At 41.9% G+C, this 144,179-nt stretch overlaps 4 protein-coding genes across 7 annotated transcripts in view; 2 read left to right on the top strand and 2 right to left on the bottom strand.

The window, feature by feature from the left end:
• rgs3a (regulator of G protein signaling 3a) overlaps nt 1-58,404 on the bottom strand; it is a 120,945-nt gene extending 62,541 nt beyond the window's left edge. The window contains exons 1-14 of one of the 3 annotated variants that reach the window (XM_084572361.1): nt 58,058-58,404; nt 57,877-57,968; nt 57,246-57,314; nt 52,653-52,713; nt 49,619-49,709; nt 35,730-35,797; nt 25,661-25,742; nt 24,904-25,009; nt 23,677-24,109; nt 21,775-21,814; nt 20,189-20,562; nt 18,536-18,613; nt 15,058-15,169; nt 10,024-10,067 (exon numbers count right to left, since the gene is read on the bottom strand). In XM_084572361.1, the coding sequence (XP_084428487.1) occupies nt 10,024-10,067; nt 15,058-15,169; nt 18,536-18,613; nt 20,189-20,562; nt 21,775-21,814; nt 23,677-24,109; nt 24,904-25,009; nt 25,661-25,742; nt 35,730-35,797; nt 49,619-49,709; nt 52,653-52,713; nt 57,246-57,314; nt 57,877-57,968; nt 58,058-58,099 (1,692 nt within the window). In that variant the 5' untranslated portion in view covers nt 58,100-58,404. Of the gene's footprint in view, nt 1-10,023; nt 10,068-15,057; nt 15,170-18,535; nt 18,614-18,763; nt 18,990-20,188; nt 20,563-21,774; nt 21,815-23,676; nt 24,110-24,903; nt 25,010-25,660; nt 25,743-28,368; nt 28,953-35,729; nt 35,798-49,618; nt 49,710-52,652; nt 52,714-57,245; nt 57,315-57,876; nt 57,969-58,057 lie in introns of those variants that run through there. The other 2 variants (XM_084572362.1, XM_084572359.1) reach the window with 2 other exon arrangements.
• An 18,781-nt stretch (nt 58,405-77,185) lies between these two features.
• cplane1 (ciliogenesis and planar polarity effector 1) lies at nt 77,186-94,677 on the top strand. The gene is made up of 48 exons (XM_084572436.1): nt 77,186-77,409; nt 77,498-77,633; nt 77,734-77,853; nt 78,092-78,324; nt 78,442-78,545; nt 78,631-78,787; nt 78,907-79,010; nt 79,204-79,386; nt 79,625-79,874; nt 79,958-80,158; nt 80,294-81,081; nt 81,229-81,419; nt 81,512-81,592; nt 81,683-81,838; nt 82,729-82,893; nt 82,974-83,205; nt 83,324-83,460; nt 83,545-83,762; nt 83,848-84,012; nt 84,170-84,317; nt 84,405-84,514; nt 84,602-84,751; nt 84,851-84,962; nt 85,087-85,402; nt 85,492-86,577; nt 86,724-86,875; nt 86,958-87,031; nt 87,121-87,185; nt 87,292-87,553; nt 87,633-88,007; nt 88,096-88,731; nt 88,808-89,016; nt 89,083-89,161; nt 89,254-89,323; nt 89,482-89,622; nt 89,712-89,780; nt 89,892-89,941; nt 90,218-90,440; nt 90,557-90,883; nt 91,215-91,397; nt 91,572-91,614; nt 91,741-91,872; nt 91,956-92,136; nt 92,222-92,277; nt 92,358-92,516; nt 93,260-93,402; nt 93,501-93,772; nt 93,897-94,677. The coding sequence occupies exons 1-48, from the start codon at nt 77,329-77,331 to the stop codon at nt 94,050-94,052; spliced, it is 9,681 nt and encodes a 3,226-aa protein (XP_084428562.1). The 5' UTR covers nt 77,186-77,328; the 3' UTR covers nt 94,053-94,677.
• Nucleotides 94,678-94,791: 114 nt separating this feature from the next.
• On the top strand, nt 94,792-133,306 carry wdr70 (WD repeat domain 70). Of its 2 annotated transcripts, none has more exons than XM_084572197.1 (18): nt 94,792-94,855; nt 96,425-96,478; nt 96,598-96,681; nt 96,756-96,843; nt 96,955-97,168; nt 97,815-97,874; nt 98,268-98,401; nt 99,537-99,690; nt 103,327-103,403; nt 110,291-110,465; nt 118,949-119,048; nt 119,500-119,584; nt 119,673-119,811; nt 126,672-126,772; nt 127,174-127,253; nt 129,466-129,582; nt 131,525-131,687; nt 132,635-133,306. In XM_084572197.1, the coding sequence occupies exons 1-18, from the start codon at nt 94,831-94,833 to the stop codon at nt 132,720-132,722; spliced, it is 1,938 nt and encodes a 645-aa protein (XP_084428323.1). In that variant the 5' UTR covers nt 94,792-94,830; the 3' UTR covers nt 132,723-133,306. The 2 variants fall into 2 exon arrangements, with proteins under 2 accessions (XP_084428323.1, XP_084428322.1); XM_084572196.1 differs by having other exon boundaries at nt 94,822-94,855; nt 96,958-97,168.
• A 4,770-nt stretch (nt 133,307-138,076) lies between these two features.
• gdnfa (glial cell derived neurotrophic factor a) lies at nt 138,077-142,990 on the bottom strand. Its single transcript, XM_084571907.1, has 3 exons — nt 142,737-142,990; nt 141,643-141,873; nt 138,077-138,942 (listed from the first exon to the last, which is right to left on the bottom strand). Exons 2-3 carry the CDS (start codon nt 141,845-141,847, stop codon nt 138,380-138,382), a joined length of 768 nt encoding a protein of 255 aa, XP_084428033.1. The 5' UTR covers nt 141,848-141,873; nt 142,737-142,990; the 3' UTR covers nt 138,077-138,379.
• Nucleotides 142,991-144,179: the final 1,189 nt, after the last annotated feature.

Here is a 144,179-nt window from a genome sequence, read left to right as displayed (position 1 = left end):
AGAAAACTGCTGACAGCTGGTCAGAGATCATATGTTTTGGGCAGGGATCATCTGGAGCCAGCTGGAACGTCCTATAACGTTTCTACTGAAAGCTAGCGTTCAGGATTCAAGATTTAAGTGGCACTTTCTGCGTTTCTTTCAGAGTTACCAAAATAACACCAGCAGCAACATCTGGATTGAAAATTCACTGGAGTCTCCCTGCCTCTGTGGAAGCAGGTCTTTCGGGATGTTCAAGCTACGGTCATCTTGCCTCTTGGCGTCAATCTGCATCCAGACAGTGGCCCGGGCTGCAGCTGCAGAAACAACGAGCCACTCTTTTCCAATACAAATTGTAATTTGTCAGTATCAGCAGCAGAGTCAGGTCACAAATGAAACCCTTATTAATGGAATAATAGAGTGACTATTCATCATATTCATGAAATCATTACCCAAATAACCATATTAGCTAAAATAGTAAATGGTTCCCTTACTTTAGGTCCAACATTAGTTCACCCCTGTTTATAAATCCACCCCTTCAAGAGATAAACATAAGAACTAATGAAAGAAAATTCAATGAATGGCCACTGGCCTGCCATGGAGCGGCTAAAAATACAAGCAGCATTTCCCCTTAATCAGATTGATTAAAGTGCTCCCTGGTTGAAGCCCTCCCCCTGAGCCATCTGGCAGGCGAGTTTTCAGTGTGTCACTGGACTGCTGTCAACACAGCTCACCTAAACCGCCTCAGCACAGGTTTGCATGGTTTCACTGACATCTAAAACCGTGTATTTTCCAACACTGCGTGGTGGCAATGGTCCATTTATAACGATCTGCTCTCAAGGCTTAAAGACAGGCCAATTTTGGGAAGTTTGCAAGTTTGTTGTCTTGCTCCCAGTTAAAAAATAAAAAATATATCACTTTCATGTGAGAATACAGAGCTACAGCCAGCAGGGACTGAACTGTCGCCCCTTGCTTCCAGTCTGTCTTTATGCTAACCTAAGCTAACCAGCTGTAGGCTGCTTGCTTTAACATAGGATATAGCATGAATATTTTGACCACATTCAAACGGATATGACTCAAGATACGTGTAAACACTTTGAAGTTGTTCATAGTTCCTGTAACTGCTGGAGAAAGTACTTCCTAGTACTGTGCGGGAACTGCATGGAATGAAAGCAGGTGTGGCTAATTTTTAAAAGTAAATAGCGAGAAAGAAGAAAGAGGAATGGTTTCTCGCGTGAATATCACAGAAAGTCGGTGAAATCAAATGAGTACAAAAAAAGACAATGGAAATCTCAATCAGGCAATACAAATGCCACCAATTGCACCTACTATTACAGGATAGTGATAATGATAGCAAGCATACTGTAGAGTATGTTCTGTCTGGGTAAAATTATTAATCTCTAAAATAGCTTTTATTGACACTTGGGGAAAAAAAACGCAGCAGCAGGAATCATGAAATATGTGATGTTACGTGCCTGTTATAGTATCATATCCAGCTGTGGTCCTCAGAGATCAAGGTTTTATTTTCTTTTTCCAGAGTGAGTCCCAATACACCATCACAAGCAGCACCAAGCAGCGTCATACCTTATTAGTCACAGCTCACACACTGCTGCTGAACGCGGCATCATGACTCACTCTGTCACAATTGAGTTAGTTACAGCTAAAACTACCAGCACGTCACTGTCCTAATACCTCACAGTCCTACTTAATAAAGCACAGGCGAGGGGCGAGGGTAGGCAACACTTCTATGTCTAAAACCTTTGGTCGAGACCTTCCTCTTCTCTACCATTTCTCAACAAAGCGCTATAAGGTTTCACTCCTAAGCCACTGAGGCTTTGTAACTGTAGCATTTAATGGGTTTACGGCTGCCAAATAAGTGACAAGTTAGAGATAATGTTGCTTAAGCAGCTGGCTGACTTTTAGTGCAGAATATTTTCACTAATGCCTCTGGAGGAGGAAGCAGCTTTCAGTGTCTTTTCCTATTTTCTGCAAAATGTCCACACTGCTTTCTCCTACAGTCGTTCTGAATCGCCCCCCTCGCCTTAGAGCCCACATTTGTCCTAGTTGAAATATGTGAACAGCAACTTGGATTGGAACAAAACTTCTGACAGAAGTACATTGTTCTCAGAGGGTGAATCCTAGCGACTCTGGTGATCCTGTTACTTTGCAACTAGTGCCAACATGAAGGTCAAATTTGTGAGATATCTCGATTGGTTGGACTGCTATTAAATTTGGTACGGACATTCATGACCATTCCTATAACTTCGGTGATCATCTGACTTTTTATCTGACAACACCGTCGAGCCAACTTTGTAATTTGTCCAATAATACTTTGTAGTCTCTCAATGAATTGATGAAGCAATCAGTTTACAGTGTATATGAAATGAAAGCAAGTAGAATAAGATCATGCGTTTTTATCAGTCCGTCTGTAAATTACCGTAATGACAGCAATATTGTATTTGGCAACAATTAGCAGCAGCCTGTGCAGTTCAGATATAGGAATACTAAACACAAAGCTGTTGAGATGTGGCGTTCTATGGACAAATGTATGTAAGATTAAATAAAGTGTCAGCTAATTTAACTGTACTAGCTAGCTCTTATAAAGTTAAGCTAGTTCACGTTACGTCTGCAGTTGTTTCCTCCAGGTTTTGACAAACTCTCTTAACAAATTTTTTTTCAATCTCTACGGCCTAAAACACCAAGCGCACAAATACTGGATTTTAAACAACACAAACAGCTTCGCATGCTACGTGAGTCCCGTAAGTTGTCTGTGCCGCGTTCTCAGAGCAAGTGAGTGTGTGTGGTGGGGAGTGTGGGGGGAGGGGCGTTGGGAACGGATGGAGGGAAAGATCTTTCAGAAGCAAAAGGAAAAACTCAACGCAAGAACAAAACAGTCCGAGACGTTCAATTCGTTATGAGACCATGGTGGAGTAAATTAAACACTGGTGGGCCGCCATAGTATTAACATTGTATGGGAAACACTGGTATAGTCCTCTCGTCTGTTTGTGCTAATTTGAGATTTCTTCACTTAGCCAATAATTTAGTACTGTCTAATTAACAGATAAACATGGTGAACATGGTAAACTTTGCTAAACATCAGCAGGTTAGTAGCTTCATTGTTAGCATGTTAGCATTAAGCTCAAAGCACTGCAACGCCTAAATATAGTATTACAAAGCGTTTGCTACACAATCTTGGTTGTGTTCACTATCATTGCACATTTCTATTATTTACTAGTATTAAATAGTAGTTAGTTATAGTTAACAGCAATATTCATTTGTGAATTTGTGAATTTTGAGTCTATAAAGTCAAATTGCATATTCCACATCAGACTTTGTTTATCTACACCTAAGATGGACACTATCTCAGCACATGTGCAATACTGTGCAATCTAATACAAACTCTGTTAAAAATTTGGTTCAGATCAAGTCGGAGTTCTTGTACCTCCAGTCTCTGTAATGCTCCAAGGTAAAGTCAATGACAGGTCATACGGGACATGTTCTGACTTCTTTTGGTAATTGCCTGTGTTCTCACCATTAATGGAATTAACTAACAGTCAACAAAATGCACGCACAAACAAATACATGTTTTATTCCACATGAAAATTTAAGCATTGAGCGCTATTTCCTCTCAGTGGCTTTCCCACACTCTTTCATCTATTTCTAGTTTGTTTGTCTGGTTTTCAGCTCAGAGCTCTTCCGCGGGTTGCCTAGACAAAGCTGCCATGAATAGAGCATGTAAACTGGGGTTCTTGGCCCCAGGCCCTTCCTATAGCCACCAGGGAAGATGATAAGCACATGATAGGGCCTGCAGGACATTTTCTGAAGTCAAGTAGTGTTTCCGAAAGGTTTTTGCCTTTTTGCTTTTTTTAGCGCTACATATTTCTGTCGTGATCATTACCCGGTCAGTGAGTTCACAGATAATTTTGTTTCTTTTGCCTTTTTCACATGACTGTATCCGTTGTGCTTTTATTGCATAAGCATGAATTCATCAAATGCACTTTGATAAGATTAGTATTGAGGTCAATGAACATAGATTTTCTTTTACATTTAAATAAAATGTTGACCTTTACATTTAATGGGAATGCATTTGGTAGTGGTGGTGAAAACCATTTACTGTTAAATACTGTTGTGCATACATAGCCCTGACAATGAAATCTAAATGACCAATTTGGAAATCCCTTCTGCACTCTTTCCCATAACATTCAATGAATAATTCAGATGTCGATTATCATTTGCCCTGCGTCTGATGGAATACAGCGATAAACCACTGTTTAGTGCAGCTCAGGAGAACACTTTGTCCTTGTCATAGATCTCAATGCAATCATATGAGTTTGATGGAGGTCTTCAAGTGATTATATTTAGAAGTATAGCCACAGAGTCTTGCCAATCTAATCTGCGCCAGCATATTAAAAGCAAGGCATACTTTAAGTTGTGGCTCAGCTTGAGGGAAGAGGGTACATCTCAGTTGAATTAGACCCTTGAGAGACAGGTTCTGCCCTGGCTCTGTTATGGATAGCTACCATAAAGTAAGTATTTTGCTGACAAGAGCCCCTGGGTGAGTATCATTCACAGCCTGCCTTCAGACTGCAGCCTGTATGTCATGCAGTCAATGATGCACCTGAAAGCAAAGAGAAATTTAAATGCATATTGAGACGGCATATAAAAATTGAGAACTCCGATGAGAAGTATTTTCAAGCCCTCGGCAACGCATCAATAGTGAGGCTTCACTTGAAGTAATCAAAACAAAATTGCACGGTTATTTACCGTGTCTGAAAACGTCACATGAACGTCACACCGCACATAACGAACCGAGAGCACTCTGACCTTTTATTGTAAAGATGTCTTGCAAAACTACTATTTGTATGCACAACTCTAATCCGTGATAACTGGATGACACAGCTCCCTCGCTGCTGCACAGCCTACATGCAAACCATCACACTGTGGCTTCACCTAGTTTGGCAGAGCATCTGCTTATCTCTTCTCAATTATCTCTACGCTGCCAGACGAGTGTACAAAAAATACTTAAAAAAAAAAACATATGAAATACAATTTGCATGCATATTTCAAGACTGAAATCTTTAGTGGAATCGCTGATCGAGTACACGTCTGATATGTAATATAAACGTGCGCAGATTATGCTAAGATGAGGGAAGTAGTTTCAGTTATTGTTATGGCTTTGGTAAGTGGAGATTCTTCATGATTTTAGCGTCATTAGTGAGGACTGCATCGCGCCAATTGGATAGTAATGGCAGATTTCTGGGAAATAGAGGTAAATGAGCTACCGTACACTTAATGGAATTCCCAGTTTTCACTTGTGTAAACCTCACATGCATTAGCACCCATTACTAGAACTAAATTTTGATGGCGCGTTGTGGTACAATGTAAAACCACACAGTATAACATATCACACGATGTAAATATAAGAAAAAATTATGCAACACAAAGGGCCTGGTTGTGCAGTGGCACAAACAGGCCAATATTAAACCTCTAAATGTATTAAGTCGGACAAACCACAAGCAAAATTCCATGCACAAACTCACTTAAGACTGTAAAAAGTTGCATTTAGATGAAAAATCTTTTTCAAACAATTTGTTTTCTTAGGTAAGAAATGCCAGTTTGCCTTCTACCTCTATCTCTTCTATCTCCAACTGTTTTTAAACGTACTCTGAGACTTACATCTCCATTGTCAGATAGCAGGTGCTGCTGAAGAGAGCTCGACTCCCTGACCAACCTCCTCTTAGGCCCGACTCGGTCAGCCAGGTTGCCCATGCTCGCTCTGCGGGGACCCCGATGGACTCCACTGGTCAATAAACTAATCCACGTTCTCTCCTGTCTCGATATGTGTTTTCATTCACCTACACGACGCTTTCTTGCCTCCTCTCTTCCTGCGTCACTGACACACTTACACACACAACCGCAACCCCCCCCCACCCGCCATCACCACCACCACTGCCGCCGCCACGCACTTTTCTTTCACATTCAAATCTGGGTTAGATCTGTCCCGTTTAGAGCAAGTGCTAAAATAGGATGACCTCCAGCGATGGAGGAGAAGGGCAGGAGTGGAAAAAATGTAGAGAGCGGACTCTGACAGTGTCAGGCATAGAGAGCTGAAGACGGAAAGTGTATTAACTTTAATAGGTTCAGGAGAAAATTTTCTTACTGAAGCAGAATGGATTTTACCTCTGTGTAAACTGATTTCAAGGCATTTTAAATGAAAACTAAACACACCAGGTGCAAGATGAACTCCTCTATACATGCAATGCATGTCTGCTGTATATTGATGAGCTCTATCGGTGAGGTGTGTTGCACGATCAGCGAGTCACTTGGGGTTTCCGTCCGGATTTGAGTATACGCTAATGTAGCTAATGTACATAAAATGCATTTTGTGGGGATGAGTGTGGTTGTTTTTTTGTTTTTTTTTGTGTACATAGCGGCAAGTGAAGCAGTGCAAATACAGCATTTTATTTACTTTTAAGACTGAAATGTTTGATGAAAGGACAGGGAGGAAATGGTGGAGATCAGACATCTTGCGCAAATACGGGCACGCACAATAAAAGCAATCTAACCAAAGATATATTGGCACAGAGTCAGTTGGAATAAGCGCGTCTTAAAATATAAATTAAGAAAGAGAAAGACACATTGCTCCTCAACACACTGGTTCATTCAGCTTTTATTATGCGTGTTTATAGCTGTTGGTTCTAGTTGTGACAAGACCAGGGACAGTGTATCTATTAACAGAAAGGAGGCTAGATGTCCTGCAGGCAAACGCAATGTTTAACTAAAACATGCGCCGAGCGGCGAGGAGGCTTCCTCCTTCTAGTGCGTGCGCATATATGACCTTTGCACAAACAGGCCAGAAAGAGCAATTCAATTAGAGACGATCACGTTACACACATCCCATCCTTTGAGGCAACACAAGCAAACACGCGTAAACACAACAGCAGCAGCAGCAGCAGCCACAAGGGTCGCTTAAACATTTTTCCGTCTTCTTAGACCCTTTCCCAGCCTACGCTCGACTCTCATCCCTCCCTTCATCCACCTCACATGTCACACCACTACACACACAGCAGTGCACAAAGGGTTATTAGATTACATTAGATTAGATCAGATTAGATTAATGAGCACTACAGTAGTTTGAGGATACAATGCTTCTATCGATTATTTGATCATTTATTAGCCAATATAGTATAAAACAAAGCAGATTATTATAAGAGATAATATCATAATTCTTGGAGTATCTCCCTCGCCGAGATTCTAGCTGTGCCCGCGAGAAATAAGTAAGAGTTCCAGCAAGAGCGAACTGTGTGCCGTGTTTCACTGTGGCTACAGCCTGCTCCCTGAGGTATGAAATGAACTGCCGACAGGTGCATCAACTATAACAGACGGCTATAGATTTTGCGCATGTGTGTGGGCGCGCGCCCGTGTGCGATTGTGCTGGGGCATCTGACAAGACGGTCGGGAGGAAAAGGTCTGAAGCGGTGACGGAGAGGAAGCTGAGTCGAGTCTGGAAACAAGTGCACAAGTGAATCTCTGCTGTGTCTCTGTCTTCTTTTCCGACACCTGTCACATACGATGCACTAGTTCGGTATTTTGGGAGGGCTGTCGCGAGGTTGTCTCCGCCGAGCATGTTGCAGGAGAATCAAGGCGTCTTCAAACTTGTGTCCCACTGCTGTGATTGTGATCTGTTACTTGCTCATATGTGGAGTTTTTATAACAGGTTTAAAGGAGAAAAAGGCTCGCTGAGACAACTGAGAAACAATTATACTAATATACAAACAATTCACTATGAAACTGTGTATTAAAATGTGATAATAAAAGCTGCACAGTCGAAGAGCTGACACAACCACTCTTGCAGGCGCTTTTTTAATCCAAAACCTGCCTTTAAGTTACTCATAACTCTCTCTCCTCCTCTCCCATGCTGTCTTACGTAAGAGTTTCTATTTATACGTGATGTCTAATTGGATGGAGTGAATAATATTGGAGTCGTTTCCCCTCTTCTTTTCTAGCCCGTGGAATAGATATCAGGCCCCTCTCATTCTGTCTGGGACTTCAGAAAATAATAAAAAAAAAAAAAGCAGGCCCTTTAAAAGATTCATAAGCTGCTAATGAGGTTACGCAGCACATTTCAAAGGATAGTGTGAAAATATGTGCGCGTGTGAAAGCGTGCGTCTGCGGCGGAAGGGGCCGGGGTTTGTGTATTTGCTCGGTGAAGAGATTAACCATATGAGCAGACATCCGCAGACGAAACTAATTGCAGACGAGCCGCGGTGGCTGGAGGGATTTTAAAAGAGGAAAATATAGTTTATTTGTCTCTTCGGCTTTTACATCATCTCTGAGACCTTCGACCTTCAGTCAAGTGTGTTTTGTGAGCTCCGACAAAGTGACTTAGAAAGTTTAATTTTTGCTCTAATGAGGTTTCAGCATGCTGAGTTAGAAATGGGTCTGGTTTTAAGTGGATGCGGGCATATGAATATTTTAAAACTTTCAGTTTTAAAAAGATATTTTTTTGCAGATTGTTTTAAACTTTTCCTTCTTTAACTTGTATTTAATGATCCAGCTGGTTTTGAGTTTCACTTTGGATCTAGTCTCAGATATTTTCCAATCAGTCTCTTGTAATTTTCCCTTCTAGGTGGAAGGCTTCTCATTTTTAACAAACAGATTCAGACAAAAATGAAAAATAAGGTGTCAAGAGAGCATGCTGGATTGATTTTTTCAATGACATTTGATTGCTCTGGTTTTCTCGTCTCATTTTGAGGTTGTGGCTACAATTAGCGCACATGAAACCATCTATACTAAAATGTTTCTGCCCCCTTTAACAACTAAATACAGATCTCAGCTGAATCTTAGTTACATGCAGATGTTAACAGTTAAACCTGATTAGATTTAGTAAGTAATTCAAAAGGATTCATATAAATTTTTAAGTGACAAAATGCTCTCAAGTCCTAAACGCTTTGCCATGGTGCCATCCAGCTACACATCCTGACTAGTACAAGAGCATTAATCTGCATGGCTAATACTTCAAAGTGCAAAAGTTAGCAACATGAGCGTGTGACAGAAATGACAGATGCACATTAGTCAGCTGGTTGTGACTGCGGTAACCTCTCCAGACGTGAAACACAGGGAAAAAGCATATGTTTTCAACATATTTGCACACTATGTTGAACTTGTGAGGTTACGATACAAACAACAACATGAGATCCGGGAATGGAGAAGCTGTGAAATGGTCGACAAAAGGAATTAAAAGGATGATGAAAGCTGCAGTTTCATTTCCGTCCTGTGCACCTTTACAAATGAAATCCAATTGCAGTGGAAAGGGACAGGCAGCTTGAAGAAGAGGGAGAGTGACTCACAAGGCAACACCTGCAAACACCCTCTTTAACTATGACAGACAAAAGCCCCCCAAAAAATAAATAAAAAAAACTGACACACACAGGCTCCAACAACTATGAGACCCTATCAGAGTGTCAGATCACGTCCCGCTAGTTTCTGGCCGCTTCTGAGCAGCTTGCCGTCATGCTTTCTGTCGACTCCGTCCTGCTCTGCATGACTGATTTGAAATTTTCTATCTGAAAGCGATATTCAACACTGTAATCACAACTGGGAGGATAGATAGCAACGTAGAATCACGCTTTTATTTTGAAACTAATTATGTAGAGCAGCACTAAAGTAAGAAATGAGCTGTCCTAAAAAATGTGTAAGGCACATGACGCCGTAATATTAACCTAAACCCATGTAAGTAGCTATAAAGTGTGCATTTCAGCATTTTCCAGACGTGGAGAAACATAAAAAAAAATGCCTTTGTTACACGTGAGACAGAGTCGGGTCAGAGATGGACTCACATCTGAGAAAGACACACTCAGAAAAGACATTTTCATTAGGGCTTTCTGCTAATCACAGTGTCTTCTCTGTAATGTGATTTCCACCAGAGTCAATTGCCCCTCCGGCTCGCAGACAAAATAGGCTGCACGCATTAGAAACCTCCTCTACCCTCCTCTCTCTCTCTCTCTCTCTCTAACACACACACACAAGCGCAACCCTTTTTCTTACCTCCGTCATATGAATAAGGTAGAATCTCAGCTCTTCAGCATAATCTGGAATACAAAAGACAGGAAGGAGGTTAATGTGCAGTCTCTCCGCGTGTCATCTTCCCCCAGCAAATCTTTCCCCTCCCTTATTTCTCGTGCACAAAGCAGCGCTGTTGCTTTCAGATTATGATTTTGCCGAAATACTTTTATTGACGGAAAGCTTTTACTGTGGGTCAGCCTCATAGACATCCTCCCATAATTCAGTGAAGAAGCGCTCTGTGAGACAGGCCTGTGGGTCTGGAGTCGAGATAAATGGTTTTAATCGAGTGAGCACACACACACTCAGACCTGGACCCACATATTCTATACGCTGTGGTGATGTTTACTACTGTATGTACACATGTAGACCGACTTTCTGACCATGAATCGGAATCATGATCAGATCTATGTATGTCCTGTGTACGTTAACTCTTGGATTTGAAGGTGAATTAAAGCACACAAAAATACAGTTATAAGTCTTCAGAATTTGTCTATGAAATAAAACATTAGTGACTTGTTTCAAAGGAGGGATTTCCACATCTATACACCGATCAGGCATAACGTTATGACCACCTTCCTAATACGGCGTAGGTCCCTGCCTCCAAAACAGTTGTGACTCATCAGAAAATGGACATGGGCCTTCTGAGGGTGTCCTGTGGTGTCTGGCAACAGAATGTTGTCAGTGGGGGCCTTTGGGTCTCATGGGTTGAGGGGAGGGGCCTCTGTGGATCTGGCTTGGTCCAGTGCATCCCACAGATACTTGTTCAGTTTGAATTTGGAGGCCAGGTCAACACCTTGTGCTGTTTTTTCAACCGTTTTTGTGCATCCTGCTTGGGACGGCTGCTGCCATCAAGGTGTGTCATTGCTATGGGGTGGGGGTGCCTGGTCTGGTCTAGGTTGGTGGTACATGTCTAAGTAACAGCCACACTAATGCCAGGTTCAGAAGTTTCCCAGCAGAACATTGTATTGTCACAAGATGGTCAATGTTGTTTACTTCTCCTGTCAGTGGTTTTAATGTTGTGGCTGTTTGAATTATGTGCATTACTTGTACATTGTCTGTATATTGTCACCACCAGCGACCACAGCAAATGTTCCTTAATGTGTTAACACACTTCAACGTCAATTCTATTGTGTCAGACCACTTTCTAGAACTGTAACCGACAACGTGCCATTCACAGCCACATCACAGGATGACTGTCCAGCTGTGTGGAGGTGACAAAGAGCTCTCTTTTTTCATTTGTTAGTGAGCATGGTTACACTCACATTTAAACAATACGGTATTTCCAAATTCTTCACAATTATCAGTTTGAGTTTAGCAGTTCAGAAGAAAATTGAATCCAGCCTCATCAGACTGGACCCCGAATATTGAGATTAGGCAGTAGGCTCCTACTGCAACTTACTTCATTTCATAAATGTCTCCAGAAGGTGTATGAAGCAATGCACAGAGGAGATAGCAACTGCCTGTAGTGTAGGTAGGAACGGCAGAGGAAATGTGAAGTGTTTCCTTTTAACCGACAGCAGAGGTCACTGTTGGATATCTTTCTGTCATTACAGCACGGTACTGTAAAAGAGGCTTGCCGCACTCAGCTGAAAGTCCAGTAAACAATGTATTTTATGATGTTTTTAGTTTAAATTAAAGAATTTCACTAATTATTTTCCATAGGTCAAGAGTTTCTATTCCCCCTTCAAAAATTAAAAAGAGATGCTGATAATTTGTTCATTTATAAAATACATTGAAATAAAAAATAAAAAAATAACTTTTTCTCTTGTTAATTGAGTCTTTTCTGCTGGAGTTGTCAAGAGGTTTTCACTTTGTATACTGACATGATTCATTAAACACATCTGTTTAGCGTAATGTTTGAATATGCAGGTGGCGGTTTCAGTTTTGTGCACGTTTTATACCACCCTCATTGTTTCCCACGCTCTTCAGCCTAGTATTGGGGTAACAGGAACACAGGAAAGCCTCTTTATTGAACTTGCACTGTGTCACTACATGCACACACACACACACACACACACGTCAAACACGCCCTCGCTGAAACAAACACAATCCCCCGGCGCCTCTTTCCTGAGTGACGCTGCCGAAGTGAAATAACAATGACAGGCAGCGGGGTGGAGATGTGTGTCTGTGTGTGTCCTCTCGCGAAAGACACGCAAACCCTGCTGAAACTCCGCCTTGCTGATCGCTGATTGTTTGGGCGCAGGACGGAGGTCAGAAGTGGCTGTGAGGAGACAGTGCATCCGCGTGCTATATTATTATAGAGATCATTAGATGTTTTTCTTAGGGGCACTTGTGGATTCTCGTGGTAAAGCTGATATTGATAAAAGCCTGTTAAGTATTTCTTCCGTTTCTGTTGATCTTAATAAATTTTAATGAGCAAAGCTGGTCCTATAGTGTGACTCAGCTGTTACGATTAGGTGAATTAATATTCAGATTTATATGCAGTCTTATTTATAGATCTGCAAGCAGCTGCTCTGTTTCAGAAGTCACTGTTTAACCTGACCTCTAATAACTATTTCCATGAACATTCAAAAAAAATCGGAGATTTGTGGGCTACATGCATCCAGATTCTCGAAACCCTCGAAAAATTTTAAAAATAAGTTTCAACAAAACCACAAACCAGACAGCACAGCATTTACCTCTTTTATATTACATGCATGTAATGCATTAATGAGCTTTTTCCAAAACATATTTTCAATGCACCTAATTTATTTACCTTACAGATGGTACTAGTTTAGCATGAGCCAATCCATTAAAGTTTTATTTTATTTTATTTTTTTTCTTCTTCTTTTTCTGTGTCTTACTTTCTTTTTTTCTAAGTGTGGGTGGGAATGGATAAAGTTCACATATGGTTTAGCTCAGTCATAGAAGCCGGTCTGGCTTAACACTGTAAGACAAGCCTTTTATTACTTACATTACATTACACTAGTGTATGTGAATGAAAAATTTAATAAAAAGATTTATTTAAATTTGTGGATATATCTTCGATCGATCCTCATTCACAGATTTTTCATCCAAGAATAAAATAAGACTGCCAAAACTATACTGTTTTTTTCTATTTTTACTTTGACATATTTCAGATTCAACATTATTTGTTTACATCGTGCATTGTCTTGTTCAGAATCAAACGTTACCAGTCTATCAGCCAATCTGCGCCGAAACTGAAGCTGACGTCAAATAGTATTTGTGAGCGCCCTAGCTTTCAAATTTTCAGGAAGCGAAATACGTACAGTATGTGCTGTGCATATATCTAATATATCTAATGTTAGCAAAAGAAAATCTAATTTAGAGTGTTTACCATGTGCACAACTTCATAAAAGGTAAGTTTCGGTACGGGCTGAATTCAAGAGTGGTTTCCAGTTTGCTGAGGTTTTCATGAATGGCAGACGTGGGTGGGAAGTTGTATGTAGTGTCATTTAATAGTATAGTATTGTAATTTTGAAATGCCTTAAGAAAATAAAGAAACAATGTCATCCTCTCCTCATGCCTTTTCATGTCTTATCATTGCGCCCAGGTCCTAGCTTGCTATATGTTAGCATCTGTGGCTTCGCGCTTGGTAACCATGAGCTCACGAGTTCCATTTAAAGGCATCAATAACGCATACCAAGAAGACAGGAAGTGTAAACCATGAGAATAGCTAATCTTGAGTTGTGCATCTTTGCGTTCAAAGCATAGTTGCCTATATTAGGCATGACTTCATGACCACAGATGGGAGATGTAAATGACATTGACCATCTTGTGACAATACAATGTTCTACTTTTGGACCTGGTATTGGTACGGATGTTACATAGACATGAAGCACCCACCAAGACCAGACCAGACACCCCCACCCCACAGCAATGACACTCCTTGATGGCAGCAGCCACACCCGGCAGGACGCAGTGTGACACGGGTATACACACAAAAGCGGTTTAGGAACAACTCAAAAAAACATAAAATTCAATAGATCCCAAACTGATCAAGTATCTGTGGGATGATCCACAGAGGCCCCTCCCCTCAACCCATAGGACCCAAAGGCCCCCACTAACAACACTGTGTTGCCAGACACCACAGGACACCCTCAGAAGGCCCATTCTCTGATGAGTCACAACTGTTTTGGAGGCACAAGCCAGACCTACACCTTATTAGGAAGGTGGTCATAATGTTATGTCTGATCCGTGCATCTACTTAAAGAAAGACTAAAGGAAATGTGTATATTTACAGATTTAGAAATGTTTTTTCACTAGCCATGTGAGGCTACACTGAAACCTGTAGGAGGCTTCCTCCACACAAGTTCAGCCAACAACTTAAAACCAAAACTATTCCTCCACCCTACACTAAAGCTATCACTCTGGGACAGAACAGACAATATCCTCTCAACTCTTTCTAATTCCTGATCTCCGGCTGAATCAGTTACATAATCTGGACCCAGCGCTTACTCCTGTGTCACCAGCCAATCACATTCATATACATATAGTCCAGCCCTGAATATTGCCCAACTGTTCTGATGCAGTCAGCTTGAAAACATGACATGTCAGTTTTCAGATTTATGAGAGCGAGCGTCATCGTGCTACGCTGGCTCCGTCCCAGTCGTGCCTCCAGATACTTCCCTCCGTCTCTGCCCACCACTCTAAACACAGATATTTACAGTGAGCCCTATTTATTTGATTTTGCCTGGGCTCTGCGCGGCCCTGACGACCAAACTATTCTCTCCGTGCTGCCAGAGGAGATGGCTGTTTACACCAAGGTGAAATAAAAAGACAAAGAAACAGGAAATCGGAAAGTCTTTCCCTAAATATCCTTTGGTTAAGCTGTACTGAGAATATCGCTGCCATCATAGTGCTTTATATTTCGAGCAGTTTGTGTGTGTTCCATTTCCTTTTCTTATTCTTGACTTTAAAAGGTCAAATGTGGTTTTACTTGGAAAGATAAGTTTGTTTCAAAGATGTTTTTTTGACTTTATCTTGATCTAGATGATTAAGACCACCAGAAGGTTTCGTGTTATGGCTCCTTTAAGCGAGCTAAGGCTTACATACCATCCTGAAGCCGCAGCTGCCGGAGGTACAGGGGACTCTGAAGGACATTACACCTGCCTGGCTCATTTTCTCTCGTCACCAGCATCAGGTCGTTGTAGACAAACACAGTAACCTGAAAGAGACGGAGGGAGAAGAAGATTCAAGACGGAGGAACAGGATGTTTAAAGGAAGACAACGAAGGGCAGAAGGTGGTGAGCCGAAAGAAGAGACGAATATGGAGGTGTCTGCCATGGTCTCATTGTGGTTTTTACATCTTACAAGTACATCTCTAACCCTGTGAAATTCTCATGCGCTAATACTTAACGGGTCTCGCGTGCAGGTCCCCTTCTCGAGACCTAGCATGAGAAATGCTGTTCGCACATATATTTTTATGGCATTACAACAGCATCGCACATTGTGTTTTATAGCCTGTTAAATATAACTTTGTACTTTAAAGTGTGTTAACTCATTCATAAACTTTCATCCAAAATAGTGCACGCAGTACATTTGTTGACCTTGTTGCCAAGAAGTTCAAAGTATGCATTCTGGCTTAAAATACAACTCTGATAAGTCTGGTTCCACTGTACATTTTATTCAAACTGATATCACTGAATCTTCCAATGTCCACGTCAGAGTGAAAGGAATATTATGTATGATTCGATAGCCTAAAAGCTATAAACTCACACACTTCAGACAGCTAGTTTGACTCTTGAGTTGTGCAACACGCTATGACAAGTCCATGACTGGCTCTGTGCCTCTGCAGTGGTGAGGTGCGAAAAGTCATGCCAGCTAACTGTCAAAATGAACAGGAACAAATGGACGGAAAAGACGTAGAGAAATGAGAAGAAGAACAAAAAAAAAAAAAAAGCGGGTCTAAATGCAAGCATAGCGGGCCCTGCTTTCACACAATAAAATTCATGCACATGTTTCAAAACAATGCTTTTGCTATGGCGGCTTCCTTTGAAAGGTGAGATAGCACGGAGGGTATTTCAGATGTAGCCAACATGTGGTTAGAGTGTGTGTGTGTGCGTGTGTGTGTGTGTCTTTGAGCATGCATGCGTATGGGTTTGAGGGGGTGGAAGATAATCTAAGTGAGAGTAGAGGACAAAGCATGCAAGAGGCAAGCAACAAACCATTTTCACACAGACAAATATGCAGACTTATGACACACACAATGCAATACATACATATGTAACAAACGGACACAGAAACAAACAAAAAGACAGTGTTCTGAGGGATGTGTAGACCATTTTTCAGACATCAAGGTCAGGCGAGCACACCTTAGTCGTGGAGCCCTTGTCTGCTTTTGATATGAATATAATTACTGTAATGCATTCTGTATCTAATACCCTGCACGTGTTGTCCTCTGCTGCAGCAAAAACCAAGATAACACTAGCTTTCTCTGACCGAGTTACTTAAAAAAAGAGTTCCCTTCACACAACTAAAATAAAATAAAGGAAATAGACTTTACTCTAAGCATAGAAGCTAAATAAAATAAACAGGTACTATGCACATAAAGGTAGAGTGTAGTCAGAATATACTTCAGGGTGCAATTAGTTGTGCAATACTGTTAGTGGCAGGACATTGTGCAAATGTTGTTTACAAACGTGCTAAAAAGATATGTGCAAAAGCCACCGGTATGTGCAAAATTGTCAAAGTTGCAGTCGATCAGTGGTTCAGCAACTTGAGGGCCTGTGAGATGCTATAGTGGTAACTATACTGCTTAATTCTTATTAATTTTCACGGCGGTATTATTGTAACCTAACAAATGCAGTGATTCATATGATATAGACTGCTTAAAGCTGTTTTGTATAAAATATTGGTATCATTTAATGCACTAAACGTTTTTGTCAAGATTTCACTCTGCACTGTGTCCAATGCTCTGCTTTCTATTTGCATTCAGGCACAGCAATAAAAGTGTCTCTGTGAACCGCTTTTTGTCTTTGGCGCCCGGAGAGAGTTCCACACTCCGGCGAGTTGAGAGTAAAAGCTGGAATAACACGCGGAGAGATCGTTAAAAACAGCCCGTACAAAGTGGCACAGTGGAGAGAAACTCCCTCCTGACACACGCTGGCTGCTAAATATTTGTTTTATGTCTGACCCAAGAGAATAGATAGTCCAGAATTACACTTCCAGGCCGGGAGTCGCTACTCCACACTGCACTGCGTAGCGAAGATCATCTAACAAGGCATTTTAAAGATCTGCGTCTGATAAAAACTTGTGCCCTTCTGTCGTTCCACGTTTTATGCGATGTACAGCCAGGCTTACACGTTTCTGCGTTGTTCTGTATGAATTCATAGGAAGTAGCACTAGAGTTTCTGCATTTTCAAAATGTGAAAACCAAAAAGGGACCAAAAAAGCGATGGTTTTTAACATGTTGCTGAAGATGCAACCCGTTTTTCTCACAATCGTCTTCAAACGTTATTTAATCATAATTTTAGACATGTTATTCATTTTCACTGCTAAGTACTGTATTTGTTTTTCGTGTCTGACCCTAGAGAAGAGACAGTCCAGAGTTACACTTCCAGGCCAGGAGCTGCTGCACTTCGCTGCACTGCGTAGCCAAGATTATTTAACAAGGCATTTTAAAGATCTGTGTCTGTGAAAAACAAGCGCTCTTCTCTCTTGCCATGTTTGGTCTAGTCCAAACGGATTATGTTAAACATGGTCCATGCTTGCCACATTTAACAGGGTAAAGCAAATATAATAAGATCAATGTGGCTAACGAGAGAAGCTAACAGTAGCTACTCTTTTATATACAGTATATCACAATACATAGCCAGATTCAGCTGTGCTATACAGTCCTCAATAGTTTCTTTGAAGTAGTTCCTTCTTTTACTGACTGTTTCTGACACTGTCAATATTAAAGCACTTGTTAGAGACTTTATAAGAGCCAACATAATTTTTCTTTTTACAGTGAGCTAAGACGTTGTGAAAGGATCATTAATATATCAGAGGAGCTACAGTTTCTTTTGATACATGAAACAGAATTTCTTTGTCAGTCAGATCCTTGGCACTTTCCTCCCTCGTCTATTATTCATATTCCTTGACTTGCGTGGACCTGATAGTTCAGAGAAGTTACAAATTCATGAGAGTTGTTCAGACACCTCCTGCCCTCACAGGATGCTGCTTTGTGCTTATTCTTTCTTTTTATAAAAGGCACACTCTGACTTCAAGACGTGCATCGGGGCAGTGGAACGTCACTTCCTGTTTGGCCAAGTAAACAAACCACATAAACAGTTGTGACAAGCCAAAAAGGAGGGGGAGGAGGGGAGGAGGCGAGAGAGCCTCAATCGTATTGTATCCGACAAATTAGAAGGAATTAACAAGATTTAGCCTTGCATCTTCTAAAAAACACATTTGCAGCTTTTAATTTTCATATTAGATCAATGTGACATCCAACATAACATACTGTACACACAGGCAATCATTAATACATCTAGAATGGATGGAGGTAGACATTTGCACATGATATAATTACTGCACAGATGCCACTCACCTTGAGAGAGTGGTGCTTGCTCTCGTGTAGTATCATCTCCTCGGATATGATGAGCGTTCGGCTGCACAGGTCAAGAGGCTAACGAGGAAAGAAACGAGAGCAAACACACATTATGTCACAGCAGTGAAGCTAATTTGTTTCTAACCGACACGATCACCACAAAGACATATTCCTCAATTGTTAAGAGTTTTTCAAGATAAAATCCAAAAAAAACATTAGTCGCAGTACCGAATCCATATTGGCTCCCAAATCCAATCGATCAGCTTAAAGCGTGAATAGTGCTACTTTTTTTGCTGTGGGAAACACAACTGATATTGAGTGTGTTCAGAAAGAAAGTGAGCATGTGTGGTCGAGCATGACGAGACACTGACACTTAAAATGAACCAGCGCGGCAACGTGGGAGGAGGGGACTTCCTCTCCAGTCTGGGGTGTGACAAAGGGTCGATTCAGTTTCTGTATACGTGTAGCATTTGCATACTATGCGATGTACAGTCAGGGCTACACGTTTCTGTGTCATTCTATATAAGTTCGTAGGAAGTAGCACTAGAGTTTCAGCATTTCCAAAGTGTGGAAATCGAAAAGGGACCAAGACAGCGATGTTTTTTTTCACATGTTGCCGAAGATGCAAGCCACTTTTTTCCATCTCAACGTCGTCTTTAAAGGTTATTTAATCATTATTTAAGCATGTTATTCATTTTTACTGTACTGTGCGTGTGCATATGCAGAAGTGAGGATTTATTTGGCAATCACAAATGACTTAACATGACTTGCGTGACTCTGAAGCTTTCTGCCCTTTCAGGAGAACATGATTACTCTTTCTGATAATCATTCCAGGCAAAAACTACAGTGATAATTCACTTTTTTTCAAAAGCTTTTGGAGATGCAGGCTGATCATGTCCAGCAGAGCTAAAATGAACCTTTCAGTTTGATTTATACAGCTGATTTACTTGTTCTTTATCTAAAAGATAAGGTTAGGAAATACCCATGCTGGTTGGTTAGATCGTAAGACTCTCTTCACAGACACTGAAGTGCTACAGCATAAATATATATAAAAATCCAAAATAAACTATCTGCCTGTTTTAAATGTGTTGCATGTGGAAAAACTCAGGTTTCTAAATGCAAAACTCAAATGTCAACTTACTTTGTGCCACATATGTAGAGGAAAAGCATCATATGACCACATAACCACTACACATTCAGAATTCAAGACCACATGGGGGTTTTTGTGTGCCATGAAATACATCCTGTCTGTATTTTTATTTCATACAGATAAGGAAAAATAGGCGGTAAAATGGGTCGAAAATTTGGTCAGTGGGTGAGTAGCCTGTGCCGAACACGGGACATGATATGTATAAAGAGGATATATAAGGAGTCGGGGGTCTGGGTTGACCAGGGGTGGTGTGGTGCCATTAAGCGGATACAGAAGATGAATGAATGTTTTTTTTCCCTCACTAGCAAGTCCCCGCTTTCTTCGTTTTCTGCAGTTTGCTCGACCACCGCTGCTCTTGCTTACTGAGCCAGAGAGGAGGGTCCAGATTTTGAAGGTTTGTTCAGAAACAGACGCTGTCAAATGCAACCCACTAGGCCATTCACGTGCGACATCTTACAATGAAACCACGCGTCCGCACTCACAGCACATACACACCGGCTTACCTGAACAAATATGGGGAAGATAAGAATCTTGGGTGCCACTTTGACGTATCCATAATTGGCGTGTGGCGTGTGTGAGCGGACGATCGTGCAGTTCTGGTAGTTGGCAAAATTGGCGTTCTGCTGCTGGTAGTTGGCCAGGCCAGGATTGGTGGAGGTAGACGACCCCTTTGATACCTTGGAGTTGTTCGACCGACGGAGGAAGCCGGTACGGCTGGAGAAACCACCGCCGCCGCCACCACCTCCTCCACCTCCTCCACCTCCTCCACCAACACCACTCATGCCTCCAGAAAAAGCACCCCCACCTCCACCTCCACCTCCACTACCACCACTGTTCTGGGGCTGTGGAACAGAAGTCTGTTTGTATAATCTGGCAGCTGTGAAATAAAGAAATCGAGGGTGTAAAGATACAGATTGAGTGTAATTTCTGGAGCTGTTTAGCATGTCGAGTAAATCTAGATAAACAGATCTGTGTGCTAATTAGGGATGCACCGAAATGAAAATTCTTGGCCGAAACCGAAAACCGAAAATGGAGAGCCGAGAGCCAATGGCACGCGATCTGCCCGCACTGTCTACGTGATCTACCGGTCATCGTGATCAATGTATTGGGCACTCCTTTTGCCTTGGCACGATCACTGGGAAACTTCCTTGCTTGGATGTTTGGAGTTCAGGTGATATATTAAATGCAAATCACTATCAGTGGGTATAATATTCCATCCATCCATCCATCCATCCATCTTCTATACCCGTTTAGTCCTGTTAAGGGTCACGGGGGTCTGCTGGAGCCTATCCCAGCTGTTATCGGGCGAGAGGCAGGGGTACACCCTGGACAGGTCGCCAGTCCATCGCAGGGCCAACACAGAGACAGACAACCCTTCACACTCACATGCACACCTACGGCCAATTTAGAATCACCAATTAACCTAACCAGCATGTCTTTGGCTGGTGGGAGGAAGCCGGAGTACCCGGAGAGAACCCACGCAGACACAGGGAGAACATGCAAACTCCACACAGAAAGGCCAGCCGGCCCATGGATTCGAACCGGTGACCTTCTTGCTGTGAGGCATCAGTGCTAACCACCTCGCCACTGTGCCGCCCTGGGTATAATATTTTATATACTGAAATACGTCCACACGGCAGACATGCCCGTGCTGGCTGCGGTTTTTGCTTGTGTCATCACAACATCCTGTTTTGGCCGTGTTGTTTCGGTGATAAAAGTCTTTCGCCCGTAAACCGAAAATGCACTTTTTCGGCCGAAAATTTTCAGTGGCCGAATATTCGGTGCATCCCTAGTGCTAAATATGCTTAGATTAGCATAACAGGGGAGCTAACAGCCAAAGATTGCAATGAATAAAAAATGTAATTATCTGTTGAAGACTAAAACATTCAAAGTATTCTTCATCCACTGCCGAAGTCTTAAATGAATTCAATCCTGCTCATTAATTTAACACTTGGAAAATGTGAAGTGAAAAGGAAATTAGGCGTGCCACGTCCAAAATAATAAATACCTAAAGTCAGCTCAAACAAAAAAAAGAAAAGCCTTTCGGGCTAAAACAAATACGAGTATAATAACATTGCACACGTCTTACCTAAAGTCCCCTGGTTGTCTTGGTAAACAGGCCTCAAGATCTGAAAGCAGAATAATAGGAAATGTTGAAATATTAATATTGAGCAAGCTTGTTTCATCAAAATAAAAACTACATCTATAATGAATGACCTTATTTGTTTTTGCAATTCTGATATGAACCAATATAATGTATGATATTCAACTGGAATTATATGTGTGTCCTAGTCTCATCATTTCTCTGTATCTATGCCATGTGTTTTTTTTGTCTTTTATTGACAGAGCTGGACATCTGGGTTTTCTTGCAAGACCTTCACTTTCCAGGACTCATCCAAGCCCATTTGAATTAGTCAATGATGCTTTTACTTGTCAAAGCATATTACGATCTACCGATCTACTGAGGGAGTAAAGATGTGAATCTGACACCACATTGATCTATCTCACAATGTTCAGATTAATACAGCAGGCTGATGTGGTTTTGTTGAGTCCCAAAAATTGTGGGGGAAAAAAAACCACATCATTAGCATATATTATGCCAGTTTATCAGGATAAATATTTCCCGTAGTGCAGTCTTTCAAAGCCCTTTGTGAACTAAGGTATTGTGTCTATGTGGGATGCCACCAGCATGACCCATTTCCACAGGGCTTTTTCAGTATATTTAGCCGAGAATGGCCGTAACAAAATCTCACCAAATCCCTGCCTTCTCTTTTGTCTGAGACAGACGTTGCTGCTATTTGAACGGGAAGGTTGGTTTACTAAGCTGGCTCTTTTTTCCAGAAGCCATCCATTCTTTCTTTTAATATTCTATCCGTCTTTACTCTGAAATAACCCCTGTTCTTTCATCTAAATTCAATCTGATCTTATGTTTCACCTCTTTTGCCAAGCACCGACACGTCCCCCTTTACTGAAACTAACCCTGAAAAGCACACAGATGAACGTGGGCTCTGCATGAGGAGCAGGAAGGCACACACACACAGTTTGAAGTCACAAACAGACTTAGAAGCCATGACACACAGAGAAAAAAAAAGAAGTTAAATTAAGTATCAGCTGTGACTTCAAACGGTTTTAGTTAGCTAGAGCTATTGAGCAGGTATCAACTATATCGAGATTGCAATCAGTAAAAGAGAGAGTGCACGCTGCTTGAACCCTGCTGTTACCCTGAGGTGGCTAATCAGGTTAGTATTGTGGTGTTATAGGAGTGTTAGCTGAGGAATTCAGATCAGTCTTTTTGATTGAATGACTTTGCTTTATTTTGTTTTTATGATGAACGCGTTAACCTCATATACAAGATCTCTGAATAAAAAAAGAACAAGCTGTATAAAATGCCATATACATGTTGCGCTGCGCATGTACATGCATGTTATACAGAAACTGCATATTATGCCATGGACCAGTCTTGTAATATGTGAAGCGGACTTCTTTCTTTTTACTTAAAGTGGCAGAACCATTACTTTTTAAAGTACTGACGTGTAATTTCATGGCACACAGATAATATATCTATAGGATATCTGTAAAATAAATGAAGTCAAGTACATTATTTTCCTATCATGAACTGTGTTTTGTTGGTATAATGAAATGAAATGCAACAAATATTGCCAAAGCATCAGATAGTACAGGCATATAATGTATTTGCGGCAATATTTTCATATGTTATTTGTCTCCTTTAGCTCTTCGGTCTCCATATCTACATGATTGTGAACTATATGCACAGTATGCAGTGTGATGAAAACATGTCCTAAGGTACAAATCATCAAGACAGCAGTGACCCAAATGGGTCAGACATACTGTACATACAGTCCATCTATCTATCAGCACCGGGGATGTAGGGTAAGGAGACATATCTAGGATGAGCCAACATATGACCGTGGTGAAGATGAGGAGGACGGAGAAGATGATGAAGATGCAGCCCACCACCAGTTTGCGGTACCTGGCTTCCAGGGTTGATTGGCGCCAGGATGATATAGTTGTCCCCATTCGACGCCTTCACCCTAGTTCCTTTCATCGTGGCTGTGTGAGGGTGGTGGAGGAGTCGCGGTTTCCCGTCCAACTCCTCGGCTGACCCTCCCTGAGCCCCCCACGCCAGGGTCCCCATGCCTAAAGCGCTGCTATTGCCAGCTTCAGAGCCGTTGACCAGGAGCCTGCGGGCGGCAGTGGCACGGTGGTGGGCTGGGAGAGGCGGCACGGCTGGGGGCGTTTTACTCGTGCCAACGTCGGGTGCCCGCCGGCGGGTCGGTGGTGAGGGTGCATCATAGTTTGACGTGGAGGGCTTGTAGGAGGGCCGGTGGATGAGGCCCTCAAAACTGGGCTTGGCTGAGGGGCCAGTACGCCACACCACGACTGTGATTTCATTGGCGCTGTTTCTAAAACAAGACAGTGAAAAGATGATTAACACAGTCGGTTTAATTTCTATGTACACCATCATTTATGAAGTTATATAACCTCTCTAACATCTAACCTCTCCTCACCCATTTGGCTCAGTTCTCAAACCCCTCCACCCCAACCCTCTCTGTTCTCTCTTCTCCTTTACAATCTCAATGCAAGAACCGGGAGGGCACGGAGCCGAAGCTTCTGGAGATACGGCCCCACCCTGAATCTCTCCATCCGGACATTAGAGGACCACTATCGGTCTCTTTATCCTCCTTCATCCCATCCCCTCGACCCCTTCATCCCATCCCCTCGACCCCTTCATCCCACCCCCTCGACCCCGTCATCCCATCCCCTCTAACCCTTCATCCCACCCCCTCGACCCCTTCATCCCATCCCCTCGACCCCTTTATCCCATCCCCTACCTTTCCCTCCCCTTAATCTGGTCAAAATAAACTCCTTTGTATATAATGAAAATGAATTGCTTCATAAAAGTGCAGTTTTACTCTCAAAGCAGATATAAAACAACACAATGTGAAAACTGGGTATCAAAACCCTTTTTGACTGATGATAATCTGATCAGAGACATCAACTAACATCTTGTCACAAAACTATTCCCATCTCTTTTCACTGTAAACTGAATTTGTACGTCCTTCTGACTATATATAACAGTGTCTCAGAGTAATCTTACTAATCATTAAGGCCTGAGTCGTGAACATGCCTGTGAAAGCATTTCTCCATCAAAATGGTGTGAATGGGCCCTAATCATCTAGCGTGCTGGAATCATTACCTTATAGCATGTGCTAAGTCCACACATTTCCACTGCTCCACAGGCTGACCATTTAGCTGCAGGAGAGTGTCCAGCTGCTGCAGACCAGCCAGATCTGCTGGACCCCCTGGCAGAGTGAAGAGACAGAAAGATTTAGCATCATATTTCAAGCAGCAAGCATGCTATTCAGGGTTATAGCTCTTTTATGTAATTAGTCTTTAGCATTGGAGGTGCAGAATGATAAATTACTGCACAGAAGAAACAATCAAAACAGATCAAACAGATGCTTTGTTGTCCTCTCCATTCTTATTAGCAAGAGATTTATCATAACAACTCGGATGACACCAGCCAACACAGGAGCTTGACAGAAAAAATTTCCCGGCTAACTGAGGCACTCAAAACTCAGGGGTGACCTAATATCCGAGTGGTCAGGGTGCACAACATGTGGGCCAAAATGCCATAGCCGGACCTTTGCAGCATGTAAGGCCCCTGCTCCAATTCCCCACATTTCCTGTTTATCTCCTGTTCAGTAAAGCCAAAATGAGATGCCAAACTTAGCTCAAACAAAGGCATCCATTATCGTAGCAACGTTAAAGTCATTAAAAACACATTAAAATATCAATTAATTGTTATACTGTTTTCACTCTGTATACAATAGCTGTTTTAAATTAGACTATTCCATCACAAATAAGAAATGTAGATCTAAAGACAGAGATCGTGCAAAACATTTTGAAACAATAACCCCTGCTACAGACTGACATGAACATGCAAAACTTGCCTGGATCAACAGCCTGCACTCTCACAGGGGAATCCGAGCAGATGGTGAATCCATATCCATCCTTTCCTCGAAGGATAGTCACCTGCAAACACACACACACACATTCATTTTGTGATATGGAGATAGGAACTCACTCTCCGTCTCTCTCTCTCACCCCCACCCAACTACCCAAGGAACCAAAAGTAGCGCGCTGGCAAAATAATCAACTTCCTTCCTATAAGAAGATTAAGTGGATTTGTATTCTTCTTCTACTTCCTATTAAAAGTGTCTTGACAGCAATTTCCTGGTCAACCCAATTAGCTGAGTGGGTGGGAAAAACAACTCCAGAGATAAAAAGGAAAGACATTCTTCCTCCAGTAGTTGGGTAATGATATACAAAAAACTGCCTTTAAAATCATATATATATATATATATATATATATATACTCAGAAAGTGTACAGTTGTCATGCCCCTGTTACTAAATACTGTTACTAGCTGTATGTGTGTGTATTTGTGTTCAACGATGAGTGAATTTTGATCCGTTATTACAAAACGCAACATAAAGGCATATTTTTTTTATTATCTGCTCAACTTTATCGTGCCCACACAGGGACAGTGCTGACGGCCCTTTCCCATTGTCTCTGTTTCTCTTGCGTCGTCAAACATTCAGTACCTGCTCCCGAAAGTTTGTGCCAAAGTCAACAAAGTCCCATCCAAAACATCTCACTTTCCATCTCATCTGCTGACAACCGGGGGCCCAAAGCACACAGACATCCCTGCTTTCCCTCTGTCTCGCTTTTTTATTTCTTCAGCGGAGCACAAAAACTACACGTATGTCCGGCCAAGCTACAAAGCCTGCCCTTGAGTGCGAACCGGCAACATGGAGGAATACGGTGATTATTCAGGAGCCCCGAAGCTCGCCGTGACCCTAAAATGTCGGGTAGAATTGCCCGTTTCTCATAGTCCACTGATTTTAATGCGGCCTGTGTCACACTGTTAAAGGCAACAGTTCTTCTTCCATATTTCTCGGACCTTCAGGCTCTTGAACTTGTCTCTATTTCTGTCTACGTACCAACTCAGCCTGCAACAGAAATAATTTAACAGAGAAAGACAGCTGACTTTTTGACCTGCAAAAAAAATAATTCTCCTACATTTTTTTACGCACCGATGGTTGTGTCTAAAACTTGTTCTTTTAGTTGTTGTTTTCATAATACTTGGTGACAATGTCCATAGGAAATCCAATACACAGTGTAATTATAACTATAATGTAGTATGTCAGGGCAACCTTTATGAAAAGGTTTCTTACTGTGGCTAAAAGGAAGAATATTAAAAGCGATACAGAAAGCGAGAGAGGCGAATAGATGATGAACAGGGATAAAACACATAAAATACGGATTGAATAGTGGTAAACGAGGGCAGTGGGAACGAGCAGATGACAAGGACAAATAGAGGAACAGATGGCATGAAACAAATCATTTCACTGGAATTAAGAAAGGCAAACAAGAAACGGTCATAAAACATTCTGAAATTCTAGCCTAAATCACAGAAAAGCAATGACGAATGAAAATGGACAGCAGTGAGGCAGAGCTGGGTGCCTCATTTATCGGTCTGTGCCTTTTTATCCAAACGCTTTTTCAGACGTCGTGTCCTTTTTGAGGGAATTCTCTGAGCCGCCTGATTTGGACTGAGTCATCCCCAAAAACCCAGAGCCTTAACGGCACTAATTCAATTTGCAAGCGCAATTGTGGAGTCCAGGCCCTTGGACTACCTCTGGTCTGCATGGGAAAAGCAGCTCACTGGCCCCTTCCAAAATTATTCATTACTAGGGATTATTTTCAAATGGAAACAAAAAAGAAGAGACCGGCCTGGGTGTAATCCAACAGATCAGGATGGTAGTTCTTTAAGTAATTGCTTGCCAAGGCATCAGTCATAAGATGCATTACTGGAACAAATTAAGATAAATGAATCTGAGGTTCCAAAAGGTTGCCAGCGTGTATTAAACATTTAAATTGTGTGAGGAGAGTCATAGTGATGGATTAATAATTCAAATCGTACAAAGATCTGAAACGACTGAAGGATAGGATTTTAAACTTTCTTGTCACGAATTTAAAAAGGAAGAAAGAATGGGCGGACTTGTCTACTGTCTAACAGTGCAGGAGAGCTAACACTAACTGTTTACAGGTGCACACAGACGAAATAAAATCTACCAACCGTACAACCGATATGTGATTTGACGGTGTTATCTAGGTCAGTATGTCCAGAGACTCGGACCGCGCAAACACATCTGACTAAGATGCTGTGCTGTATTCTTGTCGTGTAAGCTTAGTGTTATATTCCCAAGGTGTAATTGTAGTAGTCATCTTAAGTCTCATGCTGTCAATGAAATTATAATCTGAGCGCATGTGATTTCTTCTGATTAAATCTGGAATTCAAATGTGCATCCATCCATCCTTCTTTTCTCTATGTGAAGGATAAATAATGTAAAGGACAGAGAGCAGGAAACACACATCTCTAATGTGTTTTGTGATCACTCAGAGGCAGTTATTCCTTTCCAGGTGTGTCGGACATGCAGCTGAAACTGCGTTTTCAGAATCCAGTAGTGTGTAAACACACATAACACAGCTTAATTTCTTTATATACTATATGTACGATGGAAATTATGGAACTTATTTTATCTTTTGCAAATAAATTAAGATCAAGAGACCCCTCTCCTGTCCCACAGACACACCTGAGGCAGCCTACATCCGATGCAGAGGTGGCACAGCCCGTGGATCGTGTGCATCACTCCACCGCCACCACCACCTCCTCCTCCTCTTCCTCCTCCCTCCCCTGTGTTCAAGTCCGCAGACAACACACACACGCTACGACGCTGGGTTTCCACCTGGCCTGCTCCTCGACAGCCCGAGTATCGCCACAGCTTCCTCTGCGCGGCTGAGTGCGTTCTCCTGGGGCTGTGCTCCGGCGGCTGGGTGGACTTCAGAGTGTTGTGGATCATTTCCACAGTGACAGCTGCCCAGAGATTGGCTGAGACGGCTTTGGTCTTGCAGGTGCTAGTCCAGCTGAGGTGGCTCCGGGTTATAATATTGTTTCTCGCCTTGCAGGAAAACAAAAGGCAATCTGTCGAGTTTAACACAAAAGGGTCCGTGGAGATTTGTTTTCAGTCAAACCGCTCTTCTCTTTGCATCAGCTTTCTCCCAAATGAGTCTCGATTCAATTCTCTTCTCCTTCCTCGAAAAATTCACACTTCCACTGACATCCAGTTGCACTTTTTCCATTCAAGGTCTGTTTGTGATGACTCCAGTCATCAATGTTTTTAGTCTGTACCTTTCATTTCAATCACAGCCTCAGCTTCACAAGTCCCTTTCCATGCCTTGAAACTTCAGTTAAATCTCCTCGTCTTCTGTCTCTTATCTTCTCTCTCCCCCCTTCTTGCATTTGCTCCGTCCCGTCACCGACGTCCAGCTCCTTGCTCTGTGGCCTGAACAGCAGAAGTTGCAGTAGTGCCTGAGATCAGCTGTGTGAGTGTGTGGCGGCGTCATGTAGGCGAGACTGGCGCTGGGGCCTGCTCAGGCCACACTGTAGCTCCTGGCAGGGGCGCTCATGGGAACTCTTCAACAGCAGAAGAATGGGAGGAAGTGCCTCCCTCCGCCACCACCCCCCTTCACACGAATACACACACATGCGCATGCACACATGCACTTACGCATACCTCGCCACCCTACAGCCAGGACAGCTTTGTGTGTCTGCCCCCGATAAGGCCAGTTTGCTTCCTGAGTCCACACTATGAGGTTGCTGGAGGTGCTATAGTCTTTTGCAAATATACTCTGCAGTGACTAATGTAGGTGGCCCAAGTGCGACATGTACGAATAAGCGTGTGAAAGGCAGGACTTTTAATCGGAGTTGTGGGGAGGGTAGACTTAGACCCCAGACCACATGTATACAGCAAACGGAAATGTTTCTGATTGCTTATGGCTTTTAGATCTAACAAATTTTAATGACCTCCCAGAGAAAAGACAGAGGTATTGAATGGTGACTCACACACATCCCTCAAACTTTATACCTCATCAGACGCTTAACAAACGCTCCCATACTACGCAATCTCCGTCCAGACATTATGCTTGTTTGTTATGTTTCCAACTTCCATATTTCCTCTGCTTTTCCTCTCAGCTGCTCCCACTCACCTCTAACCACACAGTACGGAAATTCGCAGGTCTGCGAACGCCGAACAATCTGCACTCCTCTTACAGTTATCCAAACATTACTCTTGCTGTTTTTGTTTTCAATATCAGTATGCCTGGGAAAGCGGCGGTAATCGGCAAAATAATAACAACAAACACGTCGGCACTGGGGCAGGAAAAAGCCCGTTGAATTAAAACAGTGGCCAGTCTGACCCCTAGCAGCCCCATTAATTCCCAGCTTGCTTCTTTTTCTTTTAATCATTCGGATGTCTGGCTCATGGAATGAAACATGGACAGAGAAGCGACAGAGAAAGAGCGAGGTGACGGAGGAGCAAGGCTGCACTAGCCTCGGCGGTGTTAATAAAGTGGCAGAAAAGGCCGTTGTCTCGAGATCCCTTCATTCCGGTAGTAATGGCAGCTTTTCCCTGTTTGCCTTTTCAAAAGGGCGAGGGTTACCCGTCAAGCACACAAAAACACTTTCTCTCTCATTCACGCTGAGCTGTTCACCTCTAAATAGGCAGAAGGACAGATTAGAGGGAGAGAAGAAAAGGAGAGAAGAAAGCATGTCTTAGGGAGTGGAGTGAAAGAAGAGTTTGAAAAGCTTGTCTAGGAGCCAGACGAGGCCAATCTGGTTTTTAGTAGTGTGGGATCTCTCTCTCTCCCTTTCTGACCTGAATAAACAGCTATCAAAGGAGGAGGTGTCTTCCAAGCCACTGAACACACAGGATGGGTCTAAGGGCCAAGTTCAGGGTCACAGCTCGAGCTGCACTTAAAATTCAAAACAGCGGAAGATCATTATGCAGGTTCATAACTGCACGACTCTTTGGAGGTGACACCGTGCAAGTAATGAGAGAGTTCAGATGACAACAAAAGTACTGGATCAGAGTCAAACCTGTGCAGAGCAGACCCACTGAGCTTGGAAAGGTTGAAAAGTTAGTTCAGCGGATATTAAATAGATCAATCAAAGCAAAGTAAAGGGCAATACGAAGTGGCCGGGCAACAAGTTGAACTAATCTCAACTTTGAAGCAACGCAGTTGAGTCGACAACCAATGGGAGCATCTGATACGGTTGACTTGACAGTAAACAAAAAGCTCCCCAAATGTTTACCGCAGGAAAACACAGTACACAACTTTGGTTCCTACAAACCAAACGTTTACCACGGGGAAACCCAGTCCACAAGTTTGGTTCCGTCAATCAAATACTGATAGCAGGCTTGGAGCATTGGGTGAGACCAGACGGAACAGCAGCGGTGAACGTTTTTTACTTTTCAAACAGAGAACTGTGACGGCAAGAAGAGCTAGCTACAACCGTCTGCTCCAAAGTGATGGGCTATGAACAAATCACTTTATATATTTATAACAAAGATAAAAACAGTAGATCGATGGCACATATACATTTTTAGAAACTATAGTTTTGATGGTGCTACATAAGAAATTATGGTTTTCAGTCTAAACCATAGTGGTGCACCAACTGACTGCACAACTTTGTACTTCACTAAGCCTTTCATTCTCCTATGCACACACAAACAACAGCCTCCTCATTAAGAGCAACATAGGGGTCAGGGTCTGGTTTAAGAATGTGAAATGTGGTCAGTAGGTGGCAGGGCCCTCCTACACTTATGTTGTCTTGGATGCATGGTAAACTAAGTGCTCATACATCTGCATCTTGAAGAGAGGAGAAGAGGGTTAGCAGCAGCCACAACACACAATACTCGCAAAGGGATACGTCCTGGCAATAAAACTACCCATTCTTCATTTATTCTGAGACGCCAGCCAGAAAATCTAACCTCTCTGGCCTCTTTTTAGCTCACCTCACCCTTCCTTCCCATCTTTCCCATCAGACAGCAGTGTCAGACGCATTTACACAGAGACTTCTCAAGAGCTAACAATAGATGACAAGCACAGTAATGCAGAGGGACACATGGTCCGGGGCGCAACTATTGTTAATATTCATGAACTCTCCGCTCCCTGCGAGTGACATGAGCAGACAGAGTTTTTGTTTTGTCGTCCTTCGCCTGTAAACATAATTGGTAAATGGGGAGATGAAGTCTCGTTATGTCGCACGTCAAGTCCAATCTCTGGTTTGGGTGATCATTGTTATGAAGTGAGAAAACTGTCTTTTGCTTCCACTCACACGTCGGAGACACTCAAATGTTTTATGACTTGCTTCCTTGCCAGTGTTTGTTCTTCATTCAGTATAATTCGACAGGTAAATTCAACACACCGATCTAAAGCTTCTCATCGCAAGCTTAAAAAGCTGCATGAGCGATTTTGGATAAATTAAAAAGAGGTGCAGATGCAGATTACAGAGACTTGGGAAAAAACAAAATGACAGCAATTAATTGGCGCAGATTTTTTAAAGCACAGCTTGTCTCCCGAACATGTAGTAATTAACTAAACACGTAAGAACAATAAGTTAGGTAAAAGATAGAGGGAAGTTGTAGAAGTGTAGTCAGTGGATAGGAAAAATAGCCTTGAAATAGCCTTGTGGTTTTCTGAGGGACATTCCTTGGTGAATATCGAGTATTATCTTCACCAACATCTCAAGTGTCCCAAGCCTTTAATGAGCCCTGTGGAAATCTTTGAAATTATTCATGTGCGAGGCCATCCTCAAGCCCTGAAAAATGTTCGGTAAAGAGTGGGCAGCTAATGATACCACAGAGTGCTTTGTCTGGTAGGGGTGATGGCCATGGGGTGACAGAGAGAGAAAGGAGAGTGAAAAGAGAGGAGGAGAAGGAGGTGGAGGAGATTACAACAGCGAGGGAGGAAAAACGCAGCGGTCTGGAAGGGAGCGAGGACGAGGCAACAGAAAGCGGGTACAGAAAAAGAGGAGAAAGTCTAAAAGGTTTTCCATTCTCCCCTAATTTAGCCTGTGAATGTACTTTCAGCCCCCCCCCCCCCTTTAACTCTCCCCTGAGACTGTCCCACACAAACCGCACAATCATATGTTACTCTGATTCACCCGGAGATAAAGAGGAAGAGGGAGAACAAGAACGAGAGGGGAGGGACGGGGGTTGGGAAGGAGAGAGGAAAGGGCCATTCACAAATACGGATGTAAAAGTTTTTCACATGATTACTGCCCTCCTCAGTGACTTTCATGACTCTACGGCTACCTACTCTCTGGATGTAGCATCATTATTCTGCACTGTAACCGAACGTAATGACTGTTACAGTTCTGAAGAAATGTCACTAAGGCACAAGGTCGACTACAGAAGGAGCACTTTGTGAGAAAAGTCATCCCTATCTTAAGTTTCAGTGTGTACCTGTGTTATGTATAGAAAGAGGAAGAGCATGTGAAAGGTAAAGTGAGCTCCTCTAATCTAAGTCTCAGTGAGGCTTAATGCACAAACTCCACATGACCACTGCTTTCCATAGAGTTGACATCCTGGACCTCTTTCAAAGCAAAACGGATACGTTTTAGTGTCGTACCGATCTGCTGAATAGCTCTAACAGCCAGCCACTCCAGGAGTTCAAGGAATAACGATCGTTGTTTTTTTTTTTTTTTTTTTTTAAGTACACGACAATCCATGCCCAACCGCATCCTGTTCAAAGACGGTTTGCATTAAAACTAACCAATAATGTAAGAGCAGTTTAAACTTAACTTTAAAATAAAACTACCATAAGTGTAATGGTGAATTTAGATTTGATTTCCCAGCTCCTAATAATACAATGCTGATAAAACCACCAATACCACCATCATATATCATATATTAACATCTCATATGACTAAACCATAGCCTGCAAGTCAGTTGGCATTAATATAGAGGTCGGGGTGGATGGATGGGTCAGTAAAACCATGATAATATATCTTCCCTCAACCTGACCAAGTTGTCTTTTTGCGTGTAAAACCTAACCAAACATTTATTAATATCTCGGGGCAGACTGGATCCTTTCTCTTACAGCTTGTTGCCATTTGTAGTTGAAGCCTTAAGACGTGTAGCCATGCATGGTTGTGGTTTACACTATTTCTGTGCTCCGAGTCTGTCGGTAGGTTTTATTGACCTACTGAAGTGCTGCTTCCTGACAATATGCTGCAGTTTATAGCTGGATTGAAAGCTTTACAATACCCCTCTTTTCATGTCTTATTTTTTCACTTTCATGTAACCACGCTCCGTACAACACACCAACTCCATCTACAATAACTACTTGCATCACGGTATGCATCAAAGAAATGACCGTGTAGGGAAGATATTATATGACTTCTGTGCCACCTGACTCTTCGTCAACCATTTTCAATAAAGGCAGGCTAAATAAAGTCGCAGTCACACCTGCATCTTAACTTGCAGAAGATGTTGACATCATGTGTTAACAGGAGCCAGATTCAATTTTCCATGAATATCTCTCTGGAAGGCCGCCACCTCAGGACCCAGTAAGATTAGCAAGCCAGGGAGGAATAAATCTTTCCCCACAACTCTCGTGTAAACAAAAGACGCAGCGTTCATAGCCAATAAGGAAATCCTATCTCGAGCGTGACACTGGAGAAAGGGTCAAAAGTTTCAGAGAATAAAGATGGGAGGCTCTCCTCAGTAATTTACAACTATTTATTTTCAAGTCAATATGATATAACACTGGTTTCAGAACCAGTGTTTCGGACCACTGTGCATTTAATAAGATTAATATTTTAAGTCTTTAAAGGTTCTTTGGGTCAGCATAAGTAATCAAAATAAATTTCAGTTTTAATCTAGTGGCGAAAGCCCAACTGTCACAATGGAGATTTTAGCATGATAAATATGATGTGCACCTCTTTAATCCAGTGGAAACAGGCCAAACTGTTCTGTTAATATTTATTTATGTATTATTATTTTCTTGTAATCATTCATTTTAAATCCAACACACAAAACTTCCCAATGGAACAGGTTAAAGGTCACAAACCTCTATAATATTAAACCTTCCCAGTGAAGTTCAACAGCTTGTGCACAAAGCTGCTGGTATATAAGATCCACATGCAGAGCACAAGGCCAAAACAGAGTAAACAGTGAGCAGTCCAAACAAAAAGAAAAGAGGAAGTCCTCGCTGTCCATAATGACTCCCAAATTGTCCAGTAAACCACTGAGGTCAACATGTAAATACGTTTCTATTAAAGTTGCTGTCATTATTGCTACTGCTTCCATCTGGCAAAAACAGATTTAAGTCTTTCCTATTTTTTTGTCGTAAAAGAGGTAAAAGTATCATCATTCACGCTCGCGTGTCTCTGTAAACAATTTTAGTTTTAAGAGATTTCGAGCTTGAAATATTGTGAGAAAATGTGACGGATGAGAGAGGAGGACACGGGAAGGATTTGTGATCTCCATGCACAGATAAGGAAAAACTGACTTCACAGTGACTGCACAATTTTCTTTTCCCATTCTCTCATGTCAAACCCTCATTCTGCTTCACATGTGACTCACATGCAAGTGAGCCTTTTGACAAACGCCGTCTTTCAAGACATGACATCTTGCCCCATTCACTGCACGAAGCTCAGACGCATGATTCAATTAGTTGCTATGGTTGCTGGGAATGTGTAACGCGGAATCCATGCAGTAAATATTTTTACTGAAGGCATCTTTATGCATGATGAGTTTGTTGGACATGGTGCAATGTCACGGGTCAACTACTTTGTATATAAAGTAATAGGCCTATCCATTCATTGTGCACGCACATGCTAACGCCGTAAACATAAAACTACCAGCAGTCAAAGAAACATAGTAACACACCTGTATGGAGAAATGTTCACCACAAAACATGCAATGATAAGAATGGCATTATTATACATGTTAATACACGTCCACACACTCCATTAAACTTCCAAAATATGTCTGTTGCTCAAGCCCGCATGCACTCACACACAGAGCAGAAAATGTCAAAGATGTAAGCATGTTTAAGCATTTCATACACAAACACAAAGAGTAAAAAAAGGTTTTATGACACTTACTGTTAAGCATTGCATATTCTCAGGGCGATTGGTCTCGGGGGCAGCACCATGGTTTGACAGCACAGCCTCTGAAATGTAGACAAAGGAATCACGGGCTGAGACAGTGCCTTTGGAGCACATTTCTCCCTGTGCCAAAGCAAAACAGGCTTCTGGATGCACAAAAATAAAGTCCTCAAATTGTTCCGAGAGTCCATAAAAGTGACTCAGAGAGATAACAACGAGCAATTATGGCAACAGTTGTCTGGAGCGGCCTTTGCTGGGCTGAGATTCAAACTTCGGAGCGCACATAAAAGGCAAAAAAAAAAAAAAAAAAAACAACAGGCCAGCCGCGTCAAGGAAAATCCCGTAAGATGCAAGGATCCGACAAAGTGCCCAAGAGAGGAATGGAAGTGAGAACAAGTGAGAGGGAGGGAAGAAGGGAGGGAAGGAGGGAGGGAGGGAGGGAGGGGTGAAGAAGAGAAAAGGAACTCCTCTCTCACTCTATTATCCGTCCGTCACAGGGCTCCTGGGAAGTTGCTATGGTTACAGGGACTCACGCCTCAGTGTCCTTTTAACTATCGCTCATAAAGGCAGCATTCAGCTTTGGGCCACAATGCAGATCTGCCTCTCTCTCGCTTTCTCTTTCCGTCTCTTTCTTTCTGCATTTCCTTCTGTTTGCATCTGTGCACATCTCTCACTTAATGCGAACACCTTTCCTTCTCGGCTAGTCCCTCCCCTCACTGTCGCTCCGACATCACACGGAGCGGACGGTTCGTCACCCTCCAACCATGACCACAGTGCCACTGTTTGATGTGTCCACCCCTCCCCTTATTTCTCTCTTTTCCGTCACACCCATACCTCCATCACCATAGCATGGTTTCATAGTACATCAGACTGTGAAATTAAATAAATTCAGACTGTGCAAGTCCAGTCCAAACAGCTCGGAAAGAGAGTAAATCAATAAGTAGCGTTCTTGAGAAATCACCTAATTATAAACACACACACACACACACACAAACACACATACCGTGAAATGTCTATTTAACTCGTTTAACTCTGCATTAGTGACTTGCAGTATATAATTTAAATGTTTTTGCAGAATTACTGTCTGGAACGCAAGCTGCAAATGATTTTATTGGATTTGGTTGGACTACACAAGATCAGGCAGTGTAATTGTAAGGAAATGGTACAACCAGGAAAATAAACTACACACAGTCATGTTGCAAAAGCCAAAAAGATGACACGAGTTTGAGACCAAGTAATAAATATTCTAGCGACTAAAGTAATCACGACTTAAGTGGAAACAGAGGAAGAACAAAACGGTCCAAAGGAGAAAAACTTTTTTCGGACCTCAGGCCAACTTCGGTTACTTTTAACCACAATCAAAATTAACCAAGTGATTAGTACTGACAATAAAGGTGCCATAACTGTATATCATACAAGCCTTTCAGAAACCTCCCCAAGTAATGTCAGTCACCCTTAACCTCAGCTGCTACAAATCTGTTTTTTGTCTGAAGGGTACTTGTTGATTTGTAGTTATGGATCCTAGTGAGTGCTGCAGAGTTTAAGAGGCCAGCCAAGAGCTAACCTTAACCCTTAAGAGGTGTACGCACAAGAAAACACAAGCAGTGATGGCACGAGAAGAGGCCATGAAGTTTAAATGAAGTTCAGCGGATTGGGGATGCAAAGTGGGTGAGTGTCTGACACGACTGATGGGCATATGAAGCAAACACAAGGCTTCCCAAATGTTAATCGCAAGGAAACATTGTCGACGAGTTTGGTTTAGCTGTACCTCAATTATTTCAACCAATAAACCCAAATCATTTTAAAGATTACTCGCAACTCCAAAAATGCAATGGTGACAAGATTTAAGATTTAAAATTTCTGGTTCAAAAACACCTCTTGTCTATAATAAATCCTTGTGCATTCTATGCTATTGACTGATAATCCAACAAATACAATGAGAATGCAATTATGGTTTAAAACACAAGTCTAATGCTTCAGTAGACTCTACTAAAAGTTTCTACTTCATACTTTATAAGGTTATATAATCACCCATCATTAGCTTCTCGTTATGTCAGACAACCACTAGACCCTCACGCCAGATTTAGAGAGAATCTGTCGACGTTCGACAGATGAAAGAGAAAACCTAACCTCAATCATTGCAAAAATCCCAGCAAAAACAAACACAAAATTCCACAGAGAGGAAGCGAACTCAAAAGATGCAAAGCAGTCTGCTCACTGTAGGACAGCCCACATGCAGAAAAGAAAATTAAGCAGCTCTCGACATTCTGGACACAGTTTGGACACTTTCCTGTGAAACCCTATAGTTTAGCTAAAGAAGTTGTAGTTGCCATAGAAACAAAGAGGGGGTTTGAAAAAAAAAAAGAGAGAGAGAATCTGTCACATGTGAATCTGAAACCTCCAGGGGTCCAGTAAAAGGAAAGGGCTAACCTGGTTGGCGTCAAGCCCAGAAGAGGAGCCTTTTGTCTGGGTAATACATAAGTAGCACAGGGCATATGAGGGAAGAGATACAGAGCAACGTGAAACATCCAGCATGACTGACATCGAAAAAGGACGAATGAAAGACAAACAATAGCAGCTGGAAAAAGCGGACAGTGGGAAAAGTATACACTGTCCAAATTTAAGGAAAAAAGTAGGAGAGGGGAGTAGAAAAACATTTAAGAAAGGCAGCAAATGAAGCTGTGAAAAAGGCAAGAGTAAAGAAAAGAATTCAAAAGGTGCTGGAAGTCTATTGCTGTTGAGTCAGCCACTCTCAGATCCGTCAGAACACAAAAAGCCCTTGACTTTGCTCAAGTCCCTCATTGCACCACTCATTCACTTGACAGCCGGGCCCTCTTTTCACCTGCTGTCACCCACAAACAAATAAACACTTGATGTAGAGAGTGGAAAAGCCAAGTAGGGAGGAGACAACCTCCAGTTCACTCTGTGGGTATGTTGAAGATCCTCTAAAGTATCAAGAAATGACTGTTTAAACAGCAGATATTACTATAGTCTATGAAGACATTAAATGATGAAGAACAGAAAGGAGGGAGGCAATTCGCTATGCTTCATAGCATTGCTCATGTTGACAACCAATAAACATGTTTGAATCTGATATGCCTGATACCAGTGCTTTGAGACCCACAGTATCTGTCAGTAATAAAATGTGGTGGGTATTTACCAGCTGTGCATGAATAGAGCACTATTTTGTTTATTTTATATTTTTTTGCCATGATCTTTTGAATTTCAAAAGCCTAATATGACAGAATACAAACTGCAGTCTCCCACTGAAAGCCTCAACACAAAAACCACAAATCTTCATCCTTAATTTGAGCTGTTAATATTAGTACTTAGCAATAAATAAGATTTAAAATATAGAACCTTGTCAAATCTCACTGCAGGGGAGCTTGTGTGCTCGTGGTAACAGAACATGACTCAGGACCGTAGAGTCACTGGTTTGAATCCCCTTATATCCAAGGTAGTGGTGCCTTGGTAGGCATCTAACCACCCTAGATGTGCCTGCTACTCTTTGTATGCACAAATAAATGGGTAAAATGCAAACATGAATTAAGGTCATTTGGTTTAATGAAAATTTAAAACTCTGCAAATGTTGTATTTTCAATTTCATTGTTAATCCGATCAGGCATAACATTATGACCACCTTCCTAATATTGTGTAGGTCTCCCTTGTGCCTCCAAAACAGTTGTAACTCATCAGAGATTGGACATGGGCCTTCTGAGGGTCTCCTGTGGTGTCTGGTAACAGGATCTTGTTAGGGGGGGGGGGGGGGGCTTTGGGTCCTATGGGTTGAGCGGAGGGGCCTTTGTGGATCATCCCACAGATACTTGACCAGTCTGGGATCTAGTGAACTTGGAGGCCAGGTCAACATCTTGTGCTGTTCTTCAGGTTTTTTTTTGGATTGTTCCAAGACGGTTTTTCGTGTGTGTTCCTGTGTCAGGCTGCATCCTGCTGGGGATGGCTGCTGCCATCAAGGAGTGTCATTGCTATGGGGTGGGGGTGTCTGGTCTGGTCTAGGTGGGTGCTACATGTCTAAGTAACATTTAGACGTACTTTTCCTATCACTGGTTTTAATGTTGTGGCTGAAAGTTCAAGTTTATTTTGTTATTTAAACTAAAAAAAAAAGAAATATGTAACGTGACAATATACAGCCTGATAATTTGTTACACTGGACCATCAGTTGTGCTTTTGTTAAGAAAACAGCAGGCATGAACCATCTGTCTACCAGTGTCTATAAAGGGCTTAATACAACAATGCTTGTGAGGCTTTAGAATGTAGCAGGCTGTAGCTAGCGAATTAGTTAGCCTGTTGGTAGATAATTGGAAGATTTGAACATAAAAGGCACTCTTGAAAATCTTCTGTCAAATCCACATTTTTGCAAAATGTGGATTTACAAATGAATTAAAATGACATTTTAAATGTGTTGACAACACTCGTTCTACTGTTGTTGTGACACACGCACACAAACACAGTTTAGTTTAGAAAGGATTGTTGCCAATGGCTGGGAAGAGGGTTCGATTTATTGAACTAGACTGGAATGTTGGAAGGCTCAGTGAAGCAGAAGACTTTATTCTGCACGTCAATTTCTACACACAGACATAAACAAACAGAAGAGTTGATACGGAGATCAGATGGTAAAAGAGCCGCACATACAAACCACCAGCAGCCTTTATAAACACAAGCAGCGTGACTGACGTTTGGTTTGGGATGGCCTCTAGTAAAAAGGGCTGCTGGACTTTTTGGGAGTGACAATTCAATCACTTTCAGAAAATGTAGTCTGTGCTAAACAGCTGTAGAGTTTTGTTCTATGTTCGTGGATACTTGCATGAGTGATATTATAATACGTTCAGCTAAGTATTTAGGTATATATATTGCACATTTTTATTTGTCGTACGTTTGCGGTGAAGACTGCACATTTGGGCGTAAACTATCTTTATTTCTTTCCTTCCAAAGTGTGTCTTCATCTTGCATTGATGAGTGTTTACAGCTTGAGTGTTTTTGGTAAATAAATGAATGACTCACCACTAGAGTGAATGCAGCGTCGTGTCAGAGGTTTTTTTGTTGGTCAATGGACAAATTGATCATTAAGAAGAGAAAGGGATTTGAAGCGGGTGCTGCAGCAAATATTGAGTCCATCTCAGTTCTTTCGTGTTTTCTCTTCAATCAGTAACAGTTTGTTGTAGTTTGTGTCCTAACTACAGTATTATGCGGACAGTTAAAAATGTCTGCTATAACAGTGTTGCATATCTCCATAGCTATTTGCACACATCTGCTAGACATTTGTGTAAAATTCCGTTATAGTTAGCGTATGAATTATAGCCGTTGTGTTTGCTGACATCACTGTGAATCTTGACTTTTGACCACAAATTCTAAACAATGCATGCTCGAGTCTAAGGGAAAGCTTGTGCCAAATTTCAAGAAGTTCAGTTCTGGCATTCCCGATTTATTGCGTTCAGATGGATGGGGCTGATGGGAGGTCGCAGTGAATTTGACCTTTGACCTGCAACTACCGAACAAAATCTACTCTGATCTTCCTTCAAGTGAACATTTGCGCCAAATTATATGAAATTCTCTAGAGGTGTTCCAGAGAAATCGCATTCACAATTTGAATTATGGCCAAAATCCTGTTTTGCGAGGTCACAGTGTGTTTGACCTTTAACCTTTGACCATCAAAATGTAATCAGTTTGTCCTGAAGTCAAAGTGAACATTGGTGCCGAGTTTGAAGAGATATCCTCGAGGCTTTCACAAGAATGATAACCTGAATACGAAGTATTTATCTGCATGGCTGTCACCGAGTCAAAGGTCTTCAGGCTCGGCCAAACAGTCACCAGTTGCAATAAAACTTCACCCGTCATCAATGAGCCATTATTAAAGTCCTGTCAACTATATATTTTCATTTGCCAATTTGCCACATACTGAAGAAGTGGGTCAACTGAGAAACTCTTGATTGTCTTTTAAATGTGGACAGTCTCTCTTTGCTATCATTACACCGACAGACAGCAGAATGGCGTGTCTGCAAGTGATTTCATGTAACAACTAACAGATTTATCTTTTGATTTGTTTTTAGAATAATCTCTACAGTCAGCGGATGAGAGCTGCTGCATTGTCTTTGTAACTACGCTGGGTTTGTACATTCTTACATGTACTGTTTACTCTTAGAAATATCTACAGTACATTCCTCTGTTTTAGAGAAACTGATTACAACCATTCGAAGAGGATACAGCTTCAGATATCAAACTTTGGTTTGCAGGAGATTAAAAATAACAGGAACACTTACAATCTATGCTATCCAAAACACCACCACCACCATCACAAACTATTGTAAATCCAGTGCGCCCTGATACAGTCTCGACAAATTCGCTTCAATTTGGTGGAGCTAATTGTATAGTTACTTTATACGGTATATTGTATGGTACTTATTATTATTTTATTTTGCCATCCTTTTTAAATTATGCAAACGACAGCACAAAAATAGGACATACATGCATATTTAATACAAAACATCAATGTAAATGCATGCACAGGTAACGTCAAACAGTTTAATCCTTGAGGGGAATGAATTTAGGGTTATGCTTGAGTTATTCGCACACTACCTTCCAAAAGTTGAAGATATTTCAAACACAACACATAAGTACCATTAAACTTTAAAACCGAAAATATGAGAAATGTTTGTATCCTGCCTGACCTCAGCGATCGCTCAGTAGCTCACTCATTTATTACATGATGCCTCATGCAATGAGACAATGTGATGACTTTTGGACATTGTGGTTAACCAGAGAATCGTGACTGACATATTTAATTTCCTGTTTCAGTTCTGGTCAAGGGAGAAACGCCAGAAAGGATTATGTCAGCTGTCTGTTGATTGGAAGTGTTGCATGATTGACCGTGATTAGATAAAAAAAAAAAAGGATTTGAGGAGAATAGGCATAGAAATGTTCAGAGATTGGGATGAAATTTCATTTCCAGCCTGAATAGCACCTTCAGGTTCTTCATCAAGTTCATCATTAACTTCAACTATCACCAGTACGTCAAATTCAGCAGAAACACTTGTAATGCTTTTTACTACAAGAACAAACTAGTATAAGAGCATCAATATTTCTAACAACAGCGAGATGGCCATTTAAACTAACAACTCTGACAGGGATGTGAAAAACTTTGAATCGCCACTGTGAAGGTTTTATTACTTCTTTCCAAAATTAGTATGCCCAAAACGCCATCTGTTTTAAAAAGGGATTAGTCACCAACAACATGCATTATTAATGCTTTCTTAATGCAATTTATGAATTATAAATACGAAATATATTTTGTGAATACTGATAGCGTAACTACAGAAAAAAATACCCTCCGAGTACAGAATATTTGTACTACTCAGCCGACACATTGATGTTCTTGGTGTGAGAATAATGTGTCAACCACACAGAAAAGACAGTACAGACTGTAATACATAATGAAAATATCTGCAGAGTCTGCAGCGGCTAGATCTGAATATGGCTGTTATCCACACTTGCCCACTTAGTTCCGCCTACCTTATGCAGACTCAACATGTCTGCCAATCAGTGAATGAATTCTAGTTAACTTTGGGTCCGTGTCAGCTTAAGCCGATTCAGTTCATTGCCTCTGACCCTAACAAATGGAAGTGTCCGCCCACTTAAGATTAAAGGCCGTGCTCTTTGGTGGTTTGCAGTCTGCAAGAGATTCATGGCTGTGATTCATCTAAATGCCCAACACACCCAGGGTCAGGCTGTGTCTGGTTAACGTCTGTCTGACCCTCTTATCAGCTTTGTTGACCTGTTAGGTGAGATGTCGTAGATGTGAGACATGATGCTTTTATCGGTGGGCACACTGAATTATCGTAGTAAGAAAAGCACAGTTATTACTAATAACATGAACAATGTCTCAGTTCTATTCAAAGCCCAGAAAGGCCAGAGTTCTATTTGAATACATGTTCATGTGTTCATGTGGCATGAAGCATTCCTTACATATCCAGTGTCAGTTGTGCATCTCATGACAAATTAACACAGGAATGTTAGGGGTAGTACAAGGATGTGAATGGCAGAAAGTTTTGAACATGACCTAGTACACAAGGCCTTAATTACTCTCTGTTGTTGCTGCACAATGACAAATATGCCTGTCAAAATTGCTAGCGGGAGATCATTATTGCTTTAGCCTATCTTGAAACTAGGAAAAACAGTTTCCACATACACAATGGTCTCTCCTGCGAGACCAATGCATCCACACAGCATAAAATTATGGAAAAAGAAAGAGATTTTGTGTACCAGCCATAAGACACTTGAGCTGCCTGAGCAAGTCTGTCAATCACTCGTCCACTGAGACCAATTTTCCACAAAATAATACGTTAAGTGAACAATGGGATTCTCCAGTAACTAGTGAGGTACATAGGCAAGTAAGTGAACAACGTGGCTGTTGTCTACGCAAGCATGTGGTTATGAAGCAAGTATTTTTCCAGCCTGAGCCATGCCAGAGTAACAATAAAGCATTCTCAATTCCATAACCTTGAAAATGAAGCGGCTAAATTTCAATTCCTTTATACCAATATAAAGCAAATGTCTTCCTTGAACAATGCCCACTCTTTCTGGTTGGTGATCACGGAAATATCAGTAAGCAGACATTTAATTAACCAGGAATGAATGAGTCAATTAGTTAAAAAAAGAACAGTATACAAGTTACCATAGATTGTTAAAGGGGCGTACACAGGAAGAGACTAACAGGGATGTGGTAAGAGAGACCATGGAGTGTTAATGCGAGTTAATGTGAGTTGTATCAACGATAGACGAAAGAACATTGACGACACAAAGTGGGCGGTAACTAAGTTGAACTCCCGACTGAGTGACAATCAATGGGAGTAACTCATATGGTTGATTTACATTTGACGCAAACTGAGCGCTCCCCAAATATTTACCACAACTTTAGCCAAATCAACCATGCTGATAGTGGGCTTGGAGAATCAGGAAAACCCACTATCTTCATTTCAAATAGAAAGCGGTGACAGCAAGAAGAGCTAGCTTTGTCCATAAACTAGAAATATTTTAATATTCTGCTTATTTCCCTAAAAAACATTTGGGGTGGAAAATATACAATAGGGTTACTTGGGAACCACAAGAGACTAACCGATATGAAGCAACAAGCTAGCTGACACCCAACACTTGGCGCTACGAGACAGACGAGACAGGCTACCTATCTAAGCTAGCTTCAACTTTTGCTCAATGTTCCTGTGATTTGGTAACCACATGTGTTTGTTTCACCAATTAAAGTTTCAACGGATGATGTCACCAACAACATCCAAAAGTGCTTGAACAGTGCTTCAACAGCGAATCAGGGACAATGTAACTATGGTCGATGTGTAAGGGCTTCACAGCTTAAATTGAAATGCAACCATAGCTTTCATGTATCATAACTATCTCTACAAATCCTCTATTATATTGTACATATTATATAATAGTTGTCACACTGGCAGAATACGTAACACAGAAGCAGAGAGAGTGTAACCTTCTGGGTCAAATGCTTCACTTCAGATCAAGTGGATGTAAGCCTAGAGTCAATGTTGCCCTTCAGAGCGTGGCTATGTCAAACATACAGATACCACCGAGCACATTGTCCCACGCGATCACATACCCGCACACACGCCAACTCACAGCCAGTGGTAGCCAGAACAAATTTACAATGTTAAAACACTTTCCCCTCCCCCACGTCCAACCACTCCAATATACAGTGAGTTAATCACATAGTGTACGTTTTAATCTGCTGATTTAAAGGCACAGATCGCCATCTGGAAAAGCTTGGCGGTGTTTACGCGTGTTTGTGCGGCCTGTCAGGGTCCCCATTCGTCCATTATTGAAAAGTGAAACAAATGTGTGCATGATGCTGATGACACACTTTTTAAGCGCAAACCCAGTGGGTGTTCTGCTGTTTTAGCCTTCACGCATCCACCGACCACCTGACCCACATCGTAAGCATGTTGGAGGGAATTCATTAGCAATGGTTAAAAACACACACACGTACATGTCACCGTGGGTCAGTTGTCTCTGCCGACCCGCCAAGCCAAAAAGAAGCAGAGCCAAAGTGGCTCAAACACTCGTCTGTCTTCCACATCAGTAATAACTGCACCCAAATTGGAAATGTTATTCATTTATGATAAGACTAAGATTTATTCTGCTGCTTTAAGCATCCATTTTTATTCTGCACACCTACAAAATAGAGTCTGAATACACTCCAAATTAAATCAAATATAAAGACCATTTGAGGAGCTGTAGCCTAAAAGAAGTTCTTACTGCTGCTTCATAAAATGCCTCCTGAAAGTCAACACTAATTGCCCCATTACGCCTTATCTCATACATTTTTGTTTAGCTGCCATTCATGCGCAGCCTTTCCATTTCAGCCTCTCAACCCATGTTAAGCAAAGTTAAGATGGCAGCCTTTTTATTGTAGTCCTACGGTGTAATTAGCTGTCAACGCTCAGCGGATAGGTTTTGTTGTGGAAGCAGAAAGCCTGAACCATTCAAGAGGAAATTCTGTCTAAGCCACAATGGTGCAAGCAAGTGAAGAAAGCACGGATTATGACAAACTGATATTCAGGGAATTAACGTCTTTACCGTAGACGTATTTTACAATGCGTATTCTGTATTATTTCAGTAAAAATATATATTTTCTTTTAGAAGCATCAGTCATTGCTGTATATCAAAGATCAAGCTTTGGTTATTTTTCTTTTTGCTGGCCAAATTAGATTTCTGCACATATTTTATGTCCCAAAGCCAACAATGTTTTTTTTTTTCACATTAGGTCAGACTGATGCTACATCATGTTAAGATGGACTGCCAGCTTGAGAGTCCAACATAATTCTGCCCATGGGGATTTGGCCCAGCACTGGTGAGACTCTGAAATGGCACAGGTTTCTGAGTGAGGGATTAGTCAGACACGCTGATCCAAACAGCGCACCTCTGGTGAGATTCTGTGCACATTAACACGGATTAACTGGCGGACCAGCAAATTACTTGTGTCAACATGATGTTTGCTAATAATGTTAGACATTCTTATGGCATTATGACGGCATAGCTGTTAACATGCATTGTCTTTGAGATGGAAAACAGCTGAACAGATATTTTTGTTCCCAGCTTCTGGTCAGATAAGTTCTTTAAACATTTGTGACTTCAGCGCGGTTTGCCAAAATCACCTAAAAAGGAAATTCTGTATTACAGTGCAAATATACAAGTAGTACGTGATCTCTGTTCAGTAAATTTTCCCAGCAAGCTGGTAATGGGTACTTTTGCTGTGTGATACTGCAATGCTTTGTTGGAAAGTGGAAAGTGCATTTATACTTGTGTTTTGTCTTTCATTTTAAAGTTTAAAAAGGAATTCACATTTCTTTTTAGATAATAGCTACCTAATCTGGAACAAAACCTTATTGGGTGAATATAACTTAGGACAAAATACATTTTTACATAACCAGTATCTACAACATGTTTCGTGTCTCCTACTGTAGTGGCAGATCAATGCATGCAAACTGACCCTCTATGCACCGAGGCACAAAATTATTGCCTATAGCAAGACAGCCAACTATTATTCATACTGGGCAGCACCTCCTAATTTGACCTTAACAAACTACAGTTTGTAGTACACCAGTTCAGTAAAGGGTGTTATATCTAAAAGGCTGGTACTAGTTTCAAAGTAGTTTTTACTTTTAAAGAGTGCTGCTACAGCGTGACACGACAGTTTGAGAGCAAATACGATGACATGCAGCAAAATGTTAAATTGGCCTTGAATCCAAAGCATCACAAGAACACAGCGAGCCTGCCAAACTCCCAGTATGCCCCTACTCAGTCCTGTTATTTCGGCTAATGAAACACAGCACTGCATATATTGCAAATCCTTGTCTTCTATGGGCTAGCAGTTAGTGTTTCTTGCATTATGCCACGGAGCCAGATAACAGTAAAGATGGGAAGAGGAAATAATAGAGATGCCAGCGTTAATAAGAAACAGTGATATCTGAGAAAACACGGAGGCAAACGAGTAAAAACACGGATGAAGCATGAAATGAAAATGACAGAGAAATGGCTCAAGGATATTCAGAAACACATGAATAATCAGTGTGAATGACACGAAATGTAAATGGACAGAGACGGGAGGGAGCGAGAGAAAGAGAGAGCGAGAGTATGGATGGGTGCACATTGGTTGATATTGTAATGAATGAGGTTTGGTCATCTCCCATGTCAGAGCATGACATGCTGCAGCAGTGCCTCCATGGCCTACATTCTGCCAGCTGGCAACGCACAAGTGCATGCTCGAATACGCGCCCTCCATTCACTTACATATACACAAACACACACACACACACATACAGATCAGATGAGACAGTAGTGGGGCAGTATTGCCACTGGGAAACATTCTACTTTTATTACAACAACAAAGCGTGCAGTTTCTGCTTTTTTGCCATGACATCTTCTTAAATTAATGATCTCAAAACTTTTTAGGGGATAGCTGCATTAGTTTAGTTAAAATACATTAAAACCTATCGACAAATAATAATAATTAAAAAACAAAAACAGCTGAGGGAACTAGTTGATATCTCTGAGTAGGAGGATCGCCTCATGCAAGCTTTGTAATGGTTTCCTGCTGGCTGAGTCCTGTCCAATGTGATACCTCTGTCCCAGTTCCATCCAGAGAAGCATAAAACTAATTTTAAAGTTGCATGAGGCAGATTAGCCTAGTTCAGCCAAGCACTGTAAATTGGGATGCGTTAGCGAACGTCTTAACATATCACCGTCATTCTCATAACCCAGAATGGAACTTTGTGAATAAGCAAAGGGAAGTCGCCGAGGAGAGGGATGGAGTTGTGGGAAGTGGAAAAAAAATAAAAGGAGTGTGTGGGAGTTTGTATGTGGTTTGTTCATCTGCTTGCTCTATATGCGTAAAAAAGTATATGGGCATGCTGATATTAGATACGTAATAACCAAACTGAATGTTAATCTCCTTATTCGGTCTCCTATGGAAAGCAATCGAGACCAATTTCTAAGAGAATTAAATGAGAATTGAGAGATTAACAGCGCACGCACAGGACAACAAAGACAGATTAAAAGTAACATCAGCAACAACAAAAACAGAAAAGAGGAATATTGGGACAGGGGCGGACAGAGAAAAGTGACCAAGTAAAGACAAAGAGAGACAAATAAGAAGTCCGACAATATATAGCATCATGGAAACAAACCACATTGGTTGCAAATTTGCAGCTTTGTCATGCAAAAACTGCAAAACTTCCCTTAACATACGCATGTGCAGTGAGTACAAGTATGATGAACACAAACACAGTACTCACCTAGTCTAGGCTGCCCTTACGGCTGGCACAGAGGCGCATAACTCCAACACACACACCACCTCCACCAACTACGAGTGAGTGCAAACATGAGTAAGAAGAGAAGGAGCACTCAAAGGTGGTGAGGAGAAGAAAACATAGATTCCCAAACAAACGTGTCTGTGTGGGGAAGGGGGAGTGTGAGTGTGTGTGTGAGTTGGATGTGTGTGTGTGTGTCTGTGTGTAAGGGGGGAGATCCACTCCAGTAGCGAATGGTTTGGGAAAGCTCTCTCGCTCTCTCTCTCTCTCTCTCCGTGGCAACTGTGACGCGTCACTGTTTCGTCCGGACCCCTCCCTCCCTCTCGTTCTCTCTGCCTTTCCCTCATTCGCTTTCCCAATCTGTCTCTCTCTCTCCTTTTTTAATCCCTCGCTTCCCCAGTCGCCCCGCCTCCCTATCTGAAGACTGATAAAGATTTAGAGCCAGAAGTCTAGCGCACAAAACATTTCAAAAATACTGTGTGTTTGTTGCCACTTTTATTCACATTAGTGTTAATGTTCTAACTTGATGAATAATTGATAACTCACCAGTGCTGTGGTAGTTGTGTTGCGTGGGCACTTTAAGATGCCTCTTTCTCCCCTGTTCTTCCCCAAGTAGGTAGTACCATCCTTGCACCTCCTAGACAAACCATACAAACAGTCACAAACAGCATTCATGTTTAGTGCATGAATGACGACTTTAAGCTCGAGGATTCGACCTAATGAGAACTAAATTTAAAATGAATCATCTTATGTGAGAGCGCAAACCTGTGGTGCATACAGAAATACACAACACACAACGGCAAGTATGCACAAACACACACACACAGGCTCAATTCGGTTTCTCCTTAAGGGCTGCAAACAGTGAACGAACACATACACTCACCGCTCACAACGCTTTAGCTTATTCCAGCAGCTGATGCACCTACTTCTGCACTTCTGCCATGCGAACCAGATGGTGCGTGTGTGCGCGCACATGCGACCTGTATTTGCAACTGCTGCACATGTGTTAAATAAAACCACGATGCAGGCTGTGGAGGAGGAAGGTCTGATTTGTAATCCTAATCATGTGGATGTATTCCTCCAAAGAAGGGCCGAACAACACTGCTGTTGCCTGACATCATTTCACTGTGTCACACATGTATGCGCGGCCAGCCCACTCTTTTGTGCTAAATAATGTGACGGTATGGACAGTGACAATAATCTCCCGTTTTAAAAGCATCTTATCTGAGTGGACAGATTTCTGCAGGCTGTGGGACAAGGGGGGAGGACGGGCAGGGAACTTGTATAGAGGAAAGGGGGAGGGGAGGGCATATGTCCTGAAAGTCGGGGAGGGATATAAGCCATCGTTCAATATCACCCTCCACATGTGACAAAAAGGGGAAAGAGTATGGCAAAGAGAGCTGTTAGTCAGGAGGGAGACACATGAGAGAGATGAAAAGAGAGAAAGCAGGGAATGAAGGAGAAGTAATATAAAAAAAAAAAGCACAATATGGCAAAGGGTGCAAACAAATGACAATATGTGACAGGCAAGTAAAGAAGGTTAACAAAAATAACAGCCAACCCTCCTGCTTCTGGTATAAAACAAGAGCACAGGGAAGGGTGGGCCTGTAGGAGGGGATGAATGAAAAATAACAACAGAAGAGAATAACGGATGTGTCGGGGAGGATGAAGAGACATAACACCCTATGACTCAAAGCTAAATCTCTCTCATTAGCATATTAAGCCAATTAAATATTCATCGGGATAAATGTTAGAGGAAGGAAGCCGTAAGCCTGGGTAAAACGTATTTTCTTGCCCTTGTTGGCTTTCACTCACTGAGGTTAATTGAAACTACAGAAAAGGCGTGAGCTTTTGAAGGAGAACGATAAGATTTGTAAATCTGCAGCAAGCTTGAGTTCAGTTTAGTTTTATGTAGAATAACTCAGCTTGTTTTATTCAGTGCCATCTTAGAGACAAAACCAGGCAGCAACCTCTGTTTGGATAGCTATAGCCTACGTGACACTGTCGCTGCAGTTCCTCAAATGGCCACTTGAGGCTTGCTCCCTCCCTGCAACAATAAACTGTATACGGGCTTAGTTATTATATAAGCACTAAAAGATATACAGTGAAAGACCCTGATACAAACAACCATGACATTGTCTCACACTGCCCGTGTCTGAACTTCACTTAAACACATCGCAAAAACTACAGCTAAACACGTACGTTCTGCGCCTGTGTTTGAGGCAATAACCCTCCATACTAGCCAAGGGAAGAGAAACCAGGAGATGGCTGTTGGCCAAAAGTCCACTTGATGTCTCATGCCTCTAAAAGTTTGAGTCAGAGAGTCCAAATTAAAAGTACATGCCTTGTAACACAAACGGCAGAAGGTTTTTACCTCTAATGTCTTGTCTCTGGTTATTACATGCAAAAGGTTCCTTTATTCAGCAGCGATGAACCACAGAATGTCACATTATATCTTGAAGCACAATGTCACCATCCAGACCAGTTCTTTAAAACAGCATTTACAGTGTACTCCACCATCCTTAAAAGCACATACAAGGACCACTGAATGACGCTAAACACGTATTACTGCTTTAAATACACAAAAGTAAACACTAAAACACAGATTTCCTTTTTAAATGTGAATATGTATCATGCTTTGATAAGAAAATGGGTCTATCTACAAACACAGACGACAAAAGGATAAGTTCGAGCTGAATAATTAAACGGTGAAAGAAAAGCAGTTATGAGGGAAGTCTAGTACTACTCCTAACTGTTCCACTGAACTTTCACCTTTTGCGATGCAGATGTGTGGATGAAGTGGCGCCACACGTGTGTGTTGTGAGTTTTCCTTTCCATTATAACTGGCAAGTGTATGAAAGTAGTGCATAAAATTGAAATACTGGAGTGCAAGAATGTTTACAATAAGTTTACTTTCAGTGCGTTTCTAGCCGCTGCTGCGCCTAAATGTCGAGCCCAGCAGGGCCGCTGGAGCAGCTGTAGGGTTTAAGTATCTGTGAGAGCGCCGTCTTTAAGCTAGCACTGCCAAGCAGAGAGGCCAGAGAGAACGGTTTAGTAATGTTATGTGCGATGAGAACAGGATGTGCTGTGTTTTTGACAGCTCAAACACAGGCTGACACAAAGAATCCACTTTGTGCTTTGTCTTGCAACAGAAAAGAACTTATTGTCATTGCAGCACCAATGGTATCAAAGGTATCCCAAGACACACTGTTCATACTTTGATTCGTGCATTCACTTGCACGTATTTACAGCAACAACATAGTGGTTTACTGTAAGCAGTGAAAACGTATTCCGGCATTATTCTGTGAGACACAAATAAGAAATGTGTGTCTTTGACCCATAACATTTTAATAGGGAGAGTGACTCAAACTCTCTTTCACTCCAGTGTCTGCAAGCAGCACTGCTGTGACACTGGTAACCCCAAAGTGTTTCCTCTCAACGATTGAGGTCACTGGAATTCATTCACACTGAATTAAACTCTTGGATTCACGGTCTATTAGACAGCCACACACACTAGACGAAAGTTGAAAAGGACACTGTTTACACAATGTCTTTATACCTACAATCTCTTTAAACCTACCTTGTCTGGATCCATAAGAGAGTGCACACCAAAGCTCATGCAACCAAGCAGCACACTCGTCCTGTTGATACACAGACACAGAGAGAATAAATGAGTAGAATAAAATCGATCAATACCCCAGAGTAAAACCGATGTCTCGTTTCACTGAGGTCAGACACCTGAAATGTGTTTTTTCATCCGCCAGTGGTATTAAATAAAACAGATCTAACGACAAATCCGAGCGAATCAATATGACATTTTATGGTGTTCTTCATCTTGGTGTCAGATTTTGTCAAGCATAATCTTGTCCCACATACACACTCATTTATAATGAAACAGAAAGCGTAAGGTTGATTTATTGGGTGAAATTAGCGATGTGGGACGCATAATAAACCGCGATGAGGACACATCAAAACAAACAATAATAAATAGTGCAAAGATGTAAAAATGAGACTCTCGGGAAATATTAATAGCAAACTGGCATTGGAGAAATGTGTTATCACTTAATAACGGCAGTCTGCGCACAGTGGCGGTGGAGGCAGTGGGGTTGGGGGATGTTTAATTATGCATACATGAGAAAAATAGTTCTCGGCAGCCTCGCAGCTGGACAGGAGTAATGCAGCTGCTGATGCTGTATTCGTGACAAACTGACGGTCAGCACATATGTACACCTGAAATGCTTCTTGGCTTCGGTCTGCTCAGGGAAAGTTTTTCACCTGAATAATCAGCCATCAGAATAAGTCTGCATCATGAATACAAAAGAGACTTGGAAAGTTCATGGATTCCATATATTTTTTGGTTCTTTTTTCAGTTCTTTCTAACTTTAAATACATTTCATGACCAAAACTACCAATGAATATAGCAAATCCCAATGACCCATGTAGCCTAAACCTCACATATCTTATTCGTCAGGCTTCTATTGTTGCCTAAAACATCGGATCAAAGGGCTAGGGTTAGCAAAGGTTCCAGGCTCTGGTTGTCTAGGTATCCCTCTTGTATATTTTCTACCGTCAAATGTTTCCAAGTGAAACTAACAGAACATACAAATATTGCTAGGGTACGGACAGAGCTAGCTCTTCAGCTCCATCTGGGTTAATCCAAAGCTCCAAGCCCACTATCAGCATTTTGCACTGGGTGATAAAAACCAAAGTTGTGGACAGCATTTGGGGACATGGTTTATGTTCAGACAACCATCATAAGCCATATGTCAATCCATTATATCAGCCGCTTTGAGATTAGTTCACCTTGGTAGCTGTCCAAGGATACCTCGCCTTCTATCACTACAGCTTGGTGAATTTCATTAAAACACCACAGCCTCTTGTCGCCACATTACTGCCAGTCTTCCCATTTGTAAACTACACCCTTTTAAGTTTTAGATATGCAGTTGTGGTGTTTACCATGTTCCAAGATGTTAGTTTAGCTTCTTAACAGGTGCTTATTACGACTAAAATAAGGAAAATTAAAAATTCTGGCTGGATGATTAACCAAAGACATTAATCTTGTGGTGCTAAGAGAGAACCCATGGAAACACTGGTTGGTACGTACACACACATATTAAGGTATGTATAGAACTGCATGACAATTAGTGGGATGTGTGTTGAGAAATGTCAGTGGACCAAAGCGCAGAGATGGCCAACCAAATAATCAATCTCGAACAACTAACACACTGTGCCAACCACAAAGTTACGCCGCAAGCATAGTTGAAACCAGGTTAATGGACCACACCGTTGTAGTGGGTGACATGTTTCTTAATTATGATAAACAAGGGCATCGTAGTTTATTTTGGGTCATTTCCACACACACCAACCCTCTGCTGCAAATACTAGTACAAGTAGTGCACCAAATCCGCATCTGAAAATAAATCCTAAATCCTAAAGAAAAAAATTAAATGACTTTTACATAAAACAAAAGTTTGTGATTTCCTATTAAATGCTAAAGTGAGTAAGAGAGTCGGACTTCTGGTCTCGTCATATGGACACGATCAAAAATATAGAACACGGTATTCTCTAAATAATATGACAGGCCACTTCCTTAGACGACCATTTAGGAATTTCCTGTGCAGGTTCATCCAGTTCAGTTGTTGAGAATTCTGCACAGTGAGTTTCATTGGTTAAGTATTTTCCTCAACTTTCTGTGCAAAATAAATGAACTACAAACAAAAATAAAAAATGGATAATGGTTGTTTTTTGTTTTCTCTTCAGAGTTGTACTGTCAGACGCTGATCAAACACTCTGAAGCCCCGAGCCTGTCAGAGCTATGAATAAACTGTAAGAGACATTTGGCAGCATGTGGAGAAAGGATAAAAATCCTGGACTATATTTCATTCATGAAGTGTATAAATAGGAAATATATATCGCAGTGTGACTCACAGTGCTCATCAGGATTCTATGCTACGATCAGTTCATTAATTTCTCTATTAATTTATGTCCCAGCTGAGCAAGAGACGAGGTACAACCTGGACAGATTAACAGACAATCATAGGGTTTGATTGACATTTAAGTGATGCACACATTCATGTAAGGATCAGCCGGACTTGGCTACTTCAGCACTATGGCCAATGTTATGTGGTTTTTTAAGAGGATTTTCTGAAGAGGCACTGCTTCCCACAACTTCTTCAAAGCAGCACAACAGGAGGGGGAGTTGAATAAGCACCTTTCATTTCATTTAAAATTGCCTCTGAGATGAACAAGGGTGGCGCGGTGCTAAAGATCAACCCCCTCAGAGACCACAAGACAGATTGCCTTTAGTGGTTCTTCCATGCTTGTCATTCAGCATCGACAACAGACCGTGTTTGCCAATGGGAAAGCTGTCAAGGTATACATAATTCTCTGTTCAACACAAGGTCCTCTCCTGTGCAATTTAAATCCTGCCTCGAATGCTATGGACGTGCGATGCCCTCGGGTGTGTGACTGGACTCAACAGGTTGATTTCAAGGTCTTCTCCTTGAGCTACTCCAGAGTTCAGCTGTCGGTGGAGTTGGTCAGATTATTGCTGTTCATCTGAAGTGACAGTCTGCCTCCAATGAACAGATGCTGCCCTGGTTTATTGAAGAGGACAACAATCTTGTCTTTGCATGACAGAGCATCTAAAGAATCAATGATGGCTTACGACATGGCTCTCTGTGGAAGTATGTGAACACAACCTGCCAAATGCAACTATATGAGCATTAACCTTGGGTGTTCTGTACGGTGAAAATGAGAATGTGTAAGTCCACCTTCTTCATCTTGGACTACCTACTGCTAGAAGGGGGTTAGAGGTCAGCTGTTTTTAATAAATCAAGTGCTTGGAGAAGCTACACTTGGAATCCTAGCAGCATGAAAAAAAGTTTTATAAAATTTATATTATTCAAGCCATCAGGCACAGATTGTATCAAGCAAATACATGAGCATATATCAGATTCTATCCATAACATTTGTTACGAATGCCTTTTTTACTACTTTTTCCTAATACCATGCAGACTGGTGTGAATGGGGCTTAATTGCTTCCCAAAGATGAGAAAAGCGCTCTTAATCTGTGTCCTAGAAACTGTCCCAAAAAGGTCTTTATCTTGATAATCATTCCACGATCTAAACTCAACCACTCGTGTAAGCTGGTCCCTTAATAGAGTGCATCTGCATACTTCGTATTTCCATTTTACTCAATGGAGGCGAGCAAAAACCATTGAAGAAAAATAAAAGCAAGCCCACCAATTCTTCTACATTTGCAGCAAAGGGCCTTAGAAAACATGCTCAGAATATTATATTTCAGTTCACAGTGTTGCTTTTCGTCTGCCCTCCTGAAACAGTGTAGCACAATAAAATTTGTGACTCATTCGACCATATGTCCTCCATCCCCGGCAATGACCCTGTTTCAGATTAAGTCTGCTGAGGCAGGGAGGCGAGAGTAACACGTTCACTCTGCCAGCTTCAGGAACAAGCACACAAAGAAACACAAACACACAGCGCAAGCAGCAGCATCAATTATAAAATGGCATTTTGCTGCCCCAGTAGGAGGCTTTGTGTCTGAACACTATCTAAAAGTCTTGCAGCTTCTCAAAAACAAATCCTGTATATGAGTTATGAGTTTAAATGAAATACAGATATATTAATGTTACAATTGTCTGCGTTCATAACAATATTTAAAGGGATAGTTCAGCATCTTTGAGAATACTATCAATTTAACCTTCAACCTTGATGAACTGAAGCCATCTATGCGATCATAAGCCATCAGACAAAACATGGGAGTTGCTGGTCTACTGCAGATGAACTTAGGTGTAAAGTTCGGATCTGAAAATGACACAATAAGTCAAATAAACTAACCAGCAGGTGCTACACTAGACCAGCAAATCCAGTGTTTAGTGAGGTAAAACGAATGTTGTTGGCAATGAGGGCTGGTGGATTTGAAGAATGCATATAACGGCTTCAGTTCCTCATTCAAAAAAAGGCTCTAACAAGTGTATAACCTTATTTTAGGTGGCTACAACACATTTTGCTGCAGACCCCATACACAACTTAAGTCCCAGTACCGCAAACTGGGTTGCACACCAACTATTATCTACTGCATGTAGTACAGTGGCTATGGAGAAGTTCATCACATCTCCTCACTTCAGATAAACCAAACGATCCCAGCAGGTACCTTGTCGTGGAGTTAGAGTTCCACATTGTGAAGAGCAGTCTCTTGTGAAGGTCCCCCTCACTGACAACACTGAAAACAAACAAACAAAAAAAGCACAAACCAAATTTTAGGAACTGTGCAATTACATACAAAAAAAATGTTGAGACATAATTGAAGGCAGATTTGCTTGTGGGCAGCGAATAGACGCCAAGAAGCATCAATGTTGAAGATACGTCAACAAAAAAAGTTTCTTATCCCCAAGCTTGATCTTGCTTCAAGATAGTACGGAAAATGGGCAGAGAGAGGAAGGAACTAATAAAAAGAAACACAGTGCCATGTGAGCTCTAGGATCTCTTGTTCTGAATATGAACAGACACACTCCACAGTATCTGTTGCAAACTAACTTACTGCTTTGGCTGTTGAGGGCAAATCAATACAGACTTCAATACAGGATCGATCCAAGACAAAAAGGTTCTTGCTATCGTATTCTACCACACCTAATACCACTACAACTTCAGACAAACATTTCACAGTAGTAAGTAGGAATATGTCTCTTCCAGTTATTCTCACACACAGCTTTGGGGTTTTAATCGGAGGCGTCTGACACATGTATGACACAAACAAGACAAGCACAATTACCTGTTGCACTTACAAGTAAAAGGTTTGTAAGAAGATGGGGTTCCTGCAGTGAGGAACCATCTGAGTCTTCTGTCTTTCTCTATCAGAGTCTGGAAACATACCAATCTGAAAAACACAGCAACACAAAAGTGCAGACTGTCCTACACTGTTGACAAAGTTTTTTTTGTTGTATCATTCTGTGCTGAAGAACAAACCTTAACATAAGAGTCACACGGGCCCTGGCACTCATTGAGCATGCCCCTTGCCTCCAAAACTGTGAACACATAAATAAAGCTGGATGAAGTAGCACTTTCAAGTGACAATATTTATGTAAAGGGTAATTCCCTTTTCAAGTTACAGGTCAAAATGTCAAAGAGATTCCACTGTTGCACAGATTCTGACTGACATGAACGCAGCGTTTCTACAGAAATACCATGAGGTTTGTGCACATGAAAAAATTGTGCATGTGTACTAGACCACACTCCAAAATGTAAAGGCATTTACAATAAACTTGTTGCCATGTGCAGGCTGTCTGATTCCCATTAACTCTGCGATATTTTTCTTCTCATTGGAGCATGAAGAAGAAGAATAAGAGGATGTTCGGCTGCTGAAATAACAAGCTGTTAAAATGATTTGCAAGAAGCCATCAAGCCATTTCCAGTGGCTGAGAACTCACAAAGGAAATCTGTATACTTTACAGAAGTAGATGCAATGTGCGTGAGTAAATCAACATTTGATACACGACTCCAGAGTCTTTATCGTTTCCAGTAAAGATATTACACAAGCAATCAGATTCCATCCAGCTGGTGTTTGCGTCATAAAAATGAACGGTTTGGACTTGTAGGCAACACATATAACACCATGCATTTAATAATACATTGTGACACAAATCTGAGCATCACAGATAAAACATGAATGGCACATTGTTGGTTTCATATACTGATTTTATATGAGCAAATAACAGGATCTGAGTTCCAGTGTATACCTTTTTATCTGCAGCTGTAATTTTAAAGGGCTTATTTAATTGTGGCTTGCACTGCTTCATAAGCCCAAATACTGAGAAAAACCTCTATTTTGGAGCCTGAAGAGTAAATGGCCATTCACACAGAGAAATGACAGGGGCACAAAAGATGCTGAGAGGGAAGCTGGAGAATCACTGGCAAAAATAGGAGGCTGTGGTTGCTGGGAAACCAAAATAAACAACCACTTTTGTTGGAGTAATGTACCTACCAACCTAAGCTTTCTCTCATCAAATGGTCTCCTGTCATGAACATTGATCTGCAGTGTGCCGATCAATATTTATATGGTGCGACTGATGAGTGTTATACAAATAAAGTTGCCTTGCAAATATTTCTCCAGTATTCCCAAGGAGGCACAGATTAAAAGACTGTGGCACTTTCCATAAAATTGATTGATTGAGCAATCTTTAACAGGACTCACCACCGACAGTGAGAACTTCATGCTCCTGGGTGATTGACAGCTTGAGCTGACCTGTTGAAAGAAAGGGAATGTCGTGTCAGGTCATCATGTTTCATAGATAGACATGCTTTATATTAAGGAATGATTTATAATTTGGGAATATTCCGATATCATTCCCATGTCAGTCAATTAAATATGAATCCAGAGAGAGGAGACAATTAGCTTGGCTTAGCACAAAGAGAGGTCTTACGAGGGTTTATGTCCTAGACTATTTCTTTGCAGCAGTTACTTCCTGTATGCAGATGGAAAATAATTGTTGCTGCTGTTTTTGACCAAACATGGCACCATAACTGCTGATATCAATGAACCTGGGCTTTGTAGACTGTGTTGAGTTTTAATTTTAATTTTAGGGTTCATCTTTTGGGCCCTTTCCTTTGTTTACAGCAAATATGAGTGAACTTTAAAGCTACACTGCGTAACTTTCATCTCCCCCTTCTGGCAGTGAGAGTAATTACACAAATACAGTGTTTGTTTTTTATCTGGAGTATCAAACTTCTGTTTTTGACCAAACATGGCACCATAACTGCTGATATCAATGAACCTGGGCTTTGTAGACTGTGCTGAGTTTTAATTTTAATTTTAGGGTTCATCTTTAGGCCCTTTCCTTTGTTTTCGGCAAATATGAGTGAACTTTAAAGCTACACTGCATAACTTTCGTCTCACCCTTCTGGCAGTGTGTGTAATTACACAAATACCATGTTTGTTTTTTATCTGGAGTATCAAACTTCCTACGTTCAGTTACCTTTTTCTTGATAAAGTAGCTCTTCTGTCTAACCATTCCTTAACCACTCTGATCTTTCAGATTATAGCAACACATTTAATGTCACATTCAGCAGATAAAACATCCACACAAACCAAATCTGAAAGTATTGCCCACATGCAAACCAAAAAAAAAAAGTGTCTGTGTTATGTGAGTTTATTCGGCATGTTGTGACAGAAAGAATCATAATTTTAGGACTTTGTTTTACTTTAATTACTTTTCTTATTTAGTTGTGAAGGTTGAGGTTTGAATAAGAGACCAGATAGTGCATTGTGTCAACGGGTGTCTTCACAAATATAGACTGTGTGTGCGTGTTTGCCTGTCTTTGCCCGCTGTCTGTCATCTGTCACTTTTTGGCCCTTGTACTCACACTTTCTCTTCTTTCCTGTAAGCCTCCTAGAGCTGTTAACAACTCCAGGAGACTTGTTAGCCATGTTGACATGGCCACTGCTAACATTGGCTTTGTGCTATTCTAATCCCGCTCATAAGAGCACTGTCTAAGGGTAAAGTGAGGGAGCCCCGCTGTGTGATAATGCTGCTGGCACTTTAGAGCTTGGGTACAAGGGATGTTTGTCGTTCCCACACTGAACTTGGCATGGTTTTGTGCTCCTGGCCGTGGTAGAAGAACAAAGTAAAAATACCAAAATATCTTCCTGGTCTGAACGCACGTCACACAAAGGGATTTATGAAGCAGTTTCTCAAGTACCAGACTAGACCTACATCACACTGCAGGCATAAGCCAAACCAAATGACAAAACATTTTTTTAGAAGACAAAGAGTATAAAGAGACTAAATGAATGCTGAAAACTGTAAATCAAAGCCTGTTGGAAGGTAATGTAAAATTCTACCACTTAGTTTGGTTCACAAAAGATGAGTGAAGACACGATAATAACAGCACTTGTTTTTTATATCCAACAATGAACAAAAGGAAAGGGGATATACACTCTCCAAGTAGACAGGGATTTAACAGGACTTAATGTATAGTCAAATGAAGTCAGTTCCAGTTTCTTGTCTGGCAGTGCTGGGAAGTGCATCTTGTGTAAGTGTACACAACATGCTTACACTGCTGTTTAAAAGGTATTTTTGTAGTAAACAGGCTGTAGGAACAGGGGTTGTATTGATCCTATAATGGGATTTTTCTTCATTCTTAAACCGCTGTAGGTGTGACACCATGGCGCACAGCGCGTACAATCAATACTGGGCCCGAATAATTACTCCAATAATCAATCCAATAATTAACTGTAACATCGGTTCACAAAAGGAAAGAAAAACCTGATTACTAAAGGATAAATGGCACTCATCTGGAGTGTTAATAACTAACCTGCAAATGTTTTCAATCGCAAGGGAAAAACAAGAGATGATTAAAAAAAAAGGAGGCACAGAGCAGAACAGAGCTGTCTTTTTTAGAAATCAGATGGCAGTCAGAGCAGAACATTGACATTTCAAGAGCAGCGGTTACAGCCTGTAAGAGGAGGAGTGACTGAATAGGGCATGGCAGACGAGACAGCACTGTGAGTCAATACATGTACCGATGAAAACTCACGACACATGAAAACACATGCAACTGCACTGAAAAAAACAGTGCAGGACTATTTTGCAGCTATGAAACTCTCTTTTACAAATTATGTATAAACATTCAATATTTTAGGATTTTGGAGTAAATGCAACTTGATGTTGGTTCATGGTCTTTATCTTTATTATTGAGCAAGACTGGTCTGCAACCACACGAACAGCCCTGGGAGGTTGCACTTGGCACAGCGGTGCTTTGAACGAAATGCTAAGATCAGCATGCAAACATACTCTTGTTAAGGATGATGATATGCTGACAGCAATCATACACATGCCGTTTACTATATTCAGCATCTTGTTTTTTCTAAACCCAGCTAAGTCTAAGTCCAGCTGTGGCTGATGGGCACGGTCGAGCCATCTAATAAAATTACTTCCCTGGATGAATGAAAACACTGACCTGCTGGTGGTGGAAAAGTTAGTTGTCAATAGGCTTCATCGACCACATATGTCTGTACAAACTATGATGTCATGGATTCAACATTAACTTAAAGCATTCAAATCCCTATCTCCACCATAGACAGTATATGGCTATAGCTAATGGGTCTGAAAAGTGAAGCCAACGTACAAATGGCTAAAAGTGCAATACCACCATTAATTGCTATGTGCTATTTCCCAAAAAATGATTGACTCCAATAGACTCAATCCCATGCAAAAATATTGAACTACTCTCACGAAATGCAAGGCCAGTGATGTTTGCTCCAAAAGTCATTATGATACAGCTAAAATCCCCTACTTTTGGTGTTTTCGTAATTAAGTTGATATTAGGCCTCGAAGACAGGTATGTTTGAGGGCTTGATTGATTTGTCTAGAGGATTGACATGTGTTCTTAGTCAGATCCACCCCTTGCTCCACCCCAGGTCCTCCCTCAGATATTCACATATATGGTTGCTTCTGGCTCCAAATAAAAAAACAAGATGGCAACACGGCCAAAGGCTAAATTCAGATCGTCAGAAGAATGGTAGACCACAAAACAATTAGTGACGTTACTATGGCTTAATCCATCTTTTCTGTACAGTCTATGGTCTCCATTGGTAAAGCCATGTCATTAATGAACTCAGTAGAGCAACAAACATGGATGCTAACAATGAGCATACACGATGAACATCTTTTCAACAATTACATTAAGGTTTATACAAACAAGGGGACATTTGCTGACAAAAAATACTTTAGACTAATCAACAATATAAAAAATATACATATGATCAAGCCTTTTAAAGTAAAATAGGACTTTAATGATAGTATAATACACTCATGCCAGAAATCCGAATGTCTGCTTAAAAGCCAGATTAATCTGTCATTGTTACCTTCTTTAAAACGGACCCTGACACCAGAATTTCTGACCAAGTGTCAGTTTGGTGATGGGTGAAAATCCTGCCTTAAACCATACAGTGTCTGACATTTAAAGACATTAGTATTTCCTGAAGCTAAAATCCCAGAAACTCTAAAATGTTCTGAATAAATAAATAATTAATGAGAATCTGTGCATGACTACCCAATCTACTACAATCACAGACATTTCCATCAAGGATTAGAGTTCAACTTGCACAAGAACTTCGGTAACTATTAAGGGTTCCTAGAGTTCAGCAAATCCTGATGACTGATGAAATGCAAATGCTAATTTGCTATTTTGGACTACATAAATAAAACTGAGTTGACTCAGATATGCCATCGCCATACTAAACTAAATATCTTAAGACAATATACACTTCCTCAACCCCTGCTTTGGCTCATTAGAAATGCACTGAATGCACCTTCGGGTGGTAGGGAGGAAATTCTCAGTTGTGGAGCTGATGTGCATGGAGGAATTTGGAGCAGGGAGAAAATTTAAAATGCCAGGCTTGTTTAGGTGAGGGAAGGTCGAGGGAAAACAAGCCTTCAGTGTTAGAGAGATGCCAACCTGCAACCCTTACAGAATGAAAAAAGAGAGTCTATAATTAAACTAATACTGCATAATAAAAGGCCTAGAGTGGGACATTTTATAGCAGCAGTAAAAAATAATGAGTCCCCTTAACACTAAAAGTATTCAGCACTTCGGAGCAGCAGAGCAACTCATACTAAAAGAAAGAAATGGACAGGAAAGAATAAAAACGCTTAACTCGACTATTGTGTTTCAGAAAATATTCATTACTTTTTACGACAAAGAACAAAGAGACTCAATTTTCTAGTGTTTGCACTCAGTGCACAGACATAGGATATTACAAAGCTTACATGGAAATTCCACTAAAACTCTAAAAAAAAAAACAGTCACCTACAGTCATTAATTTACAAACTGGCAGGTCTCCACTTTGGGACAAAAGTTGCACTAAAACACGACTAATCTTCCTATGCGTGACAGCGTTGACGTGTTTTGCATGAATTATAAAGAAAGAAATTATTCATGTGATTGTCTGTCTATATGTGAAATATAGTTTTTTTCCCCCCCTCATCTCCTTTCTCAAAACAGTTTGGCTACTAGATATAATTTCAATGACAGTGAAATCAATTGCCATTAAAAGAAACTATAGGTTTTAATAACTTGTGAAAAATGTGCCAAATTACTGCACGAAGTATTTAATTAGTCAGACATGGAAAACAAGATTTAGGAAAGGAGAAAGAGATTAAAAGCTTACAGCCACCAAAAAAAAATAATAAAAAATGTGAGACACTAATACTGATAATGACAGTGGGTTACTCCTTATCGGACTTGTTCCCTGCTGAGCCTGGCCTTGTTCATGTGCCAGCTCAATTAGGCCACAAAGTGCTGTAGCCAGTCTAGCAACAGGACATGCTGAGCCAGTACTAATCTACCATAAATTTTGTATAGGTCCAGACCAACATGTGAGCTGAAGTAAAGCGATTTTTTTACTACTAAATTTAGACACATCAAAGCATAAAAACATACACCGAACAGCCACAACATTAAAACCACTGACAGGAGAAGTAAATGACACTGACCATCTTGTGACAACACAATGTTCTGCTGGGAAACTTTTGGACCTGACATTTGTGTGGATGTTACTTAGACATGTACCATCCATCTAGACCAGACCAGGCACCCCCACCCCGTAGCAACAGGCGGTTTAAGGAACCAACCAACTCAAAAACCATGAAGAACAGCACAAGGTGTTGACCTGGCCTCCAAATTCACTAGATCCCAAACTGATCAAGTATCTGTGGGATGCACTGGATCCAAAGGCCCATGCTAACAACTATCGCAGAATTTGAGGAAGGTATGAGGAAACATCAATACCAAACAAATATCGAATTACCAAACTACCGAATTGAGAAAAGGTCATATCCTGCTGGTGAGAGAAAGTTATGTGTTTATGTGTTTTTTGTTATTCTCTACATCCCATTCCTTTTCTCTCTGCCTTTAAAGGCTTTGCTGCTTATTTGTTACATTTCTATTTGAAAACCTTTACCACAAAGGCATCCAATAAGGCCAGGCCAAGTGACACTGTCAGCCTTTATGTGACAGTAAAAACAGTCAATATCTGAAGAAAGACAAAGAAAGGAGAAAAGAGTTAATCCCTGTTCTGCAACATTTTCTGTGAGAACAGGAGCCATTTTGAAAAGTTGGGAAACTGCTGTGCATAGGATTTAAAGTTTCCATCTGGGGCGAGCGCCAATTCATCCCATCTGATCCAAGGGGGAACAAAGAGCAGCTTTGATGAGAGACACACAAGGTGTCCTCTCGTTTCTTCAGTGGATTTCTTGTAACAGGCTTGTTATATAACTTTCCCCTAGAAAATCTTCTTCTTCCAAGTTTTCTGCCAAAACCAGTGAAACTGAGCTCTTGCTGCTTTATCTAATGAATGGAGTAGATAACAGTTATCGTGTCCATTGAATCCACAGAGGAAGACACCTGTATTTGAGATGCCAATATGTTTTAACGGAACAGTAGAGCATTCTTTGTTGGCTTCAAAGAGAGATATGCTGGAGGACTGAAAGACTGCACATTTAATTTTTCTAAAAGACCTTGGCAAGTGTTTAATATTTAATAATCTATAATGCTCTATGCACTTTAATCATAACAACGGGGAACTTCAACCAGGTACAATCATTGGCAGACTGTACGTTCCGAGGAAGGTAGGCCAGCTAGAGAAAAAATAAAGTGAAAAATGGTGACAAAATGGAAAAAAACCCACAAGACACCAGGCACCAGGTGAGCAATTTTCATTCAAGTGAGTGGGCATCATGTTTGAGTCCTGTATCCAGTTTTCCTTAATACAGTGTACATCTGTGATGGTTACACTCACATCATTCTGGGCACGAGGATTGTTAAAAACGACAAAAACACCTTCCTGTAGGCAGACGAATGCAAAACACAGAGAATGAGGTTCCACTCAGACCGAACTCTGCATGTATCTGGCTGGGGAGACGTTTGGGGGTTAGGAACTTTCTCTAGCCATGGACATGGGGAGATGTGAACCCGTGTTTTAACTGATGTTTTTATATAGCTAATCTTATATGCATAGTCCCGAATTATCACCACTGACACAATGACACAACCCTTAATCTTATCACATTTCTAGTGTCTTCAAACTACAAGGTGTGGCCCAGATGAGAAGTCGCCTCAGTCGGGTTATTCAAATCATGCATCTTCTCCTGAGAATCAACTCAGTGAAGGGTCATGCTGTCATGTCATGCTGATTATCATGAGATTCTTGCTTCCACTCTGCAACAATCTAAACAATTATTACAGATTTTCTTAAGTAACATCACTACTTCACCTCAAATGGCCAAATCTCAGCTTCTCCACAATGACAAATTGACCTGGCTGTCTGATTTCTGAGCTAGGCAACAATAATTACTGGTTGTGAATGTTGACTGGAAAGAAGAGAAATACGAGCAGAAACTCCTTAAATGTAATCAGATTTAAGGAGTTTCTGCTCGTATTTCTCTAATTAAGATCCCTGTAAAAATACAGTGCATGATTAAGCCTGATAAAGCCCTTTTTTCTTTATCTCTCCGATGCCTTTCCTCTGATTCTTCCCATCTCTCACCTTTCGACTTTCATCTACTGAACTTGTCTCTGCCTATTCCTGTCTCAGTACAACTCAGGCATTGCTTCAAGCTACAGTGAGTGGTGCAGTTGTCACATCTGCAACCCAAGTGTGACAGTTGGAAAACAGACATTGAATTTATCAAGATCAAAATTGTACCGCCTTTTCTGTGACTATTATGCAACAAATAGTGTTTTATTAGTTACTAGCTTTTCTGCGTTCATATATGTGTCAGTGTGGTTCTTTTGTGCCGAGATTACTAGGTGAAAAGGGTGGTAGCTTCCCTCTGCAGAATTTCATCTTCTCAGTCTTCTGCTGCAATCTGACCACCTTCCTAATATTGTGTAGGTCTCCCTTGTGCCTCCAAAACAAGTTGTGACTCGTCAGAGAATGGACATGGGTCTTCTGAGGGTGTCTTGTGGTGTCAACAGAATGTTGTTAGTGGGGGCCTAAGGGTCCTATGGGTCGAGGGGAGGGGCCTGTGCTGTTCTTCATGATATCTGAGTTGTTCCTAAACTGTTTTTGTGTGTAATGTGTGTTAATAGCTGCTGCCATCAAGGAGTGTCATTGCTATGGGGTGAGGGTGCCTGGTCTGGTCTAGGTGGGTGGTACATGTCACAACTGAAGAATTTTTTTAAAAAAATCAACAAATTACAATCAACACATATCCTGGATCCAGTTTGGAGAAGGGAAAATGTGAAGAGAAAGCTTCAGGTCCTCACCTGGTTTGTTGCTGAACTTTACTCTTTGGCAGTGTAAAATCTCTCCCTGAGGGGCCCACAGGCACACACAGATGCAGACAATAGGAGCTTTCTGAAAGAAGTCAAGCTCACGGCCAAACCTGACCCAGTTCTGAAAGGGCACGCTGTCAGAAGAGTGGAAGCATCATGCAAGCCATAACACAAGATACCAGGAATCAAATAGACCTCTACTGTTTTAAATTAAGTGCTTGATGCCAGGCACACCGATAATTTTGTAATTTGTGTTCCGATACTTAACAAATGGACCACACAGAGAAACCACGTAGCCGTCAGAATGGTTCATAGAAGAAAGCTTGTGATCTCTTTTTTGATTAGTTTCCCAGAACTCACAGGTCATGTGTACAGAATGACTATGGTGCCTAGATTTTTATTATATCCTTTATTAAAGTGAATGCCTAGTTTAGATTAAAAGTGATATTTCGAGAGTGACATGACCAGAGGACACACTGTCAGAATGAACACAGCGAGGGGAGAAAGGAAAGATCATGCACTCCACATATCAGATATCATGCACTGTTTTGACTGTTTTAAATAAAGGGTTTGATGTCGGGTCGACAAAGCATTTGGCCTACAGATGAGAGGATAAGCTAACTTTGGTGTTATTTATGCAATATGGGTGAGAGATCTGGGTGTAGCCAACACAGCATAAAGTCTAAAACTTAAATATAAGCTTTTTTTTGTCTCAGGAGCTTGTACACATTCAAAAACATCCAACAGCAAAACAATTGTCTCCCTACATACAGAATCAGATGGTTCTGTGTCTCTACAACTGTGTAAACAATTCAGTTTCTCTGGGGTTGTTCTGCTAAAGGTTTTGCCAAAGTAAGCTCTACTCCATTTTAAGGTCTTGTATATCTGAAACAAGACAGCACTCATGTTTAGTCTTGATTAAGAATATGAACAGTGTCATTAGTTATAATTGTAAGTGTGTGTGATGGTTCTGTTCATATCTAGGAAGGTGGTAGGTAGGGAGGCAGACATGCGATCAAAAATACATGTGTTTTTGTTTCTGTTCGAGAAGGATAACATAGTGAAGAAACAGCATGAACCATGCAACAGGATGGACTGAATTATGCTTCTGTAAACAGATGTGAGGTGAAACAGATTGTGCTCTGAGTTTGCATATGTCTAGGGTTACACTAGGTACTCATAAATCATATTTCCACAAAGTGATCAATATGTTGACAAGCCATGCAGTTATGACACTAAATTTATTAGCAAGGAAAAAAGTGTTTCTGGAAAGGTGGATCCATAAGCATGGAAGCACAATGCTTGGCAGATGCTGGCACATACACTGATCAGGCATAACATTATGAACACTGTTGAAGGTGAAGTGAATATCATTGACCATCTTGTGACAGTACAATGTTCTGCTGGGAAACTTTTGGACCTGGCATTCATGTGGATGTTACTTAGACATGTAGCATCCATCTAGACCAGATCTGGCACCCCCACTCTGTAGCAATGACACTAAAAAAAAAACATGGAAAACAGCATAAGGGGCCTCCAAATTCACTAGATCCCAAACTGATCAAGTCTCTGTGGGATGCACTGGAACAAGCCTGATCCCCGAAGGACCCTCGCCTCAACACATAGGATCCAAAGGCCCCACTAATAACATTCAGTTGCCAGACACCACAGGACACCCTCAGAAGGTCCATTCTCTGATGAGTCACAACTGTTTTGGAGGCACAAGGGAGACCTACACAATATTAGGAAGGTGGTCATAGTGTTATGTCTGATCAGTGTACATTCTGCATGGGAAGAAATAACAAGAGGCGATGTGAGGTAACGTCATAGTTGGCCTTTGGTGTCGGTCCTTATTTTATGTTGGTCTGTTGTGTTCAGACCTTTAGCTTTATGGCTCAATAAACAATGTTTCAGGGCTTGCAGTGTATCCAGATTATAGACAACAGGAATCTGTCTACGACCAGACTCTTTACACCCTAGTTACACTTTTATGAGCTTTATCCAGTAAATCCACTATTTGCCCGACAAACTTGACATGTTAGCTTGATTGCCAACAATGACAGGACGTTCCAACTCTTTTGCTCTCCACTGTTCAGGCCACTGAAACATAACTGGTGAAAACCACATGCACAACAAACAGAAACGAGAAAGCGTCCAGTAACAAAATCTTGTCCCTTGCAAACTGATACCTGTAAAGATTAAAGAACCTGTAAAGAACACCATAACTACACTGCAGTTTCACAGCAAAAATATTAAATCCTCAAATGACCCCGACCTCCACCTGTGTGACGCCCACACATGCATTTCATGTATTACAGCACACCCCACGCCCCTATAATACCTTATCCATATTCATTTGTGCAAACTGATAAATACTGGATAATGGATGAGGCTTTAGTCTCAGCAAACAGTGCAGGTGCACCCTCCTCCGGTTCGGATAATATGCCCTATAAATGATTCAAGGTGTCACCAGATGAGGAGGGGAAGCGTCATTACCAAACCAAAGGACATGCTGCTACATCTGAGCCCACTTGTTGCTGCGAGTAATATGCCTCTCATATTAGACACAATGCGGGATTGAGTATCCATGGTGTTGGACATACGTGACTTTATATAGCGTGTACGCATTTTTAACTTTGCCAGTGATAGGCAAAAAATACAACATAGACAACTTTGATAAATACAGATACTGACAGTGACACACTGCTAGTATGGATTTATTTATTTTTTTAAAAAAACTATCATCTACTACACACAGAAAATGAATAAATAAAAAAAAGAAATGAAATTTACTCACCATGGGTACTAATGAGGAAGGGCGACACCTCCGGAGAGTTGGCAGGGGGGTTGCGTAGGTAAACTCTGAGACAGGTCATCTTGAAGCAACATGCTAACTGCTACAGCAGGAGGGATGGTTTGAGTAGCTATGAAGAAGAGAGGAAAGAAACTTGATGCCTGTCTGTGTGCGTCAGTGTGTGTGCGTGCTATAGGCATGCAGTGTATGGCAGAGTGAGCAAGAGCACATATAGATCAATACTATAGATACGCTATATGAAAGGTATGCCATATCTGTTACATGTGAACATAAAGCTTTGTGACATGCTGAGGCAGCCCTGCTAATGAGGCAGTATCGCTCTAGAAAAGACTAGAAGTACTTTGTGTTATGATACAGCAGATGCCAAAGACATATGAGCGACATTTACCGTGCTGCTTGCAGCTGTACTTGTCAGCTGTCAAGACAAATTTGCACTCACTTGAAAAATGCACACGGGCAAGAGTGTTAATAAAATGTGAGAGCCAAGGTTAACTTAGCAATGCTTGCTCAGTAATCAAGAATTGATGCGGTGTCTCCCAGAGGGACATTAAGTCTTTCCATGTTAGAACTTGTGTCTTGGGACATTAAATGAACTTACACCATTCAGTTCAAAAATACAATTTTTGAAGAGACGAAATCTAAATTGACTGAAGCCAAAAGGGAAAAGATAAAAAACTAAAGCAACCTGCAGGTGCCTCCAGAGCAAAAAAACAAAGATAAAAACCAAAAAACATGTTAATACCCTGACTAATAATCAGTGTGTGCACATTAGATTGGATAAAACTAAACCAGTATTGTGTCGGTGTGGCAATAATCCAGATTACTTTACAGCTATTTATAGCTAGCAGCACATTGTTTTGATATCTTACCCAGTGGCAGTGCACCACTAACCTAAAGATGAACTTTTCATGGTAATCCCGATTACCAAACCGCCCACCCACCAAGAAGGCACCCAAATCAGGCTTTATTTAAAGGGGATCAGGTTGACAGATTTCCTACAGCCTACCACAGTTTTCAAATTCAAATCAGCAAGTATTGTGCACAGTGCACGCTCAAAACAAGAGCATGCCCTCAGATGGACTATTTTTGGGCTGACAAAAATCATATCTCCTGTTATCTCTTTTACCCTGCCTCTTGTCCCTTCCTTGGGACTTTGAAAAGTCATAATCATTTTCCCTTTCCTTTCATTCTGTCCTTCCAGAAAAAGCCCCTGATTCATTTGGTCCTTATCAGTTACAGTTGAAGGGAAAACAAAGGAGTTCTCTGAAACTCATACTCTGCTTTCCTGAAGGGGAAGCTGGGCAGATAATGCTGCTGTGGAATGGCAGTGGCTGCGCTGGTGGAAAGAAGTGGACATGTCAGACACAAAAATAGACAATCCATACTCCCCACAGTCTCCTCCTCTACTTTATTAAAACTATACTGTTTCTGTGAGCAAGGGGCAATATCATGAGCAACAGGAAGAGCAAGGTAAAGGCGAGGGAGACTTAATTAAGATGGAAGCGATAAGCAGGCAAGGGCAGCACATGTTCCCCGAAGAGATGAATTTTCAGTTTGCACTGGCAGATTAGAGATGAGTGTGCAGTTTTTACTGGGGGTGAATTCCGTTGCTGTGGAAGCAGAAGTGAAAACGCTGTGTGCAGAGGTGTCCAGACGGCCACGGGGGACAGCTATGAAATTCGATCATGATGTGAAGCACAAAAACAAAGCTTAACTACACACAAATGAAAATAGGTGTCAAAAAGACGTTTCTAAATAGTCTAAATAATTAATTTTAAATAACTGTTAGGGGGGAGTGCCTTGATAGAACACCTGGTTGAGCAGCAATCCCACAAACTGAGGCTATAGTCTTCACTGCAGCAAACGGCACAGGATAGTATCTAACCTGCACCATTTTCTGTATTTATATCACTTCCATTCTCCACTAATACTATCAAAGAGGCCAAAAGAGGCCTCGCAATAACCAAAGCCTGTCCAACTGGCCAACTCAAAACTTTCTATTGAGCCATGTCCAAGTTTAAAATCTCCATTATACTCTAAACGCGACCATAGCAAACTTGACGTAGTCCGCTCATTGACTGTTGCTGCTAGGTATTCAGCAGACAGCAGGAGTTAGTAGATGCAGTAGATTACAGTTTTAGAATGGTTCTATTGTCTTCCTCCACACAGGCTTAATCCACTGGGAGGTATTGTGCCCCGAGTATATTGAGTCGTAGTCTTTGTTCCTGTCGTGCACCTGGCCTTGTTTTTAGGATGTGCCAACTCTTTCTCTAAGAAACCCCATCAATCTGTTATCCATTTCACTACGACATATTGCTTTTAGCCGGCTGTGGACTGGATGGTACGGTCGAGACTTGCAGACAGTTGCACGGCGACGATGCGAATCTCAGCTGGACATGTCAGTATGAACTATTAACAATTCATTAGATGTATTAGTGTAGTGTCTTAGCAAATTAAGACAGAACCTTTAATGACCCCGTGATCTGCCACAATAAAAATAATTAAATTAATAATTAAAATAAAGAATACAGAAGTCTAACTTATTAAAAGAAAATGCTAACATCTGAGTGACGGACTTCACAAAATGAACTGGAGGTTGTTTGAGCTCAGGACTACAGTATTCACTAAAATGTACTTCTTGTTTTTGATCATTAACAGACACAAAGGGTACAGAATCTTCTTCCAATTATGAACCTACATTTGAAAGGAGTCCTTTTAGAGAACCTTCCTACCTTTTACAGATTGAACTAAAGGGCATACTGAATGGCAATATTTGTCCTTTCTAAAATGTGAAACCTATTTTCAGTCTACCAAGTTTTTTTGTTTGGTCTTTCCAAAGGATTTTCAATAAGTCCATTCAGCACAAATGTGTGCATGCAAGCTCTCTTGTTGCAGTTTCGAAGGACAAATCCTCAAATGTATATGTACTTGTATATGAACGCTTTTGTTCTTTCGCTCATTCATTCATTTGTTAGATTGATAAGCAAGTGTCTAGAAAAAGCCTTGACACACCCAGATTAGTTCGCTTTGCTTCCACTATATCTTCAACACTGCTAACAATGCAGGGAGTATTCATATTACAGATTAAATCTTAATTATTCCACATTTCACCTGCCATATCTGATTCAGGGTATATTGCTATGTTCATTGGAGCGCTCAATTCATGCCACAAGTTATTTTCATGGATTTTTAATGAATAAAAAAATGTGATGTTTTTAGAATGCACATTTCATAATGATCCCAAAAGAAAAACAGCAAAAACTATGATTTCCTAAACACATGTATGTGTGTGGAAGTTGACATCACACAGTGTCTCAGGGAAATGAGTCAACATTGAGTGTATAATTTTAAGATGGAAATAAAATAAAATGGCACCACCTACTGGGCATTGTAAGAAATGCAATGTTTCGTACTGGAAAAACACATGGGAAGAAAAAATAAAATAACATCACACTATCTAAATATATCAAAACAAGCTTATTTCAGCAAAATGCACAATATTTTTCGATTCCAAAAGTATGAGAAAACCCTGCGTGTTTTGATAATGCAAAATCCACTTTAGATATAATTTTCTGGAAAATGTGTGCAGCTTTTGCACACCATCACAAGATATCACAATTCCCCTTACTCCACTTTTTTTTGTTTTGTTTTTTAAATTACACTCAAAAGCTGATATAGGAATAGGTGCATCAGTTTCAACATTGTTCCACTACCCTGCCAATCTGCGTTTGCACCTGCACCATAGCTTAATCAATGCAGAACTGTATCTTAAGCACTGATTTTTACTGATAATGTGAAATGACTAAGAAATTAATCTGCAATTATGGTCTCAAGCTGGGGCCTGATAACTTGCCACCCCCCATCTTCCACCATCTTAGTTTGGCTAACCTACTTACAGCAACTTTGGAGCCACCTGTTTGTACATATTTACCTTGCAGCAAGTGATGTAGGGCCTTTTTGGTTCTCGCAAGTAGTTACTTGTATCCTGAAAACACATTTAAAACAGCTATAATTACTTGTCAAAAGTCCAGCTAGGCTTCTTAAACATTAACTTCTACTTAAGTGGAAAAGGGATAATTAGCTAGACAAAAAAACGTGTGGCGCTGGTCTCACCCACAGCCTACCTTTTAACTTGAAGTAGGCTTTAGGGGTCAAACGGGAATTCTGAAGCACAATTTAGAGTGACAGAGACCTGTTTTCTAACCATGCGAGGAATTTACATTTACGTTTCATGTGCGGTAAAATAAAAACTTCACAGCGGCTAGTTGCTACAACGTCCAGAGGTGGGATGAGTGGGTTAAGTAAACTGGGCATGCGCCTCAGGTAACCATAGCAACTACGTTCGTCCTAAAAACGTAAACGTAAGTGCGTAAGTTTTTTGTTGTTTTTTTATTTACGTAGGGCTCAGGCTTGGTCTTGTGTGGTAAAGTGTGGATAAGTTCGACTTGCCCCTATAATTGCCCCCCGAAGACACACGAAATATTTTGCTCTTACCACGGACGTTTTAAGGAGAACAATGAAGCCCAAAAATGTCGCTATTTTCGATTTTCTCCTTGTAAAGTAACTTTTTGTAGAAAAGAAATGCGATTCTGTTGTTGTGAATTATGGGAAATTATATTGAAGTGACGCCCAATATAGTTGTTGCTTTGTTGAGTGATTTTTTATTTCATAATGTAACATTGGATTTAAGGGAAATGAGGGCTTATTCGCATAAATGTGACTTTTCTAATCTATGAGAAAGAAAGAAAGTTGTTTAGCAGAAAAAATGTAATCCTCACCACTTTCATGCACCTGGAGAGGAGTTCATGGTTCCTGGGAACAGCTGACACACACCAAGCACAGACAGGCAGGACTTCCTTTTTTTTAAACAACAACTGCAATAAATGTCGAGGATATATGAGCAATGCACAGCACTCTGAAAAAATGAGCTTCTGTCTGGCAGTGGAGTTTGACAACCTCACCGGGCACACTGATCGGATTGCCCAGATCTGATCTTAATGCAAGGTCTGAAGAGGTCCTGGCGTGTCTCTCATCAGGGGGGCTCAGCCCCCGATCAGAATACCATACAATGCCTTGCAGTTAATGCATTAAAACAATGACAATACTTGATAAATTACATGCACTAATGTGAGTTTTACACCACAAAACACTTTAAGTAAATGAAGAACTGAATATGCTGCTTGCAAACCACTTTTCATCTATGCAAACCTCAAGTCAGTCAGGTACACTTTTTTAATTTGCAAGAATAATTCAGAATGAATAATCACAAATTTAATTATATTCCTGTTATATCATTTAATTAGTTAGTGAAAACTAATGCAAAGCCACAGTTTTCCAAAGTGAGTTAAAAATCTATAGAAACAGAACGGGAGGAAAAGAGGAGTACGTGCACAACATTGTTTCAGTCTCTTAACCTCATGGGGGGCATCCACCAAATCATCAAGCAATTAAAGTAGCATCACTCAATCCAGACACTGACAAGTGCGCTTCTAAATCCTCCTCGTAATCTGTCTCTGTCTGGAGCCTGATGCAATTCCAGTCCTGATCTCTTAATACCAAGAAGAGGATCATCACACCACCAACATTGTGACTGATGAAAAGGCATCTTATATATGAAATTAAATATAAAATCAGACATAAACTGCAAATATTCTATCATCAAATATATTTTATTACAATTATTTATTGTCAGTTGCACTGAATAGATGATTTTCTAGCATGCACAATATCAATGACCAAACTCTAAATGGAATAGGGTTACAATCAATGACTTCAATCCCAGCTGTGTTTACCCTGAAGATCAAAATTGCTGTTAAATTCTATGTTGATACTTTTTACCGCCTATATTTATACATACCTGCTATTTTGTATAATACTTGGAAAGCTAATTTTATTCTATATTCTATATTTATACTTTTGTTTTTTTGTTTCTTTACTTATGGCTTGAAATTGGGACCAGAGTAACCAATTTCGTTCCTTCCCATGTACCAACATGTGTCGTAATGACAATAAAGAATCCTTGAATCCTTGAATCCTTGAAAATAATAATAATAATAATAATAAATTTTATTTATAAAGCACTTTACATCAAATATCTGTGAAAACAATTAATTAATTAATTAATTTCTATTTATGCTTTTCACGTCTTTTCTGGAAGTGATGTTATAAGTTACACTTAATGGGAAGATATGCCTCCTTGTTTATCAGTGTTCTATTACCAATGAATGTAAAACAAACAGAAACAACTGCTTTTATTGGTGATATTGTAAGCAAAATGGTCCATAAGGGTATAATAAAAAACGTAGAAATTTTTCTAAAAAAAAGATCAAGTTAGTTAAGTAACCAAAAATTATACTTCTATATTTCAAGCATGAGACTGAAAGACATGGAAACTAATAGTCTTTTGAGTAAGAGGCTCAAAGGTAAAGTAGCTAACATCTGAAACAGAACAGAAGAAACATAACCAAATATTTGGTCTCCAGCGAAAATACGGTGCTGAATACATTACACAAATGAAATAAAAACGGGTTCCGTTTTATAAGGTTATTGCTGTAGATGTGAGTATCTGGGTCATACAGAGTAAGGACGTTAAACAGTAGACGTTCCTCTGTTTTCCTCAGGGCGGCGGCGTCATCCCGACGTCTGTTTACGTTCCTACGGCAACGCGAGGAGCTTCCTCCTAGAGGATCATGGGAAACAACACTGGTTTCTGAAGCGGAGGGAGTTTCGAAATATTCCACTATTATCCACGGAATAACATGTAATACGACAGTTATATTGACACTGCCGTAGCCATTTAATAAAAGCAAAACCCGTGAGTATAGCCAATATAGTTGAGATACTTTTAGGGACCACTTGTCCGAGCATGAAGCGAAAATAGCTAGGTGGCTAATGCTAGTTAACGGTCATGGTGATGTTTTTGTTGGTTCAAACGATGGATATCTTCACCCAGTAACATGGTATATTGACATTATTGGTAAATGCCACTTATTGAGCAAGCGTATAGTGAGTTCGTGGCTTGTCTAAGATCTTAACTGTCAGTCAGCATATGTTTGTGTAATCTTGACTGTGTAGTGGGACCCTGCAGTCTCGACGAACCCAAACTGAATGCATAATCATAACGAAGAACTGATGCAGGATTTAAAACATGGAGCTGAGGTTGGAGGTAGTTTTGTCATCCAGCATCAAACGGAAGAAACCGTGGCCGCGATTCTGCTGGCTTGGACAGGTGAGGAGATTTTAGCCAGTGACACAAAAAACGTTGCTGTCCTCCTATGCAAAGAAAATAACTGTAAGCCTTTGTTGCTGCTCTTCAGGAGAAGGAGTCCGTGTTTCTGTTAGATGACAAACGGATCAGTGAGATCAACATGGTGTCTGGTCGCACCAAGAAGAAGACTCCTAAACTCCATCCTTTGCTCAACAGTGTTGTGACAATGGCTTCGTCGCACAATGGTGAGTTTTAACATGTAAACTCAAAGGAAGTCAATACCAAAGGTAGTCGCTTTTGATCATACATCAGTTGTCTCTTGTTTTTTTTTTTGTTTTTTTTCAGGTTTGTGGCTCTGTGGACTTTTGGTATCAGGAGAACTGTTTCTGTGGAACAGGGATAAAGATATGCTGAAGACTGCTGCGCCTGTCCCAGAAGTAGCTCAGATTATTACTTCTGTTCAAGGTATGTGTTGTATAGAGACACACGCATTGTTAGGTGGGAAGCACACATTAAATGTTAATGAGTTTATCCCCCTTGGTTTAATATTTTATCAGATTAGATATAGTCCATTATGTGTGGACAGTATCTTGATTCTGAGATGTACATGTACCTTTTTGATCATTGATATAACAGTACTTACTAAGTGTATGTGCTGTGTGCCTTTAACGCCATTAACATTAAACTGTCTGTGTTTTAACAGGGTATTCCAGGTGGTTGTCTCTCCAGGTTTCACTGGACGGGACGCGTGTGCTCCTGGTAGCCATAACTGGGCAAGTGTTCCTGTGGGAGTGTATGGATGTGAGGGATTTGACAGGACTGCGAGATGGTCCAGTCAGCGGACGGTGGGCTCACATACAGCCCCTTGAAGGCACTGTTTTACCATCTTCACGAGACAAAGAAGCATCCCAACACACCATCTTTGTTAAGACAGAGGTCTGCTTACTGTACAGAATACACATTTGCGTCATGTTTCAGTACATGACACCTGATGTTTATTTCTTATATTCCCTATTAAAATATTATTATTTATGTTTTTTTAAACTCCCTCAGGTTATGGGTGATGCCTGCTTATCAGCCTTCGTTTTCACATCTGGAAAGAAACTTATAGTCACCTGCCTTAAAATTCAGTGGAAAGAAAGCTATTTGAGAGTGGGGTAAATGAACAAGTTTATGTAACATTTAGGTCTCACTGTTTTTGTTTTTTTTACAGTAGTTAAAATGGTATATTTTTCTTATTAGTTCTGTGGGATACAGCGTACAGTGGACCACCAAGATGTACCCAATGTCTCGTCTCACCCCACCATGCCAACCAGTGAAGTCTAGAGGGGCCTTGGTGCCTGCCTTCTCTCCAGACGGCCGACTGTTAGCCATCGTCCTGAACCAGAGAAAGCCAAGGGTAAGTCTGTGCCCTCTCTGTTTCAGTTTTCACTTCTTAATCAGCTTCCTAATCACATCTTTGCACGTCCACTGGTCTGTAGAAAACTGTAGCTGTGTATTTCTTGTTTTGGAACACAGGCTACACAAGTCCTCTTTGTGAGCACCCAGAATTTTGTCTCAATATCGAGTGGCCTTGGAGGTTGTGGAAGTAAGAAAATGGAGATCCCCCCTAAATATATAAGGTCAGTAAGCATGAAGAAAAATGCAAATGGGTGATGTGATTTGTATTGTATAGCAATCACTTGGTGTACAACAACAATGTGTCTAAATGTGCAATACGAATAGCAGTGTATGATCATATCCCAGCATCACTGGAAATCTGTTTGACTTAATGGAGCTTTTATTCATAAAGGGTTTACATATTTTCTCTTTCAGGTCGTACTGGGTGGGCAGTGTCAGCTGGTCACCTGGAGGCCTTTTCTTGGCCTGTGTTCTGAAGAGAGGCTCCCTTCTTATGTTGGCTCATCTTGGGGGGCTTCTCACTCTAACGAGCTCTGGTTGCAGTGTTGACTTTGGACCTGCACAGTTCCTACCTCTTCACCCACTGGTCACTTACAGGTATACATTAATTCGAGGCTTTCCTGCTTCTCAGTATTTATCTTTTATTTATCTGGATTCTCATGTCCACCATGTCTACTTATTGCTAACCTTTTACTACTTTCACTTGGCTATCAAAATGTAGTCTCACTCATCCTAAGTGGGAATGAAGTATACGAGCAATGGGTTGTGTTATTATGTGTCATCCCTTATTTGCTTTCTCTGACAACAGTTTATTCTGTTTTTGCACCAATTACAGACCACCAGCGTCTGCAGGGCAAGGGGAAGCCCATCTGTCCAGCTCTAGCATGTCTGTGCGGGATGTCCTGAGGCAGCGGTATTCTGTCACCTGGCATCCCCGACTGTTGTATCTCATTGTGTCTGATGGCTACATGGCCACAGTTATGAGAGTGCTAGACAGGCCTTCTCCTGCCTTGTTACTGAAAACACTTCTAAAGGACACGAGCAAGGACCTCGAGAAGGCCAGCCGGATGCTGGATAAATCACAGGTGTACTTTAAATTCAATCTGTTTATGTTCATCTTCGAGGGCAATTCCTCATAATACAATGTACTCACATTAATTATTTTCAGACTCATGTGAAGTCTTGGCTGGAGTCAGTGTCTTGCTTGAATCTGGACAGCAGCCTTGAAGAGCTCAACCCCGCTTTTGCGTATCGACCCAGCACCACAGACACCGTCCGTTCAGCCGCTACTCAGGGTTCCAATGTGCCACTTTTCCTGCAGGACCAGCAGACACTGGGCGGCACTAAGGAGCTTCTTGAAAGTGTGCAGGTAAGTTAATTAGAATTAGACTTTTTGAGTCTGAATGAAAATAACAGGATGCTGAATAATAATGTGTCTTGACTGTTGCTCTATTCAGGTGCAGAGAGTATTTTAATCTACTGTTTTCTGTGTGTGGTTTCCTAGGCTTTCTTTGAAGATGATTCCGATTTAGACGGACCTCCTGCTGGTTCTCATGTGGAGGATGGAGGGCGTTTGGAGTTTGCCTCAATGTTTGACACTGTTCATGCCCTGGACACACACACTGATACTACACCAATTACATGCTCAGACTGTGAAAAAGACTTTCCTGAAGCAGAGAGGAAGACTCCTCTTCCCCGTGAACTTGCAAAGATCCAGAGTAGGCTGCTGACTGCCTGGGCTTTTGGCATGTCTCTTGGAAATGCTGTGGAACACAGAGCTCGTCTGCTGAGGCATACGCTCCGTTGCGTGGTGCGATTTGCTGCTTTACTCCATTTGATCCCCAGCTCTAGGGTCCGCACAGACGAAAAGAATACCTCAGTGTCTTCTCGCCTCATTCACCTCACCAAAGCACTTCTGTCTTTCCTTCCCTGGGATGGCACTCACTCAGATGGGCCCCACTGCTTGGGGCTGGTGGTTGAGTTCAGTAAACGGATCATATGCCTTCTGCTGACCCGTCATCCTTACTCCTACCAGACCAGTCACAATCATTTATCATCTCAAAGTCTGTCCAGAGTGATTTTTGTCTTGCAGCTGGTCTCTGATGCTCTTGACCACACTTACAGCTTGCAACAAAGAACTCTCTGGTCCTCTGCAGAGAAGGAATCTCTTTCCCAGCCAGCGCAGCTCTGGCCTTCGGATGTACACCATGTGCCTCTGCTACAGGCTGAGAAGGAACTGAAATCCAGTTCTGCATGTCAGGCTCAACCTTTTCCTCAGCGACCATCCAGCAGGTAGAGGAAGTCTCTTTTGTCCTTTTATACATTAATTATTATGCAGAATAGGCTAATCTTTTCACCATTGAATGCTATGCTATTGATCATTTGAGCAGATGACGCCTCAAAGTCAAACAACAGTGTTGCTTTTTGTGTTTTTGCCAGATTGCTGGGAGTGTGGCAGCTGGTGTATGATGTCACCCAACAGTATATGGAACAACTGAATGACTTTAAAGACTATGATGGCTGGGAAGAGGAAGAGCAACAGCTGTCTGTCATCATGTCCCAGATCCAGACAGCTCTGCAGGCTACGGGCGAAAGGCTGGAAGAGGGTCCCCCGCTGCTGAGTTACCCAGGTCTGAAACAGAAAAACTTTCTGTCTAATTGTAATTATAGATCCAGCTTCTGGAAATAAACCAAACATTGACTTTAATTCCTGTTTCCTCAGGTGAACATCATTTCCTGTGTGGCTCATACCCAAACAGTGCAGATACGTGGCGTTTACAAATTTGTCAAGAGGCTAACAAAAGTGAGAACGATTTATTCAGTTTTCCCATTAAAATACCAGTCTAAGTGGTTCCGCTCAGTCTGAAATAATTACCTTACGTCTTTCTGTCAGGTTGCGATCGTAGTGTCTTCCAGGAGACTCGGCTTTGTCTGGCGCTCCTATATAGTCTGTTGTCACAGTACCATCTGAGAGAAGCCCAGGAGTTGGGGGACCACATGGCGCAGCTGATACTGCACAGGGATGGACATCAGAAGGAAAATATCACCGGTCAGTCATGGCATACTGTTGTATGACATAATGTAACATGTGTTTTGAATATCTTGCTTTTAATTCACAATCTCTTTGTACGCCACACTACTCATGGCCCTGTATCTTAGGTACAGGGCTGTGTTGTTCTATTCATTTACTATTTTTAACAAAGATAAAGCACCTCCATTAACATATTCAAAATGTGTTAAACAAAATATGTTAAACGGACCATCACTGCTTGCTATTAATGATTGCAACAGATCAACATTGTTATACTATTACACAAGAGAGGCGCTATCTCAAAAACATAGACAGGAAGCCCAGACAGTGTGGACAGACAAAGTGTCTCTAATCATTCTTCAAACAATTAACCTATTCTAGAAAGTGAAACTTTCAAGAAAACATGAAGTATCCACGTAACAAAACCAAACCATCCTGGTATGATTTATATGACATCCAGCTGTCTGATTGCAGAGGACATATCTTCATTTATTTCTCAGAGTTAGGCTTGGGTTATGATCTCAGAATGAGTGTATGATGGCGCTGTCTAACCACATCAGAAATCAAATGTGTTTATAGTCAGTGAAAAGCTGGCTGCCATAAAAAACAAGAGGGAGGGGAGAGATGGGATAGCAGTGTACATTTTCAGAAAATCTCTCTGCAGAGACATTGATGGTGATAGCGTTGCACACATGAAGTAACAGGTAGTTGAATAACAACTCACTGACGAGAGCTAGAAGAAGACCGTTTTTCTCCTTTCTCACCTCACTCATCTGGCTAATCATAGCACGTATAAACACGTTTTGACAGTTTGGCCTCAATGTGTTATACCCAGAAATAACTGAAGTCTAAGCTGCTGTGAAAGGAAGGCAATTCTTATGTTTTGTCTGCCTTTGTCTGTGCAGCAGATGCTCTTCCTTGCCCGTGGCTGCCGATGGACCTTCACACTGATGCAGCCTGTGCGGTGGTTCAGACTTTGGGGAGATTCATGGCCTCTTATTTCACCAACCAACCGCTCTACATCCTTCCTCCTCACAATGTGGCCGTCCTGCCTCCACTACATCTACCTCATGGTGTGTTCCCAAAACCTATTTTTCACTTAAAAGATGATGTCTTCATGAATATTGCCGTTTGGTAATGTGTTTTTTCTCAGCCCCCAGCGTTGGGCGTTTGGTGCCACTGTGTCAGGAGGAAGTGGCCAAAGCAGTTCGGCAGCAGCATCTGTCAGAGGTGTGGACAGTGGAATACGCCCAGGACCTGCTCCTGATAGGGGGTCTGCTTCCTGAATGTGTGTGGCTGGCTTATCATTTGGGAGACTGGAAGACAGCAGTGTCTCTGAGCCTGGCCTACACAAATTACTGCAATGACCGCTTCGACTTCACCCGGTCAGTTTGACAGCATATAGACAGCATGTATGATCCCAATTTGCTGATACTGTTCCCATCACAAGAATGAACTCAGTTTGAGAATTTCTTTTTTTTCCCTCGACATGTTTTATGACAGGCTCAGAAAGAGAGAGCTCCACCTCCCGACAATTTTAGCACCAGAAAGCATTTTCCAGGCTGAGTTGGAGAGTCTTCTTGGTAATGAGGTGGATTCCCAAGAGGGCAGGAATAAAGATAGTGACAAGAGCTTTACAGGTGAGTGAAACCTGACAGCTGTTTGATTATCCCAACACACACATAAACACCTTTAAATTTTAACTTCAACTTCTTTTTTTCTAGATCCTTTAGAGGTAGAAGACTGGGACCAGTTACAAGTTTCCATACAGGACATTCTGAAGGCTTCAGTCATTGCAGGAGTAAATGTGATGTCTTCACCCTTGTCCACACTGATGGACACAGCTAAAGAACTCTGCTCCTCCCTTCCTACCTTAGTGCCGACTGGACTGTACCTGCCTTCTCCACCTCTCTATTGCCCACAGCCTTCTCCCAACACACAGGTACAATAATGGAAGATCAGCTCTCACATTCAGTACAGTTGCATATAAAATCTATAATTAAATGTTTTCTGTGTCTAATGTTTAGGACCAAATGGGAACAGCAGGGCAGTTTGCGGAAGTAGCATGTCGACATAAAGTGTCTGGAGTTCTTCAGAGATTGCTGTTGCTTCTGAGATCTGGTCGTTGTTGCCATCCTGCTGCCCAGTGGTACATCAGCCGCCTGCGCCGAGCCAGACACATGCTATACAAGGTACTTCTTGACAGGGCTGGAGAGATGTTTCAGATTTAATAAGATAAGCGTTGCTAACAAAGCTCATCATACCATAACATTTACATTTCATTTACTGATTACACAGTCCTCTGAAATCCCACGCCATTTAAACAGTGCAATTTATGTATATTCTCAGATCAAGAAGAAGTATTCCTATCCATCAGCTCCTGAAGAGGAAAAGGCTTTCCCAGAGGGGCTGATGAAGTTTATCAGCCGTAGTGGATTCTTCAGACGGGGGCCTAAAAAAGACAGTCGCCTGGACCCTGACGCTATTCAGACTATAAGTAAGATGCCACTCACAGTGAATCATGGATATCATAATTAATTATCTGAATTCAGTTGGTACTTAACAACTGTATTTCTGTCACAAGTCTGCTTCAGGGAGCTGTGTGCTTTGTGCTGGATGCTTCACGTCAGGGACCAGCTCTCCATTTACTGCAGGAAGTATCAGGCTGCAAGACAGCGTGGTAGAGATGAACAGGTACTGCATTTTTTTCTGTGATATATTCAGTAATGTCGTCAGCCTCTGGTGCCCTCTTACGTTTTCTTCTGTATTTGTATTTCATAGAGCTCTGGTGATGCAGAAGTGAATTCTGCTTGCATTGATGCTCTCCGCTGGGCCCTCCGTTTTCTGCCTTTCTCTCACTTCCTCAATGCTGAAGAAATCCTTCAGGACATACTGCTCAGTCTGGTTTCTGAACTACCTCCTGTGTCTCTGGTGATACCTCCTCGCCTTATTACACATTTTTGATTATAGTAAAACTGCCTGATCTTGAGTGAGTTCTTTTTTTAAATTCTTGGCTGTTTTTCTCATTAGGTGGCAGACACACTGGTGCGCACCTTCCCAGAGGATGAAGAGTCTGTCAGAGTCCCTTTGAGAGAAAAGTATAACTCCGTGTTGCAGAGACTCAGGCAATGCAATGTCATTGGTACAAGCCCCTTTTTTCATTTTCCAAGTTGTTTCAAAATACTATAAAGTCCTTAAAAGTATGAAAGCGATATGTTTTTAGAAATAGTTTCTAATCATTCTTCACCCTTCTGCGTGTTCTCCAGATGGGGAGAAAGAGGAGACGAACGAGCTGATGATGATTCTAATTCAAGACAAATTCAGGCAACGGCGCAAACATCTGGCACGTTTGCAGAGGCACTTGGCCTCCCCTGTGCTCCACCTGTGGGAGAAAGAAGAGGAAGAGGAGGACAGGGGAAGCAAACACGGGATGTCCGTGTTAAAGCAACTGTCGCTGGGTACAACTCTGAGCACCAGCAGCTTAACTGACTGTGGCTTCCCCCCAGTATGTAGTGATGGCGACACAGCAGAGAACACATCTGAGGCTATCACTCCTGACCAGCATTGCAGGGCCGTGACCAGGTTAGCCAGTGTTTAATAGAAGAACTCCCATTATTCTCATGATCTCATGTGTAGTGGTTTATTCAATGGTGATGTGTTGTTCTTTTCAGGGACAAAGGAGCAAAAAAAGTAAGAGAAAGAGAACGTACAAAGAAGACTGCTGTCAAGATTGAGAGTGCCATTCAAGAGGAGGATCACTGCGGCGATGAGCAGCCCTCCCTGCCTGTAGTTGGTACCTGGGAGTTTGAGCTGGAAGATGAGGAGTATCTCAATTTCCTGGAGCTCTTTCTCAGCTACGTGTTGGAGAAGGACGCTACTGATGGAGGGGACTCCAGCAGCGAAGTTCCTCTGCTGAAGGATTTCTGTGCTGAGCTGAGGGAGAGAGAGCTGCACTCTCTCACCTTTGACGTGCTCACCACGATACATCGCCGTCAAAGAGATGGGCACCATCCGTCGAGAAAGCACTTGGGCGGTGACCCTCCAGTTTTCAGAGCTGGCTCTTGTTACAAACCCGCGAAAGGAGGGGCAACAAATGAGGTGCAAGCGTCCTCCGTGTGGAGTGAAGCCCCCACGTCCAGGACTAGCCTTTCCGCCAGTTCACATCCTGGATGGAGAACTGGGAGGCAAAAAGGATTGTTTGGCCTCCGACAGCAAAGCAGTGTGGCTTTAGACCAGAGAGGTCCTGAAACTAATCTTATTCAAAGTGCCTTTGACAAGCCATCAGAGACATTCATGTTTGGCTCCTCAGTGTCTGAAGCTGTGATTGATTTGCAACAAGGCCTGGATCCAAAACTGGAGGCTCAGTTTACCAAGCTGGGCAGGCTGCTGGAGTGGACGGTACGATGGGCTGATAGAAGGGTGCTACTGGGGCATCATGGCAAAAAGAAGAAAGATAAAGGGGGGAGAGTCGGGGGAACAGCTGATGAAGGAGTAGTGATACGTGTCAAAGCCTCAGCACCCGCCGTCCTCACTTCCCTCAGTTTGCTGGAGCGCAGGTACACGGCTTTAATCGGGACGGACCGCTACAGCGCGCACATCCAAATTCCAGAAATCCAATGGACTGTAGCCCCTGTGCTGCAACCTGAGGTGGATAAGAAGCTGGACAGAGAGAGCAGCGTTGACACAGGCTACCCTGGATCTGCCAACACTCCCATTACTGGCCTCGATCACAATATACAGCAAGAAGAACTATCCATGTGAGTGCCTCATGTATCGTTCACAATGGTACATTATTTAACTAGCTGAGCAACACATTGGTACTTCAGAAACTATAACAGCAGTTATATTTTGTTTCGTATTTACTGAATTTAGTTCTACCTATATATTATTTGTTTCCTTGCAGTGGTTCTCGTACAGATGAACCGGAGGACCTGACATTTCACAGGACGCCTGTCTCTACTGACCAGGAAGTGCTGAGCTTTGATGCTCAGCAGAAACAGTCCAGTTCTCCACCGCCATTTCCCGATGACTTGGATGTTACGCCTGAAAAAGAAGGTATGAAACAAAGCTATGCAGGATCTTGCTGTAATGCCCTTGCACCTCGCAGATTATTGACCGACGTGTTTGACATTTGTAGACACACATAGTCCCAGCGAGGGCTTGGAAATGCCATCATCTGGTTCAAGTGGAAACGTCTGCACGCCTGAAACGGTTAATAGAGCCAGTTATTATTCCCACCATTCGTACGTATCATGCAAGTTGCCAAAAGACACAAATAATGGTTGTGCTTTCCTTTCCAGAGTTTAAAGCTTGCAGACCTTGACTACTCAGAAAAAGCTGAAGATGTGTCCAGGTCCACGTCTCTGTAAGTTGCTGTCAAATGTTGAATATAATTATATTTCCTAGTTGGTGGAACCATGGACTAAAACATACAAAAATGTTGCTGATGTTGACATTGTTGTTGTTTGAAGCCACAGTGATGCTGGAAGTCCTACACAACCAGAACCCCTCGCTGCTCCTGCTGCCCAGCCTGAAGTTACAGCTCATGCCGAACCGTCTGATTCAGCTGGCGTGCTGCTCCCCAACACGGCTGTAGAATCTCAAAGCCTTCAGACTCAAAGCTCCACAGCTGGTGCACCCACTGTAGCTTCTACAGCCCCCAATCAGCCATCAACCTCTGAGCCTCCTTCAACGAGACAGCGTCTAGGTGAAGACTTATTCAGACTGGTTCAGGTAAGTACAGACGGCTCTAAAGGAAGTGATTGGACTAAAAAATAAACTTTTAACTGAGGATATTTGTCCTTCATTGCAGAATATCAACTACGTGAGTCTGATGGAGGTTTTGGGAGCCTCGTTTTCCAGCCTGCAAGTTGCCCAGCAGAGCGTTGCTTTGGCACAGTCTGACATGAACTCCTTACAAGCTAGCATGCCACCGTTGTTTCCTACCAGATTCATCCCTCAATCAAACACCTTACCCGTTCAAACTACCGTCTCTGTAGCACCTCAAACACAGGGATGTGTGGCAAATGCCAGATTCAACACCCCCTTGCTCAATCCAACAGCTGCATGCATGTTTGCAGACCGGCCTGTCATGCAGAGCTCAGCGAAAACCTCCTCAGCAGCCGACCAGTATCACACCAACACTAGTCTCCCTCCCTATGCCACTGGTGCAGGTGTAAATTATCAGGTATTGCTGAAATGTGCACTTCCATTTCTGTATAAACAGTATTTACAAGACAGAAACAAAGCTCAGCATACTTTTTTTTCCCCCTCAGGAAATGCAGCCACTCTCTGTCCAGGCGGGGTCACCAGCCATGCAGCTGAGGCACAGCAGGAGTCTTATCCCATCCTCTCAGGGCCTCCTGGCCACTACTAACACCAATCATGCTGTTCCTGATGCTCCTGTGCTAGTGTCTTCTAATGCTAGTGTACAAAATGACACGATCGCGGGACTGAAGTTACTTCAGCTTCACCAACCTTTGTTGCCACAGCAGAACGTCCAGCACTATCCACCAGCACAACAGTCACAAATACCGCACACTACCAACCCTGTAACTCTGGAGTCCTATCAGTACAGATCGTGTGGGGAAAACATTAATGGCTCTTCAATTCCTAAAAGACAACTCAGTTTTAATCCCCCACGAGATTCATTTACCAGGAACTCACAGCCTCTGATTTGGCCGTCAGAGCAGTCCAGAGGTCAAGAGCCCTCGCTACTTCCTCCTGTTTTACCGGCTCACTCTCCGGCACCAATGCCGGGCCTTCGCTTGTTGCACTTTCAGCCTGTTCCACAAAGCAGCATCGCCTTCCCCAAACTGCCATCTTTCTCTAGACCGCCTACTTTTATTGCAGTCCCATCGAGAGAAACACATGTGATCAAGCTTCTTCATATTGAATCAGGACCAAAAATGGTAAGAGGATTTTTTTAAATGGTTATCAATAAATCTTGTCATTTATTAAAGGAGATCTGTCTCTGTCCTGACGCAGGTGATGCCTCAAGCAGCTCCTTCGACCCCAAAGGCTCGTCTCTTCTCCATGGAAGAGTTGGCGAGTTCAGTGATGGGGTGGCAAAACACTGAAGAAGCTCAGCTGCGGTTACTTAGAGTAAACCCATCCACTGAAAACACTGGAAAGGCTGCCACCTCTTCCATGGCTAACTCCAATAAAAGGCACATATCTCATATTAGTTTTACTATTAGCATATTCCTCTTTTAAATCACTGATTATTTTACTAACTAAATTCAATTTCGTGTTGTTTTTAGGCAGAAGAGGAGAACGGAGAAGGCAAGAAAAACAGAGGTCACATTCAGACCAGATGAGTCCATCATCTCTACACAAGAGGTGGAATAATATTAATCCCATTAGAGGTATTTTCTGCTTAGAAATATTTTATGTTAAACCACCGTCTTGTGTTTGCTCCAATATGTATTTAGCCAGCAGACGTGCCTATAAGTGAAGATCCTGTCGTTGCTGAAGAGATCACACAGGGACATGACATTACAGGTGATTACGTACACGCACGATACAAACACTCCTTCAGATCTTGGAACTTTTTTTGACAGCAGTTTAGTTTTGGACCGCTATCATGTAATTCTTTCATCAGACAGTTGTGAGCATTATTATGTGCCATTTAAAGCTCTGTTTATCTGCTGTTCTTAAAGCCCCGCGATCCTTTGACTCTTTGCTGACTGGCCAGCGATTGTTGGACGAGGTTGCAACCACTTCAGCTGAACTCCATGCCTTTGCTTCCAAATCTAAACGACCCCCTGAGTGCCACGATGCTTTCACCAACACAGACCCCGGTGAGTTCAGAGTCGGAGCTAACGTTTTTTTAAGTGCGGGTTATACAGAACATAGAATCTGGGCTTACTGCTGAATTATTTTCTTTCAGCTTCTCCTCCTGTGCTTGTGAATAAATCTGTGTCCGTGCAGGCCTCTGCGATGGCTAGTAGCCCCAAATGTAAGTTGATTTGAAATTGCAGGAACAAGGACAACTTACTGCTTGTTGTTGGTTGTGGATTTATTTGAAGTATGTTTGGAATTAAACACTGTATGTGTTTTCTCCATGAAGGTCGTGTTCAAGACACAGAGCAGACACCACAGGAACCTGACAAGATTTTGGTAAGAGTACACATAAAGTAGTACTTTAGCCTGTACCGGCTCTGAATTGATGTTTTGGATTGTGCAGTGTATTTAGCACCATTTCTGCATCGTAGCCTGTCATATAATCCTGAAATCACTCATCAACGCTCAATTATATTATTCATGTAGTGATCATGAACTCTTGAGTTCATCAATTTTGTATGCGCAGATATCTGTTTTATTGCATTCTAGCAACTTGTTACTTTAAATAGGATATATTTTGACTTTCTTTGTTTTATTATCTTCATTTTGCAGGATCTGGGCGGTCGCCAGTTCATAAGTGTCTTAGATCTAGAAGGCACAGTGCAGCCCAGCCCAGGAGCCCACGATGTTCCTTCCGTATGTCCTTCTTCACCTACATCTGCTCAGTTACACGTTCTCGCAACCTCTGTTATCAGGGGTGGTGCCGCGGCACCTGATCATCCACACCCCTCAGTCACAATTCCAGAGGGTCTCCTGAAACCCACCACTCACACAGGTCTGTATATGTATTCATATATAGCTTTTATGCTGTTTTTATGTCTTATACTGAATGTTGAAGCACAGACTTTTGGTATAATCTGCTCTTTTTATAAATATCATTGTAAACCTTAGATATCCCTGAGGAGTCTCCTTCATTCGGCCACATTGAGCCCAGTAGAGTTTCAGAGAGAATCACTCCACAAGACAGCATGGTAGTCGACCCATCTGACTCTGAGATCTGTCGAGCCATAAGGAGCCAGAGCGCTGCACCTCACAGAGCCCCATCCTCACCTCCCGCAGTCTGGTTCTCTTCTCGCCTGTCAGAGCTGGATTCCCAGTTGGCTGCTCTACAGAACATTGCAGACCACCTGGAGAAGGACTTCTCAAACTCTAGGATGGTACATAGCCATGTTATGCTTGTACTTATCTTGCTTAAATTATTTATGGCACATAGTCTAACATAAGTCTAATTCCTTGTTTGTGTCTCTGTGTAGCTGGTGAACACTATTGAAAGGTTTGCCACGGGCATGGCTCCTGATGCGAAAATTACTGCAGCAGTAAAGAAAACTGTCAGACTCGCTGTCCCACAAAAAGGTAGAGCCTAAAATTATTCATCTATAATAAAAAACACAACTTCATTGTATTTTAAATAGTATAGCAAGTCGCTACATAAACATAAAAGTCAGAAATAGTCCAACAGATTACACTGTATATTGTAGAGCACTGTAACAAAGTCTAAAAAATCTCTGTAAGATAGTGTTAACATCAGTTTTTATATTCTCTGCAACAGCATGGACACCAAGACCTGATCCAGATCTTTTCACCGAACTTGATGCCTATGAAGAAGAAAACCAAGAAGAAGAAGAAGAAGAAGAATATCTGCTTCATAACGAATCCCGCAGTTCTGGAAGAAAGACATCTCCTTCCTCTTACGGTCACAAAGCTGGTCCTTCCTACCTTCACACGCCACCAGGTAAAGATGCATTTTATATAAATATTTTCTATCTGAATTAAGGAAGTGGCTAGTGTACACGCAAATGACTGCATGTTAAATCAGTCTTATCTTCCTTTGTTAATGTTTACGTCCCGACAATACAGCTAGACTTGGCAAAATATTGTTCGTTACTCTTTTATTTCTCTCCTGCAGGAAGAAATGATCAGTTCACAGAAGCACACGGGATATCTCATGTGTAAGTTTAATATGATTAGGAGTCTTTTAACCGTTTTATGACTTACGTTTTCTGTTATTGATGTGCTTACCCTTTTTTCCCTCTTTCATTTTGCAATATCCTTCCCCCGTGCATGTTCTTCTCTAGATGGTCAGATGAGAATCCAGGTCAAACTGGGCTATCCGATACGGCAGAAATCTTAGACGAGTTGATAAAGGAAGGGTATTTATCTCCAACTGACTTCGATGATTCCACTTCTCTGAGTGCACACCACAGCCGGTAAGGTTCCTACTAAAATGAGCGTTCATTCAAATTGCTGCTGCAACGGCTATCCCTGAGCTGAAAAGTGATACGACCCGCAGCAGGCCAGACCCTCCGCAAAGTGGCTGGATGTCCCAGAAACGTGTCCTTCCTGAGGATGAGAGGAGAGAGCTGAGGATCTGGATGAGAAGGAAACAAAGGGAGAGGCTGGCTGCTTATCAGAAACAGAGAGAAAGCCTGAGAGAGAGGGAGCACAAACCTTTCTCCACTTCTCCAGCCAGGGTGAGTTATGCATATGTTTTATTTTATTATCCCATTGCATGCTACGCTTTCGTAATCTACATTGTTGTCCACCCACTTGTCACAGAAATCAACAAACAGAAGTCGGCCGTCCATTTCAAGAACCAAGGATGGAAAAGAAAAGTATGTTGTCATTAACATTGTCTGTGCTCAAAACGTATGTGGGTGCAGGTGTAAACTGTTACTTCTCTTGGATTTCATAGGACAATGCTTCTGGAGCAATACAACCAGAGGACCCGTGAGGCTTGCTCTTTAGCCAGCGACTTTCTCACCTCTCGTGCAAACGCTTCACAGACTGAAGGTCTTCCGTTGCCCACCGCCACACGGTCTACCTCCGCTCCACCCGCTGGCAGCACTCACAGGTATCTTCTGCAACAGAAACTTGATCGGGATCCTGCCTCATTAAATAATAATAGTGTTCTAATCATTAACTATTAACCGTTTACATTTAGGTATTCCACATGAATCAGAATCTAAATCAGTATTGGTTTTGAGCACCCTTTACCTTTGAAACAGCACAAGTTCTGATGGTTTACCTGTGCAAAGGTCACACCATTATACAGATCCTCGTTTCAATTCACCTGTGTATGAAGAGCTAGATGAAACTAATTGAAAGCATCATATTTTCAGCTTTGGGTGGTGCTCTTTTTATGACCTTATCTCATTATGTCCCCTTCGCCTGCTATGGCACCTTATCAAAAAATTATTGAATTATTATCTTGCCGCACTGATATGGTGACTGTGTTTATAGCCAAAGACATGCAGCTATTCAGCATGCCTAAAACAACAAGCATTTAAAGAAACGGTTCAAAGGTTTGACAAAGACAATCAAATTGTTAATGACAATTATTTTTATGATAGTTATCGTCAGACTACAACTGTAATGGTCTTGACAGGCAGATACATAATCCCGGACTGACTCCATCCTGTTAAGATCGGGGCTGTTGTTCCTTTTACTAAAGATAGTTCTTAATGACTCTACTTGTCTGTTCAGGGACATCAAAATCTGTGGAATGGATTATCTAAAATGACTTTATAAGTACCCAAGGAATAAGATGATGAGCTTCCATCGTTATTAATTATGTTTTAATTATCTTTTTCTTAGAGCAAACAGTGTTTCAGCCAGTGATAAAAGAAATCTTAAGCCCCAGTCAGGGCAAACTCCAGCCCACTTTCGTCCACAGTCCGTGGTAGAGCAGGGATGGGCTTCAGAGGATCGGCGCCGGAGACTAGGACTACATAGACCAGGTATTTTAATCATATTTAACGACATTAATCATATTTAATGACATAGCGTTTTCCATTAAAACAATTTTAATTTATTTTCGATGATTTCATTTTTTTAGTGACCTTTTTGCCAGAGGACCGTCTGTCTCAGGTGACCAGACGTGGCATGCTCACCTACACTAAGAACCACACTAAACCACACACAGCTATCCAGAGTGAGGAACAGCATGTTGGATATCAGAGAAGGACGGGGGTGAACCTAAGTTTCTCAGGAAGGACAGCTGTAGGAAGAGGTATCCTGAGGGAGCCTTCAAAGGTGGAAGACAGAGAAGAGACGGACCGTTCAGACTTCAATAGGCTGCAGGACCTTGAAGAGTCAGAGTCCAACAGAGTAAGAATCACAATTTCTCATCAGTCTCACCAACACTCTAGTGGTTACCTGGTGCTTTAAACAATATGTGTGGATTGTTTAGCTGGGAAATAACTGCAATGACTCTTCGTTGTCCATTTCCCAGGTTTTGGCAGGGCTTTTGGATGAGCGGGATGATGGTGCCAGAGCTGGTTTTTCAGGGATGGAGTGGCTGGAAAATCTCTCTGGGAGCGAAGGCAGCAGCCTCAGCAAAATAGACTGGGCTGCTATTGAGAGGATGGTGGCTGCAGAAGACGCTTGAGCTTGAGAGACTCAGGGAAAGAAAGAACAGTGCCATGTTGACGCTTAAAACAGATGGTGTTATTAGTTGAAAATGAAAAAAAAGTGCCGATTAAATGTTCTGTAAATCACATGTACTAAACTCTGATAACAGAAATTACAAAATTGACTAATCTGCAGTGATATTATATATCATACAAATATATTTGTTGATAAAGTAGGCCTACAATAAATTACATGAAATGTAATTAGATTTATTGTAGAATTTGTAACTGAACATCAAATATCTGCGGTGAAGTATTTGTCTTGAAAATGTAGGTTTGTGCCATATGTGTGTAAAGTTTTCCACATTTATACTTATTATATTACTGTATATTTTTGTAACAGTTAAATATACCTGCGCTGTTTCCCTCACTTTTTTTCTGTCATTCTTTGTATTTATGATCCAGGAGGTAGCTCTCTCAAGGTGTTCTGTATACATCACACGTTCATGTAATGTTTAGTTTTGGCATCTTTTTCACTAGACTGTCTTTCTCCACAACTGGTAGACCAAGTTGTTAAACTGTGTTAATTTTAGCACCTTGAACATTTTCCTTAGTATCCAAACAAGCTCACATTGTTCTTCTTGTTGAAATAAAGTGATACTGCACTGGAGGATTGTATCTCTTGTCGAAAAAAGATACTCCTCTAAAACTGCAATGAGCCCTTCAGGCCAGCTGCGGCGCTGCGACAAAACCCAAGCATAATAAAGAGCGAAGAAGAACTTCCGGCGGTCAAAGGGAACGTTCGTATTTGAAAACATGGATCCCAAAAAAGTGGATGAGGGTAAGAAAGTTTTGATGTTTAATGTCCATATTACATTAAATTTACTCGTGTTACTTGAATGCTCTTGATTCTGAGTGTATTTGACATCTGTCCGCTAATGTTAGCTACATTTATGTAGTAACGTTACATGAAAAAAGAAACATACGTCGTTGCTGGTTTGGCTAGCTTACTCGTTAGCCTAACTGTTAGCTTTCCTTATATTTAGATGCTGTCAGACTTTCAATAGCAAATTTGTTGTAGATTATAACAACTTAAGTCGCACCTAAATCCTCTAATTATTATAAAAAACAAGTGAGCCAAACCAGAACAATGACACCGTGATTTTACCAGTGCTAAATGAGACTAATAGTGTAATTCAACTTGAAATAATACAGAATTGCTGAGTATGTTAGGTAGCTACAGTACAAGTTTTAACTTTGATGTGAGACATAACATACCACGGTATCAATCGGGATTTCGGACAAACCACAGCACTGAGACGGCTTTGGTCAAAGTTTTAAATGACCTCAGGTCCAATATATATGTATATGGGAAAACTATCTGTATTGGATTGTCTTGATCTTACGGCTGTCTTTGATACAGTAGACCACTCAATTCTTTTAGATAGACTTCACAATCTGATTGGCATATCTGGTACTGTTTTTAATTGCCTTCAATCTTATCTGAGTGACAGAGAATTTTATGTAACCTTGGAGGAATGTTCATCAAGAAGCTATAAAATGGATCGTGGTGTCCCTCAGGGTTCTATTTTAGGTCCAACACTTTTTAATCTTTACATGCTATAACTTGATAACGTTATCAGGAGGCATGGCATAAATTTCCGTAGTTATGCTGATGATACACAGCTTTATATTGCCGTGTCTCCTCATGACTCTGGGCCAATTGATGCTCTTTTAATTGTATCTTAGATATCAAGTCATGGATGGCATCAAACTTTCTACAGCTCAGCCAGGACAAAACTGAAGTCCTAATTATTATTCAATAAGTTCTTGTTTTAATGAATGCTGTTCCTATTTGTAGTGCTTTGCGGATTATTAAGTTGTGTGTGTGTGGCTGTGTGTCCGTGTTGGGGTAGGGGTGCAGGTGGGATTAATGTATAAAGCAGTTTTATGCTGCGTTTTGTTTGGATGAAAAGTGCTATACAAATAAAGTCTCATTGATTGATAAGTTATACCGATATGTTTCTATACAAAAGCTGTAAAATTGAGTTAGGTAAGCTACTGTTTGTACATTTTACCGTGTACATAGAGTATTTGTCTTAATCCAGATTGTTATGTCAGTGTGCATCAGTGCATCAATATTAGTTCAGTGGGACCATTAGTTTTTCGGCTTTCACGACTCCATACTCAATATTTTTGCATTATGTAGAATACTGTTACCATTCAATTAAAATAAGGGAAAAATAATTGCATCTCTCAAAGCATATCTTTTGTTGGCGCTATCTGTCTTACAGGAAAAAAAAAAAACATAATAAAAAAAAAACGTTTTCGGCATTGTTTTGAAGAGGAAGGTGTCATTACGGTTTTTTATGAGAGATTAAAACACTACACTCGCCTCTTTTATCTACAGACAATATGAGCGACGGTGGAGACATTGGCTCCGTCATGGGTTTCTCAGGGTTTGGTACGTACACTAATTCTTAACACACTTCTTTTTATTTTTTTTCTTTCTTATGTTATAACCTGAGAGTTTGAGGTGTGACAGTCACAGATCAAGTATGTTTTTTTCCCTCTACCTTTCAGGTAAGAAAGCCCGCACCTTTGACTTTGATGCCATTTTTGAACAGACCCGCCGAACAGCCATTGAGAGGAGTCAGCGTGCATTAGGTAAGTTTGTCATCACTCATGATATGATAAGCTGTTCAGTGATCATGAGTCTAACTGACTCGTTACATCCATAGAGGAGCGGCACAAGGAGATGGAAGAGGAAGGAGAGAGCTCCAAATCAGTCCACAGTCAAAGAGCCAAAACTGCAGCAGCTTCTTCCAGGTAGCAGCTTTGAGTTTTGTGGTTGACTGACTAGAATAGCTGCAAGTCAGCACATGTGTTTTATCTGTTCAAGATATGTTTTAGGTCTTATAACCAATATTTTTATCGCAGCAGCAGTGACAGTGGGTCAGACTCTGACTCCGACTCAGAGCTTATTGGGCCCCCGGTCCCCGCTCAAGGTGCCGGCGAGGATGATGATGAGCTTGTTGGACCACCTCTTCCACCAGGCTACACGGGCAGCACAGCTCACAGTGATGATGATGATGATGATGATGATGATGATGATGATGACGACGAAGGAGACGCACAAGACGATGATGATGACGTATGTCTTAAATTTACCACTTAACAAAAGGCATTACCTGTCACTTACAAAATATTGCTTTTTGGTTCCCTTCTGTTTTTACTCATTGTGTCTCAAATGTTTGAAAGGGAGAAGCATGCGTTAACTAAAATCATAGCTCTGTTCGTTCAAGTGGCCCAGTAAGCATAGACATTTATACATGTATAAAATACTCAAGGTTAGGCCCCACTCAGGATAAGACAATTTTCCCACTAAACTGTTTAGTTACGCTATTATTCTCTAGTTAAACTGTGGTTACCAAACCAAAAGATTGTTTTAAAATTTCACCACAAGATGGCAGCACAAGAAAATATAATCACTGGCTAATGTTGTTATACAGGACATGGGACAGTATACAATTGAGGTGTTGCCTGTTTCGTGTATTCTACTAAAACACATCAGCCTCTTAAATTATTAGGATTACTAAAAGTATGCTTCCTTTTTTTTTTATAGGAAGAGGATTAACTCTATGTAATTTTTTCAGAACCAAATGGCGCATATCCTCCCCTCACACTACCTGTTAAACTGAAAATGCTGTATCATTAAATGTAATGAACTTCTAAACCAACACCTAATTCGGTCTTTTCTCTCACTGTCTCCTTGTGTTCATCTCGACTTTCTGCGCCAGAATCCAGTGAAAAAGATCCCAGACAGTCATGAGATCACTCTGCAGCACGGCACCAAGACAGTAAGGCTTTTGCTGTCAACACTCAGTGAATTATACTTGCAGCATGGTCTTTTGCACGGTCGGTATCAGTTGTTGGACATTCAGCCAATAATATTCAACTATCCAACTTTTTTTTGTTTCTTTTACAACAACAACAGCTGTGAGTCTGTTTCACTTGCTCTAGTGTTTAGAAAATGGTTAAATTTAGTTTTGCTTGTGCTATCCAGATCCACTGCTGATTGTAGTTTTAGAAGAATTTCTGAATAACTGGACCATGAGTCAAGAACAAACTTAAAATATCTGGCTTCTGTTTATTTTTGGGGGGAGGGTGACTATATTCTCAAATGTTTAGAGCATCAGAAGCAGGTTTCTCCAGTTCCTCTGAACTGTAAAGTAAGGTAACTGTCTCTTCAGGTGTCAGCTCTTGGCTTAGACCCCTCTGGAGCCCGTCTGGTGACTGGTGGATACGATTACGACGTGCGCTTCTGGGATTTCGCTGGGATGGATCAGGCCCTACAGGCCTTCAGAACCCTGCAGCCCTGTGAGTGGTACGTGGCACATCGGTACAGTTGCTTAACATGTGTCTAATTAGTTACATGCAAACTTCCAGTACGCTGACCGCATTTGTGTGTGCCAAAGTGTACACACGCACACGCATTTTTTGAGGTCCATTGAGCCTCACGTTAACTCTGTGACATCCTCTCTTTTCATGCAAAATGAGGCCTGCAGAAGCAGATGGTTAAGATATGCGGGTGTTTGTGTGTGCGCACATGTGTGTTTATTCTGTGTCTCACTGAAGCTATCATCAAAGATCTGATTTTTTTATTCGGTTTTCGGAACCAGTGGGCTGAGCTGGAGCAGGCTTCCCCTTGTTAGCAAAAATTTCCGCTACATTTAATTTGATTACAATGTGATCCATTAGCCTGTTTGGTTAGCCAACAAGATAGGCTTCGAATCAGAAGCTGTGCTGTTGATGTAAACTGTTACTCAAAAAGGTAACTCTTGAGCTCAGTTAAACAAAAACTATGAAGAATCTGAGAATTTGGTGCTGTTTAGTGAGTCTTGGAAGATGCCAACCACCCCGCTCCCAAATGAAACACAACATCAATGGTGGTCTCTTTGTTTTAATGCTACTTCATGCTTCCTACTTAATACTTCCCATTATTTCTGTAGTTAATTGACCTGCATGCAATGCACTACTGTATTTATTTATTAAGTCTGAAATCAAAAAATCAAAATATTTATATCGTACTGAATACACACTGCATTTCTAATTTCTAACTAGATCACTAGATAAGCCTTTACTGTTCCAAGGGAAATTTGTTTTCAAAGCCTGTATTCATTACACGTAGAAACATACAGATGTGGTTTGTGTATACAGTAAGGTTCGAACATCATTTTTCCAATTTCACGGCTTAAGATGTAATCGTGCTCACTGTTTTGGTGTGTTTGTTTGTTGCTTGCCGTTATTCACCTGGTGTTCATCATATGTTGCACTGTTTTGTTCCTATAGCTACATGGGTCTATACTGTTTGTGTTGAACCATCTGAAGAATTAAAAGCGTCTTATGTAACAACCATCTTGTGGATGGCTTGCACACAGGCTACGAGAAACATAGGAGCAACACAAATGTGCAAACTAAAAAAAAGTATCTTCTTTGTGTTGTTTGTTGTGTGTCCTCAGCCATCAGATCAAGTCACTGCAGTACAGCGTCACAGGTGATGTCATCCTGGTAGTTTCCGGCAACTCGCAGGCCAAGGTGTTGGACCGTGATGGCTTCAATGTCATGGAGTGCATCAAGGGAGACCAGTACATTGTGGATATGGCTAACACCAAGGTATGCCAAAGTGGTGTTCACACGTGACGCCGTTTTAGTTTATGAAAAGTTTTGGTCGCTTTTGTGGGAATTTTTATCCATAATTTCTTCTGGTTTGCGATAACATTTGGTCATCACATCTGGCAATGCCGTGACGCGGTCCAGCAGAGTAATAAACATGCGAAGACAGGTTGTAGAGAAGCCAACAGCTTTTGCTAGATACCAGACCCTGTTAAATGGAGGACAAAGGCAAGTGAGTTGGAGAGGAAATCTGTCTGAGCACAAAACTTCAGCAATTCTGTCATGTCAGGTTCAATTAATAATTAAAAAAAATATATATTTTTAAGTTAAGTTATTTAATACTTCAATTAATAATAATTCATTGTTCCTTTCTTGATTGCTCATGGGAAAATTCTTCCTCTGCAGTTAAACTGTCCAGTCATTCACAGATCATTGTGTACACTGTATCGTTTAATGTCATGTGTTTAGTCTGGATTTTTTAGTGACGTTGTGGAGGTCCCGGGTATAAACATGAATTTTTATGAGTATAAGTAAAACGATGACTAATGTTAGTGAGTAGTCTACCACGGAGAGCAACTTCAGGTTCACTGTCTTGCCCAGCGACACTTAGAGGGGCTCTACCATCTGAGCTCCAGCCCGTCTAAGCCAAAACTATAAAAACAAAACCCAACTTATAATGAGCTGGAGTCAATCTGAGATACTGTTTCTAAAAACAGACTGTACAATCTGCTCTTCTTCTCAGTGGGTACACCCTGCCAATGTATAATGGTAGCAAGGTGTAGCCGATCTGTTTTTGTATGTCGGGATAATGGCCTGTGCCATGTGACCAGCCGGAGGCAGTCTCGGGGGAAGAGGAGCACTGCATGCTTTCAGGGCTGTTGCAATTCATTTGTTCCATATACCTGAATCTACAAAGAAGCATCCTAATCAAGTGTCCATGTTTAGGGGTTTCTGTGTTTAGGAAAGCCATGGTCAGTAACCATGTGTGCCAGCTGCAGTGCATTTAGGCATGGTTTATACCACCCATATGAATCACTTGAAGTGAAGGCCCATTGATTACAAGTAGTGTTTTCCTGGATGTCCCACATACTTGTCCGGCTCGGTCCCATCTGGAGCTGATGGGAGAGCTGGGTTCTGTGAAAATGTGTTTTGGCACGCTGACTGTGTCCCAGTCGATTAGCTGTGTTTCATGTGATAATTAAGTCCTTGCCTGTTCTCTGCCTCTGTTGACAGACGATTACTTCCCTCCTAACTCATCCCACCGTGCGCCCCGGAGATTTGCCACACACAGTCCTGCAGTATATACATAAACTGTCGTATAACAGGATATGTTTTATGTGACCAGTTATTTTTTGTTTTGGTCATTGTTGCTTCTCTCTGATGTGACCTTTAAATTTAAAGTAACCAGTTAAGCATTTGAGGATTACGTAGCTAGCTGTAGCAACAATCTCCCCGTCATCATCTAAAGTGGATAAAATGTTTTCAGCCAGGTTGTGGTAGTTGAAGAAAACAAATCTGCTAAACTTGCCTGCTTAGAATAGAGCTAATATTATACACTAATGTGGGGTATTTACTTTCAGTAACAGGTGCTGCTTAGAAGGTCACATATGTGGCATTAATGAAATTTAAGCACTCGTTTCCGCATATTGCAGGTGTTTCCACCCTTACTTAAAATGATCCTTTGCAACTACAGACCTTACAACTACAGCTTTCGTCGTCTTGATCTTCGAATGTTCAAAAAATTACCAACTACTTGCGCCAGAGAAGCTTTACAAGCTTAATAAATATTCATCAGTCAAATAGTCGGTATCGTGTATCAAGTTCATCGACTAATTGATAAACCAACTAATCCTCTCTGTCTTCCTAAACCTAAATCTTAACAAACACAGACCTGTTTAGCATTTACTAAAAGCAATTGCAATACTAACAAACGGGGTGCTCCAGGATTGTCCCTGGTTATTCTGTTTTGTTGTCAGGAAGGCTTCTTGTTTTGGCTCTGTTTGTCATTACCATGCTCTAAAGTATGTTTACTGTTTGTACGGGTATCCGCCTGTTTTCCTAAACTGTTGAGGAAGAGGAATCACATTTGTTCAGGAAGGTAGCGGCTCTTTCACCCTAATTGCGAAGCTCTTGCGATGGATGGGTGATTATTTTTGATGTTATTGCAGCGAGCAGGGAAGCATCCCCTTTGAGCTTTAACCTCATCATGTGGAGAGTGCGTATTTCACCATAAAATTTAACAACTTAGCAATTGGTACTTCTTTTCTGGTCATAAAACAGCAAGGTGTGGGCAGTTTCACTTAATCAGCTATTAAAGTGGGGTGGTCACGGTATTTGACAGTGAACAGGCCGGCCCTCTTTCCTGATCCACACATGCCGATGTCATTTGGTCAACTTTTGCTCATGCGAAGCTCTGCTTTCTTGAGCGTCCTGTCAAATAGCGGTATGTCACGTCTGCAGCCTCTTTGCAGCACATTGAAGTGTTCCTCTCTGACCTGGCAGTCAGGGAGGCCTCTCTCTGGGTTATCCCACTTTGAAGCCATTTGTTATGAGTAATTCTCCGCAGGACTACTCCAGCAGAGGAAATAGCTCAAAGTTACTCTGCGACAAGCTCAGTGTTTGAAGCTGTGCCGCAGGCTGCAGCGCATCCTCAGAGTTCACTGGCTCAGTTGTAAAGCAAGGCCCATGTTGAGAAAGGCCAAAAGGTAGTTTTAACAATATGATAAAATTAGTGGTGAGTTGAGTTATTTTCTCAAGGGAGAGCTGTCCACGGTGTGTGCAAATGAGACGAAAATAATAGGTGCATGCTGTGGGTGAGGGCCTCACATTCGCCATACAGTTCACACTACACAGCACCAAAAATGCATCATCACAAAAATATAATGCCGTTCTTGAAGTATGACTTTGCTCATTATTTGTGTGCAAGATTTCCATGTTGCGACTTTTACGTTTTTCAGTTTCCACCAGCTGGCCTACAATTTCTACGACTTGTCACTAAATATCAGATCAGCAAAAGGCAGCCCTCAGTGTTGCAATCTAAATCTGCATTAAACAACAATGACTCATGGCCGTGTGCAGCGCCTTAAGCCTCATTTAAGGTACTGTGGGACTAGACGCCGCAACCTACGCACGTAGCCTACGTTGGTGCGAGCCATTTATACTTGTGCGCTTGTCAGTCTGACTCGCTCTGTAAAAACACCACCCAAACGCTAGTTGGCGCTGTGTCGTTTTTTGCCAGTCTGGTTAATTTTTGTTTCCACTTCATGCTGCACTTTCAACAATGGCGACTGAAACGTTAACCAAAATTTCTCCGAGCCTCCCCTGTTAACCTTTCCTCGATGTGTTCCATGTTCATTAATCCAAAACAATCAATTCGAAGATTTCCGAGATAGAGAAGCAGCTGGAAATACTAAAGCTGAAATGCGCTGCGACCAAGTGGACCAGTCACAGCTCTTGCAGTCTGTGTCGCCGTGGCGCGTACTTACATTTCTGGGGAGGTGCACGTCAGGCTACGCCGTAGCTAAAGAGTCAAATTGACGCAGAAGCCTAAACCGGCTATTAGAGTGACAGTTTCTGGTCAGCAGCAGTTTAGTTTTCAATAAAGGTTTAATAACTTTTATTGTATGCTCTTTTCAGGGCCACACAGCTATGTTGAATTGTGGCTGCTGGCATCCCAAGACTAAAGAAGAGTTCATGACCTGCTCCAATGATGGGTAAGTGTTCAATAAGTATTGTAAGTTGAGAGTTACATAGAGAAGCTGTCACTTCCCCTTGGACTTTCTCGTGCTGCAATATAGTATGTTAACTTAAACAATAATGGTTTGGCAACAGTAATAAACATGTTGAAGCTCCATAAGAAACTGAAGAGTATGCAGTGATATCTGAAATACAGTAGCATTGCTGTGTCTCATAACGATGCTATGTGGTTCAAACCTTACGTAATTAATGTCTGTGGTGTATCTAGTTATTTGTAATTTAGCTACTGGGATTTATTTTTACAAAAAGATGAATATAGATCATTTTATAGCATTATTTTATGAATTCTGGGACATAAAAAATATTTGTAATTGACTTCCAGTACAGTGACGTTCCAAATCCATTTATCTCATCAGATATATTTACCTTCAGATGTTACATATTTAAGAATAACATTCAGAGACCCACGTCTCGAATATTGTGATTAAATATATAGCATTTCATTCAGAGTTGTTCTTACAGGAAAACCTAGTTATGTATGCCCACATCAGTGCTTTAATTGAACAGGCTTCCCTTTGCTCTCGTCTCTTCTGTCACCAGCAGGGAGTCCTCTAGTCCAGACTATGCCTCTTACATGTGTGGCCCAGTCTTGTAGTTGCGCATTGACACATGGCACATTTATATTGGATGTTATCCAAATGCAGTCCTGTATTTGGATGCAGTGATGTGGACCACATCAACCACAGGAAATGATAAGATGTCATGTGCACATGTGTGTTACATTTGATTTTTAGCACTCCTTTGTGTTCTTAAAAACACAACTACACCCATTTGGCTGCAAAAGTTACAACTCTTTGCCCTATAGGTGTTCAGGAATATTTGTGATTGAACATGTGTGACTGAGGCACAGCACAGTGATGAGTCTAAGTGAGTGTGGCAGGCAGCAGTGCAGAAACCCAGGGCTATCATCATTAAGTGGAAACAAGGGCCTGGCTTTGTGGCCAGGCCGCAACCCAGTGTTTACCAGTGTTACTGCTCTCCCAGATGTGGAGGTTGGTTTATTTAGCTCTTATTGAGGCTCTGGAAATCCTCCCCTGGCACGTTAGCACTGGGTGTTGCCCCTGGCCAGCTCACAGGAGAACAGCGGAGAGGAGCGCACAGGGAGCCATTCACAGGCAGAGCAGCTGCATGTGAGGAAGGTTCACAGCAGCACAGCAAAGCGGAGTCGCAGAGATGGAAAGAGTCGGTGACAAAGTGAGGAAAGGGAGGCAGGGACTACCTACACTGATTTACAGGTGCAAGAGGCATTTAACACTTGTTAAATTTTACCAGATTGAACTTGTATTTCATCATGCTGGCGATGCGTTGTGCCACACAGGGGTAACTGGGTGATAAAGTGCTGTATTTCACCTTCTCTGTGAACCCACGAAGCCTCGACCCTGTCACAGCTTCAGTCAAAAATCCATTCCCGTAGCTCCAGTGTAAAAAAAGATGGAACTGCTCGGGTCCAAACAGGTGCAAAACTAACAGATGCCATTACTTCAATACTTATTTCTGCACTCTGGTAACCAGTTCTTTTCCAATTATGCAATCTAAATTCAAGTATAATATGTGAGAACGTGTGCTAAATTGCTTACAGATACATTTCACATCTTCTACAGCTGCAGAGCTCCTCTGGCTGTATGCTAACCTAAACAAAACTTGCTTTTAAGTGATCATTTTGGAGTTGTACATCTTCTTTGAAACTGGAAAGGCCAGGTTTGAGAAAATTCTGGATCAAATTGAATACATTAATATGACTTGTAACTGATTGGCTGCTCTGAAGTGACTGAAAAAAACATATTTTATGGTTTTACAATGATGATTTCAGTTCATTTGATAGAAATCTTGGGAGAAAGAGCGTTGATGATGTGTGGTATATGTTCAGGAGGGTTTGCTTGGTTGATTGTCAGTCCGTGGTTAACTTCCATTTGCCCTAATTTGCATTATTTGGCTTTTGTAACCGCTAAAATCCCAGGAAGTGGTAAAACCAAATCACACCTCAGAAAGTGGTAACATTAAACTGTCTTCAGTAAAAAAAAAAAAATCCACCAACAAAAAGCTGCCATTGTAAGACGTGTATCTGCATTAATGCATTCTGCAGCTGCCATAGAGGCGTGAGACAGGGCTGTGATAATGCTGTACATAATGCACTGAAACCATATGGACAACCGGCCTATTCAGCCCACACAGATTATTAATGCTCCAGTTATTTTGGACGGGCCATCAAAGAATTTTTCTTCCTTTCTCCGCCTCACCACCTCATGATGTATGCTGCTACATCCTCTTCAGTGCCATCCTTTCAGTAAGCATGGACTCTGCAGGTTTTAGTCAATAGACCAGCGGGCGTCTGCTACTGGTCATGTCAGCTTCAGTGTTAGACCAACATGTAGGCTTTTCCAGGTCTTTCTGTCTAGTTAGAGGTTCTTTGTTGTGTTGATTTGAATAGGTTATTAAGAATGATCACTGGACCGCCCAGCTCCTTAATTAAAGATCCCCCCCCTCCCACACACAGTTGTGCGAAATCTCATTCATAAGGGCTGCCAGGAAGTGGATGAGAAGGAAGCGCTGCAGCAGGGTGGTAGCGATTGTTCTTGCAAACTGAGGATTGAATGGCGCGTCGGTACAACCGTGCGACTCAACTCGGTCTGTGAAAAGTATTTCTGCTGGTGTGAATGTGTCAACATTTCACATTCTTCTGTCATTCAGTGGGACGGCGCACAATTCCAAAATGGCACAATGTTTTCCAACAATATTCACGTTTCGTCCAAGGGAACCCAATGCCTATTAAGCGCCGATGTGCTTTAACTAAATCTTCGCTGAAAGACGGAACAACTGCTCGAATCCACAGATTTATTTCTCAGAAAGAAAGCAGTATATGTGCAATATGTGTGGGTCTACTCCCGGTGGAAGTATTTCTTTGGCAGGGCTGAACTTGGAAAGTAAACTACTACTAGACTGCTTTTACGTCAGTGGTGTTATTTATTTTGAGAGCTGCAGTATTTTCTAATTAGCAAAATCTTATCCTGCTATTTTCTGTCAAAAGTTAACAAGCTGCACTGCTTAAAATACTCAACAACCAACGGCTAACATTGTGGAAGGGTCTGCGTTAGAGGCTTTGAGGACAAGATGCTGCTGATTCTTGGTTTTACTTGCAGTTTTATGGTGCCCAGGAGAATGATGAGAAATTCATGTTAGGTTCTTTTTTTGTGTGTGTGACTGAAATTTCAGCCAGTGGAGAAGAGGATAGGACAAACGGCGACTTTCTAATTGGGCCCACATGTTACTTCTGTTGAGTCTTGAGGCACACTTGAGCATGTGTACACACACAAATACACACAATCGGAGGAATGTTTCCAGGAGGCTCGAATGCCAGGGATTCCCTTCGAGCTGGCCGGGTGTCAGGGCTGCAGCTGGACTTGGATGTGTAGCCGTATGCTCGGAGACCCGGAGGATAACATGGCAACTCTTGTTTACTGCGGAGGAACAAATTATTTGTCTTGTGCTTAAACCAAACACATAGTTTTATACGTGTTGCATTGAGGAATTGTCATTGGAGAGCAACCCCGAAATCAGTCACACAAGCAGATTTGTGGTTTTCTGCATGGATAAATTGTGGTTATCGATGACATTTTCTGCAATGGGAGTACTCAGCATCTGTGCTTTTTCTTTTTTTTGTGTGACTCAGTATTTCTGTCTCGCCTCTCTCTCCACATTTGTTTCCTGTGTGTCCTACTTGATCATTTCTAGCATACTGATCTTGCCAAGTAAGTAGGTCGTTGTTTTTTTTGTTTTAAGTGATCTTGGCCGTATGCTTGCTGATAGTGATAGTGATTTGAGAAAAAGGGCATTACTTTGCGATCTGCGTGACAGAACGTGGACGAAGAGCGAGGATAGATAGACACCACAAAGTGTGCGTGAGCATGTTGGGGCGATTCACACAGTTGGACGCGCCAGGTTCATCCACAGTCCAGCACATCTCCAACTGTTTCCCACCTTACACTTCAAGTGTTCCATATCCTGCCCAACAATGTGCATACCATACCTTTAAGGACGGCATCATCCTTCTTGTTCAACTTACAGTCATGGCTGAATTTCTGACTGACAGTAACTTCTAGCTCCTTGGAGTGTGAACTGTAAATATGGTGTTTGTTTATTTTCTTATTCAACTGAATACCTGGCCACATCTTCACAGGTATGACAGCATCTTATCACACCATTTCTTGATTAAATCTGTAAAGCTGCCTTGTTTCTACCTCAAAGAAGACGAGCTTTTTCAGGGATTTGTTTTACCTTCAGTGTGTGGTCTCACCTGCCCTGCTGAATGGCTGTTAGGTTGATCTCCCTGGATCTGTCAGTGATCAGTGTCAGTGATCTCTCACTGTACCCACAGTCCATCTGCACTCAGACCACGGTGCTTCTTCGCCGGCTTTCTTGCTTGAGCGCTATTGTGTGTGCGCCTCCCCCCAAATCCCTCTGTTATTTCCCCAACTTTATCGTCTTCAGCTGTGATGGAAGACGGAGCATCTTCCGTCCTAATCCTCCTTTTTCATAACAGAGCCCCCAGTTAGTCAGTCAACCAGCCATCAGGAAACAGCTATCACTGGAATTCGACCACTAAACAACCTTATACATGACGTACGCCTTCCTTCCCGTCTCTTTTCCTTATCTCGTCATCTGGATAAGCGATCCTAGCAACCTTCACCCCCACCAGACCTGCAACCTGATGGGCAGATAAAATCTGGGGCCTGGGGAGTTGTCACTCCTCAGTTGATGTGTGAACGACTGGGCTACCTCGTAAAGTGCACATGCATGACTGAGGTTGTATGGGTCTCATTTTATTACATTCACCCCTCTGTCTCTGAAGCGTTTGTTCAGGAAAAAGGGGCTGCTGATTGAAGGGAAAACAGGGTTTTGAGAAATAGGAAACTGCAAAGCTTTACCACTCATTCCTTTTTTATTATTATGAACGTGGATATTTTGACATCATTGCTTTTGCTTTCCAAAAACAGCCACCTCCTCTCACTTACCGGTTGTAAAGTTTAAGAGTGCAATGAAGCTGAAGTCCAATTTTTATTACTGTATAACTTCTTTTGTTACTCTAATGGGGGATAGCGAGTTATTACACTTAAACAAACTATTTCAGAGCACTACACATTGAATCCGGCAGTTTCTCTCTGTCTCTGCTCCGAGTGTCTTACCCCTGACAGGTGAGGGTGTGCAGTCTTGGCCCAGCGCTTGTGGTCGATTCAACACTGGTGGGCTCCAACCTCTGCTCTATCACCGTGACAGCCAGCAGCGCCATGTTTTGGAAAGAGCCCTTACGATAAATAGCATTCCAGGTTTTGTGTGCTACGCAAAAGGTTATGTTGTCTTTATTGGCTTGACAGACGCCTGCGGTCTTCTGTAAACAAAATAGAGATGTCTGCGTGAGGCAGCAGGTGGACCTATTTGTCACTGAGTCCAGGGCAATCGCTCTTTCTCTGTTACCCTCACACTTGCACGTGAGTATTTGCTCATGCAAACACTTACTGTACAACGTGAAAGACTTTAGTATCAGGTAACAGGCTTTTCTATTTGTGGCTATTGCACTTTGGTTTATTAGCAGCTTTGGGTTATGTAGATTTTAGGCACAACTATGCATCAAACTGAGTTTTATTTGACCCTTCCCAGTTCTCACTCAAACCATATGTCTTCAGCTGGCATTTGTATCACATTGTTGGACTTATCCAAACACAGTTGAGAGTGTGTGTGTGTGTGTGTGTGTGTGTCAGTGACTTTGTAGCCGGCCATGGAGGAATCCTTTCCTGGCTGTTAGTAGCAGCAGCAGACCTGCCTGTGTGTTTACACTCCTCTGGTGACCCTGTGACCCCAAGGTCAAGATGCTCACCAAAGCAAGCACTGGGTCACAGACGCGTTCGGAGGTGCTCTGTCTGCCATGAGTGTTGGCGTGTTTATGTGAGAGTTTGGCTAAACATGTTGTTGTAGTGTCTTCCAATAAATAAGTATGTGTGTGTGTGTGCGGGTGGCGGGGGCATCTGTGTCGGGCCATCGTTTTTCTTTCTGTATCAGTTTCTGTATCTTTTCCTCTGTTTTACTTCACTACACTGTTTAGATTTTCTGCAGATTTGGCAAACAACTCCGAAAGGATGAAGAGCACGTTGAACAAAAGCTATAACGTGTAGCCACAGATCCGAACAAGCTGTTTAGGTTCAGACTCGGGAAAGGTCGGAAAAAAGCTGTGCACGACATCCCTTGACATCCTCTTGACAGAAAATCATGCCAGAGGGGTCAAAGGTGAAATGTCCCACCTTGTTTTAATCAGATTCAGAGTGTGCAGAAACACTTTGCTAGCTTGGCGGGTTTTGAGTTAATTAATTCAACCCTTATTTTAACTATTAATTTAACCTGAGTGATTACACAGGTTTTTTCTTTTTCGTCCTGTGACTGAAGACTCCTAAATATGTCTTATGTGAGTTAAGTGAAACCTGTACCCATAAGGAGGGTTCATGCTGGACTCGCATTTTATGACATATTGGACGAAAATCTCTCATTTTACACTTTGAAAAGTCTGCATTTAACCCCCCTTCTTGGTGCTCCAGCTTGTGTAATGTGTTCAGCAGATGTAGGAAAGAGAATCAGGTTTTCATGGAAGCTTCAGACATACCTGTCAGACTGATCTACAGTTCTGCTGTTTGCAAAACCCCTCACCCTGCAACACAGAGCCGCCTGACCTCACGTTCATGACAATGACCAGGGGGCACTGTATCTCTATAATTGTGATTTATTATGCTTCTGGGTGATCAAATATGTTTTGAACTGGACAGTTGGATGAGGATAAATTAAATGTTCTGTCTTCCCGCAGCACCGTGCGCACATGGGACGTGAACTCTGAGAAGAAGCACAAGTCTGTGTTCAAACCCCGCTCCTCCCAAGGGAAGAAGGTCACCCCCACATGCTGCACCTACAGTCGTGATGGAAAGCTCATTGCAGCAGGCTGCCAAGATGGTACCATCCAGATCTGGGACAGAAACCTTAGCGTGAGTTTCAGAATGCACACATACCAACCACTGCAGTGTGCGGTGGGTTGTAAACATAGGCTGTCTGTTTGGTTATGGCTTCGGCTACAGAGTCATGAGACTCGGGTCAGACGGTCAAAGTCCAGAGAGGTCAGATGTCAACAAATTGCCACCACTGAAGAATGCAAAATACCTAGCTTTAAAATGCATTTGTCCAAACTGACACTGGAGGACAACAAAATATAAGGAACATCTAAGTACTAAAAATATATTACATATTACTCAAAAGTCAAAGTTATTTTGAGACATTCTCAAATTTTGTGCTAATCCGCATAATGGTCACTGATGTACTTCATTCTAGGCCAAAATAATAGACCAACTGTTCCTAGAGCCAGCCACAGCCATGGCTCAAAATAACCGCTTATGTAACCGAATTAACTGAGATTGAGTTGAGTCATGTAAAAGTTTGCTGGGAGGCCCAATCACAATTTCCCCCAGTACATTTTCCACTATTAGTTAATTAGACAATTAAGTGATCAAAGTGTACATTCCTTTCTTCAAGATTCACATCGTTGAGGTAATAAGTTGATCTTGGCTTCCAGGAAGCATTGCACTGACTTATTCGGCTGTTTTCAGTTGAGTTATTTGACAAATCATCAGCACGGATAAAAAATGACTTCCACTCAGGGCTGGAGAATGCATCTCCTCAATCTTTTATTGAGCATGTCTTCTGGGTAACTCACTGTCTACCCAGTGCTTGACTGTCTGTTCAGCGCTTTATTTTTTCTTTGTGATTTCTATAACAATGACACATGTGTAGTCCATTTCAGGGAGAGAGAAAAAATATCAGCCACAAAGCAGATCTGACAGTTTATTGCTCTCTTTCTGAGTCACATACAAGACTCACGAAACTGATGGAAAGACGTAAAGGGGGTTGCATTTTGTTGAAGAGGAGGTTTAATAGACCCACAGCACTCCTAATTCAGTATTTTCAAAGAGAGCAATTGTCAGGCATCATTCCAGTTTGATATTGTGTTACATTATGGCAAGCTCATTTGGAAACGCTAGTTTCACGAGTTGCTCTTTCCACCTTGAGAGAAACACTTTGTGGTTACTCACCTAAGAGTCCTAAACCCACATTTTAACATGGAACTTAAAACTGCTCTAGGGCTGCACACAGACATCGCTAAATACAGTATTTTCTATGAAAACCTGCATCTGGAAAATTAAGTTTTTAACAATCATGGATCAGAGTCTATCAGAGTCTTCATTAACTAACTCGAGAATTACAAGGTATGTTTCCAGCACATTTCTACTCTACTTTCTTTTTGTTCCACTTCATATCCTTTCATCTGTCCGACCTCTTTATGTAGACAAGGTTGAGTGCTTCGGTTATTTCATGTGAGAATAGAGATAGTAGCAGTTAAAGTGTAGTTAGTGAGTTGGAACAGCTTGATTGGACACGGGGGCTTATCCAGATTACTCAAATGGGAAGTAGGCTACGTGATAATTACTCCAACAGTCAACTTCATAATCATTAGACACACGTGTGCCACATAGTTTGCAGGATTTGTTTTCAATGTTAACGCTTTCCTTTTGTAATTGTGCCTCCACAAACCCAGATTGTATAGACTGCCACCTCGTCTCCAGTCGCCCATCATCCCACCCCTTGGCCGTTCATAGCAGCATGCTTCTTGCGATTGGGTTAAAGCTTTCAAAATTTATTACCCCTCCTTCTCCAAGCTAAATATTTACCCTGCGTCCATAGCAGCTTACAATAGTCATGTCTGTTTCCTGACCACTGGAGCCTGTCCTGTCTGAATGGCTGAAGAATTTAGTTGGTGCCCTCTGCCCTAATCAGCAACCTGTGCTGCTGACTCGAATTCAGCCACAAGCCTAAAAAGGAGTTGACCTCCCGATGCTTTTATTGCTGCTCCCTCTCCCACACAAATGAGGCCTATCTCCTGTTGTACTGCCACCATTACTCATGGCCAGAATATGCAGGCAGATCAATCACGATCAATCGCGTACACGACCTTGAGCTATAGCTCAGCCCGAAGAGAAGCTATTGAGGATGACACATCTTGTTCTTGAACCTTGACATGAGTTGATTGATCCTGCGTTGGGAGTCAAGTAGGTCTCTTTCTGTGGACTAACACAGAGAGTGATTGCATGTTCATCCTCTGACCAGAGGGGTCGGTGCCAGAATTACAAGACTGCATTTAAATGGTTGCCAGGTTATGTGCGCTCTGTGATACTTGGTGCATTCAGGGTGCAGGCCTTCGTTCCAAAACATTACCGCAGAGACCGGAGGAATGCTGTGATGTCAGTGGTGAACTTGCATGTCTCCAGACTTCAAAGCGGGACCCCAAAAGAGGTGGTTTCGCTAAACTAGACAGTGAAGAGTGTTATCATCCGATGTCATGTTGTCTGCTCAATGTGGTTTTGTCACAGCAATCAATCCTCATAAAATGAAAAATAAGAGATTTCCTGTCCAAAGCTGCCAGGTGCTGATAAAAGCACCTGCCACGCATTAAAATACAGAACTGGAACAACGACCATAAAGACGTGCTGAGATAGTCCAGAGCCACAAAGTCCTGTCTTAATTTTGTGATTCCTGCTTTCATCTCAGGTGATCTGAAAAGGTTGTCCTACATTATTAAGCAAGTCATATGCCTTACAGGGAGGAAGAAAGATCTTTCTGAAGATTCAAAATGATAGAAAAGACAATAAAAGAAGAACTGAAAGAACTCCAAAGATGTTTAAAATGTTCTAGGATCTGACAGGAAGTGGGAATAAACACCCAAACCTCACCATATACCTGTCCTTCTGCATCTGAAGGATCTGAAAATCGGTCAGCCACTGGGCTATCTACTGTAGAAACAGCATATCACAGTTCCTCCATTGTGACCAGCCCATTGTTTGTACCGTTGCCACACAGTTTGATTATTCCTCCCTTTAAGCATTTCTACAGTTGGGGTCACTAAGTGACTTGAATCAGATGTTTATTTGGAAAAGGAATACCACAGCGCTCACTGTTGTGCCCATTCCTAAATCTTTTTTTAACCTCAAACTTGGACTTGGAAGCAACATGTGAAGAAATAGTCCTACCGTGTACAAATTTTAGGGTGTAAGAATACAGTTATTTTAATATACCGCACTTCTGGATTATCTGGACGTTCTCTCCGGTGTGATTCTCGTAACAGAAGCCTACTCACCATCCCCACTTGTTGACTTCCATGAAAGATCAGAGCAGCTGTTCAGGACTGTGGTTTGGCCACTTGATCCTCAGACTGTAACAGAGGTCAGAGTGAGATGTTAAACTGAGTGCACACTGGGCATCAAGTCTTCTAGGTGTTCCTCTTCAAAAGCGTGGTAAACGTAGAGATGTAGCACCTTGCAGCATTTGTATAATCATACTCGGACAGCGTGATTTGGAACAGTTGGCGCTGTGGTAGATTGTTATCATAGTCTGCGGAGGATGAAACCCAATGCTGTGTTCGTTCAGCTATTTATCAACTCCTGCTGCATAATGTGCGTAGATGCGGATTAGGGCTGTGTGTGCGTGCGTTTGCGTGTATGTGTGGAATAATTTCTTACAAGCGGTACTCACTGTTTAGAAAAAATAGTCGCACTGCTTTACTGAATGAAATCTTGATAATTTACCTTGATGCCTGTCGGCCGGAAAGAAGGCCACAGCTTATAGAGGATGGTCACAAGGCATGATAGATGATTCAAACAGTGTATGAGAATCCGGTTTCACACACCGGTTGTAAAGATTATCACAGGAAGCGAACACCGTGGCATCTACCAATGCCAGCCAACATCAAGGTAGTTAATAAACACTCAAGCTTTCCCAACAACAGCGTATGATCTAGAAATAGCTGGAGTGGGTGTATGTTTGCAATAGGTGTCTAGAATAACAACCAGCTACCTATTAAAGATGCTGCATTTCCTATTTTTATCATTTCCTCTTATCGCCTTGTATTTCCACATACAGTATATTTATATATTACTACCTTTTAATGACATTGTGTATACTTCCTTTTCAGTTTTTCTCCTCTTAATTTACTCCAGAATTGGAGAATGGTTGTCTCTTACTCTCTCCAGTTCTTGGTGTGGTAGGATAAGGCAGTGATTTTCAAATATACAAAAAGATATATAAAACAGACACTGACGACAGTATAACATAACAAAACAATATAAAAGGGATTCAAACACAGCATGTGCTAAGAACAGATGGTGTTAATCTCGGTAAAAAGGACATCGGATAAAAAGAGGGGGGAAAAAAAAAACAACTTTGCGGAATTCATCAAGGGTCATAAGGAGGAGCTCCTAACTTTTTCTTATTAGTTCTTGTTTTGTTTGTCCTGAAGAAAACTTTTTCCATGGTAAAATATGCGTGTTGAGGTCAAGGAACAGGTTCATTAAGGGAGAAAGAAAATGCACATCTGCACAGTCCTCTCTGGGAGCTATGCACGGGAGATTTCATTGCCTTCTCTTTGAAGTATATTTGTGGTGTAATATTTACTTGTTTGATGTCGTATATTCTCACCTTCTGACTTGGCATCTTTCAGACAAGCTATTATTCCTTCAAACTGTAGGTGCGGCCTACATCATAAGACCAGATGATTACAAGAAAATAGTTCATCATTTGTTCATAGTGTACTCACCGTACCCATTGACTGTCCAAAGACATGCTGGTTAGGTTCATTGGTGATTCTAAGACCGTACCCTGTGCCTACCATGATCATACACCGATCAGGCATAACTTTATGACCACCCTCCTGATATATTGTGTACGTCTCCCTTGTGCCTCCAAAACAGTTGTGACTCATCAGAGAGTGGGCCTTCCGAGGGTGTCCTGTGGTGTCTGGCAGATATTTGCGATCTAGGGAATTTGGAGGCCAGGTCAACGCCTTGTGCTGTTTTTCATGTTTGTTTGTTTTCTTTTTTTTTAATTGTTCCTAAACTGTTTTTGTGTATGTGCCTGTGTCAGGCTGCATCCTGCTGGGGATGGCTGCTGCCATTAAGGAGTGTCATTGCTATGGGGTGGGGGTGTCTGGTCTGATCTAGGTGGGTGGTACATGTCTAAGTAACATCCACACGAATGCCAGATCCAAATGTTTCCCAGCTGAACATTGCAGACTCAATGTTGTTTACTTCTCCTGTCAGTGGTCATAATGTTAAGCCTGATCGGTGTATATACTAGATACATCCACAGTTTTATTAGAGTGTGTTTGGTTACACACTTACGCACTTGGTACAGTGTTGACTGTGGTCGTTGTGGTAGGAATCGTGCCCTCAAGACTACTTTCTATGCTTAAAAAAGTCTACTGTAAGATTATAAAATGTAATTTCTGTGTTAAATTGACCTCTTAACTTTTAATTTTCAACCTAGTCCATTTAAGTGCAGCAAACAAAAGGAATAAGCTGACATTCAAAGATAACAAATGAGAAAAATGGAAGTTAGTCAAAGGTAATCTGGGAGTGAAATGATGATGGGATGGAGAAAATTATCCCTGAGAAGACTACAGAGATTAAACGGCCAAGGCCTGAAAAAGTGTAATCCGTGTTATCTACAGTCCAAGGTAACGGCATTATCAGTCTCGTGCAAGTTAATAACTTCCCTCCACTTACTTTGGAAGTGAAGTATGGCCTTGTTTCCTTCCGTTATCTTGAGGGCACATCACTCATTCACCTCACGCTCCACTCTCTCCTGCAATTTATGCCAGCTTTTCTCTATATTTCTCAATCTTATCTGTCTTCCACGCTGTGTGCTCGCTTAAAATTCCTCAGCCACTTTTTTTTGGTCAAAAGCCTGTATTGCTGCAATTCTCTTTTCACTGATTTATTTGCATTCCGTTTAGGATTAATGAAAATGTAGCTGTATAAACCAAGGTTATGTTTGTTTGAGTGTTTGCAAGCCTGCTTCCCAGACTGTTGCTTCACCAGCGTCTAGTGGTCGATCCCTGTAGTCTTGCTGCACTTGGCCCAGGGTAAAACTAAGGCACTGGGAAGTGAAGGTGGAAGGAAGGAGAGAGAATGCATGGCAGCAAGGAATTGCTATTAGTACTAAAGCAATAGTTAAATCATTCAGTGACAGAAAGACCTTCACTGGAGGAGCGATTAACTGCCTTATCAAGTGGGAATGACGAACTATTTTCACATTCTCATCAAATTTACATCAAATCCAGTCTCATTCTTGGAAGTCATGATGGACTAAGGATTGACTGTAGCCCTATTTGTAAAATGTAGAGTAAAAATCTCCAAAACCAACAGTGTACTCTTGCTTTTAACCTAGATTTTTACACCTCTATTTAGATGCCATTTGTCAGACCTATTCTTTTTCAACACAATATCTCTGGAACACCTTGTTCAATTCAATTCAATTCAATTCAATTTTATTTATATAGCGTCAATAACAATACAAATCGTCTCAAGACGCTTTACAAAAACCCGGCCTGAAACCCCCAGAGCAAGCCTGAAGGCAACGGTGGCAAGGAAAAACTCCCTTTTAACAGGAAGAAACCTCGAGCAGAACCCAGCTCATATGGAGGGACCCATCTGCCTAAGGCCTTGTTCTTGCTTGCTCTAGCTTTAGCACAAGCTCAGTGATGAACTAATTAGAATTTGTTCGTCAAAGGTCAAGTTGACCTCACAAATTGTGTCGTGGCCCGTTAGTTAACTGCTGAAATGTCAGGAACACCTTGAGGGAATTTCCTCAAATTTGCCACAACTGTCCGCTTGGTCTCGATCTGATTACATTTCACTAGTCAAAGGTCACAGGTCAAAGTTGCTGTAACCCCATCTGTATCTCAGGAGCACCTTGAGGTATTTTATTCAAATTTGGCACAAATGTCCACTTGGATTCACATAAGAGCTGATTAGAATTTGGTGATTAAAAGCCTCAAAAAACAGATCTTTGGCTGTTTGTGTGAAATTTTGTCAGAATGTCAATCTATCCCAAAGGTCAACTTCACTGTGAACAGAGTGTTCTGCGTTAAATTACTTCAAAGTCTGCACTACACACAGTATATGATATCAGTCTAGACAGACATAAATTCCAACTTGACTGGTTGGCGGAGGCATACAATCGCAAAGTGGCGGTTCTAGCTTTTATGAGGCTTACTACAGTAACACAGTGTTTGGGAGTGATTATTTCCAATCTGGATCTGCAGACATGGCCCACTCTGCACTACAGCTTACTCAGCAACACTCAGGAAGTACACCCAATGGCAGAGCACCTTTGAAGCAGCTGTTTAGATGAGAGGTTAGAGAAGGTGCATGGGTGAATTTGATTTATTTGGAATATTTCGAATAGTTGTTAAGATTTCCTTATCTGGCTTTAACCTATGGTCTATTCAGTCAAGTTGAGTAAGATCACATTCTCATAGTGTGTGTAGAAACATCCCGGGGAAATGGCGCTATTGTCTCATGTAAATCCAACCATTCAAAAACCAAAAGCTGTTGGGTTCATCTCTACAAATGACTAATGAAAGGAAAACACCCTCTCGTGTGAGAAGCACGAACTACAGACAGTTTGGAAAATTGATTAATCGATTATCAAAATGCCACATATAGTTGAAAATATTGAATTATTTCCTCAGTTTCAGGTGGCCTCATGAAACTACTGTAGGTTCATATAACCCATTATTTTCGCAGATTTGTCAAACAATTTAAATTATTTATGAAGAATAATCGGCCTCTTGCTGCCCAGATTTTCAACATAAGAGAGAAACTCTTCTCCGTTCAGCTACTACTGTCTTTTGTGCTTCTGGCACATCCTGCTGTGAAGCCAGATTGTCCATATTTTGATGTTACACTTTGAAGTAACTGAAACTGGCTGACACTTCTGACATAACAGTTGTTTAAGGATGGCTAATAATACCAAAGGGCAGTGCTCGCACAAGGCTGCAGTGAGTAGTGGGTCTGTTTTGCATTATTGGCTGGTAAACTGTGCACAGTTGGAATATTATTATACGATTTCAGGTAGAAACATCAGAATAACATCTGTCAAGCAGAAACCCGAAGTCTTGCCAAGGTAAATGTCTGTGGTCTCTAGCTTTAGAGTGTGGGGAGTGCAGCATGTTAGGTACTGGTATTTCATACCAGTTCTAGCTTAGCTTAGCTTCATAATTAAATATATAGTACCGTGTTCAAAGGTGCAAATGAAAACCGTGTGTTGTTTTGGAGTCGCACTGAATGAAATGGGCTTTTTGTTTCTGCAGGGACCGAAACACCTACTATTAAATCAGAGCATTAAGGATCAATTACATTCTGTTCACTGCAATTTTTTTTAAATATCAAAATATCAAAAGTGGATACGTTTTGATTTTTGCTGACATACAGATTTTCTTTTCACATGTAAAATACACACTTATAAGTGTATTGCTGCCACCATAACCTTTGTGCCAGACCCACATCACTGCTATACAGCAAAACTAGACCAGACCCTGTATAAATATGTGTCATCAATGCGCTGCTTTCTCTTTTACTTCTAGGTTCACACAAAGTTCCACTGTCGACAAGCCCACACTCCAGGATCAGACACCTCTTGCCTTTCCTTTTCTTATGATGGCGTGACTCTCGCTTCACGTGGAGGTAAGAAGAAGACCTTAGCCAAGCTATGCAGCTAGCTACTATACGTGTTTAAGTTACAGTGATCAGCAACCTAGCTTAGAGCAACCACTTTTTATGTCCAGTGCTTGAACACTGATCCAGAGCAGTGTTTTTTTTTTTTTCAGGAGAGAAATGGCTCCTCTCTTAAGTGTGCAAATAAACAGGGACCACTAACAAAACATTCTGCATGGTATATAGTCCAGTCAAGAGGTTTCCAACACAAAGATAAACAGGAATAACTCTTGTGAGAGTACTTCACTTAACATAATTCTGTAAGGTAAATGAAAAAAAAAACTCTTAATGCCTAGCAGTCGGGAGAAGATGGTTCTTTACAGTAAAGTAAATAACCTTGAGAAAGGTCTCTGTGCTGACATTTTGAAAATAAATCCCAGTATTTAGAGTTAACCTGCAGCCACCAACTTTTCTTTTCTAGGCGACGACACTCTGAAGATGTGGGATATACGCAACTTCAGGAAGCCTGTGAACGTAGCTACTGGTCTGACCAACTACTTTACCATGTGAGACTTTTCAGCTGATATTGTTAGCTATTCTCATTGTGTGTGGATTATGAACTGATGTCGCATGTTTGTCATTGTATTCAATTAGGACCGACTGCTGTTTTAGCCCAGACGACAAGCTTGTCGTAACGGGGACCTCGGTGAAGAGAGACGAGGGAAACGGGAAGCTGGTTTTCTTTGACCGAGTTTCCTTTCAAAAGGTCTACGAAATAGAAGTCACCAATGCAGTAAGTTCGGCCTCAATCCTCACAACCGCAGCTGCCCTCATTATAAGATGTTTTTCAGCTGGCTGATATGATATGTTGGTTACGAACAAAAGAAATGACCATAAACTCTGAACAGTGGGGAAACCCGCAATGACACATAATGAAACCAGTGTGCCTGCCATTTCTTCTTTAAGTGGTTTGGGCTCAAAGAGCCTTAAAAGGGTTTTATTTGGCTGTAGCTCCTTGAAAACACAGTAGTCTAAAGCCTCATTTAAAGGTTTCATCAGCTTGGTTTTGGGATTTATTTAACTTCCTATTCAACACATATTTATGCCCATGCATTAAAATGTTATTATATTGTTTATTGTCTATTGTTATTATCTTTGTCAGTTTCTAACCATACAGCTGTGACGTTGTGAAACTGGGTTACGCTAATAAGAATAATCGCATAATGATATGAAATGATATGGAAGTCTTTTAAATTTCCTAATATGGCATTTGATTTAATGACAAATGTATCATTTATCATCTGGCAAACATGACTAAACATTCTTCCTTTTTAAATCACTCTCTCTCAGATTAGTAGCATGGCAGAATACATATTTTCTCCATCTTCACCCAAGATGAAAAATTGACGCTACCATTATTTGCGGGGGGAAAAAATCTGAGCCGATGACAAGAGTTATGGAGGAAGGCTGAGGCGGAGAAGTTTAAAAAATGGTTCGCTGGGCAGGCTGGGAGAAAGTGGAGAAATGTGACCTTTTCATACATCAAATCATTCCCACAAACCGTTGGCAGGACGGCTATTGCCGCTCTCACGTCTAATGCCTTTGCGTTATATTTTAAATTAAATTATCGACGGGCACAATCAGCATGTTCCATTCACATGTGCACACTACATCGGCAAAAATATTAGCATACTATGTGCCTTGCCCAAATCCTACTTTCTCAGAAATCCATTTACCGAGGGCAACCAGACATAGGTTTTTTGCTCCCCCTCTCGTCTCCCCTTCTTGAAGCCTTTTTCAACCGATTTAACAGTGTCTATCTATAGTCATAACAATTGAGGTCTGACAGAGGCTAATGCCTTCCAACTCGGTCTCCCTGGCTAAGGCATGACACTTTCACATAGGCCATTGAATTAACATTTTCGAGAGTGGGGGCAAGAGACAAAAGATTGGTTTGTGTGTGTCTATCCTTCCTCTGACCCCTGCCAGCCAGCTGCTGATATCTTGCAAACCTTGGCACAGCATCAGCACTAAGTGCACAGCCCACTGCACAGTTGCACTAACTGAGGTGAGGACGGTCAGAGTTTAGGTTGCAGCCATTTCCTCTGAGATTTCAGAAACTGTGTTTAAACGTGACTCTTAATTTAATATCAAAACATTGGCTATACTCTAGCTTGATGTAATAAAATCATTAACTGAGAGCTACATGACCCTGTTGGTGCTGTCACTTGAAGAAACTACAATTAATTCTCTATTAGCTACTTCTAAGAATAGCTTCCACATCAAATATACCCCAAAGCTGTCATCTGATTGCCAATATTTTGATGTACATACCACAAAGAAATGCCTTTGCTGAGACATTAATCTGCCTTGGCCTTATGTCTGCTGCTGTTGTTTACGCAAGTCAAAATCAAGACCACATTTTTCTCCATGTCTATGATCTTGCTTCTGTACTTGTCCCCTCCTCTCTAGCGCGAGCTCCTGTCTGGTGGTAGTTAGAAGATGACAGTCGGTGAACCTGACAGGACTAAACACTGTGCTCCATCGAAGTGCTCTCGACTTTTGAGTGTTTGGTGATAATAGTGTCACTCAGAGACTGTAGGTGGTAATATTGATTAATAATGCACATAGCGTTGGCTTTCGGTAGTTGAGGACAAGCAGTTAACTTAAGCTCTTCACAGATGCATCATAAAACATTAGAAAATAGACCGGTTTAATATTTGCCTCAACTTTCACTTGGGGCAGCACCAAAGAAAAGACCTCAGACACTTGGGTCAAAGAGTCTGTTTAGGACTTAACATCCCTCCTCTCTTACATCACTCTGTGGACGTTTGTCTTCTCTTTACTGAAGAGGGTAAACATTTGGAAGTAATTTTTCCATTGGCCTTTCACTTGCTCCACCATCTGCCATTGTGAGAAACTCAGAAAGCTTGAGCTCAGTTTCACTGGAAGGACAGAAAAACCTCTTCCTGGCTGTTCAACAGCAGATTACCCGCAAAATCCTGCCCGGTGCCACAAAAAATATGCAGTCTAAAGAGTCGTCCGGGCTGCAAGTCGCCATGGAAATGGTTTTATTTGTGCTAATTGTACTAACCTCCCAAAATTTACATGGTAACGATTAAAGTAGTTTAATTGTGCTTTTTTCCCACCAAAAGGAATGGAAATATCCTTTAAAGCCATTCACATTTTTTGTGCGGTTTCTTTCTGTCAAATTGCTTCATTTATTTGCTTGTATGTCAGTAAAAAGCTACGGTTTGTTTGTCAACATGTTGCTTTGGGTGAAAACTTGGACAGCTGCAGCCAATTAGGAATAAAGCGGTTTAGAGAAGTTTTTGCAGCACAGTTATGGGGTAGAATTATGAGGATCAGGTGCTAGTATTCCCAGTCTAGACCATTTTAATATTCATGTTTGATAACGTTTTTATTAAACTCTTCCTCTGTTTTTAGCTCCTCCACCCCAACCGCTAACCAACAAGATAACAATCTCATAACAGATCACCTATATCAAATTGCACAAATAACAAATTACCTCATTTTCTAAAATAATTTAGATTTTTCTCAAATTTAGCTGTGTGCAGCAGATCAGTCATTTGTGGTTGACATGCACTCAGTGAACCTGATGAATGTGCTATTTACTGTGTTTACATCAGCCGTCTGCCTCTCGGATGGCTCAAGAATTTAAGTGCAGTCTTTATAAAGTGGCGTACCAGGCAGCCGAGTGAAAGGAAGGGCCACCAATCATTTCTAACTAAACAGTCTACATAACCCCAGACCTGGATTCTGGGGTGTGCCTGGGAGCCCAGGCGGTTTTAGGCCTGTTTGGTAAATACTTCAGACACGTTTAAGCTTATCTTAGTCCATCAGAAGGAGCAGGTGAGATCTTCCTCACTGCAGAAACGCCAACTTTTGGCGGGATGTCAATGGGTACCCATGGAAAGCCAGAGCTGCCGTGCACTTTCTATAAATGTCTGTGTACCGGCTTCTGCCACTTTGTATTATGTGAGCACCTGCACTTGGCAAATCTATCTGGAGATGTTTGTTGTGTGATCCTGTCATCTCTTCGCTGCTGCCATGTGTGAAATAATAATAATAATAAAGATTTTACTTATGTTATTTTACAGTTGGATTTGATGGATTGCAGTAGCCAAGTTCAAGTAATCAAGAAACCATTTCAAATTCTATTACCTAATAATACTATTCATCACAAAAGTTGATGCAGTATAGACCTAATGTGGAAAGTTGTTTGTTGATCATGCATAACATTGTGACCACCTTCCTAATGTTGTGTAGGTCTCCCTAGTGCTTCCAAAACAGTTGTGACTCATCAGAGAATGGACATGGGCCTTCTGAGGGGGTCCTGTGGTGTCTGGCAACAGGATGTTGTTAGTGGGGGCCTTTGGGTCCCATGGGTTGAGGGGAGGGGGCCTCTGTGGATCAGGCTTCTTCCAGTGCATCCCACGGATACTTGATCAGTTCAGGATCTAGTGAATTTGGAGGCCAGGTCAACAACTTGTGCTGTTCTTCATGTTTTCTGAGTTGTTCCTAAACCGTTTTTGCCTGTGTCAGGCTGCATCCTGCAGAGGATGGCTGCTGCCATCAAGGAGTGCCATTGCTATGGGGTAGGGGTGCCTGGTCTGATCTAGGTGGGTGGTACATGTCTAAGTAACATCCACACGAATGCCAGGTCCAAAAGTTTCCTAGCAGAACATTGTCACGAGATGGTCAATGTTATTTACTTCTCCTGTCAGCGGTCATAATGTTATGCCTGATCTGTGTATATTTTGCTATTAATTAGGAGACATAGTAGTGAGTTTGATTCAGCTTCAATGGCTGCTGCCAGTTGTAATAGGAAATGCTGCTGTATTATTTATCTGCAAAACGTTGCTTACACCTACTGAGACATTAGTATAAATCTACGGTGGTTAGTTTTATAGGTTTGTATGTGCAAATACAAACAGTTTACAACTTGTGAAAACTATGGAAAGTCACTGCCATACTAGCTATTGGCACCTGTAGAGCCTTTGTTAAGGTCTTGTCTGAAAAAAGACAGATGAGGACATGATGATGACTTCTCTGCTGAGATGCTTACACATAGCATTTGTGAAATGAACCATTGTATTTTTCGTAAACACTGCGAGTTCTACGCGTTGGCGCAACCGCCATTATCGTCTACGTTGAAGCAATGCTGCAGCCATAGAGTGCCGTTGCCAACTAATGGTATCCAAGTATCAAATCACCTGTATTGAAAGAAATCAATGTTGCTGCAGTTAACTACCATGCCTCGCTTGATAGCTCTTAAACAGTGAGCTGCTCGCTGCGCTGTTCTTTCAAAGGGGCCCTTAATACAAAAGGTGGGTCTTTCATCAAGAGCAGCCAAGGGTAAAAGGTAAAAAGGTGGCCGTAATTCTGTTCTTTCTTACGCACCTTAGCCAGTAAATCTTTCAAGATGTGAAAGCAAGTTGTTCCAGTAAGGTAGCTCCTGCTAATTACAGACTCCTTGGACAGCAGCCCAGTCAGTGTGTAGCACCGGTGCTGAACGTAGTGTTCTCTTTTCTCCTGCTGCATTCAGTTGACCGCGCTGTTCGGTCACATTTGGATCCACTCACCGGCAGCTGAACAAGAAACACAGCTGACTGTTGTGTCTCATTAGCGCTGCATAAGTTTATTTCACAATCAGCGGACATATTGGGAAAGGGGGCTGTTGTCTTATTTACCCATAGTCAGCCTTTGGTATTTTAATCTGACGGGACATAGAAGGCTGCTACTGACTGATTAAAGTTTCCTCCGCCATGATGTGATGTAATTTTGTGGACGTGAAGTGTAAACAGGGGTTCCCGGAGTATAAACACGCTACTCTGAATATCTGGGACGCTGTCTTGCTTTTGGACTGGACAGAGCTGTGCTTGGCTGTGGACTTCTCAGTGGATGCAGTTGGAGTTGGGCCTCACTGATCGGGGCTGTTTTGAGCTGCGTTCTGTTTCAGGATTATTCTACTGTATACAGAGTGATTTGTTTGGGTCTGAAGAGGCGGTTGCCTGTACTCCACTGGACGGCAATTATCAGGCTGTGTTGTCACTGCTATTTTGGTTTTAGTGACTGAATCTGGGCTGTTGTGTATGGAGCTAACCTGTGTGCCTTGGCAGTACCTGCAAATTGGAACGCAGTCAACTTTCCCCTGTTGTTTTAGCGACCTGACGAACCAATTACATGTTTACACTGAAGCACATCCACGGTGTGACTTCAGTTCGTTCTACATACGTGTTGATACACGTTACATGTCCCGAGCTTTCTATGGGACGAGCGTTTTTCCAAAGGACAAATGCAGCATATTTTCAACGTTTAATATTATCGTTTAAATCAGTATTTATGCTTAAATTACGCCCAATAAGTCATTTTTTTATTCGTGTCATCATCTGTCTAGCAATACATGCAAGGAATATGCGAGGCTTATGTTCAGAACATCCTGTTTAAAGCATTTTCCAGATCTCTCTATCAATTACAGCTGGCTCATGTGGGCAGATTAACCCTCATCTGTCCTACGTGCTAAACACCACTGAGCCTCTGGCCTCATAGTGTGGATATGTATGAGGTGTGAGTACGATTTAGCAGATTGTGAATGATTTCAGTTCTTAATAATCTTGCATACTTGGGTAAAAATGTTGGAACTATATCAAGAAATTCAATTTATTATAGAATTTGGAGGGGGTGTACGGATTGCTGGTTGAATTTTATGCCTTATTTGGTTGAACATGTTTTAATATTATACTAATATTAATCTAACTAGATATGCATATTTATTTCTCTTTCCACGCGCATGTGCAAGTACTCGTCTGCGCCTGTCCTCTTGTGTGTGTTCATGATTGTGTGTGTGATTGAGACTCCTTCCTCTGGTATCCTGGTGGGAAGCTGAACAGCTGGGCGCTAAGCAGCTTTTACTGTCACAGAATCTGGACGTCCCAGTCACAGTCCTACCCACCCCCCATCCTCCGCCGCTACTGTCCCAGACCCCATCAGATTGCCTTCTCTGTTCCACATAAAGGCCAAATGCTCACTCTTAATAAATATTCTGTGCGACTACATGACCTACACAGCCACATGCATATGCATCGATATGCACCAACAATGAATTCATCACAGAAGGCTCCAACCCTGTTCTTACTGCTGTTAGGGGGCTTTCAGCTCTCTACTGTATCTCACATCTCGCAAGATGAACAGAGGGTCTTCATCACTGTCCTGCAAATGTGCGTGTATTTCTCTCTGTCTTCCACAAACCCACACCTCTGGATAAATGTGGTCACATTTGCCTGTTGGCACTGGGCCATCTGTCACACACAGACTGAGGGATCCAGCCCTCATCCCAACAACCAAATATAGTCAACTGGAGCAGCAGAGCACGCTGGGACTGATACCCACTGTACCACAGCCATCCTGGGTCACACACTCACAATACTCAGGACAATAAAACATGATCCGTTTGTTAACTCTCGCAAATCTAACCCACAACAAGAGAAAGTTAATCACAACGTGCTGTGAGCTGCTGTTTTTAAACTATGACCACTGCACATGTGCCACCTTAAGTGACTGTAGATTTGTTTTTTGGGGGAGTTAATTGTGTTGTTTTTGTCTGTGTGTGTGTGTGTGTGTGTGTTTCAGAGTGCTGTCCGCTGCTTGTGGCACCCGAAACTAAACCAGATAATGGTTGGGACTGGAAACGGACTGGCTAAGGTGTACTATGACCCTGTTAAAAGCCACAGGTATGTTTGGAGATAGCCATCTTGTGTTATTTTATCTTTTACTTTTTGGGAGTGTCTCTGTAGCCACAGCCATGCAAAAGAAGTCTATTTTTATAGATGATTAAAAATGAATCATACTGTTACACTGTAAAATATTTTTAGTTTGTTTATTACTCTCAAGTGTAGTTGTTTTTCCTCTTCTGTGCCAAACAAGTAAAGCAGTAAAAACTTGGATGTTGATCAGTGAAGAGTTGCTCTCTAGAACTGAAAATGTAATTACCAAGTTGGCAGGAAAAACAGCAGCTGATTGAGCCAAATGTTTAATGATGTTCAGTTCAGATATTAGTTCATGATCTGTCTCTCTGTCAGACCTAATACTGAGTCATTCATCATTGTTCCTTATGATATTTTTTCCCCCCCAGGGGTGCTAAGCTGTGCGTGGTGAAGAGCAAGCACAAAGAGAAACAAGCAGAGACTCTAACCCAAGATTACATTATCACACGTAAGTTCTTTCCGTGTCAGTGCTGGAGGCGTGTTAAATACACTCGCACACCGTTTCATGCAAGGATAACGTGTTACCTAATACCACGCTCTCCCACCGTGTCCGGGATAGCATGCAGTTTCAGTTGGGTCCGACAATCACAAAAAAAAAATTAATAGCTTTTCTCAAAGTTCTCCAGCCGTTTTGTCCACCTTGACTGACTAACCCATCTGCCTAGCGGTGCTCTTTGTGCAACGTGCACTTAAAAAGGAGGAGAGAGGCATCACCAAAACGGTGTCAACCATCTTCCATATGTATGCCAATTAGAGCATGATTTTATTTAGAATTGGTACCTCACTGTTGCTCTTTATGTCTCACACACACGCAAAGTATTCAAACCAGATTTATCTCATGCCGACGGCTTTGCAAGGAATGAAAGCATGTTCGGGGCATTCACGGGCCCATTAGCTGATGGAGTAGGGTGTGGATGATCGAATCGACAGCCGCGGGGCACTGTGCCACGCGACGGCCATGTGGCCTCCTGTCATGCCGGATCACGCTAGGGACAGCCTCCTCTCCCACCTCTGCTGGCGTGATCTCCTGCTGACTTAACCACACACACACACACACACACACAATTAAAACTACCCCCGTAACTGTCATCCTGTCATATCACCAACACACGAGGCTGTCATCTCTTTAGTGCGTGCTTCACACTCCTCTGACCCCAGACTTAAGTCGTGAACTCGCAGGAACAGAACAGCTGCCGACACGGTGTCACTGATTGGCTGCTGAGGCCCAATTCAGGCGCCATTTATTGTTTGGGCTACTGCAGCCTTTTCAAACGCATCATGTGATTTCATTACCATGCCAACAGGGTGTGAAGTAGGCAGGCATTTGACTGCCACGAGTGGCGAGTGACGCACTTGATGCCCCGACGCTGGAAAATTAGAAGGGACAGGAAGCAAGTGATGGCCCATTGAGAAAAGCGAGGGAATCTGTTAACAGTAACCTTTTTGCTTAATGTAGCATGGAGGGAGAAGAATTAACACTGAACAGCGACAGGGCTCCTGAATGGAAAATCACTTTATCTAGCTCTTTACTAAAGTGTCTCTTTGTAACCCCTGAGGATAAGAGCAGAGCATACACACTTTCTATCACACACACACACACACACAGTCTGTCTCACACACCTTTGGAGGCACTCATTCGCACTTAATCATGCACCCGTTCACTCACACACTCATGGATTTAATTGCTGCGGGCCTTTATTGTGATGGTGTTCACAAAAGTGTGAAAAGTGGCGGAGTGATTGTCTGAATCTAAACAGGCAATGAATGTATTGGTGTGCGCTACGGCAGAAAATGTACTCGGGCGGAGAGACGCTTCAGGAGGTCACCTGGGACCTTGATTTTAAAATATAAACCGGCAGATCCCTCATGGATGTCGACGTACATAATGTTCAGAATAGGGTAAAAAATGCAGAAACTGTTCATGCGAGAAACAGGACAATTCCTGATATTAAACGGAGCGCTTAAGACGTGGAGGTCGTTTATCTGCACACTCCCAAAACTTCTAGCCTGACAAATCACAGACAAATCTGATAAAACCCACACGTGCGATATCAAAAGAAAACACGACACTTTGTATTAAATGAAAGTATCTGCAGCTAATGCTGAGCGCAGGTGGCGGAGGGGCGTAGCATGTGGTCGGCATCTGTGAGCCTGATCCCAGTTAGAGCCAATGCCATGTGTTCATTGCAAACAGTTTATACAAAAAAATCTATTTGAAAACTGATTCAACTGCATTTTTTTTATATGTAAAATGCTCTGATCTCCAATTCTACAAAGAACTCTTATTCAGCATTACTATCAAGGGAAAGAACCTGCCACCTGATTTACCCCGGAGAAGAGGTGTTTATGACATAATTAGTGTTTTATAGTACAAGCATAACTTTGTCCTTGCACAAAACCCTATTTTTTTTGTATATGCAGTAAATTATTTTATTCTCACATCCTATGCAAAGTGTAGCAGTAGATTAGATTTCTGGAAACACTCCTAAATCTCTCCTGAAGCTTCTTATTCCTGTGTTTACTTCAGGGAAGTGTTATACGTGGGCTACAAACACTGGACATTTTGCCAGGTGCCCCGACTGCTTATTTGTGTGGCGGTGTTATGTGATCTTGGTTACCTAAGCAACTTGATTATCCTTGTTTACCCTGTGCGTCTCCAGCTCATGCCTTACCCATGTTCAGAGAGGCCCGGCAGCGGAGTACACGAAAACAGCTGGAGAAGGACAGGCTTGACCCGAAGAAATCCCACAAACCTGAGCCTCCCGTGTCCGGACCAGGTAAAATGTCTTTCTTTCTTTCTTTTTTTTTTTATTATTTGTGCAAAAAGTTAAATATTAAGTGAACCGGAATAACAAAGGACACAAATTGTGATGAGAAAATTGTGCTTTAGGCAAAAGCAAAAACAATTTTAACATGAGTTCTGCAGCTGTTTTTGAAGATTATTACGGGTCAAGTTTGTAACTGGGCACATGTAAGGTTTTGTTTTAAGCAGATGTGCAAATCCACAGTTGTTGATGGGTATTATGCAATCCAGCTCGTGGTGCTACAACAGCCCTGCTCCCTCTTGGCCTCTCAGAGATATTGACTGATCCTGCTTTTGCCTCATGTTTTTTAACTACTGGGACATAATGATGTACCATGAACTTTCACTGGAACCCCACTCTTGTTTTGTAAAATTTTTTTACTGTAACACAAACTGTCATAAATCCCACACCTATGCATAATCTTGGATAAAGTTTCGAGCCCTATACCAATTAGTTAAGGTGCCAGACAACGTTTCCTGCGTAGCTGTATTCCAGCTGGCTCATTGCTGCCGTGTTTTGTTGTGCATCAGCACTTCAACTGTTTTTTCACTTAATCCTTGAGCACCATGTACTTACAACAATGTAATAGTTCCACTGTGTGTTTTTCCCAGCTAGGAAAAACATGGTTAAAGCATTTTGCTATGAAACATGCAAAAAAAATATATAACAAGTGGATTATGAGGACATTTTTACAACAGATCCTCCTTAAAATGCATTGTTTGCAGGTTATGGCCTAGCTTTATGACGTTAGCTTATAAGCTTATATGCTTATTGAGCTTGTTAATGGAACAGACATTGACATAAAGACAAAAAATAGATGTAATTGTCTGCAAATTAAAATGTAGTTCCGTTTCATGACAATAAGTTTGTCTTCTTGATAGCAACTCAGTGTTTTTGTTTTTGTTTTCTTTAGATTGCACACAGTCTTTATATTGTTTATCTTGTGTGTGAACCGACTTCACATAAGTGCAAGGTAATGTTTGGTGGTTGGCTGGATGCTTACAAGCAGTGGAAAGAGGTGCCTCTCAATCCCCAAACAACCCTCACTGCCGCACTAAAGCAGGAAATCCCTGCGCTTTTTAAGTGTGCACTCTCCTTTATCTTTTAAGACGGCCTTCATGGAAAGAGGCAAGGTATCCCCCCAAAAAAGTTCCATTAGGTGCAGTCAAATGTGGCCAGCAGCACAGAAGTACTGTAAAAATAGATTTAATTCATTGTTCTCTGGAGCTACTAACATTTCATCGTGTGTGTGTGTGTGTGTGGGTGTGTGTGGGTGTGTGTGTGTTTGTACGGAGTAGAACCAAAAGAAATAAAAAGCTCATGGTCTGATGATTCAAGAAGACTCCTTCTAATTGTTGTAGCAACTTTATGGCTAACATAATGGAGCATCATAAAATGTGAAAAAGTCAAATTTGATATCTTGCGACTAAGTAACAGTGGTCTGTCTTACAGATGAATATAAACTTCATTTTTTCATTAGTGTTGAAATAAATGACGCTCCAATGTGGCATTTTACTAAAGATGAATGAATGCTTCCTCTTCGAAATGTGAGTTTAAATAGTCTCATAATATATTTCTTAGACGCCCCCTGATTAAAAAAACATTCAAAAAACAAATTAAATCCTGAATGGCTAGCTAGCTAGCCAGCCAGCTAACGGCAGACTTTACTTCCACTGCTGACATTGACATACATGCTGTTTACCCTACATCTCATCTCTGATGTCACTGTCTATAGAGTACAGTGCATTTTAGTAGATGACAGATGATGACGTGGTTACCTAATATCAGAACACCAGGCCAGTTTGCTCCCCACAGACGTAGGATTTGATGATATGTCAGTTTTACTTTGTGTATTGAATCATTAAGAGGCTCCCTTTGAGTATGCCTTAACAGTATCTCGTCTGTGTCCCGACAGGCCGAGGAGGCAGGGTAGCAGCTCATGGCGGCACACTGTCTTCATTCATCGTGAAGAACATCGCTTTGGATAAAACGGATGACAGTAATCCACGAGAGGCCATCCTGCGTCACGCCAAGGAAGCGTCGGAGAACCCTTACTGGGTTGCCCCAGCATACAAACAGTAAGGGGGGGGGAAAAAAAATTCACACATTGTGTCCATCTGGCTTTTTCTCTCTCTCACACCATCCCTCTCTCACACCGACCCTCTCTCATTTCTCTGCTCGGAAGTAATTAGCAGACAGTGTAAGACGAGTATAGCTACTTATGATATTGTGATTGTACTTTGGGGTTTCTTCTTACCGGTGTCGCGCATGAATGTTTAAACGGTTGTACAGTTTTACAGGTGCGCACTTCAAACTGCAGAGAGGAGAGTAATGGACAGTTTCAGATCACTATCGGACTCAGACGGCTATGTAAGCGTGGAACAAAGCTGAGAGCCAAATCAAACAGTCTGCTTCACATACTGCAGGCGAGCAAGCTTTAGTTAACTATAGTGTACCAGTGATACTCATTAAAGTAGGTGAATTAGCCTGACTTCACGTTGCTTTATCAGACAAGTGGCCAACAGTCATTGTTAAAGCTGTTTTTGTTTGCCTGGAATTACATTACATACTAATTATTTCTAGGAGGAGGAGATTTGAGAAAAATGGGTCTCGATTGGCATTTATGTGTTTGTTTAATGTTTATTTGTATTGGAAAGGTATGCAGCATGAAGCAATGCCACATGTCACAGTATTTATAGCCTACGCTAGTTTGCAAAGCTTGTCCCTAAATGGACTTTTATAGTACACAAAACCCCGCATTAAAATACACAACAGACAACACAAAACTCAACAGTATGTGCATGTAATAATAGTCTTAGGGATTCTATAACATCCGAAGTCTGTACTTCATTAAGCCTCATTTATCCTGTTTAGAAGAACTAATTTGTCTAGAGCATTAAAATTATAATATCTAACTCTCACAGCTGTCGTCTGCTTATTTATCTTTGTTGTGCACTTCATTCTTTCGCTCTGCAAAAAAACAAACAGTTAAATCATTACTATTTTTTTTGTGTAATCCCCCTAGGACGCAGCCAGAGCCTGTGTTTGCAGAAGAATCGGATGAGGACGAGGAAGCTGAAAAAGAACCAGAGTGGAAGAAACGCAAAATCTGAGACACTTCAGCAGCAGCTCATTTTATGCAGGATAGTTGACAGGGTGAGCGATCTTTCCCAGAACACAGAATTACTGTCAGAAACTGTGCATAGGAGCATCACTTACAATGCTAAACCCTTCCGTCTAGTAATTCCATTCAGCACATACATATTTATGTATATGCTTCCGTGTTGAGGGGAACCGCATGAATCTAAAAGGAATTATGTTACTCTTATTGCAGTTCTTGTCACTGAAAGACCTTGGATCCTTGCGTACGTTTAGATTGTACATACTTTGTTTTCATAATTTCCATTGTCCTCTCACACCGCATCTCCAGCTTGCTAATGCCTCATAAATCAGCTCCAGATTTTGTGGTCTGGAGCCGTTCAGTTTGTAAAAAGTAAATCAAAAAGAAGTACAAAAATTTCAGCCAGTTTTACTTTGGAATGTTTTTTTTTTAAGGCTCAACAGGTTTTAAAACTGTTCTTCTTCGGCTTGTGATATACAAAGTTCCATTCAATCATCTGTTAATTTAGTTTTTATTCTCTACACCCTGTATCCAACCTCCAAACCTAAATAAAGAAATTTCTATTCTCTTGTCAAATATGTGTTATCTAAAGTGAAGTGGAGTGTCAGAACTGATCAAAGGAATACCTTTTCTGTGAGGCACTATCTCACAGAAAAGGTATTTTGTGCATCCCAGTCTCTTTGCATCCCAAAGTGACTGGGATGCATTCTCAAAGTACGTCCCAGTCTGGGATGCACTCTCAAAGTACGTCCCAGTCACTTTGCATCCCAAAGTGACTGGGATGCACTCTCAAAGTACGTCCCAGTCTGGGATGCACTCTCAAAGTACGTCCCAGTCTGGGATGCACTCTCAAAGTACATCCCAGTCACTTTGCATCCCAAAGTGACTGGGATGCACTCTCAAAGTACGTCCCAGTCTGGGATGCACTCTCAAAGTACATCCCTGTCTCTTTGCATCCCAAAGTGACTGGGATGCACTCTCAAAGTAAGTACGTCCCTGTCTCTTTGCATCCCAAAGCGACTGGGATGCACTCTCAAAGTACATCCCATTTCAGAGCTGCTTTTTTTACCCACTTCTTTAAGAAAAATTTAAAAGTTTATTTTCTTAGACACACATCAAATTATATCAACTTAAACATCTCGCAAATGTTTCTAATACTGGTGAATATGTAGTTCAAAACCATTTTTATTATACCAGGATCAACACGGAGTCTGTTTACTCAGACTACTATTCCCAAGCTGCAAAATGAAATTTCGGGGTTACCTGTACCAAAAACTTCGTCATGTTTCTCCGTTTTCTTCTACTGAATCCATTAAATTGAATCCATCCATTGAAGGTTCACAGTATGCAGACACTGTGTAATGAAAGCCAGGTCTCCGATTTCTGTACTATTGCGAGCGCTTTGTTTTTCACGTGCGGCTACTCCTTTGTAGAAATGTAGAATTTTTACCACCATGCTTATAAGCCCATCTTAACTTTTCTGTTTTTTTCCCCACAGTTGCTCAGTCATGTGTTAGCTTCTATTGTAAAGACATGAAAAGTGTCGGTATTCCATGCCAAATCTGTCATCAAGCTCGACTTTCTGCTCCGTGACTTACACGCAGTGAAACTGTAGAGCAATCTGTCCTGTCCAAACGAAGTTACAAGAAGACAGTTAAATGTCTCTCTGTGTCTTGGCGAACGTCCTGCGGCCGTAAAAGCTAAAGCCAGACAAAGACATACCAGAACAAGAAATATGGAGGGCCTTAAATAAAGGGCGATGTATTTAAGAGCGGCTAAATTGTAGAGAGATAGATTGACTTCATGGGGAGAGGCTTACGTCAAGCTCTTTGAGGGAAGAGTTCTCAGGCAGCAGCAGGAGATCAGGAGTGACTGGGAAGTTTGATTCAAGCGGGACATTTTGGTCACTCTGCCGCTGTGTGATGGAGCGCTGTGTGGAGATGAAACCATGGCCTGCAGGTAGAGGCATTTAAAAGCAGACCTATTAAAAGCTCAGTTCACTCAAGTTACAAAGAAATATTTTCTCACTTACAGTACCTCTGGTGGGATCTATTTATATCCACAGTGTGAAGGAGGTCAGAGCTAGTTTTGTGCTGATCAGAGAATTTAAAAATGATATCTGATAGCATTTGAACAAACGCCAGCTCGTCTTTCCAAACAAAAGATATTCTAATATAACTAACTAGAGGATTTTTCAAGTCACAACCCCAGTGGTCCCTACTGTCACGAACACACGCACAATTGAACAATATAATGTAACGTAAAGACGAAATAATTCCCTAACAGCTGGACATCGTATTTCTCCGCCAATGTTATTCCGCGGCGCATTTTAGGGAGACAGCTCGCAGCTGTGGATTTGATGCTCTTGTTAGTATTTACAACAGGAGTGGGAATTCCACTGAATAAATTATGCTCACCATAATGAAAGAACATGTTACCCGATGAGACAATGCGGTTCGCTAATGTGTTTTTGGACTACGATGGTGGTCTATGGCGCAAACAAATACGCTACTATATAATGCGTGTCAGGCTTTTGTCATTATCGGTGAGACGGATAGATAGATCACTGGACTTTTCATGGAGTTTGTTGACAGGATAAGAAAAATACACAGTATTACCAGACGTGTTTGATTTAAAACAGACTCTGAAAGCGTACATGTTTACTTTTAGGGCCTTAGCGTTCAAGAGCCAAGGCCTAAGTTGCATGTCTTCATTAGAAAAAAAACATGTTTAAGTGTTAAGGTAGTGTAATCGTTAGTATTTTGTATATTTGAAGAAATTTGAGGAAGGAATCGGACTCTTTTTGTCTGCACACCTTTAGTCCGTTTCAAGATCTGCTGCTTGCACCTCATCAGCATTTACATATCTACGTTTTGCACAGTGGAAACATTCTTCACTTCTTCAGCTTCTGATTTACTAGTCGGTGGCGCTTTACTGCTCGCTTTTGTTTACTGTACGACCCTGGGCTCTTGTTCAAGGAATGCAGAACAGAAGTCGACGCCGCGCTGTAGACGCGGAGGCCGCCTCTCTCGCCATCTTCCATTTAACCCAAATTTTCATCCCCAATTTTACACCATGCTCGTGTAAACACAACCCCCCCCCAGCCCCACCCCACCCCACCGGCGAAATTAGCACCATCTGGCACCGGCGGATCGCTGCATGCACGGCACGACACCAGGAGACACGTTCGTTTAATAGAAACAAGTTTAATTCTGTAAAAAGTTATAAAATGAATATTGTACAAAAATAAAGTTTGCCGAGAGCTTTGGTTCTGTAACACAAAACAAGTGAGACGGACATGACAGAGGCGTTAACGGAGTGACAACAAATGCAGTCCTTTCTACCAATATTTTAACACTGAGGATTCGTTCGCGTCTTCTACTTGTTTACCTTTGCATCAAATCCAGAGAACTAACCGGCGATGATCAGTTGAGCAAACAGTCGTGAGGATGAGAGGGCCGAGTGGTCACAGTTCATACGCTTTAAACGTATGGTATTGACGGGTAGCCAGGCGCTCTGAGGCTTCTGGGAAGTCTCCTAACTGCACATTCTCATCTGGAAAGGCTTATGCACGAATCAGTTGTTTGAAGGGGAAGATGATCCAATTGATGAGGTATGCTGTGATAACGGCAAGTTTTTTTTTTTTTTTTTTTTCTCCTCTCCGTGTAGTGTTTGGCCTAAATTCGGCTTGATGCAGTGGATTTGTTCTGTGCAGGGGGGGGGATTACACAGTAAAGCTGGCTTGCTTGCTTGCTGCTGGGTGGGCACAGATACCTTGGTCCCTAATCCGTGCTAACATCAAGACCTACACGAGGGCTCTCTTTGTTCCGCGTAGAACGACCCCCCTCACAGGGCACAGCAACACCTCTTTAAAAGAGACTCGTCTGGATGTGTGCTACTCCTATACGGTTTTTGGAATAGAAACTTAGCCGAACAAGTTATCACATGTAAAAAAAAAAAAAAAAAGCGCGTAGAGCCAACCCACTGTCTTCACTCAGCAATTCCAAAACACGCTCTTTTGTCGAAACGTCTACTCTTGAGATATTTACATCGGTGGCGCGCTGACAGCCACTACAGTAGCTAGATCTTCCTAAAACTGCCTTTGCCAGCGGGGATATTTGGTTAAGACTCGTGTTAGAGGATCACTTTCAAATCCCCTTTGAGGGAATGAGACCCGTCTGTCAAAGCTCAGGCAGAAACCCGGGCTGTCCCGTGGATTGTTTTTTTTTTTTTTTTTAAAAGCCTACTGGGACGGTAACCGCTGCAAAGCCTTTGCTCAGACTTGGTGCAAGGCCAGTGTGAGGTTTCGGATAACGAACGCCGATAGGCAGGTATTCCAGCAGCTTCTGCACCGTGGCCGTAAGGATGGATCCTCCAAGGCACCTACAGGTCCCCGTGAGACCACCACTCTCGTGCTGATTTGAATTATAAAGTGTTATGGCTTCCGGTTGAAGTGACATTAAATCTGTAATCCTCGATTAGTCATTTAAAAACTACCTTTAAAAGATAAACAGCAGCAAATAATCCTTGTAAACATAGAGAGAGTAATGAATGAATGGATGGTTTTGAGTATTGTCTATAGCCTGGTGCTATGAGGAGAGAGCTGTCTTAGCAGTGGTCACATTAGTGAAAAAAAAAAAACTAAGTACTACCCTCGAAATGCTTTAAAACAACACATCATTTCTATCAAACATCTTCTATTGGTCCCCTCCTCTGCTTCGCTAGCTACCTTTCCTCAACCCCGACAGCTAATCGTCAGAATGCATGAAATGAGAACCCCTGGAATCTAAGTGACATGAATAAGCACGACTAGGACGTGTGGGGAGTGTTGAGCAGTTCTGGGTCACCTTGTAAGATTCAGCATCGATAAAATGCTCCACTTTGGCACCATCCAGGACAAACAAAGCTTTTTAAATAAATAAGAAAAAAAATGACAATTTCTTTCATAAACTGGATTGAAATAAATAACAATAAGTTAATTCCATCTTAATAAATATACCTCTTACACACACACGTATATATGTATGTATATTTATATATATATATATATATATTTATGTGTATATATATAAATGACTGGATTTTATGAAGATGCCTTGCACCCAGAAGTCTTTGCTGAACTCCGGTGCGGTTCCTTGGCTCTGAACGTAAACGTCGACATCCAGACTATGCAGTGATTTAGACTGCGACTGAATAAGCTCCTCGAATCTCTGGACTCGGCTACGGAAAAACTGATGTTCCTGGGAAAATGATATTCCTCTAGAGTCAGCTTTTTCTTCGCTCTCACCTATTTAGACAGCGCAGTTAGCAAATCTACAAGTGTAACAGTATTTAATCTTCCCGTCGGCTGGCGCACACCTGATACATTTTGTGCATGTGTCTGAACAGTCGAATGCCGGTCGCGGGATCTGAGGACTGGACCGTCAAAGGTACGTGTACAGTTTGCTTTCCGATGGCTGTTCCAGTGTCTTTCAGGTGCATACTCACCTGTGTCTTCTTTTGATGACTACTGACAAAAATAATATGCTCCCCCTTTTGACCTCGTATACACATGTCCAACGGTAATCCCTCTCTTCGCAGCGCCAGCCCGTAACGGCGGTCCTTAGCCCGCCGACGCTGGTCGTGTGAGTCCTTTTGAGAGAGACTTCCTCAGACGCAGGCACACTTCCTAGCAGAGTGTTTCTTCAGCGTGTGATACACAACGTTGTCATCCAAAAAAGATAAGTCGTCATCGAACGCGATGGGTCGACAGCAGGTGCGAGAGGGAGTGTCCTTGTCCAGCTTTTTGTTGTGTGTGAGGTTGTTCAGGATCTTGTCGTAGTTGGTCTCCGCCTCGACGCAGGGGCCGCTGCAGTACCGGAAGATCAGCTCCTCTTTAGTCTGGTAGCCCAGCCCCAAGTCCGTCACGTTGAGGTGGACCTCCTTTAGCAAGCAGCCTCTGCTCTGCACCGATATCCTCTCCCTCCCCTTCTCCCCCCGGCCCCCCTTGCCACCTCGGCTTCCCCCCCGGCCTCGAGCCCGCCTCTTGTCCGCGTGTGCTCTCCCCTCGCCTCTCGCGCCTCCTCCCGTGTTTGCCGCTCCTCTCTGCCTCGAGTCTCTGCGTCCCCTGGAGGCCCCGCTTGTGTCCGATGACCTCCGGAGTCTGCCGATTGTAGCCTCGATAAAATCCATCACGTCGTCAAACTGCTCCGGGTAGGGACCTGAAATGTCATCTGGAAGATACAAACGGGACGGATTTACTTAGAAGCGGGTCATTTAAAGGAATGATTTCCACACTGACATGGGCACTGAAGACAGCTCTACAGTCGTCAACAATATATTAGTTGATTAGTTAACAGATAGTACTGTGGGAAAATCAAGCACTGCGCCAACAGGAATTTAAATGTATTTAAGAATCCTGTCATTTCAGAATAAGACCATATGTTTTTTTTTTAATTTGCCTGCATGCACCTCCTGAGATATCGTTTGCCCTTTTAAATGGCTTACGCGCCGGACTATCTTTTGGCCAGACAGTAATTTCCTGGAGCTGTTTCTTCTCCTTTCCTAGAAACGGCCTGGACTGCGCTAAGATAACTTAAGTGGCTGCTGGCAGCGGCCTTCTGTCATTTTTATTTATTTTTTAAAATTCTCACCAGCGAAGGCACTTAGCATATTTCCAAAAATATCAAGTTATTCCCATAAATGCTTAAGTGCTTTAGATATTTTTTTTTCTGAATTAATAAAAGCACTGCTGACAGTTCAGTTTGACGAGCCTGAAGTCTGACCGTGGACTGAACTATCGTTTGCGCGGAGAAGAATGACGCACATTGTTGTTGATGGTCAGCTAGCGTAATATCTGTCTGGTGTATGGTTACCAAAACATGCGCTGACACAAAGGCCGACAACGTCCTTAAATACTAAGAAATGTGCAGATTACTCCTAGGTGAAGGTCTGCAGAAAGCAGCTCAGGGTGGTTCATGTGGATGTGCAGGTGCCCTGCTTCAGCACTGTCCAAGATGGCTGCTGGGGCATGAGTTGGAGGCTGAAGGTCAAAGGGCGTTGTTGGTTACATTTTCAGAGAAGAAGAAAGTGTATGGGTGTAAAGGCGGGGCGTGCTCTTGGATAAACTTCATAGCTACTATCACATAAAAGTTATTAAAGGTTAATGACCCAGCTTAAGCTAACGCAGCAAGTTTACACAACAAATACAGTAGACACAGACAGACCGCGTCACCTAGAGAGATGTACTTAAACCTCTGATGGATGTAATTTCTGAAAGCTTGGACTTCAAAAGCCAAATAAAAGGAAGTCATGTGTTTTTAGTCATTTAGATGAAGCAGATTGTTGCCTGTTAGAAACTCAAAACATTCGCCGCCACAGATCTCCGCCATCTGCTGCGGAGAGCGATGAGGAGCCACTGGAAGCCTTGGACCCTCTCGAGTTGCATGCGGTTTCTATTATGAAGTAGTAACGTCTCCTCTACTTGAAAGACCTGCAGGTCCGGCAAGAGTGAATCATAAAGACATTTTTTTTTTTTTCCCTGAAGTGAATGAGTCGGTCGAATAATTAATCGCCCACGCGGATGTGAGTGATCATGCTGTGTGTGTGTGTGCGTCAACAGGTCAGGGCGGCGGGGCGCGACGTCTGGCAGGTGTCGCTGCGGTTAACGCGTGTCACCTATCCCCCCCCCCGTCTTACCTGTCCCTCTGGCAGAGCGCGGGCCACCCGATCCGCCTGCGCTGCACAGCTGATTGGGCCGCCTCTGGTGTATCAGGTGAGCTGGGGCCAATCTGTTTAGGCACACCTATCCTTTGATTTAGACGCCTCATATTGTGTGTCGGCTGAGTGGCAAGGTGGCTGCGCTGTGCACCTGCTGACAGACTCGACCGGGGGCAGCAAGCGGAGTGATTCATGGAGCGAATTGTGGCGTGAGTCTTTTATGTTGTTTGTCAGATCCTCAAACTTTCAGTAATCATTCATTTCCTTTCAGTGTCTTTGTACATGAACTCTCTGCAAAACTAATGTCAAGTGGCTGCTGCAAAAACGAAACCTTTTCTTTTAACATTATGCACAAACCAAAACCCTGCCCCCCCCCCCTTGGAACTAATGTTGCTTACACTATTAGTGCATAGTTAATGGTCTTGGGTTACGCAGCGGATCAGTGATGTCACCGCGGTCCAAACAGAAAACGAGGCGGCGGGACGAACCCTCGTCCAAATGTTCCATTCCTTATCTAGTTCTTGGCTGCGTTTACTTCTGTGTGAAGATGATACAGTGTCACATGGATCCAAACAAAATAAATTCCTGCCCACCGTCGCTGTTAAAATGAACATAAACACAGGACTCTCGCTCGGTGCTTGAAACTTTCCGGTGTCGCCCGGCCCTCTCCCTTGAAACAAAAAAATTCCTGTGACCTGGTTTAGCAGGGGCCTTCTCTGAAACGTGCTATGAATCCTGAGTTTTGGCAGACGGGTTAGTAAAAGGTCACGGGTCTCGGGAGTCGCAGAGGTGAACGTAAACAAAGGGAGAAGGGGAAATGCGAAGGGTGACCCCTGTTTGGAGACTGGAGCTGTTCATGCTCCTGCTCGTGCTGCCGCTTTGTTTTGACATCAGTGTGACGCAACACACGGCAGCAATAAAGCATAAATCTGATAACCAGCTTATCGGGAAGCCTTATCAATTCCCCTGGCTATCACTTTACGTGCCGTTTCTCAACTTTAATTTGTTAGGAAAGACCTAAATTGGCCATTAAATCTGTTTTATCTATATTATATAATAGTTAGTTGCATGTTATTAAATTGAGCTTTGCACAAGCAGCACATGTCTATAACGTGGCCCCCACGGTGGCCCATTATCGACCATTCAGGAGGCTCTCACAGTGGCTGCACCGTCACATATGACCTTGCAAAAAAAAAAAAAAATACACTACTCACACTGATCCTCCATGGAGATCTCCTGCAGGTTGTGGTTTTGGCGCTGGAACGCTGGCTCTTCGTCCTCCACGGACAGGGATGTAGAATCACTGTAGCTTCTGGGGAAGTAAGTCCTCTTGGCTGGCTGAGTGTTTTGGTAGAGAGGCCGAGTAGCAACGGAGCTCAGGAGCAACAAACACATGGCCAAAACATCCCATAACTTCATCTTAGACTCAGTTCCTATGAAGAAAGCTGTGGGCAGAGAAGGTGATTTTATTTGCGGTCAAACAAACTGAATCCACACTCACTCTCTCTCACACACACACACACACACGGCCCAGAATGTCGGTCAACTCTGGTTTATCATTAAGTCAGCAAAGTGTGTGAAAGTGTAGCAGCCAGATCCTGACTCAGTCCGTATTAATAACCGTGTCATCGTGACATCCTCGCTTCGTCCGTGTGTGCTGTAAACATGAATTTACAGTAGTAGTAAAGCTACCACACAATTCTGATGACACGATAACAATAAATATTAGCTCATGTTTTACTTTACGTTGCCAGTTTATCCGCAAGATATAGAAATAAATGGAAATAAGAGCAGAATAGTGCGTAAATTTGTGCGTAAAAATGTAGTTTTGAACCCGTAACCAGAAGCCATTTATTCTCCGCTGACGCCCGGATCTATTAGGTGCAGAAGAGGATATATTCATGTTGCTGTGACACCAGGCAAGCTTTTGCTACTTGTAATGAGGCAGGGAGGGTGCGCCTCACACAAATATGCGTTGGTTCGAGCGCGCACCAAAGCGTTTTTGGCAACGGTAGCCTAAATAATGGTGTGAGTTGGCCAGATGGCGATCCCTCAAAGCTTACGTGACTCTGTCTAATGGCATGTTGAGTCTGCAGTAAACCTAAACAGCTATGCATGGATAAATACTGGGCTTAGACATGCTACGCAAAAAGTCCTAACAACTGTCTTCGCGAAAGCGTTCCTCTTCTCGATTTTCTAATTTAATAACAACAACGCTCGCGCCTGCGTGAGCTGGCATGTCCAGGGCGCATGGATACTCAAAGGCTGTGGCAATATTTTCAAATCGTGTAACAATAATATCACTCACCTTAAATATGGCCCATGCAGACCTGAAATTCGCTTGACTGCTGGGTGTTAAAATCCAAACAGAAAACGCCGCTCATTTACTGTCCCCAGCTGATTCAGCTGCACGTACCGCTCAAAAACAACCCCGACGCGAAAATTCCCTCAAAGCGGGTTCAGATTCGGTTTAAGTCCAGAAAGAGGAGGAAAAAAAATAACAGCTGAAATACTGCACGGGTTATGTTTTTCATATTCCGATCCGGCACACCAGCCGACCAAACTATGCGCCTCTCTCCACACTTTGGAGTCCAAAGGTAGGCGTTGAGGAAAGCGGACCAAGTGCCACTGCGCCTCACGGGGGTACAGTTGCAGTCGCTGATTAATTGGATGCTACGTTTCCACGTTGGAAATCCGAGAGAGATCCACCATCTCCCACTGAAAGGAGTCCAATGAAGACATCAGCGTCTCCAGCGCATAAGCGAGGCGCAAAAAGAAAAAAGAAAGAAAGAAAAAAAAAAAAAGGTGCACAATAGTTGTTTTCCAGAGCGCTAGAGCGTCTAGTTTGCCTCCGGATAAAACACTCAAAACGCTCTTACATCCAGAAATGCGTTACAAAAATCGCAATCGCCAACAATTTGCACTGATCTCGCAGTAAACAGCACAGATGGGGGGTATTTATTCTCCATTTTCTCCTGCTCACATAGACTCTCGATGGGTTTCCACGCGCGCTGTCCTCATATTGGACTGAAGCGGGACAGATGTCTGCGCATAACACCGCACCGGGCGCAGAGGGCAGTTTGGAGAGATTTATAGTTAAGTGCGCTCTGACGTTTGGGGGCAGTTGGTGTCCGCCCCCTCTTTTATAGATCCCCGCGAGAGCAAACAGTGAGTAACAGAGGTCCACATATCTGTCCAAACCACCCCTGGAGCCCTGTATGGAGGAGCGCAGTTTTCAGATGTCTTGGGGATTATGTCACACATCCTGATGTCCTCGGATTAGATTTCAGTATGCGGAATGCGATTTGGGGATGATCTGTTGCGATGCATGTTTCAAACCTGATCTCCGCGCTCTGTGCGCCGCGGTGTCAAGTTCCGTCTCATGGCTACACACATCTCAAATGCAGGAGTCCCACTTCACTTGCTGTTTACTATTTGTAAATGCGCTACGCGAGCATTTGGGAGGGCAGTGGACGCTTTTGCTGGGGTTGTGTTAGACCGTGCAGGCGTCTGCACTTTATTCCGCTCCAAACCGATCCACGCCTTGAAGCGTCTGGTCATTCATTCCTGTCAAGGTGAGCCCCGGGCAACGGCGCGCAGACCACAAAAGAAGGACTCTGCACCGGCTGAGATGTGGCACCTGACAAAGCCCGTCCATCTCCCTCCCCTCGTGATTTACACCCTCCTTTCATCTCAAAACTGCAAAATTCCACAAGTTAACCAGTCATTTTAGGAATTAAAGTCAATTTGC

The sequence above is a fragment of the Chelon labrosus genome (assembly GCF_963514085.1).
Source record: "Chelon labrosus genome assembly, chromosome: 22".
NCBI classification, from domain to species: Eukaryota; Metazoa; Chordata; class Actinopteri; order Mugiliformes; family Mugilidae; genus Chelon; species Chelon labrosus.
This window is presented reverse-complemented; position numbering and strand designations above follow the sequence as displayed.

Bases quoted from the DNA above. Each gene is read 5' to 3' on its own strand.
- cplane1 (XM_084572436.1), top strand. From the start codon at position 77,329: ATGGAGCTGAGGTTGGAGGTAGTTTTGTCATCCAGCATCAAACGGAAG. The intron at 77,634-77,733 runs GTGAGTTTTAAC...GTTTTTTTTCAG, and splicing joins AATGGCTTCGTCGCACAATG to GTTTGTGGCTCTGTGGACTT. The intron at 79,875-79,957 runs GTGTACTTTAAA...AATTATTTTCAG, and splicing joins GGATGCTGGATAAATCACAG to ACTCATGTGAAGTCTTGGCT.
- wdr70 (XM_084572197.1), top strand. From the start codon at position 94,831: ATGGATCCCAAAAAAGTGGATGAGG. The intron at 97,169-97,814 runs GTATGTCTTAAA...TTTCTGCGCCAG, and splicing joins CACAAGACGATGATGATGAC to AATCCAGTGAAAAAGATCCC. The intron at 131,688-132,634 runs GTAAGGGGGGGG...TAATCCCCCTAG, and splicing joins GTTGCCCCAGCATACAAACA to GACGCAGCCAGAGCCTGTGT.
- gdnfa (XM_084571907.1), bottom strand. From the start codon at position 141,847: ATGAAGTTATGGGATGTTTTGGCCATGTGTTTGTTGCTCCTGAGCTCC. The intron at 138,943-141,642 runs GTGAGTAGTGTA...TGTATCTTCCAG, and splicing joins GATCTCCATGGAGGATCAGT to ATGACATTTCAGGTCCCTAC.